Here is a 144179-nt window from a genome sequence, read left to right on the forward strand (position 1 = left end):
GCAAGTTCTATTTAGATAGGGCCTCCTGCTGGATTTTTGCCTGAAAGCGTAAAATACCTTTGACGGCACCCAAGTCGGCCACTGCTGGGGGAGCACAGCTCCCGTGCACAGCCGGTGCTCCTCAGGCATTTTATGGAGCTGGTCCACCCCCGCCAGAGGGTGCCCAGTGCTGGCCCTGCACGGAGGGGTGTGGAGGAGGGGCCGCAGCCTGGAACGCAGCCTCGCAGACCTGCCTCACCCGACCCTGTGCACTGTGGCAGGCTTTCCAGAAGAGCGCTCTGTCTTTATCTGGTCTCTGGGGCCGCTAGATCCCATGGGGAGAAGCCCCACAAGCACCAGGGATTCCATGGCTTTGATGAGGTAACTTTCCAGCAGCCAGCGTGATGCCTGGTCTCTCTTGGCCCACTGGAGTGGCCGTGAAGAAAGAACCCCCTTTTGTCTACACTGGAAAATCCCCCCCATCCACTAACACACTTATGAGGTGCCGCTGTTGTATTTGGGACAAAATCCCAGCATTCTCAGGGGAGGCCTGGGGTGAGGGCAGCCCCTGCTGGGAAAGATGTTCTTTAGGGCCCACGAGAGCCCCTCATGTTGCAGGGGAGGACGTACTGCTCTGACTGATCACAGCTGCTAGTGTCATTGCCCAGGGGGGATGAGGTCCAGGGAGCGGTCCTTAAGGTCCTCTCAGCCAGCGGCGGAAATCAGGATGTGTGTGGCAGGTGTGACACACGGGTCCAGCTGAGGAGAAAACAGATTTGAATGAAACTGCTCACGCCCTCTGACAGCTTCATCACTGTCCCCTCCTGTCCCTTGTCTGGACCTTTTGGCGGGTGGGGGAGACAGTGTACAGAAAAGGGACCTCTTTCTCTTCATAGTCTCTCATTTCGTCCTCTAAGAAGGCAGGACTAGGTGTCATCAAGCCAAATTGTCTTGAAAAGGCTCAAAAATGGCCAACTGAGAGTTTTGTCTCCTTATCCAAGGAAACAGGAGAGTGTGGTAATCGTTCTTTTGAATGCTTCACTGTGTGGCAAGTTTGAAGTCCTTCCAGCAGCCTGATGAACTTGGTACTATGATTATCCCCATTGTCACACAGGTTACACAGCTGCAAGGATCAGAGTCAGGATATAAATCCCAGGGGTCTGGCTTCACTGTGTCATCGTCTATGAAATGGGAATGATAGGGCTTTGGCAGCTATGACAGTCAGAGATGCACAAAGCCTGCAAAAGGAATTATTTTTCGTGGTTCTAGTTCGGTGATAATAGATGGCTTATGAAACTGCTATTTTTTAAAGACCCACAGCCATTGGTACCTCTCCCAATAGTAGATGCTATTTAAGTCAACCTCAGAAGCCCATGACTTAGGGTTAGGGTGAGGCCCTAAATCAATTGTTTTTGGAGCTCCCAAGGGTTCTTCCAGGGACATACCCCCCGCTAGTCGCAGTCATGAGGCATCTTTGGCCTATTGTGGGGTGTTGGGTGTTCATGAAGAAATTCAAAATGGGTAGATATGGAATGGAAAGATTCAGGGAGGCCATGGTCCCCAAAGTGATGTAGGAAAGTAGTGATAATACTCTGTGCTATGGACTGAATGTTTCTGTCCCCCTTAAAATTCATATGTTGAAGTCCAAACCCCAGTGTGGTTGTATTTGCCTCCAAGGAAGCAATTAAGGTTAAATGAGGTCATAAAGATGGGGCCCCATCATAGGATTAGTGTCCTTATAAGAAGAGACACCAAAGAGCCTCCTTCCTCCTTCTCTCTCTCTCCCTCCCTCTCTCTTTACACACACACACACACACACACACACACACACACACACACAGGACAGGCCATGTGAGGATGCAGGAAGAAGGCAGCCATTTACAAGCCAGGAGGAAAGCCCTCATCAGGAACCAAGCTTTCCAGAACTGTGGGAAATAAATATCTGTTGTATAAGCCCGAGCCTATGGTATTCTGTTACAGCAGCCCAAGTAGACTGAGACACCTGTGTTTCCTGGAGGTTTCCTGGCCCCACCCTTCATTCCTGCCAGGACCCCCACTCCAACCTCCAACCCTAGAGTCAGCATCCTGATGCAGAATCTTCTCAAACTCCAGTACCCAATGTGTCATTGGTGGTATTGCCAGGGGACCTCACTGGAGGTGGCAACAGCAGCAGCAGGGCCCGGGGCACATTGATCCAACCCTGAGGATTGCTATGTGTTTCTTGGGCCTAAAATAAATCATGACTAACTTCCCAGAAGTGAAGCAGCTTTTTACAAGCCAGAGTCACCTATAGATGCTCCAGGCTATTAACTTGTTTAGTACCCTAGAAACTGAGGAGCTCTTTAGAATGACAAAACTGACTTAAGACCTCTTCAGAGTGGGCAAGGGACATAATAATATGAGGCCAACGTGTAGCTATGTGGTGTCCTCAAGCTGTAGAGACTCAGGATATCATTCACAAAGATTTCTCCCCTTACCTGCCAATTCAAGGTCTGCTCCTCATTTTAATAATATATTCTTTTCTTATTTCTGCAAATTTCCCTTTCCTGGGAAGAAATTCTTGAGTTCTTTCATGGGTATCATTCAGACAGCACAATTCATCACATCTGCTAATTAATCTTTTACTTAAACTGGTCCTAGGAGACCAGAAAGTCCTCGGAGAATATGGATATGTGCAGTGTATGTTGCTTGAATTATAAACAGGAAAATGTTTCTGTGGGATGTATTTTTTTAATGAGAACACATTGTTATACTGTGAGCATGTGGTGTTCTTGCTTAACAGAAACATTTACAAGAACACATACACATTTATATCCAAACACCAAATGAAGATATCTTAAATGACCAATTTGCACCAGAAATAAAATATATTATACAAAACAGGGGTTATATCCACAGTCATTAATTCTCGTTTTCTACACAAAACAACAATAAATTAAATCACATTATATGCAGATAGTTCTACTTACATTAGAATAATAAACTGTATGTAGTTGTCAGCTTTTACTTTTACTTTTCTACCAGACTCATGGTAGGTATGTATTGTTCGGTAGTCCTATATAGTAAATTATCAGTGAATAATATGGCCCAGAAGACAAGGACTGCAGAAGTAATCTCCTATGTGTCTGTTCTGTGTCCTCTTGGATTCAATTATGCACCATGCACAGGGAACAAAGCTCAGATTCCCAGGGCCCTCCAGAAAGATCTGCAAACTCACAGCATCTCCAGGCTGTTACAGGCACCTCATTGCTGTCTTGTAAGACACACTACACTGAACATTTTAAGATCTTGGCATTGAATACTAAATAGGATATCCTGTCTCAAAATCCAAATTTTCCTCTTTCTCAACCTTCTCTGAGCAATTATTATGTGCTATGACAGCCTTGTTCTTCTAGCAAATAGAAAACACTTTGGTAGCCTATGTTGTGACTTACCCTGGTGAATGGGCCCTTTCTTCCTTGCACGTAGAAATTTAGGTCTTTAAACATGTGAATCAAAGCAATGCAGCACTTTTGCTAACTCTTAATTCTGCTTGTTCAAATATGTCCCCTAGGAATCATCCCACACCTGATACATCAAAGAGTTATTGTAACATATGGATTTTTACTTCTGAGACTCAGCTCCCACTGAAACCCTTTCACTGTGTTTGAAGTGGCTTAAAATATGAACACTAACAACATCAGCTGGTTTAGAATTGCTTTGCCTTTGGTATGAATTAACATTAGTGGTTAATGAGAAATTTGAACAAACTCCAATCCAGCACCTTTTGAAAGTCGATTTAATCCTGGAGTCTAGCTATGGGGGCACACCTGCAAGCTCTACATGCTGAAAACCAAAGCCAGGCAGGTTTGTTGGAGTATATGCACATCAGAGGCTTGAACTGCCCTGGGAGCCCATGATCAAGTTAGGTAAGGGTTCTGATCAAAAGCCAGCTACATTCTTACAGCCAGCACGTTGTCTTCTTTCCCCCTGAGGAAGCATGGATGTTCTACTCGCAAGCTGATACCTGCATGGGCACGATGCTGATGCATCTTTGGAGCCATGGTGGACAGTGGATAGGGTATTGGGGGGAGGGGTGGTAAAGATGCTGGCAGCTGGCAACACTACCCTCTTCTGTTTCTTTTGGAAGAGCTTGATCCTGATTCTTCTTGCTGGGTGTGTCCCAAGCTTCTTACTGAAGAGGAACTAAATTATAGGTTATTCTATAGTTCTAAAGATCAACTGGAAAAGAAACAGATTCCTCTGAACAGCACCATCTCATTCTCTGTGCTTCCGCACTGCCCCCAAAACATATTCCATGTTATTAGTTTCCATTTTTTCTACTGAAGAAGAAACTCAGCTCATCTTCAGCTTCCTTATGAAGCACTGAACCACACGGCATAATTAAACAAACCCCATGAAATGTAGACTGAGGGACCTGATTTTGGTTGGTGTTTGGCTTTATGACTGCATCCACTCAGGATCTGAATACTTTGTGTCCCAGGAAACATAGGTATGTGTTCCTTTCAGTTTATAAACACTCCCTAATACCAGTGGCATAATATTCTATTTGGTCTCCTAAGAGACTTCCACAAACAGCTACTTTATGCTCACTCACAAGAAGGTGGTAAGCCCACCGGACCTACTCTGAATTCCTGTCTCTGTCTGTATAAGGTCTATACAATGGCCTTACTTTCACCCTCAACAACAAATCTCACACTCCCAAAATCAGCGGCAACCAGAAGGAAAGTGGTCAATTAGGGGAGCAAAGGGCACAGGTGCCTTGAATAAGTGAATGATACCAGGAGCATGTGAATAGGGAGAAGTGCCTGGCATTCCAAAGCAAAAGACTTTGAATTTAAGGAAGAAGAGAAAAGGAGGCATTAACTTTCCCTACCTTTCTCCCCTTCCTCCATTAAATATAGCTTCTGAAGTGTAAAGAACCATTTTAAAACCTCTGGAACCATGTCTGCGGTTCAGGAAAGGACAGGCTGATGGTTCTTCCAAGAAATGTAGTGTTTACAGGGACTTCCTTGTGGAGCCTGTGGTCATTCTGGGGGAAGCTCCACACTGTACACAGAAAGTTCTTCCTGGATAGAAGTGATCACCTAGAGAAAGCTTTTATTTCTGAGTCTAGAAAAGAAAAAATCTAAGATGATGATGATGACCATAAAAACCTATACTTATTTCCAACACCAAGAGTATACACACAAAAAGTATATACTCATTCTGACCTGTATCAATGTCAGCTTATGTTTGGCCAGATAAAAAAAATGCTGATAAAGTATCCCTTTTGAAATCTGAACGCCCTGAATTTCAGGATAATAATTTATGAACGATTTAAGATCTAAAGTCCTATTTATTTTACCATATGAGATGTGGCTACTGGCGAAGTTGCCGCATGAATAACTAGTTGTCAAACATGTTAGCAGTTAGGAATCTCAATCCCGATTTATAATCTCCAGAAGTCTTAACCCAGGGTAACCTTGGGCCAAACACCTACACTTTTAGCAAAGGTTTCCCAACTTAAGGGAGCTTTCAAAACTTAATAGAGTTTTGTAGCTCATGTGACAATTTCAAGGAAGAAAGGATAGCAAACAGACATGTAAATAAACAATCTTAAGAACACTAGAATCGCTTTAAGATTGGAAGAGAATGGTATTCAAATATCAGAAACCTTATGATTTGCTCTACCATTTTTTTTTTTTTTTTTGAGGTACGCGGGCCTCTCACTGTTGTGGCCTCTCCTGTTGCAGAGCACAGGCTCCGGACGCGCAGGCCCAGCGGCCATGGCTCACAGGCCCAGCCGCTCCTCGGCATGTGGGATCCTCCCGGACCGGGGCACGAACCTGTGTCCCCCGCATCGGCAGTTGGACTCTCAACCACTGCGCCACCAGAGAAGCCCTGCTCTACCATTTTTAGAAGACTAAATTCTCACTTAACATTTTTAATATTTTACCGGGGAATATAATATTAAGTTTAGAACTATTCCTCTACCTGAAGTAGAAATAAAAGACATTTGCTTTAAAAAGGTTAGAGTTAACAGCCCCTATATAAATTCTAGAAAGGTTAGAAATGTTTCTACCCAAAGACTGCATCCAGGTAAGAGTGTTTTTTCCCTGTAATAAGCACATAGGCTCAAAATTTTAATGTTTTTTACAAACACAAGATAATAGAGAATGAGTATCTCTAAAATACATGGAAAACACCACTGAAAACCATAAATGAGAGAGAAATAGTCTCTCAACTCACAAAAATAAGATGGATGCAACTCTTCCATTCTGTTTTCACGTTGAGTCCTGAGATGTTATACGCGTCGCTTTCCTGGATTTTACTTCCCAAACTGTCTTCTTGTGTCAGAATTTCTGAAGCTGGCCACTCTTGCCTTCTTTTTCCATCCTGTTTTGAATTCAGCACTTTTTCATTTGCACCCAGCATGGAGAACTACAACATAGTTCCTTGAGTTGATCAGAGTTCATTCTTTTATCATGTTCTCCAACTGCCTGCATTCCATTTTTAAGCAATAGAGGGGGAATGTGCCTCACGCAGAAATAATCCATTCACTTTGACTAGTTGAAGTAGGAGTGGCAGACGCCTCCAGGGAAGCAAGCTCAGGCCAACTTCCAGGACACACGGCTCTCACTCGCCCTGCCTCATCTCCACCATTACTAGTGTGAGCCACAGCCTCCATCACTACCTAGGAATTGCTCCAATTCCGGTATTCCCCTATTTTCTCAAACTGCCCTGTTTTCCTCCTATAGATGGTCTTTTCCAGACATTAAGATAATTTTTAAAACTATTTTCCAGCTGATCAAAACATTATTGAGGAAAGACCCTTGTGACGTCATGATAAGATGGTACACTGATCTGGCAACTTCCCATTCTTCCCTCACTGTCTATTTTCTCCACAAATTATACATGAAAGCGGCAACCTGAGTTTAAACCCATGAGCAGAGTACTAGGCACAAAGTAGGGATTTGGTATATACTTATTCAACCCTGTCCAAATTCCTCATATCCCCACCCCTGTTACATGGGTTATTAGTGGATGACTGCAAGCCTCTCTGGAGTTTACTAAAAGGGAAGATAGTAGCTATTTAGATTCCCTCTTTTAACCAAAATCATCATTGTGAATTTTGGCAAAATGTCATTTATTAAATGTATCGTTTCTGTGCTACTGTCAAGTTCTAACTCTATAAAGTTCTTCTTGAGAAAAAAAGGACCGCCTCCCTTTTATAAAACCTGACTTAATTCTATTAAATTTCATCCTTGGTCTTGATACTCATCACTGGCCAGAACTGGAAGGAGTCTATCACTAAAACAAGTTGCATTTAAAACAGGTAAATTGATGTATTCCTGTAGAGTCTATAATCTGAATACATTTCCAGATCTCTGTAATTAAAGCAGCAATTCGTATTGGGCTACAGCCACGGGGAAGAGGAAAACACGGAGAAAAAGAGAGGCATCTTTCATCATTATTGGTTTGTTGTACACTTTACCCATGCTTTTAAAATATAAGTGAAATTTAATCTTCAAAATGAAAAAATAGACACATTTTCTAATAGTAAAATATAAGATTAAAATACTTAAAAATAAAGTGTTAGTGTGAAATAGGGCTTTTTTATATTAAAAAATGAAACCTCTTAGATTTGCTTTTCTTGTATAAATCCTCTTAACTTATTAATAGTTGCAACTTTCCAGAGTAGCTTTCATGAGATGCTGAAGGAGACGGGGGGCAGGGGGGGATTCTTTTTCGAGATATGAAGTCAGGACCTGAATGTATACATCGGACAGAGCAGTTTTCAACTTCAGATCTGTCCACCAGCACTAGACAAAGGAATGATGTATTTCCTACCTTGAGATTTTTCATTACGTTTTCTTCTTCTTGGGGTTAAATTCTTTTCAAGAATATTCTACTTGTAAAAATTATTTTATTCTAGCTATAAAACATTTCATTTAAGAAAAACACATTTTATAGCCTTGCATAAAATCCCCACAAAAGCCATCAAGATATGGAGACATCAGACCTTCAAAACATAAATCTGATCATGTGCCCTTGAAAAAGTATGAACATTTAACAAAGTGACGTTATATTCTTATATTTGTTTGTCATGAGATGAAAGGCCGGGAGGCATATGGCAATTAATAACAGTTCCTGAGCTTCTGAAGAAATTTTACAATGAAATGACTAACTGCTTAAAAGAATGAGTTTTTCAAGAGCGCCCCTTCTGTTCCATTGATGTCTTTCATCCCATTTATCTCCTTAAAGAATCTCAAGCCAAAAGAATAGGCTTCCTTTTAAGCCACCGAAAAATGGGATCTGATGGAATCTTCCCGTAACTCCCGATGTTTTCCAACGTTGCTTTCTTCTTGCTGGTTTCGCCTCTCAATGGTTATTCTGTATTTTTTCCTGGGTAAAGGGAAAGTGAATGTAGTAATAAAACCTCGCTTGGCTACAAAATACTATGGTTTCTCTTACAAAGAATGCCCTCAAGGGACATCTGGGTTTGGGTTAATAAATGAGAAGTGACACAATATGAAACCCTGGTCAAAGATTAAAGTAGTGTGCCCTAAGGCATTGTGCCCTTATTCAAGGAGGAAAATTGGCCTGCTTTCCCAGATGCCATAGAACAAGCCTTCCCCTTCTTCCCTGGGTGCCTCGTGGGTTAAGTCTTGTCTATTCTGCCACAGAAGCTCTCCCCAGCTCCCAGGATATGCCCTAGATAAAGATCAGATGAAGCGTACAGGAATACAATTGTCCCCACAAAGAGTCACATACGCCCGGAGTTTCAGTTCCATGCAGAAATGAAAAAACTCATGGTCCGCTGACTTAAGAATAAGCCATAAACTCAACCACCAAAGATTGCAAAGGAATGAACAGGTCTCAAGATGCGAAACTATCGGTATCTTGAACACACATAAATATTACAACTTTACAAGACTCGGGGCTTAACCACAGTGGTCACTAAACATGTGGGTTCTCAAATACTGAGCACAGACGTCCTGAGAACATAGGCTGCTTGGAGCCACTACGTCCTGTACAGAAGGTGAGCCCAGCACCTGTTTCTAAACTGGAGGAAGCCAGAGACTGGGGAAGTTGATTCTCCCTTTGTCCAGATTCCCTCTCCACTTTTGCATGTGGTGGGTGGTAGGAATGGGGTCAGAGTATTTGTGAGCCAAGGACAGCATTGGCTCTGTGGTCCATAGGGGGAGGCAATAGAAACCCTGACCCACTGCCTGGTATGCTAACCCACTGACCATCAAACCAGCGTCACACCAAAGGAATGGCTCAGTTCTTCTCACCACATGCTTTTTGGGTAAGAGCAAGAGAGGCACAGGTCACAAGGAGGATCGTTCAAAGGCAAGTGGCAAAGGCAATTAAGGGGAGTGAATTTTAAAACTTTATAAAGTGGTCCTAACCTGAAAAAGTAGAAGGCCATTAGCAAACCAGCTCCTAGTAAGGCTCCCACAACAATTCCTGTCACCGCTGACTCTTCTAGGCCACCTGCTTGAAAAAGAAACAGAGATAATCTGAGTTCATGTTGAGAAATAGCTAGAAATCCCTCATTCTGACGTTTCAGTCATTGAAAACTTTCATTCATTGGAAGATGTTTCTCAATTTCCCACTTGGGGCAAATTTTCCAATTTTCCTTTCTTTTTGAGAACTCTTTTCTAGGGGACCTTGTTCATTGTTGTGGCAGTGGTGGTTGTGGTTTGGTTTTGGGGTTTGGGGTTTTTTACCAAGTGCAAAGCTCAAAAAGCACTTAAGAAAATACTAGATGAATGACTGTTACAAAAAAAAAAGTGAGCACAGTGGGAATAAAGCAGGTTCAAGGAGGAATTGAAGAAAACTGGAAACTGAAGTTTTCAGATCTAGCCACACTCTTGAGATTACAGTCAGAGAAGACAACCATGTGGACCATGGGACTGAGCCGGCTCTTCTCATTTTCAGTGTCACTTGGATGGTGACACTTCCAAGTGCTGGAAGATTTGGTGAGAAAATTCATTGAGTCAATGTTTTGTTTTTAGATGTTCTCTCACCAAAGCCAGAGTTTCATGTCAAAATGTCTTATATAACTTTGTGAAAATGTAACAGTTTGAAACAATCAAGTTCAGTAGTGTCCCAGTTATTATATAAAAATGATAAATAGCTAGCTTGTGTAGAAAGAGTTTAGGACACAGTCTTATATGCATTCGTATTTAATCCTCAAAGCAGTCCTAAGAGTGGGATACATTTCTTTCGTTTTACATATGAGAAAACTGAGGCTTAAAGAAATGGAAGGAATGCTCCTGGGTTCACAAAACCAGTAAGTGACAACGGTGGGATTCCAAATCCAGGCCCAATAACTCCAGAGACTGTGTTCTTAACATATTTCTGCCTTATGCCTTCCCGTAATTATTGCACATACACAAACACCTCATGGGTTAAAGACTGTTCCCAAGACATAAGGAGCACACATACATTAGCCTAAAGTGAACAAGTTCCCTGAAAGGTCGATACTCACTTTGCCTTCCCTCAATAGTTTATCAAAGGGTCTCGCTAAAGCAATGATTTCCAACCATTTTCCTACTTTTAAGCTCCTTATGAGACCCTCCACTTGCTTCTATGTTTATGACAAGGCTGCTCATAAATAACAGATTTCACACTTATTTGCCAATTTGTAAATTTTCAGGTGCCTAAGGGACACTGGTTCTGAGGGATAAGAGGATAAATACAAACTTTGAAACAAGGGATGAATAAGTGAGTGACATTTAGTATTTGATATTTTAATCTTCCCTAAAAGTGTAAACCTCAAATTCTAAGAAATTATAGTAAGAGATGTAAAAATAGGGAGATGCCTTCTACCATTTTGGAAAAGAATAGAAGGGAAGAAGGACCTAGAAGCCTCTGCTGAAGGCAGATGCCAGTTTGTGAATTGTTCCCATGGGTTTTACCACATCAGAAACAGTAATCTGCACTTTCAGGGCATGACCCCTGCATTATACTGATACCATAGATGATGAAACACAGAGCGAATTAAGTCTCTAAACTTACATGCTTTGCAAGGAGAGCTGTTTGTGTGCTCCACCATTCTGGTTTCATCTATTCTCAGCTTTAAAGGTCCCCAAGGATATTTGACATTCGGCCGCATTTCAAAACGACCTTCTTTTCCAAAGTAATCACCAATAACCTATATAAAGGCAAAAAATACATACATATACACACTGAAAGGTCAAAGTTATCTGGTTCCAAAGGAGGCACAGAGTGGGCTCTCCTGTCCTTCACACTGACTACAATGGTGTGTTTCTGAGGACTTTGTAGGTCAAGATTTGCAGGCGCCAACAGCGCTCTTAAGGTGAGCATAATTTATGGAGAGCGGGCTCCCCATGGCAGGGAAGGTGGTTATACAGAAAGCAATAAGCTGGGAAGGCATGGCTTTTCCCCTGCTCACGGGAGAGGGTGCTGCTTCTCCCACCTGCCACAGAGCAGCCCACATGGTCAGCCATCTGTCAGGCCCAAGTTCCTTTCAGGGGTGAGTGAAGTCAGGACCCATCTTACGGGTCCCAGGCTAAGTGGGCCTCACACCACTCAATTAGCTTGGCATATAATTCAAGCATTACAGAGTGTCTTTAGGAACTTCCCACTTCACCCTCCTTTGGTTGCAAAACTCTTCCCCATCCTGACTTCGGGGGTTACGTTCTCCTCTCTGATGAATTTACCCTATTTACACCCCACCTCCAAGCTGAACTCCTTTTCAATTAGTTCCTGTGGACCCTGAAAAAAATCAGTATTCTTTTATGGGTCAGTTCAAGGTTCACTCTCAGTTTCTGGTTCAACAGCCATTTCATCAGCTCCCTGAGCCCTGACCTGGAAGTACCTTCACATCCACGTTCTCGGGATCCATTTCCCTTTTGTCTGGGCACTGGCACCCTGCTCCTGAGTGGCCTGTGACACTCCCTCCCCCTCTCTCTCCTGAAGGAGGCCCAGCAAGCTCACATAGGCCATTTCATGTCAGAATGAAAAGAATTCTAGATAATCACCAAACTAACCATCCTTGGCATGTACTGAGCACATACCGAGTACTTTACACACATGCGCTCCTGAATCCTCACCACAGCCCTATCTATAATAGACTGTTACTATCCGCCTTTTATAGAGGGGGACACTCGAATATACACGAGACCCAGACCATCGAAGAGTAAAAAACCGTGCAGTAAATGCAGCAAGTGCGGGTCCTGCCGGCTCAGCCCCTCCCACAAAGGCCAAGTATGTGTGGACTGAGGGAAGAAGAGCCAGTCCTTTATGCAGGGTCGCATGAAGTGTGACAGGAGCATCAACTCTGGGTGAGAGCCTTCAGAGAAGCAGAGAGGGAGCCGCATTACGTGACCTGAAACACTGCATATTCCGATAATCTTTATTTATATATTTATCATGTAAAGTTTATATAGTACTTTTCTAGGTTCCATTTTATCTGGTGCTCATGATCGTCATGTGAGATCAGCAAGGGAGAGATTATGATTTCCTCATTACAGCCGAGGGAGCTGAGGCCAAGAGCTTGCACCCCAGGAAGTGTCACAAACTCCTCTTTGTGTCCAGGGCACCCTTTTCTCTTCGTGATGCTATCCTGAAACTCCATCATCTTTTACTGTATTTTATTTATTTATTTATTTATTTATTTTACATCTTTATTGGAGTATAATTGCTTTACAATGGTGTGTTACTTTCTGCTTTATAACAAAGTGAATCAGTTAGACATATACATATGTTCCCATATCTCTTCCCTCTTGCGTCTCCCTCCCTCCCAGCCTCCCTATCCCACCCCTCTAGGTGGTCACAAAGCACCGAGCTGATCTCCCTGTGCTATGCGGCTGCTTCCCACTAGCTATCTATTTTACGTTTGGTAGTGTATATATGTCCATGCCACTCTCTCGCTTTGTCACAGCTTACCCTTCCTCCATCATCTTTTGAAATACTAATGCATGTCCAGTTTGTACCCAGCCCCGCCAAAAACAATATTTTTTTCAAATTTTTAGGGAGGAAGTAAATACACAATTTCACTTTACGTCTCTCAGCTGATGATGCTGTCCTGCATCTTAGGACTGAGGTGTGATTCTTGGCCACTTGAAAGGTAGGATTGCCCCACTTAGGATAAACGTGGAACCATTTCCTGAACTCTTTCCTGATACCCTCAACCAGAAGGAAGCCCTCTCTTGGAAACTCCCTGTGTGCAGCTCATTTTTATTTGGAGGCTGCTTTGGGGGCAGCTATTTGGACACCAGGACAAATACATTCCCTGGAATCTCAACAAGCAGAGGAGCGGCTGGGGCAGCAGCCCTGTTTGCTCACCTCCTGGGTGCCCGCCTCCGTGTCGGTCATGGCAATCACGGAGAAATCCCCGTACCGGTCTCCGCTGGCATCTATGGACACCTGCCCGGCAATACCTGGAGGATGAGATGTAAAGAACTCCAGTTGGTTACTTAAAATGCCTCTGTCCGCCAACAAAAACAAGAAAATGAATTGACAGGACTTTTTTAAACAAACTCATGCCACAGGGAATCTCATCAAACTCGGAGCATTTTTGTTGGCATTTGAAAAGACATTGTAATTTCATCTGTGTCTGCATTCCTAAATTCTTAACATTTCTCCATTTAAAAATGAAAAGAAAAAGAAACAAATGACCTTCTTTGGGGAATATGTTAAAGAAAAAAAAAAGATTAAGGCTAATCCTGAAAGCAGTATGCTTATCCCGGAGTTTTGTATTAAGTTTTTAAAAAAAGGCAGAGCGAGAAGTGGAGTTGTAGTACAGTTCCTAGACTTGTCATGGGTTCACGTTATCACTGGGCAAACATTATAAAAGAAAACCCATTCCAGGCCCAGGACTCAGTGAATGTGCTTGCCTATGGGCCCCTTGGACGCCCAGGAGAGCAAAGGGCCTGCTTCGCAGGTCATGGGAGCCAAGAGCAAAGATGAGCTAGTTTTATCGCACTTGTGTTCATTCATTCATTGTTTTGGGGGTTTTGTTTCTGTCTTCCAGTTTAATGGAGATGTAACTGACATATCTCACTGTGTGAGTTTCAAGTGTACAGCATAAAGGTTTGACTTACAGATACTGTGAAATGAGTTTGACATTCATCATCTCATATAGATACAATAAAGCATTCCTTGTTTATCTAGTGATAACTAGGGGCTGAATTTAATGCTGAGGCAAAGATGATCTGGACACAGTGTCTGCTCAAGAGAGAGGCAGCCTGGGCAAGGGGTTTATTTTGGTGGTGCTGGAATCCAACTGCCTGCATCTGAATCCCAGCTTTCACATTTCCTAGCCTATGACCTTGGGCAAGGATTTAGCCCACTGAGCCTCAGTCTCCAGGACTGTAAAAGAGGCATAGTAGTAGCTCCCTGCCAAGAGGCTGCTGAAAAGATTAAGTGAGCTAAAATAGGTAAAGTACTTTCAACATGGGTTTAAGAGAAGTCGGTGGTTTTCTTCTTTTGTTATTACTTCTATCGCTATGCCTGGAATCTGGGAGAGGACATTCTGACTATGCCCACACCACTCAGAGGAGGAGCTGGCACATCTAGTTGGAGACTCCTGGGGGACTCAGTAAAAGAGCAGGTCTTTTATAGGAATGTTGGTGAAGCCTCTGATTCAGACAAGCAGCCAGCAGAGTGTGGGAGTGTTCTAGGCAGAAAGGCAGCCCTGTTAGTATTTGCAAAGACACAAAAGCTGAAAGGAACCCAAGTGATGGTGAGGTTTTGGGTGAGGTGGCCCATGTGTATGGAAGGGAACAGTGAGATGTAAAGCTGGAACAGCTGGAACAGGGTGGCCAGAGCATGGAGGGCCTTGAGTGCCACACAAAGGATTTGGATTTACTTTGGTGAGCAATGGTGGCTTACAGCAGCTAATCAATAAAAGCAAATATGTATATACTATTAGTTGATATTAAATATGTCTATATTGGGCTTCCCTGGTGGCGCAGTGGTTGAGAGTCCGCCTGCCGATGCAGGGGACACGGGTTCGTGCCCCGGTCTGGGAAGATCCCACATGCCGCGGAGCGGCTGGGTCCGTGAGCCATGGCCGTTGAGCCTGCGCGTCCAGAGCCTGCGCATCCGGAGCCTGTGCTCCGCAACGGGAGAGGCCACAACAGTGAGAGGCCTACATACCGCAAAAAAAAAAAAAAAAAAAAAAAAAAAAAGTCTATATTGCAATTTTCATTAACTAAGAGAATTTATATGTCAGCCACATTCTAAGTATTTGTTTTCTTTCAATTTAAACTGTGGCAAAGTTCAGTGTAATTCTTAATTGGCACCTCTACCGATGTGGTTCTCTCCGGAAGTAAAATGAATGTCTGGGAAAAGGGATCCCAAGGGAGAGCTCCATCCTCTAGTGTGGTTTGGAGAGGGCAAGTATTTGGGTTTACTGTCCTCTGGGTTGCTGTTTGAAGGTCCACTGATTTTTCCAGACTTTGGTCTACTTTGCCAGAAACAGAATGGAGCTACTATTCATCTTGATTTCTTTGTCTTCTTAACATAGACTGATTACAAAGGATACACCTATCTCAAGCTAGCTTATCCTTGACAGTCTATACAACTTTTAAGTAATTAATGTCATTTAAATATATATACATTTATCTGCAAACATATTGGCTGTCCAAAACCATATGCCGTTCTGTTCAGAGGTGTTTATGATGGTGTGTTCTGCTACGTGTTTTGCAGAGTATTTTATAAGGCAAGGTGGCCCTAGTAATCCAAGACCTCATTACACTTTAAGCTATTGCAATTCTCCCAAGAAATGGGGTGTGAACCCTCAGGGTGGCCAATTATCAAGTGAGACTTCACCTGAGAGTATTGTACATAAGGTGAGATCGTCAGGCTGACAGCAGAATTTTCCTGTACATAAATAATGAGACTTTCCACCCTCATTTCTATTGGCCTGTAGCAGAGCTCAAGGTTTGAGCCACAGTCCTATTTACTTTGTCACTCTGACCTCTCACACAGAGAGGAAATTCAGCTTCTTCCCAGGCATTTATTGAAAGCCTTGAGATTTGGTCATAGGTTTAACCGTAATGAAATCCAAATCTGTCAAATAACGTCCAGAGTATTTTTCCCTTGACAACTTTATGGTCACTTACAGTGACCATTAAAATTTAAATTGTTTTTAATTTTAGGACATTTGGGGATTTTTTTATAGTTCTTTTGGGGGCTACCCTCAGATTGATCATTGTTTAGCAAATAAAATGGGCTCTTCAAACACTTCAAGGTCAAAACTTACCTTGGCTTCAATTATCTTTACATTTGGACAAATGAGATTCTACGTTTAGACTGAACTATACAGTTGATTGTTTTGGGACTCATTTCATATTGTCTGTGTAGACCCAGCCCTAGAATGGAAGCATCAGGTTGGCCTATGGGAAAATTTAGTCCATGCCCTCTAAACAACACTGAGTTCCAGCCATTGTGGGCACCTGCCCTTCCCTTAACAACCTCCCTCAGATGACGAAGAGCAAATGACTACATCGTGTAGTGAAGAGTAACTAGGAACAGGATGTGGCCTACCAAGGTCATGTTCACATATGCCGGTTTCTTAGTGCACAGGACACAACTTCTGGGAAATTTGACTCAGTCCTAATATGCCCCCTGACTTATCCTATTGGATTCCAACTCCTCAGCTGAAGCAGTCAGAGGTTGAGCAAGATAATCCTGGAGGCTTATTTTATTCATTCATGTCCTACAATCTGTCCAAAGTTAAAGCAGATGTCACTCTAGTTTTGAGTAAGATGTGGCATCCACTGAAACCACCAAGGAGAAATGAAATCCACCAAATGTCACCATAGCTGTTGCCCAGACAACTCTCGCTGGAACTTGACCTCTCTGTACCATCCTACCCTTTCTAACCAAGGGCAAGACGAGGCAGTGGAGTGGATGGGAGTCCCAAGGGAAAAAAAAAATATGTGCCCCAAATCTAGCCTTGATAAATACATATAGGCATAGCCCCAGTGCATTAAAGGGCTCAAAGGATGAGTTGGCATGATGCAGAACTGAAAGGGTCTTTGTCAGTCATCAGCTAGTCCAACCCCCTTAGTACTGGTGACAAAGAAGAAGCCCAAAGGACTGAGGTCACAGCCAGTGGCTAGGTTGTGGGTTTTCTGACCTCTGGTCAGTGACCTGTATGGCAGTGGTCCTCAGATGATACCCACCAGCATACTACAGTTTATTTTCCTCAGCCCCCAGAAAGCCCCCATCTAAAAAAGACTCAATACAGATCCTGACCCTCGACACCCTCTGGTGGCTTTCCATCTCACTCAGGTGGAAACTTAAGGTCCTCAGTGCAGCTTCCAGGCCCACAGGATCTGGACGCACTACCTCTGACTCTGGCTACCATCACACTGCAGCTCACATACTACTGCAGCCACACCGGCCTCCTTGCACTTACGGGGGCCCTCAGCACTCTCCAGATACACTCAGGGTCTCTGCGTTTGCTGCTGCCTCTGGGATATTCTCTTTTTTTTTTTTTTTTTTTTTTTTTTTTTTTTTTTTGCGGTATGCGGGCCTCTCACTGTTGTGGCCTCTCCCGTTGCGGAGCACAGGCTCCGGATGCGCAGGCCCAGCGGCCATGGCTCACGGGCCCAGCCGCTCCGCGGCATATGGGATCCTCCCAGACCGGGGCACGAACCCGTGTCCCCTGCATCGGCAGGCGGACTCTCAACCACTGCGCCACCAGGGAGGCCCTGGGATATTCTCTCTTAAACATCTACATAATTTCTTTCACTACTCTGAGGTCTCTACTCAACCACCGCTTATCAGAAAGACCTTCCCCGACAACTCTATTTAAATTAGCAGTCCTACCACACCCCTCCCTTCCCTTTCCAGTTCTCTAACCTGCTTTACTGTATAGCCCCTGAAGTGGTGTATTTATTCATTTATCACCAGTTCCCCCTACTACCATGGAGCTCAGTTGATTGCAGGGAATTTCTTTTTTTTTTTTTTTTTTTTTTTTTTGCAGTATGCGGGCCTCTCACTGTCGTGGCCTCTCCCATTGCGGAGCACAGGCTCTGGACGCGCAGGCCCAGTGGCCATGGCTCACGGGACCTGCCGCTCCGCGGCATGTGGGATCCTCCCGGGCCGAGGCACGAACCCGTGTCCCCTGCATCGGCAGGCAGACTCCCAACCACTGCGCCACCAGGGAAGCCCGGGAATTTCTTTAGTTCACTGCTGAATCCTCAGCACCTTGACCGGTGCCTGGCACATAGTAAGTGCTCAAGAATATCTGATGAATGAGTGAATGAGTGAATATGAAGTTGCTATCCGCAGAGCTCCAGCAGCTGGATCATTCTCATACTGAGTCTTATGTTCATTTTTTTTTTGACTGATGGGGAGGTGAGAGGAAACTAGCATTCCACATGCTGTTAACAAGAATATGGACTGGTAGACCTTTCTGGAAGATATTTGGCAATACCTAATGCACTTTAAAAGGTACCAACATACTTTTGGACCCAGATAGGCCATGACTAAGAATGTTCCCTATTGGATGTACTCACAAAAATTCATCAAGATGTGTAAGATCATAATAGCATTTTGCATAATAGCAAAAACTGTAAACAACTGAAGTGCCCGTCAATAGGAGACTGGTTAAAGAAATACTTGTACAGCCAAACAGTGGAAAAATATGGAACCATCATTTAAAAATGTGCTGAATCTATGAGCGCTCATATGGAAAATTCTTCTACTTGACATACAAGTGAAAAAGCTAAGATGAGGAATGGCATTCATAGTATGACCCTTTTGTGTAAATTTTTTAGATAAGATATACAAATGCATATGTGCTGGCAGAAGGCATAAAATATTTTTAGGCTGAATCATAGGAAATTGTTAATAGTGATTACACTGGGGACAGGGGACTAGGGTGTGAAGGGAAAACTTTCACTTTTCATTTTGTACATTTTTGTAGCATTCAAATTTTCCAGCCAAGAATGGTCTCATTCTTGTACAATGTTTAAATGTCAACAGAGATTGCTTGAGTGATGAGAGGACGAGCCATTTTTTTGTTGTTGTTGTCCTTATACTTCTCTGTTCTTAAGCAACAGCTAGTATTCAACATTTTAAAAAATAAAATATAAGCAGAGAGCTCAAATGGACCTCCTTATCATCTCAAAGCCCCCAGTTTTGAACAGAGGAGTGTATATCTGGGATTATTCCTTTTAAAACTGATCACAGAACTCTTCACAAACTATTTGTTGTGAATGAGGCTTGTGATTAATTTTAAGAAGCCTAGAGTTGTCATCTAGTAATCAGGAGACAAGGCAATTCCTATTTCAGTGGGACTCTTTCAAAGCACTTTCACAAGCTTTATCTCATTTAATTTTCACAACAAGCCTGTGAAGTAGGTTGATTTTGACTTATTATCCTTTTTCTACAGCTGAGAAAAGTAAGACACTGGCAAGGTCCCAAAGTTGTACGAGAGAAAAACAGAACCAGGAAAGAAGCAGCTTGATCAGCTGCAGAGTGTTGTTGCCTTGTAGACTGAAACCTCACCTTCAAATGTTCTGTTCCAAGTCTGCTGTATAATTTTCCCTCCATCCTTCTTACTGTAACCAGCTCTGAGTACTTCATGTAAAGCCAGGACGTAGAGGAGGATGGCATCATGGAATCCTTCAACAAACATGTTAACCTGGAAAGGAAAGCCCAGCTGGGTGAGCCCAGACAACAAATGACTCACATTCGGGAATAATGTGGGCAAATCCAAGTGGTTAACAAGTTAGACTCGAGGCCCATAAGCGATGGCAGAGGTGTGCAAAAGAGTAGCTAACAAGACTCATGCCACAATTGTCCTGGCACTGGCTTAGTCAGGAAAACCCTTCCCCCATTTGGGAGTTTGGAGAGCAGACAAGATATTACAGAAGTCAAGAACATTGTACCCGTGGGCCAGGTTAAGTATTCCAGGTGCATCAGCCTTTGCCCATAGATGCCTCTGCACACGTGCCCTCCTTCTTCCCACATCTGCTCTCTACCTCAAGCCAGCTAGAGTCCAACCTTCCCCCTGAGCTCTTCTCCATCTTCACCAGCCCCTGCGATCTCCATGCTCTGAATGTGGAGCATGGCTAGAAAAACAGTAGGGATCCATTCATTCATATTCAAATACTACTGAACGCCTAGTAGAGCGCAAAGGGGGCAAAGAGGAATGGACGCCACCATCCCTGCCTGCCCAGCATTTCTGTCCTCTCCTCTACCAGCATCAACATCTCAGTTTCTCTTTCCAATTTGTGTTCTGAGTAGTTCCAGGGCATCTGACCACTCCCTACCTCCAGTCCCTGCCAGGCTCCAAGGACAAGAATGGAAACAGGCCATTGGTTTATCTCAGTTGAGTCCTGGCTCAAGTAAGATAGCCCTTGCACTCAGAAACATAACAACTTCATGTGAAATTGGAGAAGTCACTTAATCCTTCTGAGCCTTGTGTCCTTCTATAAGCACCATTTGGCAAGTTCTGATACCACATTTAAACCCACTGTAACATTAATTGAACATGAACTGAGCAAATACAATCTTGAAACACTTAGTAGCTTATAGATTAGGTATAAGAGTACCCCCAAATTCCAGCCTTCTTATTTCAGAAGAAAGCATCAAGAATGGAATTCCATGCAGCAGAGTGAATTGGGCATCCCACAGACAACCACGGTGAGGCATTGAGAGAGGCATTCCTGCCCCAGTCCTAGAAAGAGACCCCGGAGGAAGAGAGCCACCTGGTTCAAATACACAAACATTCACAGAAGACATGGCTCAACGTCCAGTTCTTCTTGGCCTCATCCCACCCTGAAGGACAATAAGTCCTGTTTGCATCAGAGGAGCGAATATTTTGGAATTGCCAAAGCCTAGTGCTGAGAGGCAGGCTAGAATAATGGTTAAAGAGCCTGGGCTCGCTACCCAGCTCTGCCACTTCCTGGCTGTGTTTTTGCACCACTCTGGGTCTCAGTTTTCCCCATCTGGAAAATGAGGAAAATATTTGTGCCTGTCTCAAGGGGTTGCTGTCATGTTTAAGTGAACTAATAGATGTAAAATATGTAAAAGTCAGCACTCCCTGTTAGCTTTTGTTGTTATTGTCTAGAGACAGAGAATTATAAACTTAGGAATCCTGCTTAGCTTCTAATTCCTAAAAGCAGTGTTCAAAAAATAAGGGATCTGGGCTTCCCTGGTGGTGCAGTGGTTGAGAGTCCGCCTGCCGATGCAGGGGACATGGGTTTGTGCCCCGGTCTGGGAAGATCCCACATGCTGTGGAGCGGCTGGGCCCGTGAGCCATGGCCGCTGAGCCTGCACGTCCGGAGCCTGTGCTCTGCAACAGGAGAGGCCACAACAGTGAGAGGTCCGCGTACAGCAAAAAAAAAAAAAAAAAAAAAAAAAAAAAAGAGGGATCTACTTACTATTACAACATATCTCATTGACCCACTTTACACTTAATGGAAACTAAGCCTCCTTGCTCATGCTTTCATATTCCAAACAGTTCTCTTCCACAAAGTCACGTCCTTAATTCCACCCAACTGCGATGAGTGCAGCCCAAGCTAGTCAATTCCACTGACCCTCTGGGAAAGGCAGAGGACAGAAGAGTATGGTTTACAGGAGACCCCTCAGTTAGCTGCTAGACCCAGAGTCTAATCCTGGCCCTGACATGTTAGTTGATCTCTCTAGTCTTCAATATCCTTATCGACTAAATGGGGGTTTAGTATCTACTCATCTCATAGAGCTCTTCTGGGGATTAAATGAACAAGTGCATGTAAAACATCTAAAACAGTTCTTGGGACTGTGAAAGCAAATGGTAGACATTAGCTCTTACTCTTAGCCATCAAGCTTAAGTCTCAGAGTCATTATTTTTTAGGCAAAGCAGAATGGTATAGAAATAAAATCTACTAGTCAAAGATAATTTTCTGCTGATTGTGCTATGCTAATTCAATTTTCCAGAGGAATATGAAATTTTCACTTAGGCCACAAAGTCATCATGGCTTGAGAAAGTAGCATGCTGATGAGTTAATGAGTTTTAATGAGTGGACTTTAGCTGTGTAACTTAATCCTCAGGCCACAATAAATCTAATTTTTCAAAAGATCAATCTTCCCTTTGATAATTGTATAAAAACCACCCTGCTACAGAGGGAAGAATCATAGAATCATGGAATATGGGAATCATAAGATGCCTTTGAAAAGCCCTGGTCCGATCCACTCCTTACTTTGAGAACCTGAAGACATCACTCACCTGCCATCTCCCTGCATTCTGTAAGTGAGAGTTGTTCCATCTATAGTCCTTGTTCTGAGGGAGCCTAAGACAGCCCCTACTTAGACTGTGGCGTACCAACTGCTGGACACCACCTGTCCACCTCTCTCCCTCCTCCTCCTCAAAATCCTAACCCCGGGCTGCCATGCTGCCATTGGCCACCCGAAGCACTGGACATGTGTCCCAGCACCACCCTCTGTCTGGCTCTTGAGCTTCCTTCCTTCTTGATATGCCCTCTGAGCTGCCCCCTCTACAATCAGGATGGGAAGAATAATTATCTGGCTGAAAAACATGAACTTGGATGACTTCTGTCCTAACAGGCTTAATGATAGAAGAGAATAGATAGGCTCTCAATACATGCCCGCGTCCGAAAACTCATTTTATCTGGGTTTGCAAATGAATCGCAAAATTTACCTTCTTTCCTCTCAAAGTGGCTGTGTCTCCCTCTCCTGCCAAAATTAGCAGGAGAGCTGCTGACCCCCACTGAGGTTCACTCACACCCCAGCCCGCTGCAGGGGATGTTTAATAACACCTACCTCATAGGACCTCAAGCCAGAAGCAAAACCCCAGAGGCCCTCTTTTCTCTAGGAGAACATTCTCACATCCACACGTGTTTTTTAATAGGAGGAAAGCCCATTAGCATATTATAGACACTGAAAATTGGAAGTGCCAATTTAAAAAAAAATGAGGGAGAAAAATAAATCCAGAGTATTAAGTTGTCTTTGGAACACTTTCCGCTGGCCCCCAGGCTGAAAGGAACGAGGTCATCTGGTCCATCCCCCCCACCTCTGGCCAGAACAACACTGGGACTTCAAAATCCTGCCTGATAGATCAGGCGGTGGTTACTAAAGGAAAAAAACAGCATTCCCTCTTATGACCGACCTGTTCTAGTAGTAAGCCTCATTTCTAAACGGAAAGCCCTCCCTTACTGTCATTAGCCATGAGTCTCTCTTAAATTCCTAAATGCAGCCATTCCCCTGCTCGATGGCAGAGTTAAGAGAACAAATATAGTTCATGAGCCCTAGGAGTTTCGTCTCCACCAAACAGCACCGCCGCCCCCCACTGGCGCATAAATGGACTCCACACAAGGCAGCTGGTGAAGTCGACCCCCGTGAGGGACCAGCTCCAGGATGATAATGATTTGTGCTGTGCATCAAAGTGTCTATAGTTCAAACAAGTTGGAAATCGTTCACCATCTTCCGCTCATTCTGGGGAGTTTGCCCAGAACAAGGAAGCATGCTCTCCCATCATTTCGTCTCAGTTCCCTTGATTTTGTCCTCTGGTGCTGGCCAGTGGCAGCTATTCCACGTAAAAGAAAGCCATTTTTGTCTTTGGCCTTTCTCCCTGATAGCACCTGTCAGCCATGTCTGTTTGTTAGTGTGGTTTCTTCTTAATTCTCTATCATGGGAAAAGCTGAATACAAATCTAGTTCTTTTCCAAAGCAGACCCACAGATATAGAGAACAAACCAGTGGCTACCAGTGGGGAGAGGGAAGGAGGGAGGAGCAACATAGGAATAGGGGATTAAGAGGTACAAACAATTAGGTATAAAATAAGCTACAAAGATACATTGTACAATGTGGGGAATATAGCCAGTATTTTATAATAACTATTAATGGCATATAACCTTTAAAAATCATGAACCACTATATTATACACCAGTAACTTATATAATATTGTACATCAGCTATACTTCAATTAAAAAAAAAAAAGAAATCTAGTTCTTTTTTAACTGAGCATAAAGAGTTGCCATTCCTGACATGGCTCCTATCTGTGACAGTGAGCAGAGTCTTTCTCATTTCTCTTTGGGGAGACAAATTCATAGGTGAATTCCTCAATGCCTGTGCTCCAAACAAGACAGCAGAGAATGCTACATGCCTCAGCTGTTCTTGTAAAGTGAGAGTGGACAACCCAGCAGTAATCTCGCTCCCAGGGTCGTCTGGATATCTGAGAAAGCCTGTAAAGCTCTCAGATGGAGACTAGTGGGAGAAAGCTACCAAAGTTAAGCACAAGGCTAGGCTATCCCAGGGCTTCGCTTGTAGTATTCACATGTACTCAAGCATATCGTAAGGTGGTTCTGTCTTTCTCACCACAAACCAACAGTTCCAAATGCAAATCAGGAAAGCAGAGGGTTTGGGGCAGTGTTTCTTAAGAGTCTTTTGAAAAGACATGACCCTTAACGTCCCCATCAGTTAAAGGGGAGATCAGGGACAAGGACATTTTGATGGCAGGCAGATAAGAGGAGAGATGGTCCAGGACCTTCCTCTCCCTATCACAGCAGAAACAGTGGCAGCTTCATCTTGAATTATTAGTAATAAGACCCTGAAAATGAACCTTGTCCTGCCCTCCTAGGCCACTGGAGATGGTAGACACAGAAGAAAGTGGCCTGGCCATGCTGCATGGGGAGGCCGAAGGTTAGAGGACATTATGCATTTGATGAACACTGCACACATGACCTCCATACAATAAAAATATAGATCCTATTTGTTTTCATTCCATTTTCTTTTGAATCATAAAATTTTAAATCTACAATATAGAGTAACAACAGCAGGAACTTCCATAAATCAAGTGATATCACCAATTCAACATCAAAATAGGGCTTCTCACTCTTATTGGCATACACCCCAATGTCTGCTCTTCTATACTGGGCCTGCCTTCATGGAATTCACACTTGGTCACTTGCTGACTTAGTTTAGCCTTGAGGAAAGTGAAGTTGAAAACTTTTACCCTTATCCTAGTAACTCCGAGGAAATGCAAAGGGCAAGTGTCTTACCAACAGTCAGGCAGCAGCCCTGGGAGAGAGCCAGGGTCCAGCCCTGTGCTTGGCCGAAGAATTGCCATATTGTCTGGCAGACTTCTTTGGGGTGGGGATGGGCCCTAAGTTGCCCAAATGACTGTCTCCATCCCAGGCTTAGCCCTGCCCCTATAGTAATGCCCTAGACTGGGAAACTAACTTGGGTCTCCTAGCCTAAAGTGTGGCTGCCTACACATAGAAGCAGATTTTTTTCTCTCTCTCATCACCTAAAACAAAATGGATCATTAAACAAAAGCAGTCCTGGGAAGATCATTAAGTCAAGTTCTGACCCCTCAGGTGTCTCCCACGCTACCACAATCGGCTGCCCTTCTAATGACGGGGACAGCAGTGCAGGCTGCACACAGGTGTCACGGTGCCGGTAGACGGCATCCACTTACATGAGGCAACCTCAGCCAGGAGAGCCGCCCCGAGAAACGAGGTGGAGGAGAACTCTGTGGAACTGGACTCCTGGAATTAGTGGGTGTGGAGCACAAGCAGGAGAATGACTTTTTTAAATTCTCCCAGTGCTCATACAGGGAATTTGGTCATCTGATACATGTGCCCTTTGAATGTGTCCCCCACACACGTCATATAAGGTTGCGTCTCATCACCTATCACTCTTGAAGGCTTAGTTGAGAAATGCACATACCTAATGACATAATCGTCTCTGGCTTTCAGATGATCAGGTGAGCAATGTCTGTCCTTGACCTTGATGTCCCACCAGTGCCCGACCAGATGTGCCTCCGGAAAACCTGGGGACCCGACCCCCACAGACTGCTCTGGACACTTGCTGGCCTTCTTTCCAGGGGTCTATGTTCCTGTCAGGCACAATGTCGAGGTGGGTAAACACACACACCAAACCCAAGGGGGAAGGGCCGAGGCAGGAAGCGAGTGCCCTGCTCACTCTGCTGGACGGTGAGGCAGCCCCAAGACTGCAAGTGGGGTGATCAAGCCAGAGTGAGATGGAGACCGGGGGACACAGGGGGACAATTTCTGGCCTCACTCCTTCTGAAAGGCCAAAATCAGAAGAAGCATGTAGACTCTACTTTATCTACCTTGACGACATCCTTGAAAGCTGATCCTGAGAACTTCACATAGCTTTCCTTAAATTTCTTGAGTCACCTGGAGATGTGATTACAAGGAAGAAATAAACCAAAATCTAGGCTTTGTATAAGGATGACTTTTTTTTTTTCATTTCTGTCTTGTGTCTTAAAATGAAACCTCTCCTTCTTATACAAGCAGTTTCAAGGTGTGGTGAGGACTGAGTTAAGATCCAGAAGCCCAACTCCCAGTTCAAGCAGCACTGGTTTATTCACTCACTGTGAACAGTCAGCAGCTTAATTTAGTTCAAGTCTTAATTCAGAGTTTCCGAAGCTGGATTCCATACAGCAGCAGCATTCCTTAAAATGTTAAGAGATGGCTCTAGAAATAGCACTATCATGGTTAAACGGGTTTACAAAATGCTAGATTGAACAAAGTCAAGCAGTTCTCTTTACTTCCAGGTATTAACTATGATATTGAACATCTCCTATACTCTAGGAACTGAACTTAATAGAATTTAAGTTCTACTGTGTTTAGTCCTTACAAAACCTTCATAGATGGACACTGTTATTTTCCTGTAAGAGACACTCTGACTAACATCCTAAACAGAACCGAGAGATCTTTGCCGATGGATGGGGTCAAAACTGCAGAAAATGTTGGGTGGGCAAGTTCTTAAGTAGGGGTTCAAACCAGGCTTGCCTAATTATGACGTCTATCTATCTAACTGGCACATATGTTCAGCCAGCTAAGGTTGTAAAACAGCTTTGTGCTCTGGTTTCTTCTTCTAACCGGCTAATAGTTGGGGAGTTCTACAAGTTGAACGTGTAGGCTGGAAAGACCAGTGAGGGTCTATAAAAGAGAAGACTAACAATGTACTTGAAGATGAGGGAGGGACAGAACCCGCACCTAGAGACGGAATGAGAGGGCAGAAGATGGAAGAAGAAAAGAGGAGCGGGGACATGAGGCAACACACTAACTGTTAAGCAGATATTTAAACCAGCAGCTCAGATCAAGTGAATCAGGATTTCTGACTCAGCTAAAGTGGCCCTTGCCCCATCTGTGAATAAAAAGGCCTATTAAACCTATTAATCCCACTTCTGGGTATATATCTGAAGGAACTGAAGTCAGTGTCTGGAAGAGATAACTGCACTCTGTTCATGGCATCATTATTCACAATAGCCAAGCAATGGAAACAACTGTGTCCACTGGCAGATGAACGATTAAAGAAAAGGTGTGAGAGAGACAGATAGAATTTTAAAGAAAAGGTGTGAGAGAGACAGATAGAATTTAGTCATAAAAAAATATGGAAATCCTGCCATTTGTGACAACATGGATGAATCTGGAGGGCGTTATGCTAAGTAAAATAAGCCATACAGAGAAAGACAATGCTATATGATCTCACCTGTGTGGAATCTAAAAAAGCCAGATTCATAGAAAAAGACAGTTGAATGGTGGTTGCCAGAGGCTGGAGAGTGGGAGAAATGGGGAGATGTTGGTAAAAGGGTAAAAACTTTCGGTTATAAGATGAATAAGCTCTGGGGCTCTGATGTACAGCATGGTGACTATTGTTAACAATACTGTATTGTATACATGTAATTTACCAAGAGAGTAAATCTTAAAATGTTCTCACCACCAGAAAATGAAAATAGAAAAGGTATGAGGTGATGGTGTGTTAACTAACCGTATTGTGGTAGCCACTTCACAATGTATACATACAACAAATCACTATGTTGTACACCTTAAATTGATGTGACTTCATTTGTCAATTATAGCTCATTAAAGATGTGGGGGGAGGAGAGTGGTTGCTTATGGGGGTAGAAACTGATGGGAAAGGGACATGAGGAAACTGCATGTGGTCATGCAAATCTCCTATGTCTTAACAGGAGTAGTAGTTGCATGGACATACACGTTTATCAGAGGTGATCAAATTGCACAATCAAGAGCTATGGATTTCATTGTGTATAAATTTTACTTAAATAAAATAATAAACTTATCTTTGACATACATATTAAAATGCTTACGATGACACAAGGATGCCTTAGATTTGCTTCAGAATTACGGGGGCCTAGGGGTAAGAGTGAGAAAGAAGTTAGAGATGAAATTAGACTGACTTGGTTAATTATTGAAGCTGAGTGATGAGGACACGGAGTTTCACATACTGTGCTCTCCATTTTTGTATGTATTTAAAATTTCCCATAATAAAAATTTTCTTATTTCCCTAAATGAATATCCCAAGTCTGGAAAACTGTGGAAAACTTTCCACAGTAACTTCTATAAGAACATATGAAAATACATAATCATAAGGTCAACATTCATGTTTTGTCCAGTCCAGTTCTGTTTTCTATCATTGAACTAAATTCATTTTTAATTTTTAAATGAATAATTCTTTAAAGGCATTTGTATATCTCAAATATCAACTTTAAAGAATAGGGCCTCACACCAAAAGATCAACACACTCTGAATCCCATTTGGGATGCAGCATAATGAACTGATCTAAATCATTCTGGAACCCATGTTAAGACAGCCTTTGGAAAATATGCACGTAACGAGTTTCATATGCTTACTAACTACCAGGAAAAATAGTCATTCCTTGTCATTATCCTGAAAGTATCCTTTCAGGTCTACTGATTGAGAATTCAGTTAAGTCTTCAGATTTCAAGAAATGCCCCATGGTCTTCACAAGGTTGGATGGTGCAACATTTCAAAGAGATTGATCTTTTTTTTTTTTTTTTTTTTTTTTTTTTGCGGTACACGGGCCTCTCACTGTTGTGGCCTCTCCCGTTGTGGAGCACAGGCTCCAGATGCGCAGGTTCAGCAGTCATGGCTCACGGGCCTAGCCGCTCCGCGGCATGTGGGATCTTCCCGGACCGGGGCACGAACCCGTGTCCCCTGCATCGGTAGGCAGACTCTCAACCACTGCGCCACCAGGGAAGCCCTGAGATTGATCTTTTTAAATCTATTTCCTAAGAAAATTGTTTCACTCCCTTGGGCAATTAAAAGATACTCTATTTCTTTTTTAAAACATTTAGGGCTAACATATGCTACTAATGTGAGGAGACTCGTTTCTCTTAAGAAAGTTACCAGAATTATGCAGAGTACTCTAGATGCAGATGTATCATGATTTTGAATCATGGATAGAATGACACTGAGCTTCATAAATATATTGGCCACAATACAAGAGAGACCCTTGGGTACACATCTTAGGGAGATGCATCATTTTAACCTCACAGGCATTCTTAACAGCCTAAAAGAATTACTGAATCACAAGTTTGCAACTCAAAGGGAATTTAGAGCTCATATAGTCCAACCAGCATATTGTGTAAATGAGAAGCTGAAGCCTGTAATAGTTGCCTGATTCACTCAACGTTGCACAGTTAGTAAGAATAAAGCTGCGACTGGAACTCAAGTCTCCTGGCTCCAAATCAGTACCTGCATCATCAGTGTTGATTTGTCTATCAAGCAAGGCACCTCCTTAAAGTCGAAACTCACACCCAAGGATAGAGCATCAATATGAGTTCTCTAACATGTACAAGATTTCCAAGATGCTATATGCACATCAAGAGAGAGAAAAAAAAGAACGAAGAAGTTTGCCCTAGCAAACACATTTTTAATTAACTGTTAGGAAAGTATAATCAAAGGAGGGGGGAGAAAAGGTGATATTGGATACCAGATTGTTTAACTTAGCTCCAGATTCCCTTTAAAAAATGTAAATTGACCAAAAGGCTTAATCTGTTTAAGCCCACTGCTCGTAAAGTCAATTCATCATTATTTAAGGATCTGCTATATCTTTTTTTTGTTTTGTTTTTGTTTTTTTTTTTTTGCGGTACGCAGGCCTCTCACTGTTGTGGCCTCTCCCGTTGCGGAGCACAGGCTCCGGACGTGCAGGCTCAGCGGCCATGGCTCACGGGCCCAGCCTTTCCGCGGCATGTGGGATCCTCCTGGACCGGGGCACGAACCCATGTCCCCTGCATCGGCAGGCAGACTCTCAACCACTGTGCCATCAGGGAAGCCCCTGCTATATCTTTTTTAAGAGCTGAGGCACAGAACTTAAAGGGGAAAAATTCTAATCAGAGGCTGTGTTCTCAAAGAGCTAAGACGTTAAAAATCCTATGTCAAATATCACTGTCATCTGACGCAAGGACCCTCCCTCACTCCCAGGGCATAATGAATGCATTAAGGAGGTTGGCAGTCAGCTCACATTCTTCCTCTCCACCCACATTATTGCATTCGTACTGAACCATTTCAATCTCCCTGGGCATTATCCATTCATTGAACATTGAACATTGAACATTGAACATTGAACATTGAATATTTCATCTCCACTGAACTTCATCAATTCACTCTCATGCACATACCCTAGGCCAAAGCTTCTCAGAACTGTGCACACAGTTCACCTGCAAATCTTGTTCAAATGCAGATTCTGATTCAGCAGGTCTGAGGGATAGAGCGCTACACCTCCTCATTTCTACAGTCTCCCAGGTGATGCTGATGCCACTGGTCCATAGACCACCCTTTGAGTAGCAAAGATCTTATCATCACCCAGAAGTGCTGTACTTTCAAAATCCTTGAAAATCTCTTTTTGACTACAGTCTCCTACTTTCTACATTCTTCTCCGTGCAGAATAAGTTCTTTGAACTCGGAGCTCCACCCTCCTTGACTCCCCCTCTAGGCTTGGTCCAGCAGAGCTCAGAATGGAGCAGTTCTGAATGAAAGGATGAGGCAGGTAGACACAGTGTTATTCAGGCAGAGGTGCCCGTGGGCAATTGGAACTCGGGGCCTGCCACTCAAAGACAGGCTGGAGTTGGAGATAGAAATTTAGGTGTTATCCACATCAAGATGAACATCCTACCCAGGCGAGTGGATGTGCTGCCCAGAAAGTGTTTAGAGAAGAAAAAGGGCCAAGGAAAGAATCTGGGAAACACTAATATTTGTGGAGCAAGGGGAAAAGGGGAGTCATGAAAGGAGACCAGGAAAGTCCACAATGTAGGCAGAGAACTTAGACATGGTGGTGTCTTGGCGGCCAAGGGAAGAGCAAATTTCAAAAATGAGAGACCTTTCCAACCTCCTCCTCTGCAAAATCCCCTCATTCAAGCCAGGTGATTTTGCTCACTATTCCCTAAATGTGTCTACTGCCTCCTTCTTCTAAGCTGGGATTCCCTATAATGGCCTCTCTGAGGAGGCTCTTCTGTACCCAGCTCTTCTTACCCATCCTTCAAGAGCCACCCACACAAGTGATGAATTGTCCTCACAGGACACAGTGCCTTGCCTGAAGGAGGCACTCAGTAAGTGTGCAATGGCGGGCATACAGGTTCAATGAACAACCATCTGCAGGCTTAACTGTATGCCTGGTGATACACAGGGTCAAATGATCAACAAAAACTCACGTGCATCTAGAGGGCATACGTGCTGTATCTGAAATCTGTTCTGCCCAAGAAATTCTTAAACATAGGGTTACCATAAATATACTGCTAGTATATTTCAGTCACTGCTGAGTTACAAAAAGGGAAAATGGCCCCAAATTGAAATGAATGTAGTTTGTAGAGCAACAATGGGCAAATTAGAGTGCCAATCTGATGCAGAACTATTTACTTATAAATGAAATCTCTTTAAGATCTTTAGGATAGGGTGCAAACAGAGCTGGCTGACTTCAGTGATTTAGTAATTATCCCACATAGAGATAACGGTAAAGGAAATAATACAGGTCCCCAAATTTAGGTCAATTGTTAAATTGTTCATTATACACACACAAATTCTCTGCTCACCTCCTCCCTATCTGTAAACCACAGTCTGTGGGAGCAAGATTTTTAGAACCAGGACTTCCCTGGTGGCGCAGTGGTTAAGAATCCGCCTGCCAGTGCAGGGGACATGGGTTCGATCCCTGGTCTGGGAAGATCTCACGTGCCTCACAACAACGAAGCCCGTGCACCACAACTACTGAGCCTGCATTCTAGAGCCCGTGAACCACAACTACTGAGCCCGTGCGCCACAACCATTGAAGCCTGTGCGCTAGAGCCCATGTTCCGCAACAAGAGAAGCCACCACGATGAGAAACCCGGGCAACGAAGAGTAGCACCCGCTCGCCGCAACTAGAGAAAGCCTGTGCACAGCAATGAAGACCCAACACAGCCAAAAATAAATAAATAACTTTTTTTAAGAAAAGAAGAGAGAGGGACACGGTGGCTGATGCCTTTTGTTTTTTTTTTAAAAAAAAAAAAAAGATTTTTAGAACCTTATAAAATGAAGCAAGTTCTCTCCAGGGGAGAAATCAGATGATAAAGACTAATCCAAAATAATTTCCTACAGCTTAAGCCACTTTCGAATTTCATAACCAGGAAGGGGTTGGGCCCCCAGCAATATATTATTCTAGTTCCTCCCTTTTAAAAATTGGCTGGACCTCAGAAAGGATGCCATTTGACACTGCTGCTGCACACTGCTCACAGGGCCACAGAGATGTTCTGCTCTCTGCAGCTGGGGCTGTTTTCTTCGGACACTATCAGTCAAAGTGCTTAAGCTTTGAAAACCCTTTACAATCATTCTTCATAACTTCCAAGAGCAACCTGGTGTGGTTTTCTCCATTTTACAGATTAACATCTTCGGCACACAAGGTGGCATGCCCCCGGGTCATCGATTGTTTTAATGCCTATCAATTAACATTTACTGAACCCCTACCTTGGGCTCCTCTGCCATATCCACTCACACGGACAGAAGCATCAATGGCCAGGCCTTATGAACCCAACTCTGCCCACGGACTTTCAAAACTGTGGCTGCAGTCAGCATCAAACACCAAGAGTCCTCTGTTAGTGCAGCGGCCAACGAAGCCGACGGGGCCCATCGGCCTCCCTCCCGTCTTCCAAGCTGGAAGCCTGAACACATGGGCACTCCTTTCTGGTTCCTGTCAAATTACGTGAAATGCAGCCATTTTGCTGCTGCTCTATTAGTAAAATGCAAAGCTTCATGTAAGTTTAGAAAGTACCACGCTGCTCTAGCCACAGGGTGACCTGACTAAATAAATGTTTCCTGAGCAGAGCTCTCTGGCAGAAAGACTAAAGCCTGGCATTTGAAAGACTCACTCATATCCTCCATGGAACAGAAAAGTATCACCTTTAGGTTTACTTATGTTGTCTTCCTTTTCCAGGTTCCTCCTTTAAATGAAATGTCCTGGTAAAGCTAATCTACCAAACCCCCAATATCTTTGTGGAAATGAGTTCCTCAGCAAGTGGACAAAGAAGGATGCTGAGGTCCCCAGAGCACAGAGATGTTGGACGGGAGGAGAAAGGCAGAAAAAAGAACTCTGAGCTTTCATCGTCTACAGTTTTGCCCCATGCTTCTTCACTTATGCTAATGGGTATAATTGTGCCAGCTGATGTATGTTCTTTCTGCAAGCTGAACTGGTAATGAACTGGTCTCTAGTCCATATTTTAAGTGACCTGACTCTTCTAGAAAGAATGTGCTTCCGCTGTAAAGAGTTTGGCCAAATGCGTGAAACGCCCTTCTACTCCATTCAGTGACGATACAGGAAGAAAAACAAAGGAAAATAGCTTGGCTTTTGGATTGTGAAACTTATTTCCACACTGCATTGCTATTTTAGTCATGCGCATTTGAGTACATTGTCACCATTATTGCAAAATATCTTTCTAACTGAAACTACATCGCCGCACATAATGGAAAAAAAATGCAGTGATTGTCTTTTGAAAGGTCAAAATGAAGTCTACTGCTTGGAAAAATCATGTCTCATAGGTGCTGTGGATCTTCCTTGAACATTTTCCACTTGCACCAGTTCAACAGCATTTTTGCAGTTAATAAATCCACACCTGCCAATAGGTAGAAATCACAAGCAAATGGATACCTATTTACAATCAAACAAAAATACTTTAGCCAGGAGATTCCCAAGTTTTTTTTACTATTCTAATTTAGCACAACTAAAGCTATTTAAAAGTTACAGAAATAAACAATTTTAAAACATTTTTCCCTTTTATGTCAAGAAAGTGAAATTGATGTATTTTTTTAGATTTCAGTACATCTTTATTTAAATGTGCTTTGAAAGCCGACTGATATTTCTTTAGCTAGAAAATAAAAGAATGGCTTTTAAAAAGCCATTCCTCTTGCAGTCCTTATTCTGCCTGATTACATCTTCCTAATAAAACTAATCTTATTAACATGTTGGTATGTGAACGCATTACTTTTCTGTTGTTAAAAGCCAACTTGTGGTTTGCTTTGATTCTTTCAAATACAATTAGCAAAGCCCTCCAGTGCCTGAAAGGGCCTTTTCATTTGGACAAATTATTCCCTGGCTGACTTTAAAGAAAGGGGGTGAGGGCACAGGGCAGGGTGGTGTTGGGGGGATTCTCCTATTCTGATGCAGCTCTGGCAGACACAAAAGGCTGCCTGTGCACACCCTCACCAGAAGTGGGGCAAATACTGCTTGTATCCGCTGCATTTTTTTTTCTCTTTCATTGGTTTTACTGAAGAGCTAACTGAAAATTTTCAGTAAGAGTATCCAGTTCCAATTAAATGATATTATATAAGACAATAAGGGGGGAAGTGCCTGGCCAAGATTTCACTGATGAGCTGATAACTTCTTAACTGATATCACCTCCCACACTGCATCTGTGCAAAACCAGTGTCAAAACACAAGCTGGATTAGACAGCTTTACTGCTGGGCCTTCCCCTCATTGAAGGAAATGAGAGTGTTGTTTTTCAACATTTTGGACTTTCCAAAATGTAATGCCTGGCCTATCTAAACAATGTTTTATTAAACCTTGTCTCTTTTCAAATACTGTGACTAGATAAGCTGCAGGCTCCAGGCTCCCATTTCGTTTTTGAGTGTCAGAGGGAAACCTGGGAGGGAGGGATGGCCCAATACACATCCCACCTCCCTAACAATTCTGCTGTGCATCAAACACTGCTGGAATACTTGTTTAATTAGTTAAATTTTCAACTTTTAAATAAGGAGAAAAAGCAAGCTACGGGTGGCCTGCTAACCTCAAATGAGCAAATATCCAAGGTTATAAAATCACCTCCTGCTCAGAATACCTGGTTAGAAATAAAAACATCATTTACCAAATTCTACCCCAAGTCAAGAACAGAGGTCGCATTAAGAAGTATGAAACTGAATTTGAAAGCCAGAATACCAAGGATGCAGTATTATTTCATTAAAAAAAAAAAGGATTCTGCACATTCTCTATAATTAAAACACCTTTCTTTAACAACAACATCAAAAAGCCATCTCTGAGATTAACTGGAGAAATACTTTTTAAAAAAATGCATCTAAACCACTCTTAAAAAACAGGCTTTAATTTTGTGTTTGCAAAACGACACTTGCAGCTGGATCCCTGCAAATGCAAATTGGACGCAGAACATTGCAATTACTTAGTTTGTGTACACAAAGATGAGTTTTGCATATACAAAGGGTTTCAGGCTGAAGAATGGTGACCAGTCTGGAGCTGAAGAAAAGTTGGTCCTTTGTATTTTAAAGCTGGAGTAACGAAAATTTCCAAGAGACTTTTATGATGTAATGTTATAAGCAGCAGAATACTTTACTGGAATAAAATCCTCCTAAAATGCAGGTGGGTGGGTTGTGATGATTGTTACATTGTGATTTTTCAATAAAGCGTAAGTAAATTCCATATCCAGATATTGACAATGAAATAGCAACATCTAAATTAAGACTAAAGTTAGAAAAACACTTTCAACATATAATAACAGAAACCTGGGAATGGGAAAGCCCCTTGAGGTGGTGGCCCCAATCTCTGGTTTTACAACAGAGGAAGTCCTAAGAAGTAAAGAGACCCAGGCAAGGACCTTCTCAGCCCAAGTCCAGGGTCAGGAGCTCTGCCTTCTCGCCTACAGCTCCTTTCCCAGCTGGATTGCCTTTGGTTCTAGAATAATGCTGTCTGCAACATTGGAGATTACTAGGGAACAGATCCTATTCAGAGGAGATGGTCTCTACTACCCAAGGTTGCACTGGAAGGTGACTGAGTCCCATGTTGGAACCCTCTATACAAGTTTATGTCTTCCAATGTTTTCACTTTTTTCTGAAGTATTTTATTGTACAATAAGAGAGTCCTAAGAGATTCTAGAAAGGGTGCAAAATTGCTACCACTGCATTGTGATAAATAACCCACCAGGACACAAACAGTTCCAATTATTTTTATGTAAATATTCCATTTTTTAACCTTAAAACTTAGCTTTTTAAAAAATCCACTTTAGAACCTAAACTTCTACTTACACTGGCAACAGGATTCCTAGATGATATTCCTATATGTGTTCCTTTTTCAAATGACACTGGCATAAGAGCTATATTAGAAGAAACAGTTTAGCCCTGGACATAAAGTAAAATAAACTCTTCAAACACTAGTATGAAAAACCTGTAAAAGAACAAGCCTTTTCTTAGTGAGTATATATTATTGTTAATGTATGTTGCTTCTGTACAACTGCTTTTGAAGAATCACAGAGGGCAGGCATATCTGTGAGGGCAAGAAAGAAAGCACTGAGCTAATAAATCAAGATTAAGTAGCCACTAGAAGAGAAACTGTAACCAGGTGGGAATTTCTAAAGGAGCAAGAGCATTCTGGACTAAAATAAATACACTGACCCCTCTTTCAAACACACACTCTGTCTCTCTTTTCCTCTTCCTTCTTTGCTTTGAATATAACTAGACTACCACAACCACCACCACCCCCAAAAAATAAAGATGGCACCACCATCTCTGCATACTTGCATGGTACTGAGAGACTTCAGTAAGTCACAACCATTGAAACATACTTTCCCTGCAAAATCCCCACTAAAATGACAATGAAATTTTTAAGATGTAAATTTATAAGTTGAAAGAGTACAGGAAGTAAATAGTAGATGAGGAAAGTCAAAAAAATTTTGAAAGTTGGAAAGGGGTAAGTGACTCAATAGACCTGAGAAACCTAAATCCAAGTGTGCATGGGAGCATGACAGGGAATTCCAACAAGAAGCAAAGAACTCCAGTCCAGAGGCTCTAAACTGGAGACACTAGTTACCTCTGGAGGTAGGGATGCAGTGGGGTTGGAAATACTGGGATTAGTTGAAAATCTGTACAAGAAGCACTTAAATGTCAGATCCCCCACCCCCAAGCCTTAAACACAGAAGAAACTGTCCCTTCCTATCCAGGCAGAAGACAGCAGATTTATTGTCTGAATATGTTGACACAAAGATCCGACTGGGAGGGTACAAGGCACAACTGGAGGTTGGGTGAAGCATAATACTGAAAATTGAGGTGTAAGTGAAAAGTCCTCAGTCCTAAAGGTGAGAGTCCCCCCTTTCTAGGATCCCAGAATGTAGGGCAGGCTTATGACTCTCAAGAAGTTATTTGGAGGAGAATTATTTATTGAAACTGACCAGCCTAAGAGAAACAACCCTCACATAATCATATTTGGGATAACCCTTTGAAAAAGCCAACTTGACATGTTATTACCGTACAATAAAGTCCACCACTAGACAAGTTCCCATGCACACAGAACTTAGATAAGGATTACCAACAGTTTAAGAAAAGCTATAATATGAAAGAGAAAGAATTCAAAATGAATATTTTTAGAAAGGAATTTGAAAGAAATAAGTGAGCAGGAAGTAAAAGAAAACTTTTTAAAAATCTCAACAAATATGAAATATCTGCAATTATGTGAAGCACCTTTATTATATGTGCCCTTAGAAAGAAAAAATTATGACAGCCCACCAATTATAAAATGAATCTCAACTTTAGATTAGTTAAAATGTGAACGAAGTATATTCTAGAACTGATGAAAGAGTATACTCAGGAAAAGAAGACATTGCATCCAGGAAACAAGGTGTGTGTTATTTTATAAAAAGAGAGGCACTCAGAGAACAAAAAAGAGGTCTTGTAAATTAAAAAGATGATATCAAAAATTAAAAATTCAATAGACAAGTTGGAAGATAAAGTTGTGGCAATCAAAGAAAATAAAAGAAGTTGGAAGAGTTGAAAAAATGGGGGAACCCAAGGAGAAACACTCCAAGACACATATTAATCAAACTAACAAAAATTAAATTCAAAGAAAAAATATTAAAAGCAGCAAGGGAAAAGCAAAAAGTAACATACAAGGGAAGCCCCATAAAGTTTTCAGCTGATTTTTCAGCAGAAACTCTGCAGACCAGAAGGGAGTGGCAGGATATATTTAAAGTAATGAAAGGGGAAAACCTACAACCAAGATTACTCTACCCGGCAAGGATCTCATTCAGATTCAATGGAGAAATCAAAAGCTTTACAGACAAGCAAAAGCTAAGAGAATTCAGCGTCACCAAATCAGCCTTACAACAAATGCTAAAGGAACTTCTCTAGGCGGGAAACACAAAATAAGTAAAAGACCTACAAAAACAAACCCAAAACAATAAAGAAAATGTTAATAGGAACATACATATCGATAATTACCTTAAATGTAAACAGATTATATGCTCCAACCAAAAGACACAGACTGGCCAAACGGATACAAAAACAAGACCTATATATATGCTGCCTGCAAGAGACCCACTTCAGACCTAGGGACCCATACAGACAAAGTGAGGGGATGGAAAAAGATATTCCATGCAAATGGAAATCAAAAGAAAGCTGGAGTGGCAATACTCATATCAGATAAACTAGACTTTAAAATAAAGATTGTCACAGAGACAAGGAAGGACACTACATAATGATCAAGGGATCCATCCAAGAAGACATAACAATTATAAATATTTATGCATGCAACATAGGAGCACCTCAATACATAAGGCAAATGCTAACAGCCATAAAAGAGGAAATTGACAGTAACACATTAATAGTGGGGGACTTTAACACCCCACTTACACCAATGGACAGATCATCCAGACAGAAAATAAATAAGGAAACACAAGCTTTAAATGACACAATAGACCAGATAGACTTAATTGACATTTATAGGACATTCCATCCCAAAGCAGCAGAATACAATTTCTTCTCAAGTGCACACAGAACATTCTCCAAGATAGATCATATCTTGGGTCACAAATGAAGTTTCAGCAAATTTAAGAAAATTGAAATCATATCAAGCATCTTTTCTGACCACAATGCTGTGAGATTAGAAATCAATTACAGGGGGAAAAAAGCCATAAAAAAACCCACAAACATACAGAGGCTAAACAATATGCTACTAAATAGCCAAGAAGTCACTGATGAAATCAAAAAATATATACAAACAAATGACAATGAAAACACAATGACCCAAAACCTATGGGGTGCAGCAAAAGCAGTCCTAAGAGGGAAGATTAGAGCAATTCAATCCTACCTTAAGAAACAAGAAAAATCTCAAATAAACAACCTAACCTTACACCTAAAGCAATTAGAGAAAAAGAACAAACAAAACCCAAAGTTAGTAGAAGGAAACAAATCATAAAAATCAGAGCAGAAATTAATGAAATAGAAACAAAGAAAACAATAGCAAAAATCAATGAAACTAAAAGCTGGTTCTTTTTATTCTTCAATTTGTTAATATGGTGTATCACATTGATTGATTTGCATATACTGAAGAATCCTTGCACCCCTGTCCTTCAAAACTAAGGTGAAATTCAACAAAGAAGGAGATTTGATATCCAAGAAAAAGAGGATCTAGTACAGGAGAGAACTAAAGGTTGATATTCAAGAAAGCAATTACTCTAAACTAGAGCAGGAAGACAAAGGGGGGAAAAAAGAAACATCATTATCCAAAATTTTTGGCTGAGGGAATAAGAATGAAATAGTGAGAATTACATGGAAGCAAATAAAAAACCAAGGACATTACTAACTGCAGAAAAAACAAAAAGCTAGGCAGGAAAAGAAATGTAATCATAGAACACTACATGATTCAGTTGTAAATACATATACATATACATATATATGCATGTCATAATAATAAAAGCTCTATTTTTTTAGCTTCAAATTTTATTTTGTGACTATACCTTTAACGAAAAATTATGTCACAAAACATTGGGAGGATGGGAGGAAAAAGAAGTATTGGTAGAGGAAGAGTGTATAAAGGAGCTAAATCTTTTTCCATTTTACAAAATCACAAAATAATATCAAAATTTTTAATATTCGAAACATCCATATAAATAAGCTATTTAGAAATATAAAGGGTTTCCCTTTATATTGGCAGAGGCCAATAAAAACGTTAAGGATTATGGCCTCCAAAGAATGGGAGTCAGGAGCGGAGAAGAGTAGAATGGGAGACTTGTGTTTGTCTTAACTCTCAGAGTATCATGAATTTATTTTTAATTCAGTGTGGGTCTTCTTTCATTGTACTCAATCTAGAAAATCATGTATTGTTTTGATTTAAACAACTACAACATCAAGGAAAGAGGGTGAGCTTCACCCAAGGGCAGAGCCAACTGCTAAAGGGCCAGCCAGTGAATGGGTCTCAGAAGTGCCAAACACAATAGGAGAATGGGGCAAAGCCAAGAGTGGGATTTACAGGACCGAGCAGTCAGAGCAGCTGCCAGAGGGGAAAAGAGGTCTCCAACACTGGCTCAGTCTAACCTGAGAAATAGTAGCTGGGACAAATTTAAGTCTACCTCTTAAAGACATTATGTGAAAACACTGGTTGTAAAGACTGGACTGACTCCCTAGTTCAGAATGAAGGAATAAATAAATGAATTAGTATCTCTTTCATCTCAGAAATAAAACAAATGGTTTTAGAATATAAGATTGAAAACTATTAGAGCATTCAGGTGTCTCTTCATTTTCGTCCAGGGGAGTGATTTTTCAACGCAGAACTGCTTGCACAATGTTGTACCCTATCCATAGGAATAAAGAGGGCTTGGGGCAGTAACTGATTAAATGGTATGCTGACTAACCCTGGTCTAGTTCAATGATGCTTACCTTTTTGTGACATTGACCCCATTAAAAATCAGATGAAGGGTGCTGACCCCTCTCTCCAGAAATATACACATGTGCACTTACATACAAAATTTTGCACAGAATTGTAAAGAGTTAATGCCCCCTAACTCAGGAAACCCTCCTCCACTTAAAGAGGTCACGGAAAGTTGGATGAATTTGGAGGGAGCCTTCTACTAAAGAACTAAGTGAACCCACTCCACCGTGTTTGATTTCATTTCTCTAGAAACATGGATATTTTCACACATGTGCCGCATTTGCTCTACTGCAAGATAAACTGTCCAGACTTGTGTGAATGCCATCAGTGTGTCAGAGTGCTGACACTGAAGTGAATGATGTTTCACATCCGTGCTGGCACAGGAATGCAGCTCTTGTAGCCTCCCAGAGCTCATGGCCATGGATATTTATATACTTGCTCAAGTATTTTTAGGTAATGAAGATCCCACCCAAGATGGGACCATTACATGATCCAGGATCAAGTTCACAGCCATGGTCCCTGGGGTGCTCAATAAACATCATCTGCTGATTTAGGAAATGGTGGTTTACACTTCAGAAGAAAACAGGCAAAAGAGATCGCTGCAGATGGAGAGGAGACAGAGTCCTAGCCGGACTTTGTCAAGTATGTGAAAGAGTAAAGAGAAACTGATATCTTAAAAGTGTGTATTTGGGGCTTCCCTGGTGGCGCAGTTGTTGAGAGTCCGCCTGCCAATGCAGGGGACGCGGATTCGTGCCCCGGTCTGGGAAGATCCCACATGCCGCGGAGCGGCTGGGCCCGTGAGCCATGGCCGCTGAGCCTGCGCGTCCGGAGCCTGTGCTCCACAACGGGAGAAGCCACAGCAGTGAGAGGCCCGTGTACCGCAAAAAAAAAAAAAATTGTGTATTTGGGCAGGCAGGGGGCAGGGAAAGGAAGGAAGTGCTCCTGCCTGTGCCGCCTGCCGGGCTCACTTGTAGGGCCTGAGACACTTAATCTTCGGGTCATGGGTTTGCCCCCATATTGGGCACATTGTTGTTAAAAAGGTCAGACTGATGTAGTGGATAAAGAAAGCCACTGACCGGGAGTCAGGGGATGCAACTAATCTTGGCTTGGCCACCACACAGCGCATTCTAAAACCAAATACCAGTGCTCTAGAATTGGAACCATTCGGTGGCAGAGGCCAAACAGCTCCATCCAGACACCCTGGAATGAGAGCCACTGCACATGTGGGTGACCCAATATAAACCACCAGAGAGCGTCCAATAATGACTCCGGGAACCCGGCAAGTAACATGACTAAAAAGAAGCTGGAGAATCTGGGCATCGCTCTAGAGATCGATGGGCTGTTGAAGAAGCTGTCACAACGTCGGAGAGACCTGGAGGCTGTGAACTCCAGGCTCTATGGGGCGAAGCTGAGCTCAGAGGCCAGGAGGTCTCTGGAGAAGGAGAAAAGCAGCCTCTTGAACAAAGCCTCCAACTATGAGAAGGAGCTGCAGTTGCTTCGGCAGGAGAACCGGAAGAACATGCTGCCGTCTGGGGCCATCTTCCTCCTTCGGACCCTCATCTATGCCTACTGGACGCTGTGAGCCTGAGATTTCTCCAGTCAGCACAGGCTTCCCCTCAGCTCTGTGGTCACGGCCAAGCAGGCCCGTCAAGCCTCAAGAGGACCAAGGTACAAGGGCCATTTCTGCCTGACCCAGACATCGGAGCAGGGCTTCCTGTCGGCCCAGCCCCTCTTGCCTCCCGTTCCTGCTGTGGGGCTTGAGTCTCCAGAAGGACTTTGTGCTTTGCTTAGCCCAAGGGAAAGGCAATAAAGACCACCCTGGCTGCAAAACAAAACCCCACCAGAGGAGGCTAGACAGACACTTGGCAAGCACTTGTCTGAGCCACGCTGGGAGTCCCACTGATATTTGACGGCCTCTCCAGTGGGGCTTTACTTCTAACTTTAGATTTCTGATGCCACCCACTAGAAGGTCTTCAGAATCCCCACTGGAAAAACCCATTACTAGCCCCCAGTACCATCTCCCACAGTATAAATGGACTTGAACTCCTGGCTTTGTGTACCTGATAAGGTCTAAGTACAGGACTCTGTCACCACCCAGCATTGTTGTACTGACTGCAATATAGTGGTTACATTTGGAAAAGCCACCTCACCTCCCTGGGCCTCAGTTTTCACCATGGTACAGGAAGGGGCTTGGATTTGATGTCTTCTGGTCCAATAATAACCCCCAATAATAAGCCTAATAATAATAGCTTACATTTATTGGCTGCGTCCTATGTGCCAAGCATACAGTAAGGGGGATGCAAGAGTGAACAGAAACAGACATGGTTGCTGCTCTCATGGAACTTACTCTCTGGCAAAGGAGGCCAAGATTAACTTTAAAAAATCCCATACATAGACATGTGGTTACAACCAGAGAGGCATGCTATGATAGAAAGGAGCAGAGTGTGTGAGATTCGTCTGGAGTGTCAGGAAAAAACCTCCTGAGAAAGTGGTATTTGAGTCAACATCTGAAGGATGATGAGTAGGGGTGCTGGGGAGGACATTGACATGCAGAAGCCTCATATACATTGGTCACATTGGTCTGGAATATGAGAAACAAAAGTAAGAGAAATAACGGCTACCATGTATTGAATATTTACTTAGTGCCTGGCATTGTGTTCAATATTATTTATATACAATGCTTGAGTTCTTTCAGTGACCTTGTCAGTTAAAAATTATTTATCCCCATTTTAGAGTCAGCAAACTAAGGCACAGTTTCAGAAACATGCTCAAGACCAAAACAGTAAGACGCAGAGCTAGGTCTGTGAAACCCCAAGCCTGCACACTTAGCCATTAGGCTATACCACCTCCCAATATAATGGGCCCTATTAAAAGATGATGCATCAGAATAGATTAGGTTTCCAAATATACTTTTAAAAATACTATTATAGTACCCATAGGAATGGCAGAGACACTGTCATAGATACATATGGTAATAATGAGACAATTACAGTACATGCAACACCCAGAGCCCCAATGATAGCCCAGCCCTAAGCAATCTTATTCTCCATCGCATCGCACACATGTACCCACCCAACTACCCACCAGAGATGAGTGAAACAGGAGTGGACTTCCAACCCAGAGAGCCTAATATACAGGCTGCCAATAGCCTTTGAGACAACCCAGCATGGAAAGCTCCACCAAGGCAAACTTGTACAGGTTCAACCACAATTATATTCTCCAAGATATGAACTGGGAAATAGAGGAGTTCAAGACTTGGTATAGAGAAAGAGCAGAGTTAGTCCAGGAGTGCAGAGATTATTAAAGTTAGAAAACTCTAGTAATGAAGGTGGTTCAAAGATACAAATGTCCAATTATAAGATAAATATCAATACATTCCAGGGATGAGATGTACAGCAAGATGACCACAGTCAACAATACTGTATTGTATATTTGAAACTTACTAAGATAGTAGATTTTTATAGTTCTCATCGCCAGAAAAAAAATTTGTTTGTAACTATGTGAGATGATCGGTGTTAACCAAACTTATCATGGTGATCATTTCTCAATATATACAAATATCAAATCCTTATGTTGTACTTACACTTATACAATGTTATATGTCAGTTATATCTCAATAAAACTGGGGTTCAGGGAGAAAACCCTGGTAATGCAACTCACCACATTATAACAGAATAAAGAAAAAATACGATTATTTCCATAGATGTAGAAAACGCATTTGATAATATTCAAACACCCCAACCTACACAGGTGATAAAATTCCACAGAACTGAATACCCACACACATGCACATACACACATAAGTACAAACAAAATTGAGGAAATGTGAGTAAAATTAGTGCATTGTATCAGTGTCAATATCCTGGTTGTGATCTTACATATAGTTTTCCAAAGTGTTACCACTGGGGAAAACTAGGCACTATATACGAGGAATGTCTCCATATTGCATCTTAAAACTGCATGTAAATTTGCACTCTTCTCAGTTAAAAAGTCACTTTAAAAAAAGAGAAGGCAAGAGTTGGAGATGAAGGTAGGGAGAAAGAGAGAAGGAGAGAGAGAAGAAGAGAGGGGGGAGAAACAAAGTAACATTAATAACAAAATTTGGTAAGTTTAAAATATATAATAATAATTTTATTAAAAAATACCATTGCCATTCCATCTTTCTAATGTTTCAGTATAGCCTTATAAAATCTTTTAAGCTCCAAATGTTTGCATCTTGACAAGATCCTAAGCTTTCCAAAGATGCCAACCACATGCTAATCTGATGACTGTGATACTAGCATACATGACATGGGGTCAAGAATATCATATAGTTTACAATGCCTACAATCAAAAGCTGTGTCCTGACACAGAGAACAGAAATGTGGTTGCCAAGGGGGAGGGGGGTGGGGGAGGGATGGAGTGGGAGTTTGGGGTTAGCAGATGCAAACTAGTATATATAGGATGGATAAACAACAAGGTCCTACTGTAGAGCACAGGGAACTATATTCAATATCCTGTGATAAACCATAATGGAAAAGAACATGAAAAAGAATATATACATGTATAACTGAATCACTTTGCTGTACAGCAGAAATTAACACAACATTGTAAATCAACGATACTTCAATTAAGAAAAAACCTGTGTCCAGATCCTTTCCTAATCTACATTATGTGAATCTTTATGTTTTCTGTGCTATTTTTGTTTCAGTTATCCTAATAAAGGGTATCATTTTGCCAGAACAGAACTTCACCAACAAATAAAAACAAATAAAAGAGAACTTCCACATCTAATAAAGACTCTTTCCCCAAAACCCCAAGTAAACATCACACTTAAATGGTGATATGAACAGATATGAAATCTGTTATATGCTCTTCACTTTAAAGTTCAGAACAAGGCAAGGATGCCCACTACCACTACTTATATTCAATACTGCATTGGGATCCTAGCCAGTATCATTAAAAGATTTAATTTAATTAATTATACTTAATTTAATAGACAATGTAATTAAATATCTCTTAATTAAGCATGCTTAAAAGAAGAACTGAAAAGAAACAAAATTGTTACTATTCAAAGGTCTTGTGGTTGTTTAGAAAATGCATGGTAAAACTTTAGAATAGAGTCCACCAAAGTTGCTGGATTTGAGATCCAGTAACAAGGACTGAAGAGCTCACGATGGGTGTCACTAACAGAAATTCTAAGTAGATGAGACAACCATTAGTACAAACAAGAGAAGCAGCAAGAATGAGGAAAGAGCTGAGGCTTAAGATGAAGACCACCAAGTCTTGTTATTCCTCTCCAGCATCTCCCGCTGCAGGAGATCAAGCTCTAGCCTCTGTGAGGCCCCGTATCTCCCTCTTCCACGATACTCACCACAACCACCTGTCTAAACGAACCTGATAAACAGCTGCAGTGGCACTCAAAAGAGCACAGCTAAAACACACATAACTATGAAAGACAGAATAAGTCATTATGAGGAACTCCAATTTCTACTTTACATTATCATTTTTATTTATTTATAAAATCCGTTTTAATGATCCCACCATCAGAGGGAAGCGATATTGTAATCTACAACTACAAATAATCTCTAAAGCAGCAGTATTTGGTTTGGAATGTATTATGGATCTTTATAGTAGGTACACCTTCCAGGGAGATTTTGCCTAGATTACCATTAAAATAAGATTTAATATTCTGAACACAGGATAATTAATGACCAAGAAGATGTACCTGATAGTGCAAAGGAATGCCAACTTTTGCCCACTAAGTCTCATAATGTTGGACGACCTGTACTGAAATACTTGAACTTCAACAACCTTAGGAAAGAAGTTAGACAAAAGGACACCATTTCTGAGTTTTTAAGCCAGAAAATTAATATGAACCTAGCAAAGTAAAATAACATACAGTGGCATAGGTAAAAGACTTGGATGTTTTCAATATTGACATAGGCCACCTCTGGCAGAACTACTGAAGAGAACTACAATGTCCTTTGTGTCCTTTCACATTCCTGAGGCAAAAGATTTGGATGATTACAATACTATCATAGGTTTCTGTAAACTTGGGCTCTACTTCTTTCATAATTAAGAACACCCTGTCCAACATGGCAGCCACTGGTCATGTATCACTACTGAGCACTTGAACTGAATTAAGATACTCTGTAAGGGTAAAATACACACTAGATTTCAAAGACTTCATACAAGAAAAAATATATACAATCTCAGTCGTAATTTTACATTGATTAAATGTTGAAATGATTTTTTTTCTATTTAAGTGAAATAAAATGTATTATTAAAATTAATTTCACCTGCTTTTTTAACTTTTTCTAATGTGATTACTAAAAACTTTTTAATTACATTTGTGGCTCACATTACATATCTAGAAGACAGTGTTAATTTAGAAAGTCAAAAGGTATTTTAAATGATATGTGTATAATATATAAATCACATTTAAGACATGAATACATGTTTATAAGACCCTTTGTATGTCTAGTAGCAAATTCCTATAAAGACAGGTATGATCTTATAACAATAGTACAAAAGAGACACCATTCATTGAGTTCCAACTTTTTGACCAGACAATGCTAGAGACTTCAGCTAGATTATCTGTAATCCTCCCATCCTCATCTGAATGAGGGAGACTGAGGAATCTGCCCCAGATCACACAGTTAGATGTCCCTCTACTTAATCCTGAGCCTGGCCTGAGCTCCTGACTCCAGTCCACTCTTGGAAGATGCATGAATAACAACCTCACTAATGGTGTGCGACACTCTGAAATACTTCAGTAGGGAACAGCCTGCAGCAGAAGGAGGCAACAACACGGCCACAAAAGAGAGAAGCAGACTGGTCACGAAGCTAAGACAGATTGCCAAAAGAAGGAGCCTTCTAAAATCCAAAATACCTTCCTCCACCAAGCTCTGGAAAAATCAGGCATGCAAAACTTTGGCAATCCTTCATCCGTCTTCTCCCCCAACACGCTCCTAGCAGAATAGGTGATGGAAGTCTCCAGATCTCTGCTCAGCATGACCACAAGTACCCACAGAAAGCAATTTCCCTTCCTTCAGCAGCTGGCAAAGTGTAAGTGAAGCGTGGGGTGATGGGCGCCTGGTGGGGAGGAGGGAGGAGAGATGGCCAGAAAAAAAAAAACACACACACAGGAAGCAACAGTGACATTCAGACGTGAACCTAGGAATGGTTCAGAACAGGACGCTTTATCACACCTGATTTAATTCAAAGACTGTTTTCAGGATGCTGAAGGTCTAGGCTCATAATCAATTACTTACGTAGTCCTCCTCACTGAGCCCTTGCTTCTCAACAGAACTTTTCACCTCCATGGAAAACTTCTCAAACTCAGGTTTCACTGTCCTCAGTAGAGTGATTGTTTGGAGGGATGAGTACGCTTGCTTAGCTTCAAAGTCGTGTTTGTCTCCTCTCTTCCACGAGCCATCTCCTACGGGAGAAGTAAAAATATTTATAATTCCAAGCCAGTCACCATAAAGGGGCCATTCTCCCTTTTCAACTGCGACGTGTCTCTACATGTTTCTTTTGGTGGCCGGGGCAGGAGGTATTGTCACAGTTTTGCACTTGGATAGAAAGTGACAATGTCAAGATCCTCAAAGGAGAAGAAGGCCCTTTGGACATGTGTTCCTTTGAAATGTGAAGCAGAAAGAAAAGCACTGTTGGGTTAATTGCCTTATAATAACCCTGTAACTAATTTTCATCCCCCAAGAATTGCACCACTGCAGGAGTAAGCAGTAGGTCTATTCCTTTCCATTCACACTTAGTTTTTAATATTTTTTAATCAACTGTGGAGGTCAACCAAGATGTTACTGCGCTACAGTAAACCCGACACTACGTAGATGTGGAAGGCAGGGATGGTTACGGACGACAACAGATTTACACGAGTATTATAAAGTTGGTGCTAAAAGAAAAAGGTTTGAGATTATTGATATTTCTTGAAATGTTTCTCGAATCTCTTCAGACTGAAAAGTAGCTTAGGTGAACTTGAGGATTTATATCTCTCTAGTGCTGGCAACATCAAAAAGGTTATTTATGGGACAAGTCGATCTGTGCATCAATAGTAAAAAAATTAAAATTGCTAACATTTATTGAGTATATATATATATATATTATAATAATAATAAAAGCCTAGTTATTGAACACTTTATATTTATAAACTCATTTAATCCTCACAAGATCCCGTGACTGTGAGTACAATTATCCTCTCTATTTTACAGATGAGGAAACTGAGGCATTCAGAAGCTGGCTACCCCCACTGCTTCATGGCTCTCCCTTTCACAAAAGCAAAGGCAAATTACATGGATAAGAATCATTCTTCTTCTCTTTATTATTTCATTTTTGAGAAAACATGTGGCTTGCAGGACCCCAACAGGAAATATGGACCTCTAACTTTTGACCATAATAATAATAATTCTGTGAATTATCATTATGATTCCTTGAGATCTCTGCAAATACAACAAGGAATTCAACCGGCTGGAGTCCAACATCACAGTCATTTGTTTGCCCTGAGCCCAGAGTCCATAGCAGATGCCCAGAGCCCAGAGGCTAACCAGAGAGGATGCTTCTGGAATGTGCAGCCAGGGCTCCGTGGCCCTTGCTCTACTCTTACAGAAGAAGTTCAGTTAAGAGCTGGTGGTTTTGGAATTTCTATCATAGCTTAAATCAGACAAACAAGGATTAACTGAACTACGTGCAAGTTTCTGTGACAGCCAGCACAGGGGGCATCATAAGTGTTTTGAACTGTCTCCACCACCTTCAAGAGAGGGATTTAGATATGGGCATGTAAACACCTGAAGTCATTACAGGATAACAGTTAGCTTACTATGCGGGGCGGGGGGTGGTACATGGAAACCACGCAGAGTACAGAGGAAGAGGTAACCAGCTCCAAAGAGGGAAATTTCATGCCAGGAGGAGGCATCAGCCTGGCCTTAAATGTGTGAATAGGATTTTAATAAGAGGAGAAGAGGATGGAAAAGCATGCTTGGCAGAATCTACAGCACGGGCAGAGGTGCAGACGTATATGACATCCAGTGGGCAGCTGGGAACCTCTGTCTGGAGCATGAGAAAAGGCAGAGACAAAGACTTTGTTTGTGGAGGCATCTGTTTAATCATAATCCTAATAATAGCAGCCATTTATTAATTGCTTAGTATGTGCCAGGGAGCTGTTAAAAGATAAATAAGACAGAGTCAAGGACAGAATTCATTAAGGGCTCGGTCCATTCGCAATGAGCACAAGAGTAAATTTCAAGCCACTGAACAAAACTTGATGAAGTCCTCCTCCTCCTCCTCCACTATGAAACCTCCCAAACCCCAGTGAGGCCACAGCTATGCCAGCGCTTGCTCAGAGGGCAAGTGAGCTGTGTGGAACTGTCATCGGCCAGGGCCAACCCCTCTGGGTGCTCAAGACATGGACAACGCAGCCTTTTGTCAAGGGGCCAAATCCATTTGCCAGCAAGGCCCCAAATTCTAAGAATGTCTATCTTCAACCCATGAAGGAACCCATTTCTTCTAGGTGTGCAATCCATATGTATTGATTCTTTTTTAATTGACTCGAGGTATCAAGAATCAGCAGGAATGGTGTTTCTTAGGCAAAGAGGGTCAGAGTTCCTCGGCTTTGGGTAAGAGTCCCGTCCGGGCACAAGAAAGGAAATAACCCTATAGGGTATTATGCTGTGTAATTAGAAAATACACATAGAACTGGAAAGAGCAACTATCTTAGTTACTAATATGGAAAAAAACTTTTTTTTTAAATTTGAAAGAAGTGAAATACAGTACAATAAATCTGTCTACCACAATCTAAAAGGTAATGATCTTGGAGTTCCGTTTTCTAGAAAAAAAGAATGAAGGGACTTCCCTGGTGGTCCAGTGGTCAGGGGGCATGGATTTGATCCCTGGTCGGGGAACTAAGATCCCACACTGCCACGTGGCATGGCCAGAAAATAAAAACAAACAAAAGTTTTTAAAAAGAAAGAAAGAAGAATGGAAACAAAAGTGCTTAGTAAATGTAAGCCAAACTAAATAGGTATCTAGTCACAACCATAACCAATACTATGACTTCCTGCTTTGTGTGTGTTTCTTATTGTACTGTGTCAGTAACCTCTCGGGGCCACTGAACCCTATCAAAAGCAGAGGTCGGCTTGGCATGATGCCCCATCAGTGGGGACAAGTTTAATTCAGCAGGCACTGGGTGCCTCTGGAGATTTACGAGCAGAACAGAAGAATGACATTATCAGACTCATGCCTTGGGAAATAGCAATGGATTAGACTGGGGAGACACTGAGGGCTCACAGTCACAGTAATCCAGGCAAGGGGTTACCAGCGGTTATATGTGGGAAGTCACACCTCCCAAAAAATTGAACATGGTTCTCCGGATGGTTAGAATTACAGGCATCTTTTCTTTTCTTCCTTTTCTTTTTTTATGTGTTTTTCTGACTTTAGCAAATTTTCAGCAGTATATTTATTGCTTTTATAATCATAAAAAGAGGGAGGACCCTTGAGAATGAATGCAGAGGGCTGTGCAAGAGGAATCTGAAGACTCTACAAGAGTGAGGGAGTGAACGACAGTCGAGAGGGACGCGCGTCACCAGTGATGCCAAAGAGGAAAAGCAAATGGTTGTCAGAAGAAATAGCAGAATCTGCTGTTAAGTCAAAGGAGTTTAGGGCAGTAAATCTTTTCTGAAGGTGTGAAGAAACATTCTTATAAGACCATTCCATTCCTTTGATCTAATAATTATTATATAGAAAGTAATAATTATAAAAAACCAATTATTTTATTAAAAATAATAAAATATTAAAAACAATTAAAAAAAAAAAAGAAATAGCAGAGCCAGAGGGAGGAGGGGGTTAGGTGGACACGGAAATGACAGTGATTTCATTTAGGGTCATGGTCAATCCAAGGTGACTGTCTACAGAGCACCCAAGTGGCAGCACCAGGCTGGGGTTGGAAGGAGGGGTCTGAAGCCAGCAAGAGGAGTGAGGGCTAGAGACAGTGCTGGATTCCACGTCCATATGTCTTATACTTAGTACCCAGAAGGAGAGCATGGAGGGTGAGCACACACACTTTGGGGGCGCTGTTTTTAGTGGGCAAAGGACTAAAAGGAGACAGAAGGGCTAAGAGAAAGCCTGAAGAATGCTGTGCCACCAAAGCTAAGACAAACAGGGTTTCCATAAAGAAATGGATGGAAACAATATGGCAAGGACTAGAGCTGTATATAGCTCTACTATAGCAGCCACTAGCTCCATGGGTGACTGCTTACATTTCAATTACTCAAGATTAAATAAAATTAAAATTTCAGTTTCTCTCTTGCACTGGCCACATTTTAAATGTGCAATAGTCACATGTGGCCAGTGGCTCCTGTACTGGGCAGCAAAGAGTAGAACACAGCCAGCATCATAGAAAGTTCCCCTGGACAGCACTGCTTTAGAGGCAGGTAGGCACGGTCTGCACTAAGGCTGGTGGCTTTGGTGATGAGAGGGTCAGCGGTGACCTAACACTCTCAGAGGAGTGGTGGGTCTTGTTGTCATACTCTTACAATGGTCCTGAGCAAGGGATTAAGAAGAGGAGAAAGAAGTCAGCTAACGAGAAGTAGGGCAGAGAAGGTGATGCTTGCAGTTGTTTCAGGAATAAGGGAAAGTGAATTTGCTTTCTTTGTTTGGTTTGGTTTTAAACATCATGGAGCCCCAAGCTTGCATTTAGAGTGAGAAGGGTACAGAATATTTGTGAAAGAGGAAATAACCTGCTCAGCACCAAGCCCTGTGCTTGGCAATCCTGTGGCCAGGAAGCTAGTGAGAGCCGTCAGTACTGGGATAACTGTGTCATCCTGTAGCTCTCAGTACTTACCAAGGACCCAGCACATAGAAAGCCTTCAGTAAATGTGCGCTGAATGAGGAGCTGAGACATCACAGACTACATCCAAAAAATGATGCCTGGAGCACACCTGGGCTGGCTGCAGAGTATGTGGCTCTTGCCCTCTGGAAGTCAATTAAGTGAGACAAAAGGATTGTCCACCCTGCCTCACCCCAACCTCTCCAAATACCCAGGAGTTACCTGCTTGCCTTGAGCTAGGCTGGTCCAGATTCTCCCATCAGTGATAACAGGACCACTTACTGAGCGATGCCATTGTGAATGGCTTTGCCTGGAGCATTTCATTCTTTAATCCTAATGAAAACTCTATGAGGAATATTTAAGTATGATCCCCATCTTACAGATAAGGAAACTGAGGCTCAAGGAGATTAACATGCCTGAAGTCACTTGGTTAATAAATAGAAGCAGGATTCAAATGCAAGCCAGTCTCCAAACTCCAGTGCTGTGCCTGTTCCTCATTCATCTCATCAAAGTTTGGTGTGTTCTAAGATTTAAAACTTCAAATTCAGTGGAGTACAAGAATGTTAAAAATAAAAGTAACAGAGAAAGAAAGATCAGAAGAAGAAGTGTCTAAACGTGGTTTAACAACTGTTACAGTTGAAAGATTGTGTGAGAATTCCTTCTCTTTTCTCACTACCCTAAACTGACTATAACATGAATATATCACTTTAATAGCAAAATATAAATCCAACCCTTCCCCAGTTTTTTCTGCCATTTTTCTACTTTTAGCGAGTCAAGTAATTTATGTGCATGACCAGCCCTGGAATACTCCCATCATCACCTTAATGAGTGCCTCTGTGTTCTCAGGAAGTCAGGAAAGCTCTACAATAACCTTACATTCCCAGACAAGATTGCGCAAATGACTTTCCACCTAGCTTACATCCAAAGAACATAATGCCAGTGAATGAAAATGCCAACAGGTGCTATTCAAAACTCTGCAGCACAATATATATCATCTTCACTCTGGATTTTTTTAAAACCTATCCTTTCAATCTTATTTTCCATCACTTGAATTCCCTCATAATATATTCAGAACTCCTGTAACAATATAATTGGGGCAGATCTGAGAATTTTTCTGAGTGCTCACCATGACAATCTAATAATCAGTAAATATGGACATGCTATCAATATGTTTTCTTAAAAAAACAATCTCAAGTATTATTTAAAACAGAACCTTTTTCTAGAACTGGTATAGACTTTGATGTGACAAAGCACAGGGAGAGGAGGATGTTGGAGAACTTTTCATGAACATATATCTGATTCTTAGAGTATAAAAATCTCAGAGAAAGTCCTTTATGAGCGACAGACACCAGAACCTCGGTCTAGGTCACTGTGCCTGCCATAAGATTCTATTTACTGCTTCTACTCTGAAGAGGAAAAGTGCTTCAGGGTCTGCAGCAAACCTCCCTACATCCATTCTCCCACCCATTCTCTCTGTTACTCCCTTAGTAACAGATTCCTGAATTGATGTGGGGTAGCAGTGAGCCCAGCTAAAAGCACGCATTTACTGGCCCCCCTCCCAACCACGGGTAGCAAATGTTACATAAGCGAAAGTTAATGAGTGGGGCTTCCAGAGAGCCCTTCAAACAGAACTGAGTCAACTGAAAAGGATCTCTTTTTGCCTCTCATCTTTCCCCTTCTGTCTTGCCTAGAATTAAGACACAATCCCTGGAATCTTAGCCACTATCTCATGATCTTGAGGATGGATGCCATTCACTAGGATTGAGGGAGCAGAAAACAAGAAGAAGCTTGGATCCCTGATGACATTATGGAACCATCATTCTGCCCCGGACTGCCCACCTCTGCACTTCTTACAGTTGAGGTAATAAACCTCTACATTTGTTTAAATTACTATAGCTGGAAGTCTTGGTTATTTGCAGGCAGATATAATTCCTAATGCACCCACGTCCTTAGGATGTACTAGATAAAAGTTGACTAATTTAGTAACAAAAAAATGTATGGCCTAAATCAAGCTATAAAACTGCACCACAAGAAAATGTACAAACTTAACTTATCATTTTTAAAGTATTATATGTAATGGTCAAAGTAAACTAAAATTAATAGTAAATATAGTGAACATTTACTAAACACTCATCATGTTCCAAGAAGTTTTCTGTGTCTCTCACATACACCACCTCATTTATTACTCAGCCTGATGCCATGAGATAAGTACTATTATTATCATTAGAAGAAACTAAGACTTGCAGGGGAAGGGCAGGGTTATGTCAATTTGCCAAGAGCTAGTACATGGCACAGACTCTCAGGCAGGCTGACAGCCGAGTGCAAAGCCTAAGCAACCAGGCTGTAAAAGGGAAAAGAAAGGGGATATAATCAGAAAAACCCTGACACCACAGAAATACAAAGGATCATGAGACACTACTATAAGCAACTATATGCCAATAAAATGGACAACATGGAAGAAATGGACAAATTCTAAGAAAGGTACAATCTCCCAAGACTGAACCAGGAAGAACAGAAATATGACCAGACCAGTCACAAGCACTGAAATTGAAACTGTTGTTTAAAAACTCCCAACAAACAAAAGCCCAGGACCTGATGGCTTCACAGGCGAATTCTATCAAACATTTAGAGAAGAGCTAATACCTATCCTTCTGAAACTGTTCCAAAAAATTGCAGAGGAAGGAAAACTCCCAAACTAATTCTATGAGCTCACCATCACCCTGATACCACAACCAGACAAAGATGTTCACAAAAAAAGAAAATTACAAGCCAATATCACTGATAAACATAGATGCAAAAATCCTCAACAAAATACTAGCAATCTGAATCCAACAATACATGAAAAGGATCATACACCATGATCAAGTGGGATTTATCCCAGGGATGCAAGAATTTTTCAAAATCCACAAATCAATCAGTGTGATACACCACATCAACAAATTGAAGAATAAAAACCATATGAGCATCGCAATAGATGCAGAAAAAGCTTTTGACAAAATCCAGTCCCATTTATGATAAAAACTCTATAGAAAGCAAGCACAGAGCGAATATACCTCAACATAGTAAAGGCCATATATGACAAAACTACAGCTAATATCATACTCAATGGAGAAAAGCTGAAAGCATTTCCTCTAAGACCAGGAACAAGACAAGGATGTCCACTCTCACCACTTTTATTCAACATAATTTTGGAAGTCCTAGCTATGGCAATCAGAGGAGAAAAAGAAATAAAAGGAATCCAAATTGGAAAAGAAAAGTTAAAGTGTCACTGTTTGCAGATGACATGATACTATACATAGAAAATCCCAAAGATGGTACCAGAAAACTACTAGAGCTCATTAATGAACTTGGTAAAGTTGCAGGTTACAAAATTAATTAATACACAGAAATCTGTTGCATTCCTATACACTAACAACAAAAGATCAGAAAGAGAAATTCAAGAAACAATCCCACTTACCATCGCATCAAAAAGAATAAAATACTTAGGAATAAACCTACCTACGGAGACAGAAGACTTGCACTCTGAAAACTATAAGATGCTGATGAAAGAAATTGAAGAAGACACAAACAGATGGAAAGATATATCATGTTCTTGGATTGGAAGAATTGATACTGTCAAAATGACGATATTACCCAAGGGAATCTGCAGATTCAGTGCAATCCCTATCAAATTACCAATGGCATTTTTCACAGAACTAGAACAAAAAAATCTTAAAATGTTTATGGAGACACAAAAGACCCTGAATAGCTAAAGCAATCTTGAGAAAGAACATGGAGCTGGAGGAATCAGGCTTCCTGACTTCAGACTATATTACAAAGCTATAGTCATCAAAACAGTATGGTACTGGGCTTCCCTGGTGGCACAGTGGTTAAGAATCTGCCTGCCAATACAGGGGACATGGGTTCGAGCCCTAGTCTGGGAAGATCCCACATACCATGGAGCAACTAAGCCCATGAGCCACAACTACTGAGCCTGTGCTCTACAGCCTGCAAGTCACAACTACTGAGCCCGTGAGCCTTGAGCCCATGCTCCACAACAAAAGAAGCCACCGCAATCAGAAACCTGCACACTGCAACAAAGAGTAGCCCCAAATCACCACAACTAGAGAAAGCCCATGCACAGCAATGAAGACCCAATGCAGCCAAAAATCAATAAATTTTTTTTTAAAAAACAGTATGGTACTGGCACAAAAATAGAAATATAGATCAATGGCATAGGATAGAAAGCCCAGAAATAAACCCATACTCCTATGGTCAATTAATCTACAACAAAGGAGTCAAGACTATACAATGGGGGAAAGACAGTCTCTTTAATAAATGGTGCTGGGAAAACTGGACAGCTACATGTAAAAAAAAAATGAAATTAGAACACTCTTTAACACCATACACAAAAATAAGCTCAAAATGGATTAAAGACCTAAATGTAAGACTGAACACTATAAAACTCTTAGAGAAAACATAGGCAGAACACTCTCTGACATAAACTGCAGCAAGATCTTTTTTGATCTGTCTCCCAGAGTCATGGAAATAAAAACAAAAATAAACAAATGGGACCCAATTTAACTCAAAAGCTTTTGCACAGCAAAGGAAACCATAAATAAAACAAAAAGACAACTCACAAATTGAGAGAAAATATTTGCAAATGATGTGACCAACAAGGGATTAGTCTCCAAAATTTACAAACAGCTCAAGCGGCTTAATATCATCAAAACAAACAACCCAATCAAAACATGGGCAGAAGACCTAAATAGACATTTCTCCAAAGAAGACATATAGATGGCCAAGAGGCACATGAAAAGATGTTCAACATTGCTAATTATTAGAGAAATGCAAATCAAAACTACAGTGAGATATCACCTCACACCAGTCAAAACAGCTATCATCAAAAAATCTACAAACAATAAATGCTGGAGAGGGTGTGAAGAGAAGGGAACCCTCCCACACCGTTGGTGGGAATGTAAATTGATACAGCCACTGTGGAGAACAGTATGGAGGTTCCTTAAAAAACTAAAAATAGGACTACCATATGATACCTCTATCCCACTCCTGGGCACATATACAGAGAAAAACATGGTCTGAAAGGATACATGCACCCCAATGTTCATTGCAGCACTGTTTACAATAGTCAAGACATGGAAGCAACCTAAGTGTCCATTGATAGATGAATGGATAAAGAAGATAAGGCACATATATACAATGGCATTTTGCTCATTCATTAAAAAGGATGATATAATACCATTTGCAGCAGCATGGATGGACATAGAGATTGTCATACTGAGTGAAGTCAGACAGAGAAAGAGAAATATCATATGATATCGCTTATATGCAGAATCTAAAAAGAAATTATACAAATGAACTTATTTACAAAACAGAAACAGACTCACAGACTTAGAGAACGAACTTATAGTTACCAGAAAGAAAGGGTGGGAGGAAGGGATAGTTACCGAGTTTGGGAGTGACATGCACACACCACTGTATTTAAAATGTATAACCAACAAGGACCTACTGTATAGCACAAGGAACTCTGCTCAATATTATGTAACAACCTAAATGGGAAAAGAATTTGAAAAAGAATAGGCACATGTATATGTATAACTGAATCACTTTGCTGTATACCTGAAATTATCACAACATTGTTAATCAACTATACTCCAATATAAAGTAAAAAGTTTTTAAAAAAATAAAATAAAATAAATAAATTTTTAAAAATTAAAAAAAGAAAAACCAGGGATTTGGTAGATTGTATCAGAGTACATTGTATAACTCCATGCAATTCAGTTTTCAAGAAGCAGAAAAACTGAACTAATGGAAAAATAAGTTTTAAAAAGTTGTCCCCAAAATCACCAACAATAAGTCATATATACATAAAGCCAATAATAAGTCATATACATATGTATATACAAATACATGACTTCTTATGCACTCATATTTTGCACTGAGAAGGACACAGCACCACTTTTGTAGTATTCTTGCCAAAAATGTGTAAACTCAACTTATTTGAAAACACCAGATAAATCCAAACTGAGAGACATTCTACAAAATAACAGACTTATCCAAAGTGTCAGGTCATAACTAACAAGGAAAGGTTGAAGAACTATCACAGACTGGAGAAGATTAAGAAGACACAAAACTAAATGGATTGGATCCTGGAACAGAAAAAGAGCATTAGGATGAAAGGTGGTAAATTTCAAATAAAGCCTGTAGTTTAGTCAGTGGTATTGTACTAATGTTAATTTTCTTATTTTGATCATTGTACTATGCCCATTTAAATTGTTAACATTAGAGGAATCTGGGTAAAAGGTATACACAAACTATTTTTTTTAAAGTTCTCTGTACATCTAAAATTATTTCAAAATAGATGTGTTTTTTAATTTTCCAAAAATTACCTCTGAAAAGAAGTTAGGTCCAGATAGAGAGTTGAATTGTTTCCATATTTCAAGGAATATTCTTATGGTATATAAACTGTTCTAGAGCATAAAAACAATGGAAAGTGTCCCAATTAATTTTATAAAGCTAATATTAACCTGATATTAAAATCTGATAATACCACCTAAAGGCAAGAAAACTATCCAATCTCAAGAGTATAGATTCAAAAATCACAAATAAAACACTAAAAACTTAAAATCAGCAGTACTTCTAAAAAAATCATGACAAACTATGCTTAATTAGAAGAATACTATAATGGCTCAATACTAGGAAATTTATTAAAAGTACAGATAAAATGTATTTGATAACACTCATCACTCACTTCCAATTTTTAAAACCACACTTAATAAACTAAAGAATATTTTAACATCTACTTCTGACAAGATATTAGAAATTAAGTATCACCATTGTTATATAATATTATTCTAGAGGCTACTGCCAATGCAGTAAGAAAAGAAAGATAAATATAACATTCAACTATCAAAATGGAGGAATACAGCTTCCCTGGTGGCGCAGTGGTTGGGAGTCCACCTGCCGATGCAGGGGACATGGGTTCGTGCCCCGGTCTGGGAGGATCTCATATGCCATGGAGCGGCTGGGCCTGTGAGCCGTGGCCACTGAGCCTGCATGTCCGGAGCCTGTGCTCCGCAACGGGAGAAGCCACAGAAGGGAGAGGTCCGTGTACCGCAAAAAAAAAAAAAAAAGGAGGAATAACGATTGTTATTATTTGAAAGTGATTAAGAAAATCTATTAGAACAGAGGATTTAATATGTGGAATTCTTGTTTTCTATATAACAACTACAGTTACAAAATATAATAGTAAAAGGTCATGAACATAATAACAACCAAAAAACATAAAATGTCTAAGAATGAACTCAGCAAGAATGGTGCAGAATTCAAATAAAGAAAACTACAAAACTTTGCTTATGGACATAAAAAGAAATTCAAATAAGTAAAATAATTTAAAAGTTAAATGATACAGGGTTGACAGAAGTGCAGGAAAACAAAATATCTCATACACTGTTGCAAAAATGTAAATTGGCAAACCTCTTTAGAGGACAACTTTGGCAATATCTATCAAAATTTAAGTGCATGTAACATTTGACCCAGAATTCTACTTCTAGAAGCTTGTCTTACAGATTATACACACATACATACATGTGTATGTATGTGCACACATGAATGCACATGGCAAGGCAACTCAATATAGCATTGCTCTTATAGCAAAAAGCTGGAAACAACATAAATATTAAAAAACAAAAGACTGATTAAGAAAGATGGCATATCAGGGCTTCCCTGGTGGCGCAGTGGTTGAGAGTCTGCCTGCCGATGCAGGGAACACGGGTTCGTGCCCCGGTCTGGGAGGATCCCGCGTGCCGCGGAGCGGCTAGGCCCGTGAGCCATGGCCGCTGAGCCTGCGCGTCCGGAGCCTGTGCTCCGCAACGGGAGAGGCCACAACAGGGAGAGGCCCGCGTACCACAAAAAAAAAAAAAAAAAAAAAAGTTAGGGGGAAAGACAGTGATGAGAGCAAGCAGGGGAAAACTGGGTGTTTATCCTGCAAGTCTCAAATCTTCAATTTTATCTGCTACAGGAAGCAGAGGTTACTTCAACAACTTTGCTTTATTCCCGTGAGAAGTGTGATTCATTACGTTTATGCACAATGATCTACAGCTTAAGCCAGGAGCTTATCAGAGCAGGAAACTGAGGCATATGCTTTAAGGTTTAGATCCCATCTAACTATATCTCGACCATGATAACTGAGAAGTGGAGCTCAGCATGAACATGCTGTTCGTGATACACACACTTACAGTTCCCCTGTAACTGCCAATGTGCAGTACTTGAGAAAATGTTCCATAGCCCTACACTGTTTACTTCAGAGAGAGCCCTAACCACATTTGGGGAAAATGTTTTATACCCGCGATCTTGATGACTTCCTTGAACACTCTCCATCACAGGAACCCTGGGAACTTCCCCAGATCCATTTTAAGGAGTTAAATGCTTTCGATTGTAACTGTTAGTGGCTACCCAACTTTTCATAAGAGAAGCTAAGAGACAGTAATCTGGAAGGAGGAGGGGCTGGGAGCAGCACCTTTCAAAATTTTTTACCTCGATTTACAGTAATGGTTATTTTATTTATTTGACATTGTGGCCCATTACAAATACATGTGTAACATGCATAAATATATACACACAGACATGTAATCGTATTCCTAAAATAAAAGTTGTATGAAACCATACATATGCTATGTGTGACACACTTTGACATGTTCTATTCTATTACGTTGATGTGTTCGAGTCTATTCCATGCTACTAAAAATTCTGCCCAAATCTCTCTAAAATTATTCCAGCAGTCCATCATGGTGGCAACCCAAAGTTGGAAATGCACTGGGGAGGGGTCCTCAGGGCCTGGATTTATGATCCTTTAGAGTGCTGGAGTGAGCTATGTTCTCCCCAAGTCCCTTGGCATCACAGGTGGTGGTAACTTTGTGCTCTGAGTTCTCAGAGAAGAAAAGCTTGAGACCTTATGAGAAGTGGGAGTGTTCAGAATCACAAATTTCTAAAACCCTATCTATGGAAATCAAATCTACTGAGATGACTCAAGTTTTTGGCGCTGTCTGACAATCCCTTTTTGACACCCTGGCAGTGGGAGGGGAAACCGGAGGCAGAGTTACCGTAGGAAGAGCTGTTGAAGAGCTCGATGTTGAAGAAGGCGTAGTCTCCGCTGGTCATCCCGTGCCTGTGCGCCGCCAGCATGATGCCCCGGATGGTGTCGCCGCTCGCACACATGATCACCACTGCAGGGAGGAACAAACAGACGCGTGAAACGCCCCTGCACGGAGGACAGCATCTGATGAGGAGCAGGGCACGGTTAAAGTCCTAAAGAATCCTCACAGGGCTTCCCTGGTGGCTCAGTGGTTGAGAGTCTGCCTGCCGATGCAGGAGACACGGGTTCGTGCCCCGGTCCGGGAAGATCCCACATGCCGCGGAGAGGCTGGGCCTGTGAGCCATGGCCGCTGAGCCTGCGCGTCCGGAGCCTGTGCTCCGCAACGGGAGAGGCCACAACAGTGAGAGGTCCGCGTACCGCAAAAAAAAAAAAAAAAAAGAATCCTCACAAATTATTCATGAATTACAAAGGGCAGAATAATAGCTTGACAGTGGAGAAAGCTATCCATCGCCACCATAACCAAGTGATGGATGTCAACATCACCCACCATGGGAGCAGACTCAGGAGTCCCCTGGTGTAACACACCCCGGGCCCCAAACCTCACAATGGGCGACCTGAATCTAATCAGAAGGAAGCCGCTGCAAACCCAGCTTGGGGGACAGTGTATAGAATAGTGCACCTGCACCCTTCAAAGTGGTCACTTTCATGAAAAACAAAGATGGCCTGAGGAAATGTTCTAGACTAAAAGAGACTTAGAGAAACAAAGCTGACTGCAGTGTGTGGTCCTGGATTGGATCCTGGACCTTAGAAAAATAATAATAAAAGCTTTTCTATAAAGGGCATTATTGAGACAACTGGAGAAATTTGAATAAGGTCTGTAAATTGGATAATAGTATTGTGTTTGTGTTAAAGTTCTTGCTTTTCATAATTCTACTGTGGTTATACGAGTGAATGTCCTTGTTCTTAGGAAACACACACTTCAGTTTTCAGGGGTAAAAGAGCATGAGAGCTCTATTTACTCTCAAACCGTTCATAAAAAGATAGTAATATTTGTGCATGTATATGTACATGTGTATATATTTGGAGGGGCAAGGGAGGGAAGGGAGAGATTAGAATGACAAAGCATAGCAGCAGAATGCTAACCATTGGTGAAAATCTGGGTGAAGGCTATAGGAGGTGCTTTATACGTTCTTACATCTTTTCCAAACATACACAATTGTTTCAAAATGAATTTCTTTAAAAAAAATACTTCAAATAAATTCCCAGGTTTGCCCAATATAAGATAGTGAGGCTTGTCAACTGCTTTTTATACTTTTACTAACATAGTAAACATATTTTCCTCAGAAAGCTTTCATTTGGCAAATCAGAGGATGCAGCGAGTGCTACAGGCTTTCTGCAGCCTGAATGTAGAACCCTTTTTCTCAAGCTGTCTCAACATATATAGGAAATAGTTACCAAGATTCCAGGTCCCTCCCCACGTGCTCTCAGTTCACAGCCACACTGTCAGAGCTGAGAGGCTCTAAGCAGCTGCAGAATAGTGTCGCCTGCCCCATAAGAGCTGCAACGGACTAGAGGGAAGTGGGGACCTGGCCTCCATCCAGTTATTTTGATCACTGTTGATGGCCCCTGGCCCCCAAGACAGTGCCCGCTGTGCTTTTCTGCACACATGGAGGAGAGGAGAAGCCTGGGTGCCATAACCACATTATTGCCATGCGTGCCAGCCCTGCAGGCTGTGTATGTTCTTTGTAAAAGCATGGGTGCTGAAAGATGCAGAACAAACTTCAGGCTGTGCCAAAGCCTTCTTGGCAGCCTGCATGAAGGGCCAGGCGCTTGTTGACATTTCGTTGACTGCACAGGTTAATTCAGAGTGTTAGATCATGACTCTGACATTTCTTACGACAAAAGGGCTCAGGGGACAGGCTAAAAGTCTGCAGAACAAGTTTTTAAAACAATACAAAACTCCGAAAGATTTATAACTGTGGGAGTAGGTGTTGTTTGTGCCTGGAAATATAGTTATATATTTCGGATAAATAGTCAAATTTCAAGATGTCTCAGTAAGGAAGCTTTTGAAGAAACTCCTGATTGCTCACTATGACCTAGACACTTGTTTTAGCTCCGATTTGATTCTAGTCCTTTACATGACAAAAGAGCCAAGGTGTCTCACAAAACAGCCTGGGCTAAGGCAGGACAAGTTTGAAGAGTGTGTATTCCAAGGGTGGGCATCACCAGGAGGGTCCAGGAAGCTCTGGCTGACTCTCCACTGGCAGACCTCATCATTTTTTGATCACTTGATCATAATCCAGAGTCTGGCTCTAAACCTAAGACACAGAACCTGATTCTGTCACCACATAAAGAGTAGAGTCATTGCTTGGGGGAGCAGAATCCTGATAACCTAACTCAGACATTTTTAGATAATCTGAAGTGAAGATTAATATCAACGAGGACCAAAATGGTCACAAACATGTTTGTGCCGACATAGACCTGGGAGTGCTCACTGAGTAGCCAAATTATAAGCAGAAGGATGTTAGTGGGGATGAAGTCAGAATCAGGGAGATCAGCTGCAGGGTTCAAGCATCCAAAGACATCAGATCTTGATAACCCAAAGCGTCCATCTAAGTGCTACACCTGGCCCAGGCCTGAACAGGCTGTGTCCTCAGGCCAGAGCACAGGCTTCCCCAAGTCCTGGATGGGCTGTGCCCAACACTGGCCTCTCTATCACTTCTTTTCTATTGTTACAGCCCTGGCCCTTCTCCTCCTCTCTCTTCCCATCACCCCTAAGACCAACCCCTTGTGATAGACACATTCTTTCTTTAAATGGCAGTACCTGCTTGGACCAAGCAAGAGTGACCCAGAGCAGCACTGGGCCTATCTGAGCAGACTGGAATTATTGTAGATCTCATCTGTTTTGTGTGGACAATGTGGTCCAATTCTGAAAATGAAATCCTAACTCCCATCTTCATGGGCCAGGTATTGTCTTTCTTCCACAAAACAAACCCATAGTGCACATTATTGCCCAGTTTAAGTTGGAGCAAGCACTCAAAGACACTGGCCGAGCAGTCAGAATGCAGAGTCCTTCTAGATTGGTAGAATGTTCCCTAATCTGTTAGGGCTTTTTCATTCATGCCTAATTCAACAGCAAGTATTTTTAGCAACATGCCTCTATACAATCTTTCGGAATGTTTAAAATAGTTTTCACTGAAATAGCTTTCTCTTCTTACTCATGTTTCATCAGTTTACATAATAACTAATTAACTTGCATACTTATAATAATAAGTACAACTGGTATACACAGATTTATGAGAAATGTGCTGGCAAACATGGGAGAAGTATACCAGCTACCAGCGTTCACCAACAGCCAATGAAGTTTATAGAGAAAAGGAGAGCTTCAGCTAATGCTGCAAGCTGCTTAAGTGGAGGTCAATTAAAATAATTTCTGCTATACTTAAGTATATTTAAATATATAAATATTTAAATATATTAAGTATATTTAAGTATATTAAATATATATTTAAATATATAGGTACTAACTTTTTTGGTCAAATTGTTAACCTTCTAGAAGAGGAAATGATGATGCGATTCCAAGTTTCTGGGTAGACTTTTCATCATTCTGCTCTAGCTTTTCCTCCTTGCCAAAGAATTTGTGATGTTCCATGTTACCCTCCACTATCTGATTCCCACAATGTCTTCTGTTAAGTGGCTTCTCCCTACTGCAACACGTTCTTGCAATCACTCTAAGAATAGCAGAGAGAAGTACAAAGGGGTGGCTAGAGAAGTCAGTTCAGAGATCCCAAAACAATCCAGGAAGCATACCTGAGTTAGGGTGCTACCCTTTCCCCCTTTCAGGTTTACATTTGGAGCAACCTCTAACAGAAGGACACTCTTCATCTCCCCATGTGCCTTCATTTGTCCCTCTCCCCCCATTCCCATGGGGAGGAGAAGGAGGGAATTGTCTGATTGCTGAGTCTGGAAAAGACAACTGGGCATACTGGACTCAGCCCTTTCTTCCTTCCTCTTTGGGGTGTGTCTGCTTGCAGAGAGTACACATTACGGGCAACTTTCACCCTGTAGTAAGGGGCCTGTCCTGGAGGGGGGCCTGCAGCACTACCTGTGATTTAGTGGATGACCCTGCCTAATTATGAGGGGAAGTAATAGCAGGCAGGCCCTTTTGGCAACAGATCTAAACCCATGTTCTCCAATAGGTTATCAATAATAAAAATGACATTTTCATATTCTCCATCTGACTCTTGCATCCATCTTCTATTTAATTCTAAACTTACAAGGGAAAAGAGAGGTTATTCCATGGAAGCAAAACAAGATATGCCATGTGCTGCAAATTGAAAATATGACAGCAGAAATTTAAAACTAAAACTCAATAGTAACTGTGGGAGTAGCCAAAGAAACATCTAAGTAAGAGGAACTTTTTTTTTTAAAGACAGGTGGTAAATAGGAGAAAAGGGATAAGAAAAACAGAGTCCCAAATCAAAGAGCCTAACATCCAAATAAAACAAATTGTAGAAAGAGAGAACAGAGAAAATGAGGGGATATAAGAATTAATTTAAGAAATTTTCTCAGAACTAAAAGACATGAGTTTGTGAACGGAAGAGACTTACACTTCAATACCCTAAAGGGCATATGGCAAAATATGGGCACAGAAGTACAATCAGAATGAAATGTTAAAACACTGGGAGAGGGTTTCCCTGGTGGCACAGTGGTTGGGAGTCCGCCTGCCGATGCAGGGGACACGGCTTCGTGCCCCGGCCCGGGAAGATGCCACATGCCGTGGAGCGGCTGGGCCTGTGAGCCATGGCTGCTGAGCCTGCGCGTCTGGAGCCTGTGCCCTGCAACGGGAGAGGCCACAACAGTGATGGGCCCGTGTACCACAAAAAAAAAAAACAAAAGCAAAAACACTGGGAGAAAAAGGGGATTCTAAAAATTTACAGAAAAAAAAGCAAATAGCAAACAATAGGTCAAGAATCCTAATCAAATCAAGTTTTCCAATAGCACCACTGGAATGTAATTGACAATTCTTCAAATTTTGAGGAAAAATTACTTCCAACCTAGAATTCTATAATTATGTATAAGGGTAGGAAGAAGAAATTTCAGTCATGAAAGGTCTCAAACTTTAACTCTCATCCATCCTTTCTCAGAAAGCTCCTAGAGGATGTGCTCCATCAAAAGAAGGGCATAAACCAAGAAAGAGGAACACATAGGGATCTAGCTCAAAAGGGAGAGGTGATAGAGTTGCAGAGGATGTTGAAGAAAGAATCCAGAGTGGCAACCATGTGGTATGCTTAGAAAATAACCAAACTGGAGCAACTCAGGAGGCTTAAAATAGAGAATTGGTAGATGATTTAGTTATAAGTTCATAGGAAACTAAGCAAAAATAGACTATTGTTTTAACCCCAAGGAAAACAAGAAGGGCAATAAAGAAATATCATTGTAGTAGCTTATATGGCTCAACTACATATAACATTTAGAAGGTAATAATAATACAGACACTGAATACTGAGCTAACCAAAAAAATCCTGACACAATCATATTGAAAGGGTGACTGGAAGGAAAGCTTGAGTGTGTGGTTAACAGGCAGTAGAAGAAAACTAAATCACTATCTTCCCCTGGGATGGCAAGAAATAAGACCTAAACCTGAAAAAAATAAAAAATAATGTTATTTAGAGGTATGAAGTCAAATACCTACAGACATAGCTACAGGAGTTGGAAATAGTTGCCTCTGGGAGGTGAGATATGGGGAGCAGGAGATAGAAAACTCTTGTTCCTAGTAAGACTTGTGTCATTTTCTAAATCTATTATTTAAAAATATATATGTCTCTCTGGCTGTTTTTACTTTACATAAGCAACAGGTTTCATTTGCAAAATAGAGACTGCACCTTTATTTTTTTGTTGTTCACAAAGTTCCATCTACTCCAAAGGCTTTCAGAATTTCTACACCGCAGCCTACAATGCTCCTTTTACCCCCTGCTGTGAATTAGTTATTTTGCATTTATCATGGGTTCTTTGCTTAAAAACTCTGACCAACCTCTCTGTCACTTACCCCAGCCTAATTCTAAAAACAAATGACTCTTCTACTGATTAAATACTGTTATCACTACAGTTGTTATGCAGGCCAAGAATACTGACATATTAATAACTGAAAAGATAAAACTACAGTTCTTCATACAAAAACGTGTGTGCACACACTTCTAGCTCTGCATCTTATGAGATGTACAGACAAAACAACTGCTGGTTTTGATTGCTTAAAAAAATATTTATTTTTAAACTTCCCTTTTTAAAAATAAATTTATCATTGAGTATAGAATATTGAGGGTAGTAGTTGACTTTTTAAAACTAATATATGCTCAGGTGTGTGTATTTTAGTGATATATGTTAGCTAAAAACATGAGAGAAAAAAATGTTCATTATTGATTTTGATAGTAAATCCCTAAGAAGAATAAATAATACCCCTCAGTTTTTCATTCTATAGCACACACAAAGCCAAATGAAATTTTAGTTATATTATTATTAGAGATAGTGGCATTATCACTTTTACCCTTTAAGAGATTAAAACTTTTGGGATTTCCCTGGTGGCGCAGTGGTTAAGAATCCACCTGCCAATGCAGGGGACATGGGTTCAAGTCCTGGTCCGAGAAGATCTCACATGCCGCGGAGCAGCTGGGCCCATGAGCCATGGCCGCTGAGCCTGCGCGTCCGGAGCAGGAGGGGCCACAGCGGTGAGAGGCCCGCGTACCGCAAAAAAAAAAAAAAAAAAAAGGGAGGGACTCTCTAGTTCTATGATATTTAATATGGAATTTTCAAAGACAAAAATAGAGTCAGTTCCATCTTACACTTGAGTGAGCAGAAATCAGAACCACCAAATACCAGTCTGAAGAGGCCTGATTCTCATCCCACCTCAGTTTCACAGAAGAGGAAATTCAGCCTCTGAGAAAGTAAGTGACTTGGGCAGGCCCTGCAGCAGCTGAGTGCAGCCGCCAGATCCAGAGGGTCTGCTTCTCACCCTTGACATGGTCTCACCTTCTGGTAAAAGAAATTATCACCATATATATAAAATAATTATAACAACTCTAATAAAACCTAGGTTTATTGAGCACTCAGTAGGCATCTGCCCTGTTTCAGGGCATTCCTGTAAGATAGCTCATTTACTCCTCCCAGCATCCCCCCACTTTACCTGAGGAGCCTGAGGTACAGAGGTTTATGGCAGCCCAAGCTCCCTCCCCAGTGAATGCCTCAGCCAGGCCAAGAGCTCTGAAAATTCAAACTCCACTAAATCCTTGTACTGGACCCCTATTTAACCCATTAACCACTTATGGTGAAATAAAGGTGATTAGTAAAACTAAAAGACCCCCAGAGAGAGCTTTGTTATCAAGCAGCTTTCTCTCCTGAGAGTAGGGAATTTCAGGGGAGGGAGGAGGGCTTAGGGGAGAAATTATTTTGTTTTATATTTCTGAACAACTGCCAAGTCACTGTTGGAAATGTACTTTAGAGTAAGAATGGTAACCTTATCACCTGTAAAACATACCGGTCAGTCAAGCAAACTTTCACCACTAGATTCAAACTTGGGGCGGGGGGGAGTGGAAAGTAAAGAGGCTTGGGAACATCTACAAGGCTTTCGGAATTAAAAAATAATCAGCAGCAAGACTGCAGCCCAAGCTCTTTGAAGCCCCCAGGCCCACTAGGGCCCTGGCGCCCTCCCTACCCTCTGGCTCAGCCACACCCTTGTGAGGCTGAGGGGCCCCCCGGTGGCTTCGATCTGCCCTCTTCTGGGTTGACCTCGGCCACGAATCCCAGGCCACGTGCGAGGAGATCACCGCTGGCATCGAGACCTTCAGGGCAGTAGCATCACGGACGCATTGGCAGACCGCGGATCTCGCCCGTAGGCGGACACACCCCCATCCCCAGCCCAAGCTGGGAAGTGTCCAACTCCTAGCTCCAAGCCCTCGAGAGCGAGAGCTGAATAATCAGGTTCGGGGGCTAGAGCAGCCCGAGGTCTGCAGGGGTCTGCAGGAACCTGGGGACTGGGAGTGGGAGAGCAGATGTGGCTTTCTCAGCCTGGCGTGGCGAATCCGCAGCCATTGTATACAAGTGTCCTTTTTCATAATCAGCAAAGCCGGCGCCCCGCCTGCTTGGCTGGCAGGAATTCGGCGCAGACAGCCTGGAGTTCGAACGCTCAAAACTTGGCCGTGCATCCCCACTGTCAACACTTCCCGCCTCTTCGCTCTGAAGAGTGCGTTCACTCCGAGTCCGAAGTAGTCACACTGGGAAGGGGGATGACCGCAGCGCCATCCTCTTTGGAACCTTTACCCACCCTCACATGTTCCTGAGGCCCCCTGCCTCCGCTTGCGCTGTCTCCCACGGCCAGCGCCCAGGTGCCCAGCCGTGCCAAGTCGTGGGCTAGCCCCGCGCCTGGCTCCGCCCCTCTCCCCTTCCGTCTCCCCGCGTGGGGTACTGGGCCCCTCTCCCCTTCCGTCTCCCCGCGTCCGGTAGTGGGGAGCTTTGCTGGGGTTGCACCCCACTGACAATCGAGGCGCGTGCGCGCCGAGCGGGAGCAGGCAGGATGCCCTGAGCGTTATGCACCCAAACCTGACATCCGTAAGGAGGGAGCTGCGCTCTGCTGGCATCTCCGCCCGCCATCCCGCAGGTCTACTCTGCAGTACAATGAGGCAGCCGCACTGGGGGGTTCCGCGATTATATATCCGTGACCGGCCACTTCTCCTCCCATTCCCTGTAGCCATAGACACTACCCTCAACCTTGAGCTCTTTGGCCAGTTTGGTGGTTATTCAAACCCCCAAAGACCCGCGGAGAAAACTACAAGGGGGCGGGGGCGGGGGGACGCGGAAAGCAGGTTCAGCGCCCGCTTCTCCAGCGCGCGCGCTCTAGCAAAGTCTAGCTGCCTGCGCTTTAGACCGCGATGCCGAACGCGCCGGGGGCAGTGAGTGTCGCCAGAGTCCAGACACTGCGAGGCATTTTTGATGGAAACCACAGAAGCCCGTTCATAAGCGGCTGGAGGGGCCAGAGGAGGAAGGAGAAGGGCGATACAATGAGCCTTTAAAAGAAAGCCGGGATCTGTGCGAGGAGCATCCGGGAAACCTGGAGACCGGAGCGGACCGTGAGGCGGAGCGTCGGCTGTAGAGCGTACGCTTCCGCACTCGGAGGGGGCGGACGTCGGCAAAGACCGGGTAACCAGTTCTTTCGGCCTCGTCACGCTTTCAGACCCTGGTTGGAGAAGGGCACCCGTAGTGAGCCCCTAACCACAAGCCCGGCGCCGGAGCCAGGGAAGCGAGAAAGAACCCAGGAGCTTTGACAGCACCTGTTGGACCAGAACACTAGCGCGTTGCGGGCTCACATGCCCCTCCCCCAGGCTCCACCACCTCCCCGGGACGCTCTACGTACACCCCACCACAGCCATGGATGATGGTCAAAGGTCGTCGCAGCCAGACAGCGCACAGCCCGGCGAGTCCAAGCGCACGCGCCCTCCCCGGGTCCGCAGTGCCGCAGCGGGTAGTGGGGTCCCCAGAGGAGCGGACGAGCGTGTAGGGAGAGCCGCGGAGAGCGGTTGGGTTAGGGCCAGGGGCCCGAGGCGCACTCCTGCTCACCTCGCTCACTGGCCTGGATGTAGCGCACGATGTCGTCCACATCCAAGTCTTTGGTCTCATCAAAATTGTAGGCGGACGTGTGCAAGCCTTCCTCCTGGAAGACCTCATGGACACCCTCGAGGGTGAAGTAGCAGTTCCGCTCCAGCTTGTCGTCGCTGTAGACCAGCACGGCGCGGCTCCACTGGTGGTGGCGGAACAGGGCGAGCATCATCTCGCCCATCTTGGCGTACGCGGGCGCCACGCGCGTGAGGTGCGAGTACTCCGTGTCCTTATGCCGGAAGCCGGCTGCCAGTGCCCCGGCCGACAGCATGGGTAGGTCCCAGTGCGACGCTAGCCGGGCCACCGGCGCCGCCGCGTACTCGCACACAGGCCCCAGGATGAGGTCGGGCTTGGCGCCCCGCGCCGCCGCCACGCGGTCCACCAGACTGAAGAGTGCGCGGTTGCCGCAGTCCGAGTCTTCGTAGGCCACCTGGAAGCGAGTGCCGGGTGGCAGAAGCCGCCGCCCGGTCCCGTTGCCCTCCACGCTGCGCAGCGCGTATTCGATGGCCGGCCGCACCCGAGCCAGGGAGAACAGGTACGAGTCGTCCTGGGGCAACAGCACCAGCACCTCGATCTTCTGCGGCGGCAGCGCCTCTCTTTCCCGGCGCCCGCCGCCCGGGCCCGCGCCCCCGCCGACACCGCCACCCGTGCAGCCGGCCAGCAACGCCCAACCGAGCAGGACGCACGCGGAGAAAGTGAGCACCAGCAGGGACGGCATCGTGCCGCAGGAAAGCGCCTGCCCTCGCTGCGGACTCGCCCTCTGCCCCCCACCGACCCTTCCTCTTTCCTCCCCACTCTTCTCTCCGAGGTCCCTGCGCCCCCTTGGGCGCTCTAAGAAAACAGAATACCCCCTTCACTAACTCGCCAAAAGATAGAGAGGAAGAGTCCTCCTCTGCAATGCCACTCGTTTAAAAAAAAAAAGAAAAAAAGTTCACCCGGTGTAAACCTGTACTCCTGTAATATATTTATATATATATACTTTTTATAAATATATATATTCGCCCTCCCTTTATATATACTATTTTGCTTAGAGGTGGCTTCTTATTTGGGCATTGCTAAGGTTGCTTTTGAAAGCGTATTTGTAAAAGAAGAAAAAGTTAGACTTGTCCAAGTGCTTGTAATTGACGGTGCATCTCCCTCGCGTTTGATCTCATTGATTCGCGCCGGTTCCTGGATCCATAACCCGCGTTTAAATAGCGTGGCAGCGGCTGAGCGTGTTACCACACAAGGCGCGCCGAGGCCCGGCTTGTATTTCCAGCGGGTGGGGAGGGTGGGGGGTGGGGTGGCGGCTGGGCTAGGGGAGCCTCTCATTAACATTCTTACATCAGGACTCCTCCCCGCACCCCTACTCTTCCCACCCCCTCCCCTGTCCCTAACTCCCGCTCCCCGCCAGACCTGGGCCTTTTCCTTAAAGCCACAGTCGCTCACTTCTGTACCGGCGGGAGCCCCCAACGCGCTACACCGCCACCTGGGTGTAACGGGGTCCCCGCCTCTCCCTGGTCCCGCACGCGGCAGCTCTCTTTCCAGTTCTGGGCTTTAAAAATGGAAATATGTTTGAAAGTAAAGAAACGCGCGCTGGCGCACACACACACACACACACACACACACACACACACACACACCACGCCGTGCAAAAAACAACAGGATTAAAGGAAGGGGGTGGCCCTGGAAATTGGTGGTTTCGTTGCACAAAAAAAAAAAAAAAAAAAAAAAAACACCCTAGGTCCCGCTGACTCTCACCTCTTTCTCACTCCAGCCACATTCCCTCCTGATGCGCCCACTCGGGGCGTGCACTCGACTTTCCCGGTCCCCTGGCGCAAGGTCAGGGAACAGAGACCAAGGTCCCGGGGCAGACGGCTCGGTCGCGGACCTGGAGCGCCCAGCCAGCCCGGGCGTCCCCGCTATCCCTCCTTCCCGCGCTCCTCACCCCCGCCGGCCTCCTCCCCCTGAGCCGCGCGAGTTCGCGCCAGAGTCGCAGCGCTGCCGGGCATCCAGTGTCCCCGCGCACGGACACCTCCGCCGGCGCGCTGCGAGCAGAAAAGCTAAACTTGTTGCTTCCAAAGGCGAGAGAACAGTTCTTCTGAAGGTGGCAGAAAGAAAGCTTGAAAAGCATCTCCAAGGCGTCCTCTGGGCTTTATTTGCTAAGCCAGGTAATTAAGTAAAGAGACCTTCTCCCTAAAGCTTCACCCCGAGGGTCCCCCGGGTGGAGGCGCGTCCTCCGCTCCAATCCGTGCGCTCGGAAATCCCACCGCTTCTCCTGCGGGCAGCGCGAGACCCTGTGCTCCGGCTTCGGTAGTGCCGAGGAAGGTCCTGCGTCCAAGACCCAGTCTTGCCACTTGTCACAGGCACAGCAGCGGTGGAGACGAGGGTGGAAACGGCCGTGGAGAAGTCGCTGGCCAGAGGAGCCTCGCCGGAGTCCGCCGCGCTGCAGGGCAGGTCCGAATGGAGCTTGACCCTCTGGACGTGGTAACACACCGAGGTCATTTGCAGTGGGAACGTACTACATTGGACGGGTGAATTCTGACACTGAAGTCCAACAAATTAAAATAAATTGAGAATGTTTTTAAATGGTCTTTCATTTGGGCGTCCGTGTCCACCAATTTCTATTAGTCTTAGACCAACGCCCTCTTTCGGCAGAAACTTGTAGCCGACTTGTAACCCTGATGCCACCACCCCAGGCGCTGAGTTTGCTTTTTGGTCTTTGTTTTATTTTTCCTTGTTTAACGCCGAGGCCTCAAAGAGCAGTCGCTCTCATTTGTGACGATAAGAAGGCGAATTGGGGCTTCCGGAGATGTGGCAATTTCAGGCATCAGAGTTCGACACCTTTAACAGCACCCTCCTTATCGCTCTTTCTGGCACCGTAAATGTAATTATGAGTAACGTCTCATCCTCCGGGGCAGAGTTCAGATTATGCCCTGTGATCCCTGACTCTTCAAGTAGGACCTTCTTACTCCTGCGAAAACGTTCATTTATTTTATTACAGCTGCTAACCAGTAGCAAACGAGGCATCGGTGTACAATTTAATTCCACACAAAGGGTAGTCCTCACATACTGGAAATAGAGATTTAGAGCTTCACAGCGATAAAATCCCCCCTGAACTCCTAGGAAGGAGGGAGGGAGGGAGGGAACGAGGGAGGGAGGGAGGGAAGAGAGAGAGAGAGAAACAAGCTAAATCCCGAATTCCAAGGGTCTTAATGGATTTCGAAACTGGTTGCCAGGAGACGTGAAGGAACCAAGGTTTACTATTACTGCTCGCTATGCCCCGTGTCTGGGGAACACTGGCCAATGGCGATATGATTCCGCACACTGTGTAACGTAGGCTTAGTCGGAAAGGCTGGGGTTTCAGTGGCACCGGGTGTGAACGCCTCTCCCCTAACAGGCGCTGCCCGTTCGCGCCAAGGGTCACGGACAGGGTAGTCAGTGCATTTGTGTTAGAGCGAGTCATCGCAGCCTCTCAGTGGCCTTTGGATCAGAGCTCTCAACTTCCAGTTTGTCATTCAAGACCACTGACAAACCGTGTAAGGGAGAGCCCCCAAACTAGGCAGCAGAACCAGAAAAGCCAATGTTACCTCTCTTGCTGATGCTCAAAGCACCCCTTACATTTTTCCATTGAGCAGAAATGTTTCCATTGAGCAGGATTTTTTTTATTGAGGTATAGTTGACATATGACATTATGTTAGTCTCAGGGATATAACACAATGATTATATTTGTATATATTGTGAAATGATCACCACCGCAAGTCTAGTTGACATTTGTCACCATAGAATTACAAAAACTTTTTTTCTTGTGATGAGAACTTAAAGATCTGCTCTTAGCCACTTTCAGATATGCAATACTGTATTATTAACTATAGTCACCATGCTGTACATTACATCCCTATGACATCATTTTATAGAAATTCAGATTTTTGAAGAAAGTTTTTCAAATGAAAATAGCCACAAGATTATAGGAAGACCTGCCAAGTAATATATGTATATGGATTTAACATTACCAGTTTATTCACTTTCCATCAAGTTAGATTTTCCCAAGCAGCTGAAAGTGTGCATATCATGAATATCATGAAGTTCTCCAATCTTAGGGCTGGAAAAATTTTAGAAGTCACCTAGCCTGAGACCCTTCACTCTCTACGTGAAGAATATAGGCCAAAGAATATAAATGGCATACTTAAATACCTCTTCATTCCCAGAGAATATTTTTAAATGGGATTGGATTAGAAATAAGTATTTATTATACCATGTAAAAGAGTGTTGGGAACAAAGTTAAATTTCATTAAGGAGTAACATGCTTTATATCAAACTTTGATTTTATATGAAGCTGTTTTGAAAATATGCATCATAGTAACACAATTACTAATAGATTATAGTATAACTTTTGCAGCATCATAATCACAAAGATGAATCAAATCAAGAAGGTAGGAAAAAAGAAAAAATAGAAATAACTCGTCCCTTGGACTCAATTTTTCAATATTGTTCCCTTCAATTCTGTAAAACTTGAAATGGGGAAAAAAAAGAAGCAGTTTTTTTTAACATTCAAAAGATTGCTAACCTTTTCACTGAGTGCATTCTTTCTGACTACAATTACTGAATGAAAACAAAAGAAAGTTACAGGGAAATGCTGCAAAATAAAATAAAATTAGCCAAATAAAAAGCAATGTTAGCCCTAAATGTGATATTACAGAAAATATCAATAATAGACTTTTTATAGGATTTAGAACTCTCATCAATATCCACAAATCCTATTTTTTAACTTTGTTACTAAAATCAAGTGGCAAGTTTTCTATAAAGTATTCAACTGTTTGCTTTCCATCTGTGAAATGAAATCATGTCTCTATGGCATTCCTTTGCCACCAGGGAAGACAACATTCTATAGGGAACCTCAACCGGTGATTCTTTGAAATGTGTTAGAAATGCTATCAGAAGGAAGTTTTCTCCAACTGTCACAGTCTGTGTGATCTCCCTCAGAATCCAGGCAGCAACCTCTAAAGTGCCTTTCAAAGAGCATCTCCTCTCCCTTGTTAAGCCAGCCCTGAAGTCATATTGAAGAATAACCCTATGAAGCCTGTAGCCCACAAAGAAAGTGTCCTCTGGGGACAGAATTGTTGAAAACACACTTCCCCCTAGAGGCAGAAAAGACGAAAGAATATTACACATAATTCAAGAACATTTCTGTAATTCAATAAGTGTTGAGATTTTGTTTTTAACATATAGTTGATCTTTTAGAGGGAACCATCCATTCAAGACATGGGAGGAAAATCAATAAAGGGCAAAAAATTAAATTGAAACCTTGCCTCTAGGTTTTAGCTTTCCTTAGCAGGGACTCTCTTAATTGATCTCTTTTCTTCTTTTATACAAATCTACATTTTTTTGCCAGCACTGTAAGTAAAAGCAATTACATATTTTTTCTATTTAAATTTATGATTTAATTGCATCAGAAAATGCAGTTAAATGTGGCCTCGAGGGATTCTTTTGAAAATACAGCTCTAGCAGATTTATCTCCTCATGATCAGATTTGTTTCTGTATTACTGTCCTCCTAGGTTTCCATCAACTGCAATCTCTCTTCATTTCTTTGGAGATGTCCTGAGATAAAATGACATTAGAAACACTTCCGAAAAATGTAGAACTCATCTGTGATTTAACCTGAGTTGCTGGCATGAGGTTTTCTAGGATTTGCAAGCTACATCAAGAATTCTCACCGTTGATTTATAGACAAGTCATTTAATATAAATCATTAGATTCACAAAAACAAGTGTATGTGCCTCAACTTTATCCTAACAATTCTGACTCCATTTAATTTGTTTAGTTAGTTGTACATGGCATTATTCCAAAAAGGACTTAAGAAGGTATGTAAAAATATAAAATGGAATTTTAGAGAATTTTTCTCAGGGCAAAATGCACAGCCATTGCATTCTACTCTCCTACTTTTTTTCTTAAGGTTTTACTAACAGTTGCAAGCCTCAGCAACAGTCACCTCTCCCATCTGAGTTCCCACAGCATCCCTCAGGGTCGTGATCACACTCAATTTTATTTCCATTTACAAGGAAGCAGTCTGGATAGGGATCAAGTCCTCAGAGCGGTGTCCTGCGGGAACAGCATGCATTTGGAAGCCTCACAACATGTCCCGAGATTATCTCCTCACCTATTTGCCCTTAATCTCCTCACCTATTTGCCCTTCAGTTTCCTCGTTTCCCTCAGTTTTCTCCTTCTAACATGGAGATAATGGTCTTGCCCTGGTGCTGTAGAAGTAAGAGTCAGAAAAAAAATATATTGATAGACACACAGTGCTTCGTATACAGTAGGAAATTAATAAATGGCAGCTCTTGCTATTACATTCCCTTCAATGCCTGGTGAAGAGTACTATACCAAGTAAATGTTCGATCAATGTTCCATAAATTCATTATGGAATGAGTGAATGAATGAATTTAAAACCCAAAACCAAGGTGGTTTATGCATACCTTGTTTGGAATTATCTATTGCCTGATCACAACAGACTTTATTTAAGAAGCCTTCTTTTTTTAACTTTAACAGTGGCTTTTTTGGAGGAAACTTTTTGGCAATCACTTTGATATTGGCCCTGGATTCCCAGACTCAGATATTTCCTGATAAGCTTGAGGCAGGAGCTTGTTCAGTGTTCTTTCCTCTGCATAGTGGGGCAAAGAGAGCAAGAGATCATGCCCACAGCTACCCTTCACAGCTTTGAGGCTCCTCCAGAAACTCAGGCTAAATGGAGCAAGTGGAGACAGGGTAAATCAGAGAGCAGTTTTAAAAATGGAAGAAATAGAAGTGGCTGGTGCCTGCAAGGGGCCGGACCTTCAAGATAAGGGGGAGCAAATGCTGTATGGAAGCACAAAGAGGATTGTACTGGAAGGAATGTATTTAAATTATAGATCATGAATATTACCATAAGTAATGAGAAAAGAGTAGAATGTCCTAATGTATTAAAACCAAGGCTGTAAAAATGTCAGACCCAGGGCTGCATGCTCTTGTCCAATTCAAAAAACCTTTTTAAACATCTACAGTGTGTCAAGGGCAGTGGTGTTCTCTAGCTTAAACCTATTGCATCAGACATTCACTTGTTTTATTTGGGGATATGATTTGACCCAAGTTATATTTGAATCTATGTGATAGTCATGTTATAATAGTCAAATGTGCAAAGTTTAAGAGAAACATTATCAGGACAAAAATATATCAAATTTCACCTTATAAACATAACATTTTGTAAAAATCTTATAAAAATCATTTTCCTGATGTTATTATATCACAATATTGAGCAGTTTATACTCCAAATTAATCAGCATTAATCTACTAGAATGTAAACTCCATGAGGGCTGGGATTTTTTTTTTCTTTAATCCTGCATTCTCTCCTTCAAGAATGATGTAGTAGGCACTTGAAATTTCATTTCACCAATGATAAATCCAAAAAAAAAATGCAAGTTTCCTATAAAACCGAATTTAGAAGAGAAATAATAAAGCAGTGAAAGGAAAAAGATAATTCAAAGAGAAATAAGCTCATATATATTCCTATATATAACTTCTAATATAACTTTTTAAATATTCAGATATCATCATGTTGGAGTTACGATTATGCAAATAATATCAGAAGCCAAAGATCCTAAATACTAACTTCAAGAGATCTTAACACATTGACATACCAGGACCTCATCACTCATACCTAATTCTTGATTATTTCCTCGCTAAGAGAAAAATTCAGTATTCTAAAAAAAAAAAAAAAAAAATCAGTACATTATCTTTTGTAACGCTGTGAACAGGAATTAAAGATTATGAGGAAACTTTGTGTTACCACCGTGTACAATGTTGTGAGATATAGTTTTTTATTTCTTTCCAGCAAGTACATTCCAAGAGGTATTCAATCTTGGAAAGCTGATGCATGAGACTAAAATAGAATAGAATGCCATGAGGAAAACATCAGGAAAATTCTTGACATTTGCCCTCTTGTATTTTTGGTGATCATGTTGTGACATCAAATTTCGCCCTGACATTAGTGGAGAAAACTGTTTCATCAAGCTAACATTGTTCCTTTTCAATTGTTGGTAATTCCTCTACATTAAATGCTCTTCTTTTCTCTTCATCCTTCCCACAAAAATAATCCCTTTTCAGCCTTTATGTTCTTTTTCCCTTTACTAACTGCCTGGGGAAAATAGTAAGAATTATTTTAACATAAACCCTGTTGCTTTGCAGACTTTTGGAAGTCTGGAGGTGAGATATGGAAATGACTTTCCACTTGGGCAAATTGTCATATTCAAGTGTATATAAGTGTACAAATTGTCTCAAATTGCAAGTCATTCATGTTCTAGTGAATCATTTTGGGGTTTTTGTTTAACCTCAGGTACAACTGTTTTAATTAACTATATCCTCAGTTCTTGGCCCATTCATGATCAATCTGTACGGTTCTTGTCTTATTTTAAGTTCTCCCCTTCATTGCTCCCTTCATATTCCTTTCACTGTATAAGATCCTCTTTATGTGTTTAATACATGCTGTAGATAAGTCTATATTCTTAAAAAAGAGTGTGTCTTGTGCATACATGTGTTATTCTAATACAGAAACTGTATTATGCTACTTCTTATTTTCACAGAGAGTGTCAAGGATTGATCTTAACAAAACTATTAGGGGGAAAATCTACATCATTAGTTTCATTTTGTTTAGTTTTTAGAACTGGTCATCTCTTTATTGATGAATAATTGTCAAATATAATTATACATATTTAATGTACAACGTGATGATGTGATATACATTGTGGAGGAGTTACCAAGATCAAGATGATTAGCACATATATCACCTCATAGAGGTAACTCATTTGTGTGTGTGTGTGTATGTGTGTGTGTGTGTGTAGTGAGAATGCTTAAAATCTACTCTCAGCAACTTCCAAGTGTACAATACCAGACTGTACATTTGATCCTCAGAACTTATTCTTCTTATAACTGAAAGTTGACACACTTTGACTGGCATCTCCTCAATCCCCCTCCTCCTAGCTGCTGGTAATCACTATTCTATTCGCTGTTTCTCTATGGAATCAACTTTGTTTTTATTCCACGTATAAGTGATACCATACAGTGTATAGTATTTTTCTTTCTCTGGCTTATTCACTTGACATAAGGCCCTGAATTTTCATCCATGTTGTCGCAAATGGAAGGATTTCCTTTTTTATGGCTGAATGATATTCCATTGTATATTCATTGTAATACATATATACATATACATATACATATATATCACATTTTTGTTATTCATTCATCCATCGAAGGATATTTAGGTTGCTTCCATATCTTTGCTATTGTGAGTAATGTTGTGATGAACATGGTAATGCAGATATCTCTTTGAGATACTGATTTTATTTCCTTTGGATATATACCCAGAAGTAGCATTGCTGAATCATATGGCAGCTCTATTTTTAATTTTTTAAGGAATCACCACACTGTTTTCCATAATGACTGTACCCATTTACATTCCCACCAAAAAGTGTACGCGTTCCCTTTTCTCCACATCCTCACCATTTGTTATCGCTTACCTTTCTGGTAAGAGTCATCCTAATAGGTATGAGGTGATAATCTCATTGTGGTTTTGATTTGCATTTCCTGATGATTAGTGATGTTGAGCATCTTTTCATATACCTATTGGCCAGCTGTATGTCTTCTTTGGGAAAAAAATGTCTATTCAGGTCCTTTGTCCATTTTTTAATTGGATTATTTGCTTTTTCCTGTTAAGTTGTATGAGTTCTTATATATCTTAAATATTAACCCCTTATCAGATATATGGTTTAGAGGTATTTTCTACTATTCCATAGGTTACCTTTTCAATTTATTGATTGTTTCCTTTGCTGTGTAGAAGCTCTTTAGTTTGATGTAGCTCCACTTGTTTATTTTAGCTTTTGTTGCTTGTGCTTTGGTGTCTTATCCAAGAATCATTGCCAAGACCAATGTCAAGGGGCTTTTTCCCTGTTTTCTTCTAGGAGTTTTATGATTTCAGGTCTTACATTTAAGTCTTTAATCCATTTCAAGTCACTATTTGTGAGTGGTATAAGATAGAGGTCCAATTTCATTCTTTTGCATGTGGATATCCAGTATTCCCAACACCATGTATTGAAGAGACTCTCCATTCTTGGTGCCCTTGTCAAAGATTAGTTGACCACATATGCATGGGTTTATTTCTAGGTTCTTAAATCTGATCCACTGATCTATATGCTTGCTTTTATGCCAGAACCATACTATTTTAATTACTATAGCTTTTGAATATAGTTTGAAATCAGGAAGTATAATGCCTCCAGCTTTGTTCTTCTTTCTCAGGATTGTTTTGGCTATTGGGGTCTTTTATGGTTTCATACAAGTTTAGGACAGCTTTTTCTATTTCTGTGAAAAATGCCATTGGAATTTTGATAGGCAGCGCATTATATCTATAGATTGCTTTGGGTAGTATGGACATCTTAAAAACATTAATTCTTCTAATCCAAGAATATGGGATATCTTTTCCATTTATTTGTGTCTTCTTCCACTTTTTTCATCAATGTCATAGTTTTTAGTGTACTGGTCTTTCGCCTCCTTGGCTATATTTATTCCTAAGTATTTTATTGTTTTTGATGCCATTGTAAATGGGATTGCTTTCGTAATTGCTCTTCAGATAGTTCATTGTTAGTGTAAAGAAACACAACTGATTTTTGTTTGTTGATTTTATATCCTGCAACTTTACCGAATTCATGTACAGTTCTAACAATTTTTCAGAGAGCCTTTAGGGTTTGCTATATATAAAATCATGTTATCTGCAAACAGAGATAATTTTACTTCTTCCTTTCCTATTTGGATGCCTTTTATTTCTTTTCCTTGCCTTTTCCTTGTGAGAGTGGCCATCTGCTCTTCCTGATCTTAAGGGGGAAGTCTTTTTAACTTGACAGTGTTGAGTATGATGCTAGCTGTGGACTTGTCATATATAGCTTTTATTATGTCACCACAGTGACAGTTTCAACCCTGGGGAAGACACAGCAGTGGGGACTCTGGGCAGCTCCATTAGCTGGGTTTGGTGCTGGTGAAGACTGCGGGGGTCCTCAGTAGCAAAGCTTGCAAATGTCCACAGCAATGAGGCTTGCTGTGTTTCTACTGCTGTCCCTTGCCACTTGGGGTAAAATCCCTCCAAGGGGATCCCGCTCAGTGCCAAACTGCTTTGGACTGGGGGATGGGTGACACAGGTAAAATGCTTCCTATTCTTTTTTTTTTTTTTTGGTTTTTTTTTTGTGGTACACGGGCCCCTCACTGCTGTGGCCTCTCCCGTTGCAGAGTGCAGGCTCCGGACGCGCAGGTTCAGCAGCCATGGCTTACGGGCCAAGCCGCTCTGCAGCATGTGGAATCTTCCTGGACCGGGGCACGAACCCATGTCCCCTGTATCGGCAGGCGGACTCTCAACCACTGCACCACCAGGGAAGCCCAATGCTTCCTATTCTTTTCCATGTGGCCATCCTCCATTTTTGAGCCCTGCAGAGTGTCTACTGCTTCTTCACTACAGTCCAGAGCTTTCTCAGAGCTATTTTCATCAGTTTGTAGTTGCTTATTTATTGTTTTGTTATTTTCGTTGAGCAGGCAAGCGTTGAGACCTCCTAGCCTGCCATGTTGCTGGCCTACATCATTACTTTTGAATGCCGCATAGTGTTCTACCATATTTTACTTGTTCACTCCTCCAGTTTCTTTTTTTCTTTTTGGCCTCCCTGTGCAGCTAGCAGGATCTCCGTTACCCGACCAGGGATCAAACCCTGGCCACTGCAGTGACAGTGCCAAATCCCAGTCACTAGGCCACCAGGGAACTCCCATTCTCCTAGTTTTTGATACCTGTGTCCGTTCTCTGCTACCAGAAACTGCTCTGATGAAGATCTTCATCTGTGTCCACTTTTGGACTTATATTAGAGTTTCCCTGGGCTATATTTTGCTGCATCAACATGTATATGTGTTTTTACTTTACTTATTATGGTCAGATTACAGCAGAATGGCAGCATCAATTTATACTCCCTCCAGCTCTACATGAGGGTTTCCTTTAGGAACTTCTTTACAGTAAAAATTCAGTATGTTTCTAGTGGCTATTTGGTATGTCTCCATTACCAAAGAGGAGGGCCAAACCAGTTTCCTCAGATCTTTCATAACTTCAGAGTCTGCTTTCTAGATGAAAAGAGAGTTTGAACAAAAGTCCTGGACCAGGCCTTTAATTGTCTGAATTAAGTCACCTACTTCTTCCTGTCTAAACACTGTGACCAAAGGAATCACATGTGAGAATTGAATAATTGATTGCCCTGAGTAAAATCCTAGTGTTCTTACCAAACGAGGGAGGAATGGATGCTGGGTGGCCAAAAACAACACGTGCTTACTGAAGAGCACATTCTTAAAACCATAGCCTTGTGGTTAGGGGATATGACCAACCCATAACCCTAACCCTAGCCATAACTTCTCTGAGCAATTTCCAATATGTCTCAGTTTTCTGTTTCTACGTAAAGGATCACCTCAAAATATAATGGCTTAAAACAGCAACCATTTATTTACTCATGATTCTGAAAATGAGCTCAGCTGGGTGGTTCTGGGATTTTTCTCATTTATGATTTCTCATGTGGCTACAATCATATGGTAGTTTATCTAGGGCTGGAAGATCCAAGAGAGCCTCTCTCACATGCCTGGAGATTAGCTGGGGCTGCTGGCTGTTAAGTCTCAGTTCTCATCTCTGCAACCTCTCCAACAAGATGGCCTAGCTTTCTTACACATTCTTACAGGTGATCCAAGAATACAAGCCCCAGTACAAATGCATATATCAAGTCTCTGGCTTGACATTTGCTGATGTCTCATTGGCCAGAGCATGTCACATGGCCAAGGCCAGAGTCAGTGTGGGAAGGCAGTACTCTGGCCAAGGCCAGAGTCAGTGTGGGAAGGAGTGAGTACCAGATGCATGATTCATTGGCAGCCATTAAAATATGAATCTACCATGCTAGAGGACAGAAAATTCCACAACATACTACCCTAAAATGGTGAGTTTTACTGAGAGTCACCTAGGGAAGAGGTATGACTCCTTGACCACAAACTGAAACCAAGTAGGACAAGCCCAGAGAACAATTTGTCTCTTCTGGCTTGAGCCAGCGTGGGAGACTGAGGGAGCACTGAGGTGATGGGTTCTAAGATGAAAACTCCCCATGGATTCTTGAGAGGAGCTCAAGGTACAGACAAAATACAGGCAATGTGGCTTTGGATTTTTCCCAGTTCTTTAAAGCTGAAGGACATCTACTGAATATAGCTTCTGAGCCATGGATGCCATCTATGGCAATGGCAGACAGGGCTATTGTCCGTCCAATGTCCATTCTCCCCTTTGTCCTTAGAACCCCACTTTATTCAAGGAAACAATCTTCTCTGCTGATAAACTATTATTGATCATCCTCCCTTGACACTTAGCATGGCCATGTGAAATGAAGTTTGGCTAATCAAATGTAACTACAAGTTACACTAGAAGTTGGGTAAAAATTTCAGGAAGGCTCTTTTTAAAGGGAGGGCATGCACTAAGGCCCTTGGTCCTCTCTATTCTTCCTTCCTGGTATATGTACATGATGGCTGGAGCTCCAGCAATCATATCAGACTATAAAATGACCTTGAAAATAGAGCCCTCATGTTAAGGATGGTGGAATAGAAAAATCAGTGTCTGAGTCCCCTATGATAGACCTGCAGGCTTCTTTTACAAGAGTGAATGAATTCATAATTTTATGCCATTCTTTGTTTGAGTTTTTGGTCAATACACATGAACCTAGTCCTAACTAGTACATCAAGGTAGGTTGAATAACTTGTATTATGTAAATTGGGCTGTTGTGTTTTCTTGAAACTTGGTATTTACTTTCCTTTTGTTCTTTCCTGTTATACAGAAAAGTCCTTTGAAGACTTTCCTCACTGGTGGGTTTATAGAACCCTCAGATCCACTGTGAGATGGACCTGAGTCAGGACTCCACTTATCACCTGGTCTCCCATTTGCCCCCCTATAAAAGTGGTCCACAAAAATGTTTTGGTTCCCTGGATAGCAATGTTAAATTGTACCCCAGGTCCAACAGTCCTTGTAATGTTTGGGTATCGCCTTTTCCCCAGTGATTGGTTATCTGCGTAAATGCCATAGGTGTCCTTGGGAAAGGACTAGGGGGATTGTTACCATATACACTTGCTATGGTATTGCAGGGTCCTTCCTCCTGAAGATATGGCCTCTCCCTTAATTCAGGGGTTCTAGGTCTTAAAACAGCTCGGGGTGTGGAAACTGAGCAAGGGATCATGACTTTTGGGTCTGGCTGCATTCAGCCTTTTTATCATCCATCCTCGATTTCTCTTGATTGCATAAATTAAGCAATACCCTTATTGCCTGCCTTCTGTCTTGCTCCTAGGGAAGACATCTTCTATTAACCAACTCTGAGCCTTCTTAGAGGTCAAACCCAGTCACCCAATGCCCCTCTGATTTTGTAGCCTCATTTCTTCTGATGATTAAAGACCAACAGGTCTTTATTATTTTAGAATCCTATTATCCCCTTGTTACCAGGAAGCTCAGTTCTATATCGGCATCTCCTATCATCAAGGACAAATACCAGTGAGCATTTCAGTGAATCTGCTGCCCTCTCACCAGAGCATTTTTTTAATACATTGATAAATAGACTGTTCTCTGGGCCCTTTCCCAGAACATAATCAGCTAATGGGCTCACTGACCTTAGATTGTATGTTTATTCTAGCATGCCCTCTTCTCTGAAACTTCTGATCTGTTTTTCACTGCCTACCACAGCAGCTCTGGGATTTCTATTTCGCTTGATGTGAGCCTTCCCTTTCTTTTCAGGGTCATTGCCAATATTGTGTTAAATCATGTATCATGGAAGCGTGCTCCCGTGATAAACTCCTTTATTATGTTCTAACTTCCCTTCATGCAGCACCCTCAGGACCCAGTTCCATACACATCCTCCCAGCAGCAGCTACCATGTTGGTAAGTTCTTGCACTTCTTTCCAGGTAAAGTTGCTATCCTTCCTTAGCAGGTCAGAACTTCCACAGATGAGTTTTATTGTGATTTTACCCTAATTATTGACCTGGTAGCCAGGATATGAGATGGGTGTGGAACCCAAGAGGACTTCTTATTGTCTTGCATGGCAGAGGCTTCCAAGTTGTTTTCAAGCAAGAGGGTTGGGGGGAAGGTCCTTTAACAGGGATTAGTGTGCCTTTTCTGCAGCCCTAGGAAGTTCCAATTTCCCCATTTCATGTCATAGGCTACTAGTCTTTCCCAGTCAGGGCCATGGCCTTGGTATCACAGACTTTCTAATGTTAAAAATTCAACCTCTGGAGCACTAGTATTCTTATATGCACTATGCCTGATCCCTTTGATTTTTCTGCCCTCCAGCTGCAGGAGGTGTCTGCTTATATGCTGCCCAAAAGGCCTTCTGGCTTTCATACTTAACCTTTAATTAATAATTAATATCCCTCAGTTTTCATTGTCTTACTCTATTTGATTAAATTTCCCCAGGAATAGCCATCCAATTCCACAGTTCTTATAATTACTACTTCCACCAAACTTCTCAGACACCTGTGGTATTGCCCCTACCTCTGCATTCCTTTCCACAATCCACCCATAAATTCCTTTCCATTGGTATCCCATCCCAGTACACCAACTGTGACAGTTTTAGTGAATGCACTGCTACAAGCCTGGGGTGATCTGTGTTCCACTTGCCACCACTGATGCTGTCCTCAATGCCAGTCAGCTGGCAGATGATCCTGCTCCAAAATCTCGTTGTAGGGTTGGCTTCCTCATACCACACCTGGCACCAACTCTCATAGATATGGTTCTCTGGGAAACACACTCTAAGAGAAGAGTTGTATGCAGGAAATTTACTGGTAAATGTTTTCATGATGAGAATATCTGTGGGAGAGTGAAGCAGGAGAATTAGGCAGAGAGAGGGATTGAGTTGCAATACAATCCCACCAAGAGTTCTGGAGCTAGGATGCCCAAGTTTGAAGCAAAGTATCCAGCTTCACCTTGAAGTCAGACCCCTACGAGATGCATGACCTTGGATGAAGTGGCTTTCTTCAGCTTATAAAGGCAATTCCTGGAGAGCAACTCAGCTGACAGTCCTCAGCTACCAACATTCCCAGCAGCTGATGGAATGAGTGTGTCTCTACCCTAAAACGGGGATCTGGAAAGCACAGCACACATTCACCATAGCCAGGGAGACACGGCAAGTGAAATGGTCTCTTCAATATCAACAGGAATGAATGAATCCAATGTTTTAGAGATGTTGGAGACCCAGAATCAGTACTTAGCAATCCAAGGTAAAGTAGAAACACATGATTACTATTCTACAGGACTGGGACTAGGGTGAGGCAATCAAGACACACCGGACACAAAATTTAAGGAGACATTCACTCTCAACGTTGTGCCAGTGAAGGGCTTAACAATCATGTTACCCCGGGCAGTGAGTGCCTCCTTAAACTTTGTATCCTAGGCACCTTGCTTGCTTTACCTTCCTCCCCTTCCTGCTATTATAGACAGTAAAGTCATCATTGTAATTAAAATGTTCTGATCCATGTGAAACTTTGGTGACTTTTAATTTATTATTTGGTCCCTAGAATAAAAATATAAAGTTAAACTGCTAAGGTCCTACTTGACTTGAATAAAAATACACAAAGTCCTAAGAGTAACAACGCTTTGCCCAATTTTCGGTCCTGAATCCATTCAGAGTTGGTGAAGAAAAGTCTGGGTTCCACTGAGGAAAGAAGGAAACTGAAGTAACACCACAAGTGGGTACTGTGACTCTTCTTCCAACTCTTCTCCAAAGGGACCTTTAGCTATTCATCAGTATAACCATGCACTAGGAAAAAAGGGAAATACCCAAAACTTTGGAAAACTATTGTTACACTGAATTAAGGGTAATTTTAACTCCCAGAGCTCCCAGATGTCACTACAGTCTACCAATCACAGTAGAGATAATCACAGTCTACCAATCACACATGATATGCTGACTCTTTCTTTAACTTTATCCACCTCACCAGAGGTCCAATGGGACTGCCATACTATCCATGATTACCAAAAATATAGATATCCTCAGCAACTCAAGAATAGTTTCATTGCCTTCTAACCCATAGAGTAAGGACTATTTTAGTAGACAAGACCAAGTGGAAACCCAAGGATTTCCCCTCCTTTCCAAAATTGAAAACCAAAAGCAATTCTGCATTTCTGAGAAATTACCAAGATTGGGGGCATCATGAAATATTTTTTATATGTGAGGGAAGACAATGATTCCTATCACATGTCCATTTATATGTCCAATTTGGCTGGAATGAAAAGAGTATAATTCTTGGGAAAATGACAGTGAATTATTTGATGTTCAATCTGGTAGAGACAGCATTTGTAGTCATCTAAACAGATGTGGGCAAACTAAACAGCCCCCTCGAAACTGTTATGCAACTACTGACTTAACAAGTTATTTCTCCAACCCAGGATTTAGAAAATTTGCCAATAAAGATGGTAAATATTTCAGACTTTGCTGGCCATATAGTATATCTCAACTACTCCACTCTGTCCTTGTAGCATGAAAGCAGCCATAGAGAATCCATAAATGAATGCATATCACTGTGTTCCAATAAAACTTGATTTACAAGAACAGAAAGCTATAATTTGCTGACACCAGCTCTAGCTTAATAAATTAAAAACCCCAGATCAAGTTTCTTTGACCTGGCAGGGAAAGCAGTATACTTTTATGACAGCACCTCAGGTGTATTTCAACTCACTAGCTTGAAACATAATTAATTTTGCAGGGACCTTGACTGTCTTAATATCTCATAGGTCATCACACTGATCAAGTACTTTTGTAACATATTAAGTGTATCTGGAAACATAAAATGACAAATACTATTCAGACCATTTAAAATATATGGTTAGGTGAAGACAGAAGATAGAGCCCATGAAAATACAAAAAGGACAAATTTATGCATCTTATACTCCATACTCCATCCTCTTAAGAACGAAAGATACATTTCACTTGCTGGGCCTCTTTGAATTTTGGAGGCACTGTATACTGTGTTTGGGTTTGCTACAGTGACCCAGCTAAACTGAAAGACTGCTAGCTTTAATTTGGGACCAAAGTAAAAGCAAGCTCTCCAACAAGTCTAGGCTGAAGTATAAGAAGTCTGCTACTTGTCATTATGATGTAGGAGATCCTTGAAGTGTCTGTGAAAGATGGAGATACTGTCTAGATACAAGCTTCATTAGAAGCATCACAATAGCTGGCCTTGGAGTTGCAGCAAGTAAATACTCTCCTTGTGAGGAGCATTCCTCGGCTTGCTGCTGGACCCTGATGAAGACAGAATGTCTGACCATGGACCACCAAGTGACCGTGTGACCTGAGCTGTCCATCCTGAACTGAGTTTTATCTAACCCCTTCACATAAAGCCAAACATGCCCAGCAGTTCCCCACATCAAATGGAAGAAGTATGTATAAGTTCAGGCCCACCAGATACTGGAGGGTCATGGGGAAGATTTTTACTCTCTCTGAATAAATACTACTCATTCCATACTAATACTTCTTCCTTAATTTACACCTTTGGCCTCATAGGAAATGTATTCCAGCCAACTCACTGGTGAAGGGGAGAAAAAACAAGCCTGGTTTAAGGATAATGCTGCAGGGCTTCCCTAGTGGCGCAGTGGTTGGGAGTCCGCCTGCCGGTGCGGGGGCCGCGGGTTCACGCTCCGGTTCGGGAGGATCCCACGTGCCGCAGAGCGGCTGGGCCCATGGGCCGTGGCCATTGGGCCTGCACGTCTGGAGCCTGTGCTCCACGGTGGGAGAGGCCACAGCGGTGAGAGGCCTGTGTGATGCAAAAAACAAATAAATAAATATTTTTTTTAAAAAAAGGATAATGCTGCAAAGTATATTAGCATCAGCTAGAAGCAGACTCTGAAGTTACAGCCCCCACCTCACCCACCTGCAAGTGGCCTCAAAGAGACAGTGGAAAAGATTTTACATGTCTACTTTACCTTGAAGGAGATATGGCCTGAGTAAGAATATTTGATTTATGTATATGGGAGAGACTGTTAATTGCCTTTCAAGATCCACTGTCCGCTTCAGTCTTAGTGATTTTAGCTAGGCACATTGCTTGATGTAGACATGTGATTAATGATGAGATGTAAGCAGCAATGTCATGGGTCATTTCCGGAGAGGTTTATGAAAGAAATCAGAGTTTGCTATCTGCCCCCTTCCCCCTTTCTCCAGTTAGAAGGAAACATGATGTCTAGAGCTCAAGAAGCTATCATGGGTCAAGGGATGAGGATCACACCTAAAGAAGAAGAGGCAGTGATAGCCCTGAATGGTACAGCTGAAGGCTTCTCTAGGTAATAAACTTCTTTCTTGCTTAAGCCACTAAATTGAGTTTCTCTGTGATATGCAGATGAACTTAATCCAAATTCACATGATGGAAAAAGATTAATGGAATGACTCCATGGTCAGAGCTCTGGTCGGAAGAAGATTTGAAGATTGCAGACAAAGAGATGTACGGATAAGGTATGTTGATAGACATTTTGAATGGGCCTAGAGTGTGAGAATATTTGTGTTCCATGTCAATGCTCAGCAGAAATTTCCTACCCTGGAGGAGGGCCTTAGTTATTCACGTGGGAAAGATGACCTTGTCTAGCAACTTCCTTCCCCAGCCACTCCATTGCTGTTCAAAGGACTCAGAAACAAACTGTCCACGCTGTCAGGAGCAGAGGCTATGCATCACCTCCACAAAATAGACTTTGCCTTGGCAAGACTGGCTTAGCTACTGCTACTGTGAGTACCCAGTTTGACAACAGCAGGGACCAACCCTGAGATAACCATTCTCTGCGTGAAACATCCACCTCTCTGAAGGGAAGCTAACTACACTGAATCCCTCCCTCTGGGTAGCAATGTAATATTTTCACTGAAATGTATACTTATTCTGTATTTGGATTGATTTCCTTATCACAATGCTTCTGCCAGCTCCATCATCTATGGAGTTACTGTCATGGTATCCCACACACCATTACTTATGACCAAGGAATTAACTTTACAATGAAAAAAAGGTAGGTAATAATCTCATTCCCATGAGATCTGCAGGTTTTATCACGTACTTGCTATCTGTCAGAAGCAGCTAGTTTTAAAGAACATAGGAAAAACCTATTTAAGTTTCAATCAAAATACATTGCTTTTGCTTCCACAGCCAGAACACATGGCTCTAGGAATGAAGGGACAGAAATGGGATTGTCCCATGTCATTATTACTCCTAATGACCCACTTTCAAATATTATGCTGCCATCTCTGTGACTCTGGGTTCTGCTGGTTTTGAACCCAGGAAGGAATGATTTCACAATTGACAATGGCTACTTGGGATCTGTGTACCAATGAGTAAATAAGCAAAATATAGGATGAGTCCTAAGTTGGTCCTTTATTGTCTAGAAGGGTTAATCCTAACTATTAAGGGGAACTAGGTGTGCCAAAACACAGAAATATGAATGGAATTAAAGGGCTCCCATGAGGTCCTCCTTGCATGAAAATACCAGTGATAAGCAGACAGGGCTGACTACCAGAGCCCTCAGAACAAAGGCAGCATATCTGAGCCAAGGAATCAGTCTCCAGTGGATTAAAGGTTTTGGGGTCAATTCATCAGGTGAAGAACACTAACAAGCTGAGATACCGGCTGAAGTCAAAGGATCCACAACATGGCAAAGTCCCTAAACCCAATTATAGCTTCCTGATTTGGTACAGATTTGAGGGTTCTAATCTCTACTCTTGTTTCCCTCCTCATTCTATCCCATGTATGTTTGGATATTTTACCTACTTTCTCTTTTTCTCTCTGTTTGCTCCACTGTCACATTGATAACTTTACAATATGGTCCATCAGCTGTGGAATATTGAGATGGGATCACCATAGAATTAGAGAAATAATGGACCCTATTGAGAAATCCTGATCCAGAATCTGGTTACTATGACCAATGTGATTTGAGTTGTTCTTCCTCAGGAGAAAGAGTGAGTACCTTTTTAGGCACATGAGGAATAACTTATCATGTTAGGTGATTTTCTTGTTTGGCTGTGAGGTATGGGGATACTCTTGAGGGTGAAACTCGAGAGGTCAAAGTGATGGCTGCAATGAATATTTGTCAGGCTTTTCTTCCCTTAGCCTCCCCAACCTTCACCCCCCCCGATTTTAAGGTGATATGGGTGGGGTTAAGCACTCTGCCTCCTGCTGTGGAAATCAGGTCATTTTTCATTTATTACAAAATGTAAGTTCATGCATCTATTTTTTCAGCATATATCAAAAGTGTTAGGTACTGCTAATAAATTAAGAGGAAAGGTCTCTACTACTGGGAGCTTCTATTTTAAGACCTAAAGATGGGCTTGGAACAGTCATAGAACGAATCCCAAGTAAATTATTAACATGTCAAATTTTTAGAAGAATTCAGCCAGTCCCATCTTTTCATTTCACAGACGAAGGAGAGCCTAGAAAGTTCCGTGAATGGCCAGTGTCACCAAATGTAGCCAAGCCAAGAAGCAAGGCATCACAACTCTATCATCCCCCAGTAGGATATGTCTTATTGTGTTATCATACATTGTTATTAAGAACTTTGGAGATTTTTGTTCTGAGCCTGAAGTGTGTGGAGGTGTTTGTTACTCGGTGATTGTTTAGTATTTGATCTAATTTTCTAAATTTTCTATATTCAGCCTTTTATCAGGTAAATCATTTTTTTTTAATCTACACATCTTATTTTTCAGGAATAATGGTTTTAATTGGGTTATATTTCTATTTGGTTTATCCTCCTAATGAATCACTCATTCTTAAAAGTTCCTGTGTTTCCTAGTATCATCATGAGTAGACCCTCTTCTATTTCTCAACGGGAGTTATTTTTAAGCTGCCAGAGCCACAAAGATCAAACGGAGGCTTTGGCTGACACATCTTTTACATGACTAGTTACTGGACTTCGGGGAAAGATTCACATTGTGTAAAATTTGCATTTGGGTAGCCGTAGACATATTTTCATCATAGAAAATCCAGGGGGCCTCTTGTTTCATTCAGCTATTCAAAGATGATGAAACAAAGTAATAGATTGTTTTCTTCTTCTTTTTAACAAGGAAGAACCATGAAGACCCAGTTAAAAAACAAGAAAAATAAAAAACAAATTGCAATATCCAAAAGGCATTCTGTATTATGGAAAAAAATTTGCCCACACAATGTGCAGAGCCTCAGGGCTTAGGCAGTCCTAAAACCTCAGATGCACACTGACCCTGCCTGGATGTTGCTATAAACTGGAAAAGCGCACTGAGGATAGGCATAGAATTGGGACCCCAGGCAGCTTTGGAATGTTTATGGTTAAGAAGAGAAAGAAGGTGTTCTAAAATGTACCCGGGATTTGTTTTAATCAGGTATGGTGAAGTGACAACTGCCTTTGAAAGAAGAGTTTATTGCTTACATTTCCCAAGAGAAGGGGGCTTGACACACCACACAGGGCAACATGGGGAAGCACCGAAGTCGGTGGGTCAGGAGGCAGAAGGAGAGAAGGAAAAAGTATGGCCAGAGCCTTTTTTGTGGTTTCTGAGGGAAGGAATGGGCAAGGCAGGGTTGGCAAGTTTGAACAAGCGTAGAATTGAATCATTTGAATAATTTGTAGGGCTATGGGCTGTTGGAGTGGTCTCCAGTTGTCCAGTATCTGATTTTGAGTGCAAGGAAATTGGTTTGGTGTGTGAGTTAAACAAAGGAGGTGGCCAGGGACAGGGTCTTCGGATGGGTTAGTGTGCATACGAAAGTTAAGCTCATGGAAAAGTTGTTTGCTGTCTCTAGGAAGCAGCTCATCCTGGAGGGGCAGTCTCTCCCAAGCCAGCAAGGGCTGCCAGAGATGTCAAAGCAAATAAAGATCACAACTAGTACAAAAGGCAACTATTAAGTAAGTTATTCTTTGGTGGAGTTAACCAAAAACAAAATATCATGGTAGAACTGCTCTTCGATATTCATTAAGTCTTACGGAAAAAAAAAAAGAGGAAATCTATACAATCTCTGGATTTTATATGTGGTTCTGTCCCAAACATTGATCAATGCTGGTAGAATATATTACTGAACTAATCACCTAAATCATAGAAGTATAATTAAGTTCAGGAAGTTTTACATTATTGTAAGGATAGATGGATGCTTTACCCTCCTCCTCCCCAGTTTAGAATGTATATATGGATAGAGAGGCAGACATTGGAATGAGGCTGCCACCAACCAAGGAATGCCTGGAACCACCAGGGCTATAAAAGGCAAGGAAGGATCCTCTCGCTACAGCCTTCAGAGGGAGCATGACCCTGTTGACACCTTGATTTTGGACTTCTAGGCTCCTGAACTGTGAGAGAATAAATTTCTGTTGTCTTGAGCCAAAACAAAACAAAAAAACTGTACATATGTACATATTTATTTCCACATTAATATTTTTTATTTAAAGGTATATTACTTTTCCAATAGCAGTTTTCCTTCTTTTCTAGGCTGTGGTTTAGTTGAGTAGAATAAAAATTAAAATGTGTTTATCAGCAAAACCTATCAGAGTAGCTAGAAATTGAAAGCAATCTAAATACCCAAAGCTAAGAGATTAAGTAAATCATGAGATATCCATACAATGAAACATGAAACAGGTATTTAAAATAATGTTGCTGAAGAACAATGAATATTTTCAATATACTTAATGAAAAATGTAAGTTACAAAATTCTGTGTTCTATGTGATCTGCTTTTCTGAAAAAAAAAAAACTATCTACATGCATTAAAAAAAAAAAAGAGGCTGGGAGGATACGGAGAATATGCGCCAAGATGGGATCCACCATAGATATGGGCTGTGAGATTATAGTTGATTTATTTTCTTCTTTCTCCATATTTATATTCTTAAAATTTCTATAAGTATGTACTATTTTATAAAAATGAGAAAATAATGGGAAAAGATGAGACGATAAAAAATATATATATATTTTATTATACTGGAGTTTCTTTTCCCAAAGAAATTTTCTCCTACTGCTGGTTCTGCTGGGTCACAAGTCTCCAGTGGCAGGGCAGCCAGGGTCAGCTGGGGTCAGAGCCTAGACCTTCTGCAGAGCCATTTCTTATTCCAGGTCCCATTCAAAACTGTTGCCCTATGGGATATGCCTCCAAAATCCACAGAAGCTCACCAGTTCTTACTGGTGAGCAAGGAGTGGTGCAACAACATGTCTCTCACTGTAGAAAGAATATCCCCAAATACCCAGATCACTGGACTCTAGAAATTCACCAAGATGGCAAAGCCCTAATCTTTCTCAGTGCTTATTTTTCATGCTGGGGCATGCAAAGGCATCAAAAGAATTTTCTACTTCCTGATCACCAAGTCCCATTAGCATAATTCCAACTACTATGGGAATATCAAAATGACCACTATTTCTCCAAACTATACTGTGATAGCAAGAGAACTGACATATATGGGATGGGATATATATTCCAAACACCTTGGACAATACACCATGCTGCCGTACCATGGCTGAGTCTAGCCATCAAGTGAAATCTGGAATCCTGTAAGAATGCTCCAATGTTAATAAATTCAGGCCAAAAGAGCCTTAAATGTTGTCTTATTTGGTCTAACACCTTTAGAATCCACTCTCATGTATGTTCCTCAGACTCTTGCCAAGCCTGATCAGTGACATCTTGTAACTCTGTATAAACTCTCTCTTCCAAGACTGGCCTTTGTGCCTCTCCGTCAGGGCTCTGTTGGATTTTAACTCTTGTTACAGGCCTCAAGGCAATAAGTGGTAACATTAGTTTAGGAGGCAATCACCAGATGTTTCCATTTTAAAGGCTTTTAGCAGAGGAAGGCTTGTTCCCTCGGAGAGGGGTGAGGTTTTCTCTGCTGGCAAGGGAGTCGAGGAGAATTTACAGGTTCCAAGTTCTCAGCCTTGTCCTAATGTCTTCAAGCCATGGCTCCTGTCCCACTCGAGCAGCACCAGTGCCCTTACCCTAGGCTAAGAAGCCTAGCAATTTAAGCATTTAATTGACTTACAATTCTTCATCCTTTACCCCTCAGCTGTATCAACCCTGAAGTTAGAAGGGATGGAGAATTCCTTTAAAGCTGCATGGAGGCCTTCTGGTTCCCTGTGAGTATTCTTAAGTCTATGATCATAGCTTTTCATTTCTCTCATACTGTCTAGGGTTCTCAGAAGCCAAGTGACTCCACAGTCTTTACAAACACTACTGTCACTATAGCAACTAAGTCCCACGGCCACTTGATCTCCCCACGCCTTTCCTGCCACCTGCACTTCACTCCTGGATACCATGCAGTGATGACTGGAATAGTCATGATGCCACTCCAGGCCACGAACTACCCACGGCCCATACTCCCCTGGCCCCTGTCAAGGAAGTAATCTCTGTGCTTCTTAAACATACACACAACCCAATCCCAAAATCTGTTTCGAGGATCTGTTTTCTATGTATAAAGTGAACGAATACAAATTATAACTGGATTTGTCCCTTAGTTCAATAATCCCACATAGAATGCCAGAATTAAACACAGATGGCAACTGTCCCCTCATTTTACATGGGCTGGATCATATTACATCACTTTTCAGTCTAAAATCTCTAATCTGTCATTCCCTGGCTAACGTCTCTTCTCTCTCCATGCTCACTTGACTATTAATTAAGTATTTCCTTGAGGGTACTTACTTCCTTGCTTTCTACCTGAAATAGAGTATCAGTGTGTTGCTTCAAACAAAGTCAATGCTTTTTCCAAGAAGAATATGAGTGGATTTAATTTCTTTTATTATTTTTGCAGCCCCAGCATGTAGCTCAACTGTGGCCTCATAAAACGACCTCTTATGATATCAAAATTATCTTAACAATAATCTTTATGTTTTGAATGTTTACTATATGGTTTATATACCTTGTCTCATTTAATGTTCACATCAATTCCATGTGGTATACACCATTTTAATCCCCCATTTATCCATGAAGAAAACTGAGGCTTAGAGAGTTTAACATAAGTAACATGCTCAAGGTCACACAGCTGGTAAGTGAAAGAACCAGCTCTTTGACGCTAAAGCCACAAGCCTCCATGGCTTCTTTCAATAGTGTTTATAGAATGAATAGCCAGATGAGGAGCCCCAGTAAATGTTATCCATAGCATTTCCACATTATTTTACTGACCCCGAACAAAATTTCCTGGAATTATCACTAACCCTTTATATCAGACTTCACTCTTACATCCCCATCAATGGTTGCTTGTTAAACAGAAACCAACTCTGGCTAAATTTACCAAAAATAAAGGGATTTGTTGAAAGGTCAGGTTAGTCCACAGAATTTAAGCAGCAGCTGACCAGCAAATCTTGGAAAGGACAGAATCCAGGCAAAGGCAGGGAATAAGGTAACAGGAAGTAGTAGACAGACTCTCGGGGCCTCCACCATTGGGATGAATCAGCTTCAACTATTTTCAGTCCTTATGTCACTCTGCTTCAAGCCTCAAATTCCAGGGAGAGTATGACTGACATCATCTGGATCCTCTGTCCAGCCCTACGCCAGGGGATGGGGGTGGAGGAAGGATGGGGCACCGTGATTGGCAGCTCCACCAAGACTGCATTCCAGAAAGGAAAACAGAGGGGAAGTAACCAAAGGAAGACTTCGCGGGTGCTAGGCAAGCAAATGCAAAAGGTCTGCTGCAATGACTTTAACACATCCACGATCAGAGAGAAAGATTTATACTCTTGAAAATATTCAAAGAAATGCACAAAGAGGCAATTGATAAAGAAAGAGTCCAAAACATTTAGAGCACTGTTTCTCAAAAGGACCACTTTTTTTAAAATACATAAAAGATTATAAAACAAACGCCCTCATGGATCATCTAGTGTTGTCTTCAATTACCTTTTTACTGCAATGTTACTTAGATGTGTACCAATATAAAACTAGGGGTAAAAATATTTAGGTTTATAGCACTTATAAAATTATAAAGCCACAACAAGGTTTAACACAACAAGCCACTCAATTCAAACAAAATGACAAAACCAATATAATTCAAGTTACTTACCTAAGTTTAACTTGACAGGTGATATTTTTCTGAAACTGAGCTGCAACTCCCGACATGAACGTAGTACTGATGGCTATACTGCGGGCATCCTGGAGCTCAGCACTGCCATGTCACTGCGTGCCTTATGATGATTCAATTCCCCCAACATTTATCCCTTCAATCCACTGGAAAACCTTGCGACAGCTGGGCCAGTTCACTACTTTGCCTTTGATTGGTGTGAAAATATCTGTGCTGTCCTCCTATTAGCCCATGATAATTAGAGTGCTGTTACTTGCTGTTAATGAATTGAAAACCCAAATGCAAATAGAGGCGTAACAATTCCTGGCACTTCTCAGTTATGAGCTGGTCACTCAGATGATCATAACTGAGTGCTGATATGAAATTTTTGAGATACCTTAGAAATATAAATGCGACTTTTAAACTATCTAATGGAGGATCTGAGACTATGTCCTTGGAACCCCAGGAATCATGACCCCCAGTTTGAGAAAAAGTGGTTTAGAGCAATGGCATCACCCTTAGTATAAATGTGTACCCTCTTAAGATAAACCCTTTGAAGGGTATGACAATGATTTGCTGCTATAAATTCCTAGAGGGGTATTTGGTGTAAAATTTCCACGCATTCTGATAGTTCTTAGGCCCATGATATTCTGCAAATGTATTTTAAAAGGAAAAATACCTTACAGCCTTCAGATAATCTCTATTAAGTAGGTGAAAGCTCTACTTTCCATGAATATATTAATATATATTTGTCAAATTGTATAAAAAAGCATGTAAATTGAGGTCATGAGTACAGTTTAAGATTCAGACCATTCTTCTAGTTATGAAATTGCTAATAAGTAGCTATTCTCCTGAGTAAATGCACATGTGGAGAATTTCACTGACTAGTGATTGTGAAACACAGTACTTGATTTTGAAATATTTCTCATCCAGTAAGATTAAATGACATTCTGCTCTATTTAAAAAGATCAACTCAACATAACCAAATATTTTTTCATAATATTCTTCTTTTCATCTTGTTTATGGTTTCCTTTGCTGTACAAAAGCTTTTAAGGTTCATTAGATCCCATTTGTTTACCTTCGTTTTTATTTCCATTTCTCTAGGAGGTGGGTCAAAAAGGATCTTGCTGTGATTTATGTCAGAGTGTTCTGCCTGTATTTTCCATTAAGAGTTTTATAGTGTCTGGCCTTACATTTAGGTCTTTAATCCATTTTGAGTTTATTTTTGTGTATGGTGTTAAGGAGTGTTCTAATTTCATCCTTTTACATACAGCTCTCCAGTTTACCCAGCACCACTTATTGAAGAGACTGTCTTTTCTCCATTGTATAGTCTTTCTTCCTTTATCAAAGATAAGGTGACCATATGTGCATACATTTATCTCTGGGCTTTCTGTCCTGTTCCATTGATCTATATTTCTGTTTTTGTGCCAGTACCATAATGTCTTGATTAATGTAGCTCTGTAGTATAGTCTGAAGTCAGGGAGCCTGATTCCTCCAGCTCCATTTTTCTTTCTCAGGATTGCTTTGGCTATTCGGGGTCTTTTGTGTTTCCATACAAATTGTGAAATTTTTTGTTCTAGTTCGGTGAAAAATGCCATTGGTAGTTTGATGGGGATTGCACTGAATCTGTAGATTGCTTTGGGTAGTATAGTCATTTTCACAATGTTGATTCTTCCAATCCAAGAACATGGTATATCTCTCCATCTGTTTGTATCATCTTTAACTTCTTTCATCTGTGTCACATAGTTTTCTGCATACAGGTCTTTTGTCTCCTTAGGTAGATTTATTCCTAGGTATTTTATTCTTTTTGTTGCAGTGGTAAATGGGAGTGTTTCCTTAATTTCTCTTTCAGACTTTTCATCATTAGTGTATGGGAATGCAAGAGATTTCTGTGCATTAATTTTTTATCCTGATACTTTACCAAATTCATTGATTAGCTTTAGTAGTTTTCTGGTAGCATCTTTAGGATTCTCTATGTATAGTATTATGTCATCTGCAAACAGTGAGTTTTACTTCTTCTTTTCCAATTTGGTTTCCTTTTATTTCTTTTCTTCTCTAATTGCTGTGGCTAAAACTTCCAAAACTATGTTGAATAATAGTGGTGAGGGTGGGCAACCTTGTCTTGGTCCTGATCTTAGTGGGAATGGTTTCAGTTTTTCACCATTGAACCATGTTGGCTGTGGGTTTGTCATATATGGCCTTTATTATGTTGAGTTAAGTTCCCTCTATGCCTACTTTCTGGAGGGTTAATATCATAAATCGGTGTTGAATTTTGTCAAAAGCTTTCTCTGCATCTATTGAGATGATCATATGGTTTTTCTCCTTCATTTTTTTAACCTGGTGTATCACATTGATTGATCTGCGTATATTTAAGAATCCTTGCATTCCTGGGATAAACCTCACTTGATCATGGTGTATGATCCTTTTAATGTGCTGCCAGATTCTGCTTGCTAGTATTTTGTTGAGGATTTTTGCATCTATGTTCATCAGTGATATTGGCCTGTAGTTTTCTTTCTTTGTGACATCTTTGTCTGGTTTTGGTATCAAGGTGATAGTGGCCTCATAGAATGAGTTTGGGAGCGTTCCTCCCTCTGCTATATTTTGGAAGAATTTGAGAAGGATAGGTGTTAGCTTTCCTCTAAATGGTTGATAGAATTTGCCTGTGAGCTATCCGGTGCTGGGTTTTTGTTTGTTGGAAGGTTTTTAATCACAGTTTCAATCTCAGTGCTTGTAATTGCTCTGTTTATATTTTCTATTTCTTCCTGGTTCAGTCTTGGAAAGTTCTGCTTTTCTAAGAATTTGTCCATTTCTTCCAGGTTGTCCATTTAATTGGCATATAGTTGTTTGCGGTAATCTCTCATGATCCTTTGTATTTCTGAAGTGTCAGTTGTTACTTCTCCTTTTTCATTTCTAATTCTGTTGATTTCAGTCTTCTCCCTTTTTTTCTTGATGAGTCTGGCTAATGGCTTATCAGTTTTGTTTATCTTCTCAAAGAACCAGCTTTTAGTTTTATTAATCTTTGCTGTTGTTTCCTTCATTTCTTTTTCATTTATTTCTGATCTGATCTTTATGATTTCTTTCCTTCTGCTAACTTGGGGGGGGGGGTTTCTCCTTTCACTAATTGCTTTAGCTGTAAGTTTAGGTTGTTTATTTGAGATGTTTCTTGTTTCTTGAGGTAGGAATGTATTGCTATAAACTTCCCTCTTAGAACTGCTTTTGCTGTATCCCATGTTTTTGGGTTGTCATGTTTTCATTGTCATTTGTTTCTAGGTATTTTTTGATTTCCTCTTTGATTTCTTCAGTGATCTCTTGGTTATTTAGTAGCATATTGTTTACCCTCCATGTGGTTGTACTTTTTACAGTTTTCTTCCTGTAACTGATATCTAGTCTCATAACATTGTGTTCGGAAAAGATACCTGATATGATTTCAATCTTCTTAAATTTACCAAGGCTTGATTTGTGACCCAAGATATGATCTATCCTGGAGAATGTTCCATAAGAACTTGAGAAGAAAGTGTATTCTGTTGTTTTTGGATAGAATGTCCTGTAGATATCAATTAAGTTCATCTCGTTCAATGTGTCATTTAAAGCTTGTGTTTCCTTATTTATTTTCATTTTGGATGATCTGTCCATTGGTGAAAGTGGGGTGTTAAAGTTCCCTACTATGATTGTGTTACTGTCAATTTCCCCTTTTATGGCTGTTAGCATTTGCCTTTTGTGTTGAGGTGCTCCTATGTTGGGTGCATAAATATTTACAATTGTTATATCTTCTTCTTGGATTGATCCCTTGATCATTATGTAGTGTCCTTCTTTGTCTCTTATAATAATCTTTTATTTTAAAAGCTATTTTTTCTGAGATGACAATTGCTACTCCAGCTTTCTTTTGATTTCCATTTGCATGGAATGTCTTTTCCATCCCCTCACTTTCAGTCTGTATGTGTCCCTAGGTCTGAAGTGGGTCTCTTGTAGACAGCATATATATGGGTCTTATTTTTGTATCCATTCAGCCAGTCTATGTGTTTTGGTTGGAGCATATAATCCATTTACATTTAAGGTAATTATCAATATGTATGTTCCTATTACCATTTTCTTAATTTTGGGGGGTATGTTATTGTACATCTTTTCCTTCTGTTGTGTTTCCTGCCTAGAGAAGTTCCTTTAGCATTTGTTGCAAAGCTGGTTTGGTGGTGCTGAATTCTCTTAGCTTTTGCTTGTCTGCAAAGGTTTTAATTTCTCTCTCGAATCTGAATGCGATCCTTGCTGGGTAGAGTAATCTTGGTTGTAAGTTTTTCCCTTTCATCACTTTAAATATGTCCTGCCACTCTCTTCTGGCTTGCAGAATTTCTGCTGAAAGATCAGCTGCTAACCTTATGGGGATTCCCTTGTATGTTATTTGGTGCTTTTCCCTTGTTGCTTTCAATATTTTTTCTTTGTATTTAATTTTTGATAGTTTGATTAATGTGTGTCTTGGCATGTTTCTCCTTGGATTTATCCTGTATGGGACTCTCTGTGCTTCCTGGACTTGATTGACTATTTCCTTTCCCATATTAGGGAAGTCTTCATATAATCTCTGCAAGTATTTTCTCAGTGCCTTTCTTTTTCTCGTCTTCTTCTGGGACCTCAGTAATTCGAATGTTGGTGCATTTAATGTTGTTCCAGAGGTCTCTGAGACTTTCCTCAATTCCTTTCATTCTTTTTTCTTTATTCTGTTCTGTGGTGGTTATTTTCACTATTTTATCTTCCAGGTCACTTATCTGTTCTTCTGCCTCAGTTTTTCTGTTATTGATTCCTTCTAGAGAATTTTTAATTTCATTTATTGTGTAGTTCATCATTGTTTATTTGCTCTTTAGTTCTTCTAGGTCCTTGTTAAATGTTTCTTGTATTTTCTCCATTTTATTTCCAAGATTATGAATCATCTTTACTATCATTACTCTGAATTCTTTTTCAGGTAGACTGCCTATTTCCTCTTCATTTGTTTGGTCTGGTGGGTTTTTACCTTGGTCTTTCATCTGCTGCATATTTCTCTGTCTTCTCATTTTGCTTAACTTACTGTGTTAAGGGTCTCCTTTTCACAGCCTGCAGATTTGTAGTTCCTGTTGTTATTGGTGTCTGCCCCCAGTGAGTAAGGTTGGTTCAGTGGGTTGTGTAGGCTTCCTGGTAGAGGGGACTTGTGCCTGTGTTCTGGTGGATGAGGCTGGATCTTGTCTTTCTGGTGGGCAGGACCACATCCGGTGGTGTGTTTTGGGGTGTCTGTGAACTTATTATGATTTTAGGCAGCCTCTCTGCTAATGTGTGGGCTTATGTTCCTGTCTTCCTAGTTATTTGGCATGGGGTGTTCTGTACTGGAGGTTGCTGGTCATTGAGTGGAGCTGAGTTTTAGCATTGAGACGGAGATCTCTGGGAGAGCTCTCCAATTGATATTACGTGGGGCCGGGAGGTCTCTGGTTGTCCAACATCCTGAACTCGGCTCTCCCACCTCAGTGGCTCAGGCCTGACAGCCGGCTGGAGCACCAAGACCCTGTCAGCCAGACGGCCAGGTACGTGATGAGTTTCTTGCCTTTTGGGAAGTCTGAGGTCTTCTGCCAGCATTCAGTAAGTGTTCTGTAGGAGTTGTTCCACATGTAGATGTATTTTTGATGTATTTGTGGGGAGGAAAGTGATCTCCACATCTTACTCCTCCACCATCTTGAGGGTCCTCAACATAACCAAATTTTACATGCATTGTCTTTCTAAATAAATTCTAACAATTATTCTAAATTACAAGGCTGAGTTACAGTAAGAATTACAGCACCTTTTTTAAAAAAAGGGCAGAGCACTGATAGCTGTGAAGAAATGTTTTCATATGTAAGGTAAGAGTGCCCGAAGAGGGCTTCCCTGGTGGCGCACTGGTTAAGAATCTGCCTGCCAATTCAGGGCACACGGGTTCGTGCCCCGGTCCGGGAGGATGCCCCATGCCGCGGGGCGGCTGGGCCCGTGCACCATGGCCACTGGGCCTGCATGTCCGGAGCCTGTGCTCCGCAACAGGAGAGGCCACAACAGTGAGAGGCCCGCGTACGGCAAAAAAAAAAAAAGAGTGCCCCAAGAATGTTTAAATTTTTCATTTATATATCTAAAATAATCTCAAAAAACTATATATTAGTATGTTATGGTTTATTTGGTTGATCATCTGTGTTATAACAATGAGAAATCTTTTTATTTTCACTGGTGAAATCAGTCTCTTTAATTTATAATTATGCCTTGTTTACAAATATATTGGAAACATGAACAGATAGCACTAAGAATATTTCGGTGAAGAATAGCCGAAGAAGAATATGATTCTTTGGTGAAGAATCATATCATCCATATAAAAAAAGGCAATATTGTGTGTGCTGATTATATTATAAATGACAGAATGATTCTGATGGCATATTAGCAGAGCTATCAATAGTTAAAGTGCTAGGTTTGTGAAGAGAAGCTATACAGAAACCTCTTCTTAATATTTAGTTTCATTTTATGAAATATAATTATCTTTAACTTCCACAGTCAGATATTCAAAGAATTGGCCTTTACTAATAATACATTTAGGGCAAAATGTTCCACTGACATTTTATATCTCTATATGAAAACTCCCGTGATGAAGTTGGTCATACTGAAAGAATGTAGGATTGGGCAAGTTTATTTGCACAATTCAAAATGAGATAATAGGTAGGTAATAACAAAAAAAAATTCTCTAGAGGTTTCTATATTATCACTTTTACAGTAACTTATGAGTGAAAATTATAGTAACTTACAAGAGAAAATTAGGTAATTTTCAAAATACCAGAAAATCTCTGGCTTATCCCTGGGTTAGTTGTGAGTTACAGGTGGGGGAAACATCCAGCAGAAAGTGTCAAGCATGTTAGGGTCTTCATTTTCTAACTGAATGTGAATCAGCTTATGAGTGCCACGTAATGAAGTACAATGTGTGGGCTTTGAAACCAGCTAGGTCTGGGGCTGAATACAGGCTTTGCCATTTATGAACTGTGTGATGTAATGCATGTCCTTAACCACTCTGAACTTCAATTCCTTTATCCAGGTAAAGAGGGTAACAAGATTTACCTGTAGGTTTCCTTTCTAGCTCTCTTATTTGGTCTGTAATTTCAACACATCATATGACTTCATCAGCCCTACCTATCTTCAAGTGAAAATGAAAGTTTTAATGGTTCTCAACAGAACATTATTTCCTCCCACCTCAGGGTCATTTGGAAATGTGTGGGGTGTTTTTTGGTTGGCACAAAAACTAAGGGAATCAAAAACGCTAAATGCCCTGTAACGAGGTGGGTGGATGAGCAGGGGGAATAGTCCCATAAACAAAATTTTGGTTTGTTTTTGTTTTATTTCTGGAAAACCAACAGAGCCCTTTTGTGGAACTAAACTAGATCATCTCTAAGTTCTTTTCACTCGGACTTTTCATCACTTTATTTTCTGTCATTGTTTCTTTACATTTATGTTGGATGAACCAGATAATTAAATGCTGTGAGCCACCATGACACACATGAGCACGTTTATCAAAATAAGGAATGTGGAGTAAGGAGTTGGCTTTGGTAGGTTGGAATGAAGGACTCAAGGCAAGTCTAAGAGTCTGTGAGACAGAGGCTTCCGTGGAGATCGTTCCTAAAGCAGCTCACTGTGCAAAGTAGAGGAAACTCACATTTAATGAGCACAGTTACAGGTGTTCAGAGGTTACCCCCACTTAATCCACACAGTAACCCTATGTGGCCTGTCGTATTTTCTTTAATTTATAGGTGATGAACTCTACCCATAGCCCCATGGATTTTTTTTCCAACCAAGGTGACTTAAATTCTGTGTGTATGTTTCTGTCTGTGTGTCTGTGTGTGTTTTCAAGGTCACAGAAAAGAAGTACAACATAAAGAATAGATTTGAACACTTCACCTGTTCTGGGTCCTTCCCCATCTGTGTTCAGGTCATGTAGCCCTGCATACCCCACCAACACACAAGGTTGCTTCCACTTGTCAGCATCCAGGCCTGACTGACCCAAGGCCTTGGAGAGAAAGGAAGTTCTTCCTCCTCCTCTTATGCTCCCACCTCCTTCCCCAGGACTAACCTCTTCTCAGGATGACTGGTGGTCAGACTCTCCATTCCTTTCAGGGGAGACTCCAGCCTCCACCCCCGGGACTGGATATTGTTCCTTAGCTCCAAAAGACATCAGAACACATTTCTAGATCAGGATGTGTGCCAAGTGGGTTCACTCTTTAATAATACCATGTGGGGTCAGCCATAATCCCATCCGGTCCCTTTGCTCCCAGCAAAGTTTCTTGACACAGTCTCTCCTCCAGCACAAGGGGAGGGAGGATGTGGCCTGTGTGTGTTCCCAGGCTCTTCAGGATCTCCAGTGAAGATACCCTGAAGAACACACATTGCTCCAGTATCTGGAGCAGCGACATACAAAACAACACAGGCTGGATCTGGACCTAGAAAGCCGTCCCCTCCCTGAAGGGAAGAGAGCAGTGAGGCAGCTCGGCCCAGTAATGGCCCTTGTGTGCACGATTCGACAGATCTTTTAGCGCACACCTCTCCATTCCGGAAGAGGGTCTTTGCTCCACCTTTCATTACTAAAGGCCGTTCTGACTGGTTCTCCCCAGAACAAAGGGACAACGTACTCAAAAAGTTAAAAGTCAGAAGACTGAAAATGACAGTTTTTCTAGTTTCGGCTCAGGTGTTGGAACATTGTAGGCTATAATATCAAGCAAGATCACTTGTTATAATCCAACAAACATACACTGACTGCCTGTTATGTACCAGGTATAATGCCAAGTCTTAAAAGACAAAAACAATTACTTTAGAAAAAGCTTCAGACTCAGGAATAAACACGTATAGAAATTCCGTCACGAGTTCCTGGTAGACAAATTCTAGCAACAAACCTTGACTGTTATCCATCTCTTTGGCAAGCCTGAGAATTTTGATTCCAGTAAACCCAAGTCATTCCTGACGGGCACATTTAGATAAGGAAGAACAGGGGTGGAAGTGGGATTGTTGAAAATGGAAAACGAAGGTAAATCACAGAGCATTTCTGCTGTGAGCACTTAGGAAGATAAAGGAAGCTGAGAGAAGCCTACTTCCTTAGAATTGTGCTCTGGAATCGTACAGAAGGAAGGAACTAAGACATACATAAGAGGGCTTGACAGCCAGGGCTGAGCAGAGACACAAGGTGCCCGGGAAGGCCGACCATGTAGCACGTCTTCAAACCAATGCTATTTCTAAAAATGGCTCAACATTTATTTAGTGAGGTTAGGGTTAGGGGCTTTTTAGTATTAAAAAGTGCATATAGGGTTTCCCTGGTGGCGCAGTGGTTGAGAGTCCGCCTGCTGATGCAGGGGACACGGGTTCGTGCCCCGGTCCGGGAAGATCCCACATGCCGCGGAGCGACTGGGCCCGTGAGCCATGGCCGCTGAGCCTGCGCGTCCGGAGCCTGTGCTCCGCAATGGGAGAGGCCACAGCAGTGAGAGGCCCGCGTACCGCAAAAAAAAGGGGGGGGCATATAACTCCTCCTCTTCCCCCTCCTTCTGCTGCCCGTCTCTTTCCTTCTCAAACGATGCAGTTCTAAGGCTTTCAGCTGAGGCAGGACAAGGCGGCTTTGCACCAGAAGAGGAAAGAGCCACGATGACCCAGAGCAGGTGTCAGAGCTCAGCACGGAGAACACGGTACCCACACACGGGGACAGCCAGGGGGGAATCAGAGCTCTTGCACAGGGAGGAAAGGGTGTCCCCACAGAGGAGGTGCCCAGTGGGGCATAGGGGCAAGGGTGAGAAAGATGTCTTTGTGGAAAGGCAGCCCAGCAAGGGATGTCAGCACCAGTAAGGAGGGCCTCTGGGCAGGGGAAGGGATAGCAGCAGAGATGGTAGATTGACAATATACAGGAAGGTTGATCAAAAGAATAAATAAAGATAATGGAGCCAGGTTTCTCATGTAGAAGAGAGGTGTAAATATGGAAAGGGATGAATGAACTCAATGGTGATGGATTGGAATTGGTGATATTGGTGTGAAGTCATGGTTTTCAATAAACTTAGATGGAAGTATGTGTTTATATACATACATCAGTTGAGAGGGAGACATACATACAGGCAGAAAATCTATCCACTAAAAGGGCCTGGGAGCAACAACACCCCAATAGCAATGAGCACACCTAGGCGCCCAGTTCTTGAATCCTAAACACCATTCTCCACTAAAAGGAACCAGGACTCTTTGAGGAGATGGTGACTCTAGGCTGGGGCAGGGAAAGTATAAGGTAAGCCTGGAGCATCTTATGCCAGAAAAGCAACAGGTGCTCAAAGAATGAGGGGACATGCCAAAAGGACACAAAAGCCAGCTTGAATAGGGGGCAAAACAGGGATAATATATCAAGATAAATTATGGTAGTAATAGATTATTACCCAAACACATGTACCCATATTCATATTGATAAAACAACCAATGAATTGTAAGTTTACAGGTAGAACATATTTACATAGTTTCAGATTCTCTCCCCACAAAATACTTATTAATTACAAAGGGGGAAAGAGAAGTTTCAGAGGTAAAGAAGTTCTCTGTTGTACTTGCAACTTTTCTGTGTGATTGTCCAAAATTATGTATATATATATATGTGTGTGTGTGTGTGTGTGTGTGTATTATGTATATACATATATATTTCTTAAAGTGCATATAGAAACACTAATTCAGTTCTGATTGAAACAGAGGCAATGGTCTGAAAAAATTCAATAGGACATTTCCAGCTTTTCTTTCCTTCTGGAATTTTCTAATCCCAGCCAATTATAGGGAGGCATATTAAATAATAAAAGAAATCCGTCACGTATTCCATCCACCAGAAGCTCCCAGTGCCATGCTTTACTGAGTTTCAGAATTCCAGTCGCCTGGGACTGCTGACTTTCAACTGACTGGATGAGCCTTTGTGTGGGCATTGCAAAAATATTTAGGAGACATAGCTTGGTGCTCAGGTTATTTTGTTTCTACTCAAGGGTGCCGTCTGTGTGCAGAGCCAATTTACCATTGTACTACTCTGTTCTGGTGCTGCTTGAGCCCCATATGGGTCACTGCCCTGAACACATGCCTGCTCCCACCACCCCTCCCCAGGCTCTATTGGGGCCATCATGTTGGAACAATGGGTGAGTGGGAGAAATGACTCAACAGTCCTGACTCAAAGACCATTTGAATGGACATGCAGATGCAGAGGAACAAAAATGCCTCTTACTGCACATGCCATCTCAGCAAAGCAAACACATTTGCAAGCATATTGTTGCAAGTTCAGAGGAAAGAGACCCTAAAAAAATTCTGCCAAGCAAGGGGTTGCACATTTAAATTGTTTGTAACATACCCACGATTTTAGGATGTATAAAACACTATGGAGGGCTTCCCTGGTGGTGCAGTGGTTGAGAGTCCGCCTGCCGATGCAGGGGACACGGGTTTGTGCCCCAGTCCGGAAAGATCCCACATGCCGCGGAGCGGCTGGGTCTGTGAGCCATGGCCACTGAGCCTGCGCGTCTGGACCCTGTGCTCCGCAACGGGAGAGGCCCACATACCGCAAAAAAAAAAAAAAAAAAAAAAAACACTATGGATAATCCCTCTCAGAGCTGCCATGTGTGGTTGGGCAGGTTGTGCACTGCACAAGGGCATGTGGCCAGTTGCGGCTGTGTCCACCCAGAGAAAGAGTGCATTTAAATTTTGCACAGAGGAGCTGTATGACCTGGCAGCAGCCCTGAATGTATTATCTTTACTGATCTAGTGAACAACAAAAAATTGTACAAGAACTGTTACATGTTCACTTCTGACTACACTCTCTCAGCTCTTAAAATCTTGTTTTTCAACTATAAATTCTCCTTCCCTGCAGAGTGTCAGGAATCTCACCCTTGTAATTTGGGAAGACTGGAGAAATAGCACAACATGATACTCGCAGAGTAAAGACTGTACAAAGTACCAGGTGACTGGAGAAGAACGGGCAGGAGGATTGGATTAAATTTCTAAATGACAGTTGCTTTTACACTTGCCGGTAACATTTTGTATAAGGCAGAAATGTAGAACTGGTGAAGCTGGATTTTCATATTATCATTTGGATAAAGTCATGTTCAATATTCAATATTATCATAGTGAAGAAATTCTGTATTCAATATAAAAATTTTACCTAACATATGTCTGCATCTAATTCCATGGAGAAAATTAACATCTGTTGCATAAGTCCCTGGGGGGGGGGGGGAATTCTGGAACATTGATTTATCCTGCCAAAACAAGTCCTTGCTGGAATGACCATACTAGAGAGGTTTTCAGTAAGAATTACTGTTGATACAAAAAAAAAAAAAAACCTTTATCCCCTTTTCACGTGGAATTTTGTATAAAAGGAAAACAAGAGAATACATTCTCCCTGACCATGCTGTTTAGAAAGACAAGTAGGCAAATTACTAATTATATAATAATTGAAGAGTTGAAATTTGAGTCAAAGCAATTTTTAAGTCGGATACAGTGTTGAAAAACTGTAAATCATTCATTGGTTCGGTATGTAGTTTGACTCCATAATGAAACTAGTTCAAATTTCTTTTTAACGTTTTATTATAGAAAAAAATGTTGCTTTTAAAAGTAACCCAAATAACTATATTGTGTCTTATGCTTAGATTTTTTAATTAATTATTGCTCTATTATTAAACATTTCAAAATACACAGAAGAGTATAGAGAGTGTCCCTACCACATGGCTATAACAAATATTTCCATTTTGTCATATTCACTTCAGTTTTTTTGTTAAAGAAGTGAAATTTACCTATGCGGCCGCTGTTCTCTATGTGGCTTTATCCAATGCCATTTCCTCCCTCCCATCTAGAGGAAGCCACTATTCTGAAGCTGGGATATTTCCATCCCAAGCATACTTTTACACTTTTACCTCCTATGTACATAAACAATATAATTCTATAACTTGGGATTTTTTTCACTTAACCTTATGTTTTTAATATTTTTCCATAGCATTATGTATACTTCTAATTCATTCATGCTGATTGTTGTAGGGTATAGCAATAGTTTATCCATTATGCTACTGAAGGAAATTTTAGTTGTTTGCAGTTTTTCACCATTACAAACAAGATTTTGGTGAATATTCTCATGCATTTTTCCTGGAACACAGGCAACAGAGTTTTTCCAGAGAGATCTATCCATCCCATTTGCTTTTCCATAATGGTTACTTAAGTATGGCAATATATATAGCTGTAGCTAGCAACCAGAGGTTGCTGAGAAATTCTTCCCTTCGTGGAGGAGAACATAATGGTCCCGGAAGGCTCTGGGTAACATGGGCCTCTCCTGTATGCAATGGCTGTTACAGAAGCCCACCTCACTAGGGAAAGAGCGTGGCCCTTCCAGCCCTATCCTCCTCCACAAGGATACCTCGTACATCCAGGGCGTGCAGCTCGCGTCCTGCAGGCACCCAGGCAGGTGCTTCTAAGATCTGCAACAGACAAATGGAAGCACTGTGGCAATGAGATATGTACGTGACAAACAGCCAAAGCTGTCTGGAGGTTTAAATGAACATGACAGCTGTGGTAGGCTAATTAATCCCCCCTACCAAAAACGTCCATATCTAATCCTCAAACCCTGTGAATATGTTTTCTCACATGGCAGAAGGGACTTCGCAGGTATGATTAAGTGAGGGACCTTGAGAAGAGGTGATTATCCTGGATTATCTGGAAGATTTAGGGTCCAAGGTAATCACAAAGGTCCTTATAAGAGGGAGGCAAGAAGATCAGAGTTAGAGTGACACTGGAAGATGCTAGGCTTCTGTCTTCGAAGATGGAGGAAGGGGCCGTGAACCAAGGAATGCAGGCAGCCTCTGGAAGCTGAAAAGGGCAAGGAAAGGAACCTTCCCCTACAGCCTCCAGAAGGAACACAGACACCTCGATTTCAGCTCAGTGGTTTTAGCCCATTTTCACTTCTGACCTCCAGAACTGTGAGATAATAAGTTCATGTTGTTTTAAGTCTCTGAGTTCATGGTAATTGATCACAGGAGCACTAGGAAACAATGACAAAGTTGGATGAGGATCGCAAGGAAGAGGCACCCCACTCCTTACTCATCCAGAGAACAAAGTGGCTGCTGCGAAGACTGACCTGAAGACTGCCCACCAGAAACCAAGTTACTGGCACCAAGGGCCCCATGTGTATCATTATCTGGGATTTGACAACCCATTCCTACAAGTAGTCCATGGTGACCTGTAGAATTAGTGGGTATAGTTGGTTGAAACAAATCATGCGTTCTGTTTTGACTTTCCCTTCAAGGCATTGGAGGAAATTCTCTCTGGCATCACTTGGCTCTCCAGTGAGTCCCAGACTTTGGAATCTGCAGCATTGTTCTCTGTCTCCCTGTTCTACATCTGGGGACTGCTCCCTGACCTCCACCCACCTGGGATCCTACACTCCAGCCCAAGTGGGCACATCTAGACCTCACTTTGGGCTACCTGTAGCTCTCACTGAGATTGGACCTCTGGAAGCTGACTCCTGGCCTGTTTCCTCTGAGTATGTTTGTGTTTTATGACAAATTTGGATCTCGCTGCCCCATTCCCTGGACTTCTAACCTGGTTTTGTTTGTCCTCCAGCTTGACCTGACCTCTGATACCTAGACCTTGACCTGACAGACACGTCTTGTTATAACACCATGGCTTTCATATGACGCACACTTCACAGCTAGTTCTTCCACCTGTTTAGTTTAGCATCATCGTTCAAAGGAGAATATTTCTCTTCTGCAACCTGCATAGAAGAGTAGCCACGATGAACTGACAACCTACTCCAGTGCCTGGAACTATGTGGGCAGCTATACAAACATCTCCCCTGTGATCCTAAAAGTTCCTGGGTGTGTCAGAGCTCAGAATGTCAGTGCCCCAGGCCTCTTCTGGAAAACACACCTTCACCTTTCAGAGAGTTGCTCCCATCACCCTGTAAAGACCATATTGATATAGCAGACGTGGCTAATCACAGTTCCCCACTCTTCTGGCCACAGTAGCAGCACATGAGCTGAGCTAATAGAATACCCCACCCACCTGCCCACCAAGATCAGGCACCTGACCTCAAGTCAGGGGCTAATCGCAGCTCTTCTGCAGAAGGTTTTTAATAGAACATTAAGGCGGAAGAGCCTTTCTTGGAAATGAGGTGAGGGGGCAAGCTCAGAGGTGGGAGCCGGGTCTCTAATCTTATGGGGAGAGCTGAAGAGAATGAAATAGACTCAAGGACACAAGAGTCACACAGAGAGAATAAACTTTAACAGCATTTAAGTCCCTGGAGACACACAATGAATAGTGGTTCCAAGCATGGGCTTGGAGACAGACTGCCTAGACAACCCTAGGAAACAACCTCTCCAAACCTGAGTTTCTACTTTTGTAAAAAGAAGATAATAATAGTCCTTAACTCACAGGGCTGTTGTGAGGTTGAACAAATTAATGCACATGAAGCATGTTGAATGGTGTCTGGCACATGGTCACCCCACAATAAATATTAACTATTAGAAGCTGCTCCAGTTGGCCACTAGGCTTCCTCCACTCACGTCCTACCTTTTTTTTTTTTTTTTTTTTTTTTTTTTTTTTGCTGTACGCGGGCCTCTCACTGCTGTGGCCTCTCCCGTTGCGGAGCACAGGCTCCGGACACACAGGCTCCGCGGCCATGGCTCGCGGGCCCAGCCGCTCCACGGCATGCGGGATCCTCCGGGATCGGGGCACGAACCCGTGTCCCCTGCATCGGCAGGTGGACTCTCAACCACTGCGCCACCAGGGAAGCCCACGTCCTACCTTTGATTTGGTTCCCCGAGCAAATGGTTTCTAAGTTGATGTTTGGTCTCTATTATTTGCAGCCTGAAGAGTCCTGAGGAATATTGTCATTATTTCCCTGAATTCCTGAATTCCATGAGATGCTCTAGGAGAAAAAGTTTCCATAGATAAGTTTGGGCAACTCTTGTATATTCATTGTGCTTTAATTTATCTATTGCTCCCGCTCTTTGATAGTCTCATTCTATTTTAATATATTAAAGGCTCTGAGTGACCCTATAATTAAAGAGCCAGTTGAGGGACTTCCCTGGCGGCGCAGTGGTTAAGAATCCACCTGCCAATGCAGGGGACATGGGTTCGAGCCCTTGTCCGGGAAGATCCCACATGCCACAGAGAAACTAAGCCCGTGCACCACAACTATTGAGCCCATGTGCCTAGAGCCCATGCTCCACAACAAGAGAAGCCACCGCAATGAGAAGCCTGCACACCGCAACGAACAGTCGCCACAACTAGAGAAAGCCCGTGCACAGCAACGAAGACCCAACGCAGGCAAAAAAATAAAAATAAAATTAATTAGTTAATTAATTTAAAAAAACAGTTGAACTTTATTCAACCCAGCACCTCCCAAACTTAATTAACTTTTGTTCCTTTTTCTTTCCTGTGATCTTTTTTTCCTATTCTACAAAATTAGCATGATACACTTTGGTATAAGGAACAGAACATAAAGATGAGAAACCTGAAGAATCTGCTGAGTGACAAGTTGAACCCAGATTTACTTAAATCTAAAACGTACGTTCTTTCTACGGTTCCATGCACATATACACACACAAGTACCATTAAATCATTTGGAAAGTAAGTGTTAGACATTCTGGTTTTGAGTTTGCGTTTCCATTTTAAGTGTTACTTTCCTAGAGAACAAAGTTATCTTTTTTTTGCAATTGACAAGGAAATTTAGTTATTTCTGAGATATACATTTTAAAGTAATAACTAGAATTATGACTTATAATGTTATACCAGAACATATAAGATTTTTAGAAATTTCATGTAATGCCTGAAACATTTATATTAACATATTTCCATACAAATAACCCAAAGAAAGTTTAGTATTAGTTGTTTTGTTTGTTTGTTTGTTTATACTGCAGGTTCTTATTAGTCATCAATTTTAAACACATCAGTATATACATGTCAATCCCAATTTGGAAGGTAAATGTTAGACATTCTGGTTTTGAGTTTGCGTTTCAATTTTAAGTGTTACTTTCCTAGAGAACAAAGGTTTTTTGGGGGGTTTTTTTGTTTTGTTTTTTTAGTGCTTGCTCTCGCAGATCTGTACATACCATGCAAAACTAAGTAGGATTAAATCTTTAGAAGACAATTCTGAATAAAAAATATATGCAACGACCTCTCCTTTGAAAAGTTACGAGAAAGATGGCTTTTCATTTTTGGTTGCCAGAGCAAACTGTGGAAGAAACACTAGCTTGGGAGATGTTTTCACTACAACTGACGCTGTCAGTACCTTTGTCTTCATTTGTAGGATGGCCAAATTATTGCACAAGTACTCACATTTCCCTCTGGACCAGATCAACTTCTGATTACCCAAAACTGTGTGTCTTGAACTGTAGGTCAAATCTGGGCAATGAATATTATTATCATTATCATTTTTATTGTTATGGTTTGATAGTGTTGGGCCCTAAGAATTGCCAGAGGGGACTTTTGGACCAAGGGAGAGACCTGGTTCCCTCTGGAAGCCTTACAATCTAAATTAGACTGAGTTGTATAACAGTTTTAGGCATCTGATATGGGACTTGCCAAATTTCATGGCTTCAGGCACACGGAATGCACATCCCTGTTCCAGGGAGGCTAAATATTTTTCCAAATCAGTAGATAAAACAAACTCCCTGACCTCAACTTACTTCCTGGCGCCTGGAGTCCTGAGTAGCTGATGAAGAGTGCCTGTCTGCGATCAAGTGACAGGACACACTCAGACTGACTCCTGCGCTCAGGACCTTGTGGTACCTGATCCCATCTCCATCTTCGGAGCTAAGATTTTGGCCACAACTTCAAGGTCTAAGTCCAGAGGGCAATGGGCCAGGGTTAGATACTATTAGATGCCATTGAATCAGCCTTGAAGGGCAACTGTGGCTTCTTGGGGCATGAGGCAATGTGCTGCAGATGGCAGCCGGTGAAAGCCAGGGATTGCAGACCCCAGGGCAAATCACATCCCGAACGTCATATCTGAAATGAAGAGGTGGCCACACCACTGTCAGGTTTTAGACCTTACATTGCCAACCAAGTAAATCCATCCAAGGGAACCTGAAGCTTCTGGCCTAAGATTTGGTGGGGAGGACTCCATAACTACTCAACAGTGACATCTGCTGACTGAGTTAGACACAGCCACCTCCCAGACAAAACTGAATGAGCTCAGCTTTGAGGACTCAAAGGAATGTAAATGATGGGGGAAATTCCCATGGGTGGTTGAGAGAGAGACTAATAGCAGAAGTGAGATCACAGAGATTTTAAAATATTATAGAGCGATATAGACAATAAAAATTCATTTCATAGTATCACAAAGGCCTTGGAGTGTTTTCCAGGAGAGATGCTGGCCCTGCTAGGCCCCGTACCAGAACATTTCTGTGTTCAGCAGCTCACTCTGGTGGTGTTTACTTTGAGGTTTTCCCTTTTCAGTCAATTCCATTTGCCTTTTAGACTCTTCTGCCTTTGCACTGAGGTACAGATGCACGCTTTTCTCCCCGACTTCTTCTCTCCCTGCCCCATCCTCCTGTGAGTAAGTCATGTTTGATTAAGAGGTTTGGGTTCCTATCTCTTCTCTTTATTGAGTCATCTAAATAACTTTCTTTCTGAAATCCCCTGCTGAACCTGGGGAGCCACGAAGCTGAAGTCTCCCACTTGTTACCGAACCAAACTTGGGTCACTTGCCCACACTCACAGTAAAACCAATCTACTGACACCAGGTTGTGGTGAAGGAAAACACAGCATATGTTGCAGGGCGCCAAGCAAGGAGTCCAGGTAGCTAGTGCTTAAAAGGCCTGAACTCCTCGAAGGCTTTCAAGGAAAGGTTATCAAGACAGGGTGAGGGAGGGGGTTGTGGGGTGTGTGATCAGCTTGTGGACATTCTTCCGATTGGTTGGTGGTGAGGTAATCGGGAGTCAACATGGTCAACCTTCTGGTTCCAACCGGTCTGGGGTCTACATGCTTGTGGGCAGCAGACAGTTAACTTCTCCCACCTGGTGAGGGCTTCAGTCTCTGCAAAACAGCTCAAAGGATGTGGCTCAGAATATTATCTATAGTCATTGAGAAGGAACTAAATGTCTTTGACTTTGCTTAGTGGCTAAATTACTATTATTTTATCTTGCTTGACTGTTTTCCTTTGCTTCTGCCTTTTTCTCACTTCTTTGATTGAATCTACTCTTTGAAACTCAGGGAAGGCCTAGGAGGCTAAAGTTTTCCTACAGACAAGAGGCATGTGGAGGACATGGGGGGTGGGGGTCTGTTCCAGGAAGCCCCCATAGGGCCCTGCTTAGTCACAACCTCACATCCTGCTTCATAGTGCTGTGGCTCAGCCAGCAGCTCAGGTCCTAAGGGACACAACCCCACGTCATTCCAAACTGCTCTAAACCTGGTAGCCACCTTTCTCCCCACCAAGGCCACGAAACTGGCCACACTACTGAAGTGGGCTCCTTCAGGGCACTGTTCACCCCACCGTAGGTCCTGACAGTTCACCCTCTGAAGGATAGGAGGGCACCCCTTCCCACTCTGCATCCCTCAGGACGTACCTGGTACACTGCTACCCATACAGGTGGCCCTTGATAAATGCTTACTCTAAGAATGAATGATTGAGAGGCTTGTTTTAATTCAAGGACATTAGTGCATTGAAAAGGTTTCGCTCATAGCTATCGCCAGGCCCAAATACTCAAAACTAGAAACCTGGAAATTAAACATTTTCAAAGAAAAATTGAGTCTGTCTTCCTGGCCTTTTCTATCATTGTCTGTTTAAAAATAAAAACAAAAACAAACAACCACCACCACCAAAAAACTCCTTTTGGACATTTGTCTCAACTAAGACCACAACACAGTGCTCTAAGTTTCTGTAATTTTCTCTTTAAGAAAGTAAATTAGTTTAAGTTCTTCAAGGAAATGCTCAAAGAAGACTCCTGTGCACGAGAGTCAGGAGTTGAATCGGAAATTAGCGTCATCTCCCAGATCTCAGACCGGGGACCAGCTTTGGAGAGTGACATCAGAAGGCTGAGAATTATAGCTTCAACTGATTCAGGAAAATAAATGAAACCTTGGTGGTTTGCTGTTAAAAGTCTCCTTTACAAGATGAAAATTTTTCTTTCAATTTTCATTTGGTAGTTAAAATGCATGTATGAAAAACAGTATTTTTTTTAATGTTGTCACAAAGATTAGACTCACATAATGTCTAGGTATAGATATATATTTTTAGTCCTTTCATGATTGCCATGCAACTCTGCGGGAGCCTATAGGGATTTTAGGGTGGATTTTCATGTTATCTGAGGTTGTTTAGTAATTATGAAAAATAAACTCTCTAAGCAAGATCTGATATAAATACTTGGACACCTCCCTCTTGACTTCTGTATTGTGCACATGGATGTCTGTCATTTGGAAGGAAGGATGATGCAAGAGTGACTTAGTTGGAGTAAAGTGGTGACTATCTAGGACCCAGAGAGAAAGATGACACTTGAGCAATGTAGTCCATAAAGGGTGCCTGGCACATCGTGGTGCTTGGTCTGGAGCACTGGGGAGGTATAGCTGAGACACCATAGAGCCGCATCCACGGAGACAAAGGGGTGACGAGTCCCGGCAAAGGGCCATCCTCTTCCAAAATGTTGAGCGCCTCCTGACAGGGGGGTTCCGCATCATGACTTCCTCTGCAGAGGGGTGGTCACTGCTGGGAGAGCCAGCTGGCGGGGCAATGGGAAATAGAAAAAATGGAGCTTAGAATTCTCTCGTGGGATAGAATTTGGAAGCTTTAGTTATCTCTCATACCCTGAGACTCAGGGAACAAGGCAGCTCACTCCAGTGGACCATAAACAGGGACAATTTGGCCAAAGGACTATGGTGCTTCCTGTTGCACTCAGTGATCCTCTGCCTTTTGTCAAGTCCTAGCTCTTAGGAAAGCCTCTCTCCAGTGACATGACCTCGGCTGTGCTATCGAGCGTGAGTGGAAGGGTCATGCTTCCCTGTTGAGGCTAGTTTTGTCAAAGGGGAAATGATACTCCCCACCTTCACCCCTACCCCCATGGGGGTACTGGTGGTGCTGGGGCTGCCTATGAGAGATCCCCCCAGGACAGTGGAACGTGGGGACAAACAACAGAGCTATAAGATCCATCTGTTCCTCTCCTCCAGGAAATTCTCGTTCCAGGGTTCACCTTGAATGATCTGGTTATTGGGTTTTGGGAGGTTTTTTTTTAACAAAATTGGGCATGGGGGACAATTACGTACAGACACCATTTCCTAGATGAAACGATCTGATATGGAAAATGAAAGAAGTTGTTATAGACTGAACTGAACCCCAAACTCATATGTTGAAACCCTAACCCCCGCTATGACTGTATGTGGAGATAGAGCCTTTAAAGAGGTGATTAAAGTCAAATGAAGGCATACGGGTGGGACCCTAATCCTATAGAACTGGTGTCTTTCTAAGAAAAGGAAAGACACCAGAGATCTCTCTCCCATGGGCCCACAGGGAAGAGGCCATGTGAGGGGACAGCTAGAGGGCAACTTCTACAAGCCAGGAAGAGCAAGACACCAGAAACCAAGCCCAATGGCACCTCAGTCTCAGACTTCTAGCATCCAGAATTGTAAAGAAAAATAAATTTCTGTTGTTTAAGCCACCTGGCCTGTGGTATTTTGCCATGGCAGCCCAAGCATACTAATCCAGAAGGTAAGACCCCTAGCTCCTGGAACAAGCCTTGCCTTTTGCTGAGGTGCCTGTTAAAACTTGACATCTTCACAGGCTAATGTAAGTTCTCCAAGGACCTGGAAAAGAGGCATCTAACAAACTTGCTACTGGTTTGGACAAAGTGCAGTACATGCTCCAAGGCTCCCAGGGGAAAAGGCACTCCATGATCAAAAGACGATGGCATCTTTGTGCTTTAACAGCATTTCCTTTTCCAGAAAACATCTACATTTTGAGAGACAATCAATTCTTGTATCTGTAAACACCATGGTGGCTTTTTACAGTATTACTCAGCAAGCTACATATTCCTGTCTGCATCCTGTAGGGACTTTCAAGTGCTTAGCATGTTGCCTGGAACACATAGACCCTCAGTCATTATTCGTCAACTTCAACTGAACTTCAGAAGAAAATAATATGACTGCATTTCTGAACTTTGAACTTGCTAAGGGCAGGAATGAGAGCGTTGAATTTACCCCTATGTCCCATCCCCAGGGCCCTTAATAGAGGGTATGCAATTGTCGCTCAATAAATGTTGGCTTACACATTGACATTTAACAAAACAAACACCCAGCCATTTGAAATATTTGGTGAAAACTGCTAGTTCTTTTCACATTTGGATAAGGTTGCTCATGTTTGCCTGAGTTTGACTCAGGTTTCTCAATCTGTTTTTTTTTTTTTTTTTTTTGGTTGGTTGGTTGGTTTTTGCAACATTCCTGGCACTGTGTCAGAAAAACATTATAAAACAGCAGTCTTAAGACAATCAGCAGAACATCTGAGTCATAACTAAGACATAACCCAGGAATTTGAAATGCAAATAAACCATTTTTTTCTTAAATTTTCTGAACCAGAAACACATAGTAAACACAGTCTAGTAATACAGATGGTTAAAGAGACTGGAACTTTAACATACAGCTTTTTTTTTCTGCAGTGTTGAATTCGTAAAACAGATACTTTCTGTATGATGCTCTTTACTTTTGATAATTTGAAGGCTGTCTCTAACCCTTATAAGTGAGAACAACGGGCTGAATTGGAAATGCAATAACTTTTATCACATAACAGCACGATGATCATTAGTTAAGTGATGTCTCTATAACTAAACTAAATTGTTCCCCCTCATCCATTTCTTTTGTCGAAATGTCTGTATTGTTATTTTGAGTTGTTTTCCTGTAATATGATTTTGAAGTTGTACAATGAAGATTTGCAGGGTGTGGCAGGCAACTAAAACTGTCTGCACTGGGGCATGGAAACTGTTGACACATAAAAGTTATGGTCAGTGGGGAAAATCGTCACCTCTAATTCAGGCTCCTGGACTTCCCTGGTGGTGCAGTGGTGGAGAATCTGCCTGCCAGTTCAGGGGACAGGGGTTCGAGCCCTGGTCCAGGAGGATCCCACATGCCGCAGAGCAACTAAGCCCATGCGCCACAACTACTGAGCCTGTGCTCTAGAGCCGGTGAGCCACAACTACTGAGCCTGCGCTCTAGAGCCCATGAGCCACAACTACTGAGCCTGTGCACCTAGAGCCCGTGCTCCGCAAGAAGAGAAGCCACTGCAATGAGAAGCCTGTGCACCACAGCAAAGAGTAGACCCCACTCGCCACAACTAGAGAAAGCCCGCGTGCAGCAACAAAGACCCAACGCAGCCAAAACTAAAATAAATAAATAATGATAATTCGGGCTCCTTGATGTTTGGAGGCCGATCCCCATTGTTCTCCATCAGCCTGTGCAAACACTGGAAACTTCTCTGACTTTTGATCCTTAAAAAAAAAAAGAGAAGCTTGTGTTTTTGTTCTGAGGGTTTGGGATTTTTTTCTCCTGCCACAATCTCCTTTATTTAGTCTGCCCATTTCTAGAAGCTCACGCCCAAGTTCTGGACTCTTACAGACAACATTCCTACAATCTCCTCTCTCCACACAGAGGGTGATTCCACAAAAGTTGTTTGTTTCAGGTGTTTGGTCCATCTGCAGAATTTGAAATCTGGGGGGTTGTGGGCTCATCTAAAGTTGAATTTTTAAAAATTCCTTATCAATGTCAAAAAAAAAAAGGAAAGATCTGGCGCCCCTGGGCCTCCATTTTCAAGTGGCAACTTCTGGCCAAAGCCATGCAGCAGCTGATTTCTGGACCATGCATCCACTCTTCAGTTTGCCCATCCCCACCGTTCCCCTAGGACAGCTGGCCCCCCACTCCTTTTCCTTCCCTGTCTGGCTCCCGAAGGTCTTTTGAGTCTGTGGCCTCTTATCCGCATCCAATGTTGGTTAGTGGACCAGGTGAGAATGATAACACCCTCCCATGTTCACAGGTGGCTAGTCTAACCTGTGTGGTCCAGGACAACGGCCGCTAGCCTCACTGAGCACTTGAAATGTGGCTAATGTGGCCACAAACTTTAATTTTTATTTAATTTTTCATAATTGTTTAAAATAATAGCATATTGGACAGTGCAGGTCTAGACCAAGAGAGGTCATGAGATTGAAAGACTTCGTTACCCACATGCAAGTGCTGGTCTATTATTACTTCCCTTGGGATCAGAGCAGGCATCTTCATTGCAGGCGCTCGTTCATTAGTGCGTCTCTACCACAAGGACATCACCGCCTCTGAGCAGAGAAGCTGATCAGGCCCAACGATTCAAAGTCCCCAGGCTCTCATCCTCTCTCTTCTACTCTCTATCGTCAGTGCACAGAAAGTCACTAGGATGTCATGTAAGTGCGGAAATTTAAGAGGAGACAAAAGTGACCAATTTTCAGAGCCTTCCCTCTCTACCTCTTGCCTCTTGCCTTCAAATCCTCAGACTATGGGAAGCACAGAGGGGAACTGGGAGGCATAGATATTGGCCCCTCCTCACTTGCCGGGCTGAACTGTGCTAATACATATTCTACAGACCAGCTTAGAAAACAAAGTAAACCCTTGAAAGAAAGGGTTTCTAGGAATGGAGGATGGGTTGATCTTAAGGCCTTTCCTGCGAGAGCCCAGAGCCTCCTTAGGACGCCAGTGAAGGCAGAGACCCTCAAGGAGCAATAGCAGTGGAGCGGACGGCCTCCAAGGCATAGAGGGCCGCTTAGAGAGGTGAGGAGATCAAAGGAAGAACTGCTTTATGACTCCGTCTGGACTGGCTGCTATGATTTCCTCAAGCTGGCAGTGCTTGTGCTTCTGTCCAAATGCTTGCAACAGAAGCTCTTTCTCCACTTCCCCTTCTGCTTCTAAACATGACCCAAACCTCTCCTCTCAAACCCTGCTGGATGGTTACAACACAAAGTCCAACCAACATCCAAGGTGGAGGAGAAGCCCGTGCACACTGGTGCATGAGGGAATACAGCTGGTTGCACCACATAATGAGCTAGTTTGATCAGCCACTTGCCTTACTATGTTGTCCTAAGATCCTAGAAGGAGAAAAGCAAGAATAATCCCTTGTACAGTGTTTACTGTACATGCTCACATATGATAAAGCATTCATTTCACTTCCACAGTACTATTAGTAATAGCATCCCCTTTCCGCAGATGAGAACATTGAGGCTCTGAGAAGTTAAGCAGCTTGATAAAGGCCCCACTGCTCATGAGTGGCAGACCTAAGACTGAAATCCAGGGCTCCTGACTCCAAATTCTATGTGGATGTCACAGTGAGGACAGTATAAGGAGACAACACTGGACAGGCGAACAAAGTCGTCCTGTTGTGAAACATGGAGGCATTTCTGAAAGCAAACACCACTGAAGCTCTTCGGATGCGTTCTGTAAGGCGTTCAACACGCTAGTGTGCAAGACAGGCTTGGTCCACACAGTGTGCTGAGGTCCACACGTGGCTTCTGCCCCCACCACGGGGCCCTGGTACTGTGGCCTCAGTTCCTGGAGATAAGTCTTCCTTTATAGACTTCAGAGAGGCCTGCAACTCTGAAGCAAAGCATGTGCAGTTCCCCAAGTTTTAGTTCCCTCCTTCCCTTACAGCATTCCAACCGCTGGGCTAAGAATTCACATTTAATGAGTTCCTAGATGCAGAGAAGCATCCTTTCATTCTTGGTTCTCTCACAGCCTCTCCTTGGTTCTCATCTCCGCACACTGAAGAAACCTCACCCTGTGCACATATTCTCGGAAGGGTGCCATGGACCGTAATTGAGTTTCTGAGGATTTCCACGAAATTTCCTGACTCTAAGACTTGTGAGACATTGGAAATTGAAGCTCTGTTGCCAAAGGCGTCTGTGGAATTTTGTCCAGTGGAAATAGAATGACAGAATTTTAAGGCTAGAAGAAAGCTTCCGAATCTGCTCCCACCCAAGGCAGGCCCGAATTTAAACCTCTACTGACAGCACCTAACACGCTGCCCCTTCTGGATCTTTCACTCCCCAGAGAGACATGTGTAAGAAGAAAATACATAAATATTTCCTTTACTCACTTCTCTTCTTCAACTTTTCATTCTTTTCCTTTTGGAGCCAGCAACTAGGCCGTGATAGGGTTTCTAAGTACATTTCACCTTGTCCTTGACAAATCAAGAGGTGTAAAGGAAACTGCAACTGGGATGTGACCGAGAAGGGTGGGCGGTGGGAAGCCTGGTGAGGACCTGGCCACGGACCTGCTGTTGGCCTCCATGCTTCCCATCGCGTGTCCTCGAACCCGGCTACTTAGAACACCTGCCTGCTGGCCTGAGGGGAACCCATGGTCTGGGTCAACCTGACTGCCTTTGCCTTTGGATGGCTGGCTCCCACTGGGCCTTGGCCAAAAGCTGTGAGGCGGTGGGAGCAGGATGGAATTTGGAAGCAAACTGGGCTTGGGATACAATCTTTGATCGTGTCCTCTTTCCTCCGCCTCCTGGGAGCAAACACAAGACGCTGCTGAAAATCATTGTGTTTACCAAAAACCTATGAAGGGTGGGAGGGACCTGTTCTTGGTCTTGGCTGTACTGCGGGGAAATAAGGGCCATGGGCAGGAGCACTGAAATGTTGGGATGGACACAGCCCCCCTCCAATAAGTGGAGGACACAACCCCCCATACGGCCAAAGAGGTAGTGATGCTGTAATTAGTAAGGGGGTCCCTAGGGAGAAAGGCACGCGCTATGGAGCCAGCATCCTGTGGAGACTCCCTCCACACAACCTCTGGGGACCCCCGGGTGGATTTTACCTGGGTGTTGAAGGGTTTCCTCATGTCAAAAGAAGCGTAGATTCTTCCTTTTTAGATCTCAAAGCATAAAACTAGGTGACCCCATCGAGCAAGAAACTTCAGCTTGAAATACAGAGAGTTACTTAAAGGTACCCACTTCCAAAAATAGAATTGTGTCATGAAATCACAGCGGCCTCCCATTGTATCAAACGTTCCAGAGCAACACAGATCTGACAGACAGGTAAGAGAAGGGATCACTGGGTTGGGTGTGAGCTTTGGCTGGTTGGCCTATAAGCGCCTTACATAAATTAGAGAATATTGGAGCTAGAAAAGTACATCTTAAAAAGTAATCCTTTGAGATAGATTGTTCTAAAACTTTGGCCCACTTTTTTTTTAAGTTTATTTATTTGTTTATTGTTGGCTGCATTGGGTCTTTGTTGCTGTGCACGGCCTTTCTCTAGTTGTGGCGAGCGGGGGTTACTCTTCGTTGTGGTGCATGGGCTTCTCATTGCGGTGGCTTCTCTTGTTGCAGAGCAGGGCTCCAGGCATGCGGGCTTCAGTAGTTGTGGCTCGCGGGCTCAGTAGTCGTGGCTCACGGGCTCTAGAGCACAGGCTCAGTAGTTGTGGTGCACGGGCTTAGTTGCTCCGTGGCATGTGGGATCTTCCTGGACCAGGGCTCGAACCCATGTCCCCTGCATTGGCCAGCAGATTCTTAACCACTGAGCCACCAGGGAAATCCTGGCCCACTTTTTTTCTTGACAACTAGACTTGTTTCTCTTTACTGAGCTAAAAGGCATTTCTCATCCCAGTGTCTGCTCCACAGATGCCTCTGGCAACAGAGCTTCAATTTTCAACGTCTCACAAGTCTTAGAGTCAGGAAATTTCGTGGAAATCCTCAGAAAGTAAATTATAGTCCATGGCACACTTCCGAGCATGTGCATAGGGCGAGGTTTCTTCAGTGTGTGAGGATGTGGGCTGGGAGGAGAACCGAGATGAAAGGATGCTTCTCTGCCTAACCCCATGACTATATGGTCAGCTCTGAAGAAAAACCATATACAGAAAAGGAAAGAAAGACCCTGTGTGCAACTGATTCTTGCATTCATGTCTAGAGCACAGAGGAATGCAATCATGCCTTCAACAGGAGCTTGTTTGTTGATTGACAGCAAAAAGAGACTAGGTTTCACAAAATTCTAAAAGTCTAGTTAACACAAGGTTTTAGGTGATAGGCTTATCCTCTGAAAATATTAGATTTAAATTTTTCTGTTTTAGTCTTTGTTAAAAACTAGTAATACACTAGGATGACTATAATCAAAAAGACAGATGACAAGTGTTGGTGAGGATGTGGAAAGGTTGGAATCCACATAACATTTCTAACATGAACATAAAATGGTTTAGCCACTTTGGAAAATAGTTTGGCATTTCCTCAAAATGTTAAACATTGAGTTATATGACCCAACAATTCCACTCCTAGGTATAAACACAAAAGAACTGAAAATACATGTATGCAAAAACCTACACACAAATGTCCATAACAGCATTATTCATAATAGCCAAAAAGTGGAAACAAACCAAATGTCAATCAACTTATAAATGAATAAACAAAACGTGGCATATATCCATACAATGGAATATTATTTGGCAATAAAAAGGAATAAAGTACTGATAAATCTACAACATGAATGAAACTTGAAAATTTTATGTCAAGTAAAAAAAAACAGACACAGAAGTTTACATTTTGTGTGATTCCATTTATATGAAATGCCCAAGATAAGCAAACCCGGAGAGACAACCAACAAACATAAAGGTTGCCGATGGCTGAGGGGAGAGGAGGAAGTGGGAGTGACTCCTATTGGGTACAAGATTATCCCTCCGTCCAGCAGCTTTTCATGAACTACAACACTTTTTCTCTCCATTTATCTCATGATTGGCTTCTCCATGAGGTCTTACCTCAGTTGTTGTGCATATGAAGTCCTTCTCTGACCACTGAAACTAGCATTGTCTTCCTTTCCATCCCATTAACCAGTTTGTTTGTACTGCTTATCACTTTCCAAAATTCTCCAGTGTATTTGTTTATCAGCTTGCACTAGAACTTATCTGTCCAATACACTCACTAAAACTTATCTATCCAACACAAAGGCCACGTTTCAAGTGTTCAGTGGCCACATGTGGCCAGCTGCTGTGATGGACGCACAGAGAACATTACCCGCACCTCAGGAAACTCTGTTGGGTAGCGCTGCGCTAGACTGAAAGTGCCATCAAAGCAGGATCCTTATTTTCTTTGTCACTGCGACTTCTCTAGCATCTAGAAGACTGCCTACCATATAGTAAACTCAATAAAGAATAAGTGGGACTTCCCTGGTGGCACGGTGGTTAAGAATCTACCTGCCAGTGCAGGGGACACGGGTTGACCCCTGGTCCAGAAAGATCCCACATGCCTCAGAGCAACTAAGCCCGTGCGCCACAACTACTGAGCCTGTGCTCTAGAGCCTGCAAGCCACAACTACTGAGCCTGCATGCCACAACTAGTGAAGCCCGTGCACCTAGAGCCCATGCTCCGCAACAAGAGAAGCCACCGAAATGAGAAGCCCGTGCACGGCAACAAAGAGTAGCCCCCGCTCGCTGTAACTAGAGAAAGCAACAAAGACCCAACGCAACCAAAAATAAATAAATAAAAATAAAATTAAAAAAATTTTTTTTAAATAAAGAATAAGTAATGACTGATTTGAATGAATGAATGATTCATCAGATGGGCAACAGTGGAAAAGGAGATAAGGGAATGCTTAAAATAGCCTGAACAGGACAGAAAATAGGAGCATGAAAACAACATATTTGTTTAGGTTCTTCTCAACATTCTCTACTCCAATATTTCATAAATTAATTATGGTAGTCTCCATAGAGAACACTTTAATTACTAGATCTTAATTTCTTTCCCAAAATTTTCCTGTTGCAGAACATGTTCAGTATTATAATTTGACACCAAATAGCATACCATTGTGAAAATGTATAGAATGCAGTGAATTTTATGGGTTTACTATTAATTTCATTTTCATATCCAACCTCTTAATTCAGTTGAGAGTACTACCGACAAAGTAGAAATTTAGTTCGAGGGAATTCCCGGGCAGTCCAGTGGTTAGGACTCGGCGCTTTCACTGCTGTGGTCTGGATTCAATCCCTGGTCGAGGAACTAAGATCCTGCAAACCACATGGCACAACCAAAAAAAAAAAGAAAGAAAATTTAGTTTGATAAAGATCCTCTGACTCCTGAAGAATTTTTAAATAATCATTTGTTTCATCAAAATTACAATGTAAGAATTGTATTTACTTTATAAATTTTTCTCTTTTTTTTTTTTTTTTTTTTTTTTTTTTTTTTTTGCTGTACGCGGGCCTCTCACTGCTGTGGCCTCTCCCGTTGCGGAGCACAGGCTCCGGACACACAGGCTCCGCGGCCATGGCTCGCGGGCCCAGCCGCTCCGCGGCATGTGGGATCTTCCGGGATCGGGGCACGAACCCGTGTCCCCTGCATCGGCAGGCGGACTCTCAACCACTGCGCCACCAGGGAAGCCCACTTTTTCTCTTTTAATAATACTAAGTTCTACAACAGGACTATAAGACAAAAATCAAATATTAAATAAGTAGGTGACATTTGTTTTCCCAGTTTGTTCTTGTTGTTTGTTTTCATTTGGTTTGGTTTGTTTTTTGTTGAGTGTTGACACTTTGAAAATTTTTACCCAAGGTCTGATTGTAACTTTGCTACCACCTTCTGGCAAAATAATGAACATCTTATGATCTTTGATTAGAATGAGTTTCCATAGTTTTGTTTACTTTACGTTGTATATTTATTTCACCCACATCTATCATAACAACAACAAAAAGCTGTTAAAAGGCAAAGATAGAAGAGGAATGCAAGATCACAGACTCTTCTCCAATACCTAAAGAAATGAATTTTTAAAAATGTCTTTAACACACAATATTCAACAGTGGCAATAAAAGAACAAAATGGTGGCCAAGAAAACAAGCAGAAAATCTGGGAGGAATAATTTTAAGTGAGAATGTGGTGCCCCCTGAGGACAATGACCTTGCAGCCTTCCTCACTGATGCTGGGGTTTTCCCTCACTTGCCAGGTAGCTTGGAGGCAAGAGACTGGGTAGAGGTCCTCCTTCCTCCCTCCAAAGTACGCCCCTTGTCACACCACATTTCCTTGCTTGCCCCTTGAAAAACTAACCTGGCGGTATCTAGCAGACACCACTTTAACCAAGCTGTCAAATTTGGTACCAGTAATGGGACAAATAAACATCATGTACCTCCTGATAAAATGTACCGAGAAAGCTACATCCCCACTGTGGTATTCTTGCCAAAAATGCAGAACTTGAACTTTTCATCAGCATACATCGGACAACCCAAATTGAGTGACATTCTGCACAAAATAACTGGCCAGTATGTTTCAAAATTTCAAGGTCAAGAAGGATGGAGTAAGTGTTTCAAATTAGAGGAGACCAAGAAGGCATGATGAAAAATGCAATGTGTGATCCTGGATTGGATCCTGGACCAAAAATAAGGACATTGGTGGGACAATGGTGCAATCTGAATAATGTCTGTAAGATTACATAATTGTATTGTATCAATGTTAGTTTCCTGATTTTTATAATCATAGGTTGTATCAGATATTAACACTGTAAGAATCTGAGTGGAGCGCTTACAGAAATCCTTAGTATTGTTTTTGTACCTTTTTAAAATCTGAAATTATTTCAGAAAGGATTAAAAGGTTTTTAAGTTACAGACTGCAGTCTGCAAGGCCCTCACCAAGCCTCCATGTTACTGTCAGTTACAGACGTCCTGGTCACTATCAAAGATGACTTCATCCACTCGATATCCTAGTCTCTCCTTTCCCCGACTACCTAGGGCAAATTTTCTGCGTCTCCTCAGCCGCCTCTGAAATCTTGAATTCAAGTACCCAAATTACAGCTTATTTACCCAAAGTCCCAGCCCAAAAAATCTTTTTTTTTTCCTGGAAAACCAAACGATTAATTCCAACAAGTACTGCTCCCAATTAGACCAACTGAAAGAGGCTCTTGACGAAAAGCGTCCAGAATTAGTCAACAGAAAACGCATAATCTTCCATCAAGATAACATAAGACCACGTTTCTTCGATGACTAGGCAAAAACTGTTACAGCTTGGCTGGGAAGTTCTGATTCATCTGCTGTATTCACCAGATACTGCACCTTCGGATTTCCACTTATTTTGGTCTTTATAAATTTCTCTTAGTGGAAAAAACTTCAATTCCCTGGAAGACTGTAAAAGGCACCTGGAACAGTTCTTACCAGGCAAGATAAAAAGTTTTGGGAAGATGGAATTATGAAGTTGCCTGAAAAACGGCCGAAAGTAGTGGAACAAAAGGGTATGTCGTTGTTCAATAAAGTTCCTGGGAAAATGAAAAATGTGTCTTTTATTTTTACTTAAAACACTGAAGGCATGTGCTCACTTCAGCAGCACATATACTAAAATCAGAACGATACAGAGAATATTAAAATGGCCCCTGCACAAGGATGACACACAAATTCGTGAAGCATTCCATATTTTTAGAGGGAGGAGATATGGGGATATATGTATATGTATAGCTGATTCACTTTGTTAATAAAGCAGAAACTAACACACCATTGTAAAGCAGTTATACTCCAATAAAGATGTTAAAAAAAAAACAACTGAAGGCACTTTTTGGCCCACCCAATACAATTCTAGAAAATGTAAGCATTTCTTTTTGTAACTGTAATTTTTACAATAATGTTAATTTTTAATCAGGTTAATTTTTTTCAATTTATGGTTTTACACTACCACCTAAACTAGTGAAGCAATTTATGTTATTAGCTTGTACCATTTTAAAGGATTTACTATTTTAAAGGATTTAATAATGTTTACAGTCATGATAGTAGACAAAATTTTGGCAGTTTGGTTACTCTCCAATTAAATAATCATTTATTTTTACTTTTTTTTAGTTTGAAATAATTTCAAACTTTCAGAAGAGTTGCAAGAATAGTGCAAAGAATTCCCATAAACCTTTAACCTAGATTCACCAATTTTTAATATTTCACCAGTTTACTTTATAAATTTGTGTGTATACATATATAAAGTCAGATGTTCTTAGTATGTTTATTGACAGAGCAAAAATTGTGAATGACTTAAAAGCTAATGCTTTGACATCAAGAATATTACCTTTATTATGTGGTAATATAGAAGCTGATCATAAACAACTATTTCTGTTTGCTGAAGTATGGTGGTTACTGAAATAGGAATGTTTGAACTCAGGAACAAACTCTTAATTTTAAAAGTTGGTTTCTACTTTCTAAAGATACAATTTTTAAAATTTATTTATTTATTTTTATTTTTGGCTGCACTGGGTCTTTGTTGCTGCGTGCGGGCTTTCTCTAGTTGCGGCGAGCCGGGGCTACTCTTCATTGCAGTGCACGGGCTTCTCATTGTGGTGGCTTCTCATGTTGCAGAGCACGGGCTCTAGGCGTTTGGGCTTCAGTAGTTGCGGCACGTGGGCTCAGTAGCTGTGGCTAGTGGGCTCTAGAGCACAGGCTCAGTAGTTGTGGCGCGTGGGCTTAGTTGCTCCACGGCATGTGGGATCTTCCCGGATCAGGGCTCGAACCTGTGTCCCCTGCATTGGCAGGCGGATTCTTAATGACTGCGCCACCAGGGAAGCCCTTGATGATACAATTTGAACAGCCGTGTTTACTTATTTGCCTGATAGCTTCAGTACTTTTAATGATTTTAATACTTTCATGCAACATGTTTTTCAATGGCAAATAAAACCTAAGGGTTATAATTTGGGAAAATAAAATTTATATAGGCTGTAATAACATTACCATAATTTAACAACAATTATCAATCAATAGATACTGGATAGAATGTTTTTAATTATATTTTTCATCAAAAGATGGAAATGTATCTTGAATTCATCCCTTTCGTGTCAATATACAATTTAACTGTAACAATACAGAATAACTTGTTAGAATTAACTACTTATGAAGAATTAAAGATCAATTTTGGAAATATAGCCTCACTTGCTTCATTATACATAAAAGTCAAAAATTAGTATCTTGAACCTGTCCCTGTGAACTGGTTTCTCTACTATATGTTATTAAAACAAAACACAGAAACAGTTTATATATACATTACCCCCATCAGTAACACCGTAATCAATTCAATCTAGATTAATTTTAACGGCTGAGAAACAAGTTCATTTAACACATTAAAAACCTATTATTTCTACATAACGAACAGTGATACATATTTACATCAAATACTTGGTAGAAAACTTGAACATTGGTACATATGGTGTTTGTTCAAAACTGCATTTAGGTATTTAACATGGGGAGAGAGCCGCTTCACTCTTTAGTTTTGTTCACACTTGCAATGAACTATGTGTACAGTTTTTATTTTCATTTCCGTGTTTTGTTTGTTCTGATTACATCTATTAACATGTGTGTTGGATCGAATAATAAATTGCATTTTGTAGTTCTCACATAAATTTCTTAACAATTTTTGCTGTATTTTACAAAAGTATTGGTCCACAGTCGGTTGGAAACGACGAGCCTTTCACCGCAGGTAATTTGAGCAGCACTGCTATCACCCCCGACATTCCCTAGATGGCCACTAGGTGGTGACCAAGGATCTTCTCCCTGATTGCTTGCGTGACCTTCGGAACGGCACCTCCAATGGAGAAGTAAAAAGGCACTTCACTGATTGCGGTCGCTAAAACTTCCAAAACTAGGTTGAATAAGAGTGGTGAGAGTGGGCAGCCTTGTCTTCTTCCTGATCTTAGTGGAGATGCTTTCAGTTTTTCACCATTGAGGACGATGCTGGCTGTGGGTTTGTCATACATGGCCTTTATTATGTGGAGGAAAGTTCCCTCTATGCCTACTTAAAATTTAAAAAAAATTAAAAAAAATTAAAAAAAAAAAAAAAAAAAAAAAGGCACTTCATATGCTACAAACGTTTCCAGTGTAGCCTGGCACAATTGTCAGAACTTTCCTATTTGTCAAGCCCATAGAGAAGGCAATTCAGTCACCCTTGCATGGGACATTTGTAAATGTTGAGATTGACTGATACAAAGGAAGATGTGGATGTTCATATAAATATGTTTCGCCAGTTGTTGATAGGCCTCCGCATGCACAGGAACATATCTATACACTAAAGCTGTTAAAACAGCTGTCATCATGGCTCCCCATGACCCTTACTGCCACGCCCTCAGAAGCCACTCACAGAATATTCCTGTATTTAAAAATACAGGGCTGTAGGAATTCCCTGGTGGCCTAATGGTTAGGATGCTGGGCTTTATATACTGCCAAAGCCTTTGGCTTTCCGTACATTCCTCCCCTGTAAAAGACTTGTACCCATGTGGCAGACAAGGATGAAAACCTGTCTGTGGCCAAAAGTTGACATCACCTCATGTAATAAATTATCCAGGCTTCCGGGTCTGCCACTTGAGACTGGGATTCTGATGTCCGACTTGGGTGCCCGCCTTGGGGATTTACTCTGGCCATGCTTCAAGGTGGCCAACATCTCCCACACCTTTCAAGCACTCAGAAACGTCCTCGTCTCCCTATCTAACTCTGACCACATTTGCTTGAGCCACTTGGCAACCAACCTTGGGGGCTGAACATGCTGGGAACCGCTTCTCCGTCAAGGGACAAGTGCGGTGGAATGGCAGCCCCTGGCATTCATCCCTGCACAGCAGCAGGCAGTCACCCTAGTGATTGCCAGTAATCTCGCGTTCCCCCTGACAGCTGTGATTCTCTCTGGTACTGAGATGGGCCAAAGAGAATGTGTAGCTTTGGAGTAGAGAGGAGTTTGCCTAATTCAATTAGGGGACTAAACTTTGAAAAACTCTTCTTTCTTGGACTGATTTCTGGTTGATGATTTTAGGAGATGTTTATGGTCATGTATGTGACTGTTTTTAGATGCCACATAGCACGAGAGGAACAAACACTGTAAAACTAAGTGAACAAAGTTTTTTGCAAGACCAGAGATTTGAAGACACACTCAAGAGGGCCAGGCAACAGAGATTCTTCCCGAAAACAGTTCTGCTAATTCTATTTGCCAATTACCAGTTTCCCAATTTGAAAAGATATACTCAAATTAAGCTACTTCAAGGAGTATGTTTATTATTTACAAAAGTGTGGGTAAAGGTCAGGAAAACCCAAGGGTAACCATGCTATAACCCTGGACTACTAATAATGGAGGAACTGTCACCATTCCACGGCCAAAAGCTGAAGGACAGGAGCAGTTACTGGAGCCCAACACAAGAAACCCACATAGGAGGAGCCTGATGTGACCCCAACTCCACCTCAGTCTCCTTTCACCATGGACCAATCCCAACCAGAAATGAGAGGGCACAGCCCACTGATGTGATCTATACATAGCAGCCTCGCAGGACATAGAACAGGTACAATGGATCTGGAGAGAGAGAACATATCTATATATACATATATATACATATATGTGTGTGTGTGCTGTGTCTGTGTGTGTATGTATGTATGTATACACTTCACAGTACAGATAGATGATTGGTAGATAGATAGATAGGTATGAGATACAGAGCTAGAGCTAGAGATACCACCCCACGCCTTTTTGCCCTCAGCATCCTTTCTGGTCCTTCGTCTAATGGAAAGATTGAGCCCCCGTCACAGAGTGGGCATGAAGTTCTATCAGCTACCATGTCAGATACCAAATTGGTATCAATTTTCTTATACTCCCATCTAAACCTAAAACTTGGGACCTCCCTGGTGGTCCAGTGGGTGAGACTCCGCGCTACCAATGCACAGAGCCTGGGTTAGATCCCTGGTCGGGGAACTAGATCCCTCATGCATGCCACAACTAAGAAGCCTGCGTGCCGCAACTAAAGAATCTCGTGTGCCACAACTAAGACCCGGTGCAGCCTAAATAAGTAAATAACAAAACCCTAAAACTTTGCCAGCATTGTTGTTATCCATATAACTTATTTCAGAGGAAAGGGAGGGAGACAAGAAACAATTAAGCTACATAAAACATTGTTGTGACACTCCTGACATCAAAAGGTCTATGTTGGTCATTGTTGCTGCCTTTTCCCACTGCCCATTCCATGTGCCCCTTAACCTCTCCCAGCATCTTGGCTGGACCAGGGTTCTTTACCAGATGGGGAGTCCAAACTCTTCACTGCTACAGTGTCTGTGTTCTTGGAAGTCTTTTCTCTGTGAGTCACTGCAGTCTTTTACTCACCAGGACAACTGGTCAAGGGAGTATAAAATAAAAGATCAATAAATCCCTGGTTTCCAAACATAGTTTTCCACAGTCTAGTTTCCTCGAGACAATCAAGGTACAAAACCTCCCTATTCTGCCTATTATAAGTCAGTGGCATGAGAAGCACAAGATGGCCAGAGGGTAATCTCCACTGCCAGTTCACTGGAACCATTCCTCCCCTCCACACTAAGTCCCCCAAACTCACATGTTCTTCAAAGAATTTAATAAAAAGGATGAAGGAAGAAGGTATCTTAATTTAAAACGGAGAGATCTGGCAATCCCCACCTTAACTAGCCTAGTGATCAAACAGAGGGAAGCAACCTGGCCTGATGTGCCTTCCGGTGTGAAGAACCTCACCTCTGTAGTATTCTTGCAAAAGACGTTTAACCTGACTTGAGTCATGAGGGAATAGACAAATCCAGAATGTGGGATATCCTACCAGATACTTGGCTTGGACTCTTTAAAAAGTCACGTTATGGAAAACATAAATAGTAGGCAATTATTCTAGATTAAAAGAGACTAATAACCAAATGAATGGCATGAACCTTGATTAGATGCTGCGTCGGGGAAGAAACAACATTTGGGGGAACGACTGGGGAAATTTAAATACAAACTGATTATTAGATAAAATTACTGAATTTTTCCAAGTTGTGCTAATAGATTAGGTAGAAGAAGGTCTTTATTCTTGGGAAAGACACTGAAGTTCAACGGCTGAAAAAGCCTAAGCCTAAGCACAGGAAAAGAAAACACAGCTGTCTGGAACATGAACTGAACTACTGTTTCTTTCTACGGAGCACCACTTTTATTTGCAAGAACAACTGACAAACTATGATTACTCTGACTTGTGGAATTAGCAGACATTTCTCAAAAAGGAACAAACTGAACTCGTCACTTCAAGGAAAACAACTGACAGCATTTGTTGCCAATGGTGTAATTCAAGCTTTGGAGCAAAAATGACACAGTGCAACTGACCTTTGCGAAACTACCACTTGTCAAGTTCTGTGGTTGCTATCAAAGAGTATCCACAATTATCTGAAAAGTCTATTAAAATACTCCTCCCTTTTCCAACTCCATTTTTCTGGGAGGCTGAATTTTCTTCACATACTGCAACCCAAACATCATTACAAACAGTTCAGCAAAAAGGGAAACAGAATGTTGCGAAATAATAGGTGAAGGATATAAGGGTGTTCCTTTTACTATTCGTTCGATTTCTCTGTAGGTTTGAAAAGTTTCAAAATAAAATATGTGGAGGGAGATATTCAAGTCTAAGGTCACTGGGATGGAACAAACACTCCTCAAGTGGTCACTAGATGCAAGGGGCCACTCCCACCTATGACCCCCTGATGTCACACACTTAGCAGCTACTCCCACAAAGGCTCTCGAGGCTCCTCCAGCAGACTGCAGACATCTTCAAATGTCTTCCCCTGTTTATAGGTTGTCCTCCAGGAGGAGGCCCTGTAAGTCTAACCGGGACACGTTGGGAGTTATGGAACTAGAGGAAGCAGGGGTAGTGTGACCTGCCTCTGCAGGCAACAGAGGCCCAGGGAGATGTGGAGCCCGAATGCCACCTCCTTTCCCAACCAGCGCCCATAGAGGTCTCATAGGACTGAGCATTTAATGGGTGCTACAACTATGCAGCCCTTGCTACCAAGCCTGGGCTTGTCCCTGAACTGCTGTGACCACATTATGAGGGAGCCCTTCAAAGCTGCCATAGGGGCTTCTCCAGCTCCTCGTGTGTCTTGCTTCTTCTATGTTCACAGCTTTTACTTCTTCTTTCCCCAGGTGCCTTCTCAGGACTGTCAAAAGCGAGGTGCCTGGAAAATCTTTATAATCACAACTAGCCATAGTAACGAGGTACCACAGCCATTTGGTCTATTGAAGTCTTGCCCTCCAACTGGAAGCCTTCCATGCTACCACACTAATTAGCTTAAGTGGTTGTGACACCACCATATACCACAGTTTACTAGTGTCCCGTTGCCCCCACTCTGACGTTTCCTGGGGCCATCTCTGGTGCCTATTACTGTAGCAGTCACAGTATCAACAGGAAGCAGATGGCACACAAATCACGACTTGAGGAGACTTTTTTTTTCTTTGCGGTACGTGGGCCTCTCCCGTTGCGGAGCACAGGCTCCGGACGCGCAGGCTCAGCGGCCATGGCTCTCGGGTCCAGCCGCTCCGCGGCATGTGGGATCTTCCCGGACCGGAACACGAACCCATGTCCCCTGCCGATCGGCAGGCAGACTCTCAACCACTGCGCCACCAGGGAAGCCCTTGAGGAGACTTTAATAGAGACCAATTACAAATATGAGTATAGGAAAACCAAAGGGATAGTTAATACATTAGGCTCAAAGGGACAGGGAAAGGAGTGACTACTGGAAATCAGAAGAGAATTGGGTAGAGGCCCCCTTAAGAGGCCACATTTAGTTGAGGGGCACAGCCAGCCCAAGGTGACCTTGAAGGGAGAGAGCCAGAGAAATAAATATCTGACCTCCGTTCCTCCATCTCTCCAATTTCCTAGTGGGGCTCTGCACTGGCCATAGCCAGCCAGGAGCCAGAAAGCAGTGGAGCCTGTTGCCATGTCCATTCAGGCCAGCCAACCAGAGTGCGAGGGTGGAGAGTGGATCTGAAGGTGCCCAGAAGTCAGCCCACATACTGTATACAGAGCCCCTAGGCTCCAATTTCATTATAACCATTAAAAAGTTGGGAGGAAAGAGAATCAAGTCTGATTTTACATAATTCTCTTCTCTTTCCCAGTGTCTTCATTACAAGTTAAGCTTTTCCTACACAATCACAAGGCCTGTGGTACCTCAAGTTGGTGGCCAAAAGGAAATCCTAGTCATTATACTCAAGAAGAATTCAACCCACCCGTTTCAGGAGTTGTGGCTAGTGGCAAAATCTAACTGCAGCAAACCAACACCAACTTTCTTAGAGTTTAGCCTTGATTAAAGGGTTCAGCAAATTAACCTACCCTGACATGCTACCAGGTGCTGAGGATGCAGGTACGGACAACGGCCCCTTCTGCTGCTGCTGGGAATGTGGGGAAATGGTTTTGAGAAACTCAACAAGAAGTGCTGGGTCAGGCACTAATTCTAGCTTATGAGGACCGGGGGAATCAGGGTGAGGGTTACTTCCAATAGGGTCCCTTGCTGAATCAGTGAACCACAAGAGAATTCTGCCACTGTCCAAGGTATATACCATAGGAACACAGTGAGGTAAACACAGCCTCAGGTTTTGGAATCAGCCAGATGTGGATTCCAATCCTGCTTCTTCAACTTACTGTGTCGCTTTGACCAAATCAACTGTTCCCTGGAAACCTCCATTTCCACCTGTAAAATGTGAGTAATGAGAGTACCTCCTCACGGGATGATGAATATTAAATGGAAAAATAAATAAAATTCCCAATATCTGCCACTGTCAACACTTCTCCACCTTAGCACTCAACAAATGGGAGTTATTATTCCACTGGGTAGTTTACGATAAGGGATGGTTTAAATAAGCTTACAATACAGTAAGATAAAAAAGATAAAAATTTTTCAAACATGGGAGGGTCTAACTCAAATCCTTTCCAATACTTATAGGAAAGAGTCGTAAGCACTCTAGTTTTTCCCCTCAGAGATTGCTAGAGTTTAAAAGGTTGCAAAACCCAGGTCTTCCCTGGTGGCTCAGTGGTTAAGAATCCGCCTGCCAACATAGGGGACATGGGTTTGAGCCCTGGTCCGGGAAGATCCCACATGCTGCGGAGCAACTAAGCCCGTGGGCTACAACTACTGAGCCTGTGCTCTAGAGACCTCAAGCCACAACTACTGAGCCCGCATTCCACAACTACTGAAGCCCACATGCCTAGAGCCCATGCTCTGCAACAAGAGAAGCACCGCAATGAGAAGCCCGGGCACTGCAACGAAGAGTTGCCCCCGCTCGCTGCAACCAGAGAAAGCCTGCGTGCAGCAACAAAGACCCAACACAGGCAAAAATAAAAAATTAAAATTTAAAAAAAAGGTTGCAAAACCCAGACTATAAAGTATTTTTTAAAGTTATCACACCCATTAACGTTCTGGAGGCAGTTTTCTAATGGAAGTGACTTGCTGACAACACTGTTTTGAATACTTCTTTACAGCAGGTAATAGCTTTCTTTCAACTTAAAAATTCAAGAACCATTGTTACAAGACTCCAATGTGTTGAAAATGTTCTCAACTGTTTCTAAGAGCTTTCTCTGCCTACCAGTTAACCACTCTGCAGTGAGCAAGAAGCATTTCTCCATATTCAGGGGAAAAAAAGTTACAGATTAAAAAAGAACCTATTTATGAGTGCCTGGATACCAAAGGACCTATGTTTCTGAACCAAGAATTTTAAGGAAAACCATAGAGCTTCTGAAATTATTTTTCAATTAATAATTTAAAAAGGGACTTCCCTGGTGGTCCAGTGGGTAAGACTCTACGCTCCCAATGCAGGGGGCCTGGCTTCAATCCCTGGTCGGGGAACTAGATCCCACATGCATGCCAAAACTAAGAGTCCACATGCCGCAACTAAGACCCGGCACAGCCAAAATAAATAAATAAATATTTACCAAAAAAAGTTTAAAGAGTTAGTCTTCAAACCTCACCACCGCAATCCTAGATCGAGGGCTGAAATTAAACTCCTCAAAACCCTCAGAGTTCTGCTATATATATTCTCACTACCCTTTCATCTTTTTGGATCACTCAGGTGTGAATAAATGAAAATGTTTTCTTTTTATCTTCCAAGGCCGATAGTGGATTGAGGCAACAGAGCTTATGCTTTAAAAAACAATAAACTGGGGAGGCTCATGACTGGCTCACACACCAAACATGACCACACAGCTGCCCACAGTGTTGGACAAGTCCATGGTCTAAAATTAAGAAGTGCAGGTGTGTGTGTGTTGGGGAGTAACGGGGAGTGGTTTGAGAACCAAAATGATCAGATTCCTGATGTTAAAACAGGGTAAAGTAGGTAATAAATTTTTCTTTAAAATTATTAAAAGTAGGGGACCTTCAAGATGGTGGAAGAGTAAGAGGTGGAGATCACCTTCCTCCCCACAGATACGTCTACATGTGGAACAACGCCTACACAACACCTACTGAACACTGGCAGAAGACCTCAGACTTCTCAAAAGGCAAGAAAATCCCCACGTACCTGGGTAGGGCAAAAGAAAAAGGAAAAAAGAGACAAATGAATAGGGACGGGACCTGCACCAGTGGGAGGGAGCTGTGAAGGAGGAAAAGTTTCCACACACGAGGAAGCTCCTTCACAGGTGGAGACTGCAGGTGGGAGAGGGGGGAAGCTTCGGAGCCACGGAGGAGAGCACAGCCACAGGGGTGCGGAGGGCAAAGCGGAGAGATTCCCGCACAGAGGATCGGTGCCGACCAGCACTCACCAGCCTGAGAGGCTTGTCTGCTCACCCGCCTCACCCGCCGGGACGGGCGGGGGCTGGCAGCTGAGGCTCGGGCTTCAGAGGTCGGATCCCAGGGAGAGGACTGGGGTTGGCGGCGTGAACACAGCCTGAAGGGGGCAAGTGCGCCACAGCTATCCCGGAGGCAGTCCGGGAAAAAGTCTGCAACTGCCTAAGAGGCAAGAGACCATTGTTCTGGGGTGCGCGAGGACAGGGGACTCAGAGCACCGCCTAAACGAGCTCGAGACAGGCATGAGCCGTGGCTATCAGCGCAGACTGCCAGAGATGGGTGTGAGACGATAAGGCTGCTGCTGCAGCCACCAAGAAGCCTGTGTGTAAGCACAGGTCACTATCCACACCTCCCCTCCCGGGAGTCTTTGTAGCCTGCCACTGCTAGGGTCCAGTGATCCAGGGGCAACTTCCGGCACGCCCCAGGCTGTTGCAACATCACGTGGGCCTCTGCCACCACAGGCTTGCCCCGCATTCCAATTTTAACTACCGTATCCCTCCCTCCCCTGCCCCCAACCTGGGCCGGAGTGAGCCAGAACCCCCTAATCGGCGGCTGCTTCAAACCCGTCCTGTCTGGGCAGGAAAAGATACCTGAGGGTGACCTACACACAGAGCGGGGGCCAAAACCAAAGCTGAACCCCAGGAGCTGTGCGAACAAAGAAGAGAAATGGAAATTCCTCCCAGCAGCCTCAGGAGCAGTGGATTAAATTCCCACAATCACCTTGATGGATCCCGCATCTGTGGAATATCTGAGTAGACAACGAATCACCCCAAAATTGAGGCACTGGACTTTGGGAGAAATTATACCCTTGGGGTTTGCTGTCTGTGACTGATTTGTTTCTGATCCTTATGTTTATCTTAGTATAGTTTTCACCACTTGTTATCATTGGTGGATTTCTTTATTGGTTTCGTTGCTCTCTTTTTTATTCTTATTATTTTCTATTTGAATAATTTTTTTAATCATTTTTTTCCTCTCCTTTTCTTTCTCCCATTTCTTCTGAGCAGTGTGCCTGACAAGGTCTTGGTGAACTGGCCTGCTACCAGGCCTGAGCCTCTGAGATAGGAGAGCCGAGTTCAGGACACTGGATCACCAGAGACCTCCAGGCCCCACGTAATATCAATTGGCGAGAGCTCTCCCAGAGATCTCCATCTCAACGCTAAGACCCAGCTCCACCCAACGGCCAGCAAGCTCCAGTGCAGAACACCCCATGCCAAATAACTAGGAAGACAGGAACACAACCCCACCCATTAGCAGAGAGGCTGCCTAAAATCATACTAAGTTCACTGACACCCCAGAACACACCACCGGATGTGGCCCTGCCCACCAGAAAGACAAGATCCAGCCTCATCCACCAGAACACAGGCACCAGTCCCCTCCACCAGAAAGCCTACACAAGCCACTAAACCAACCTCACACACTGGGGGAAGACACCAAAAACAACAGGAACTACAAACCTGCAGCCGGTGAAAAGGAGACTCAACACACAGTTAGTTAAACAAAATGAGAAGACGGAGAAAAATGCAGCAGATTAAAAAGCAAGGTAAAAACCCACCAAAACAAACAAATGAAGAGGAAATAGGCAGTCTATCTGAGAAAGAATTCAGAGTAATGATAGTAAAGATGATCCAAAATCTTGGAAACAGAATGGAGAAAATACAAGAAACGTTTAACAAGGACCTAGAAGAACTAAAGAGCAATGAACGAACAATGAACAACACAACAAATGAAATTAAAAATTCTCTAGAAGGAATCAATAGCAGAATAACTGAGGCAGAAGAACGGTTGTGACCTGGAAAATAAAAAATGGAAATAACTACCACAGAGCAGAATAAAGAAAAAATGAAAAGAATTGACGACAGTCTCAAAGACCTCTGGCACAACATTAAACGCACCAACATTCGAATTACAGGGGTCTCAGAAAAACAAGAGAAAAAGAAAGGGTCTGAGAAAATATTTGAAGAGATTATAGTTGAAAATGTCCCTAATATGGGAAAGGAAATAGTTATGAAGTCCAGGAAGCGCAGGGAGTCCCATACAGGATAAATCCAAGGAGAAACATGCCAAGACACATATTAATCAAACTATCAAAAATTAAGTACAAAGAAAAAATATTAAAAGCAGCAAGGGAAAAACAACAAATAACACACAAGAGAATCCCCATAAGGTTAACAGCTGATCTTTCAGCAGGAACTCTGCAAGCCAGAAGGGAGGTGCAGGACATATTTAAAGTGATGAAAGGGAAAAACCTACAACCAAGATTACTCTAACCAGCAAGGATCTCATTCAGATTTGACGGAGAGATTAAAACCTTTATAGACAAGCAAAAGTTAAGAGAATTCAGCACCACGAAACCAGCTTTACAACAAATGCTAAAGGAACTTCTCTAGGCAGGAAACACAACAGAAGGAAAATACCTACAAAAACAAACCCAAAACAATTAAGAAAATGGTAATAGGAACATACATATTGATAATTACCTTAAATGTAAATGGATTAAATGCTCCAACCAAAAGACATAGAGTGGCTGAATGGATACAAAAAGAAGACCCATATATATGCTATCTACAAGAGACCCACTTCAGACCTAGGGACACATACAGACTGAAAGTGAGGGGATGGAAAAAGATATTCCATGCAAATGGAAATCAAAAGAAAGCTGCAGTAGCAATTCTCATATCAGACAAAATAGACTTTAAAATAAAGACTATTACAAGAGACAAAGAAGGACACTACATAATGATCAAGGGATCAATCCAAGAAGAAGACAGAACAATTGTAAATATTTATGCACCCAACATAGGAGCACCTCAATACATAAGGCAAATGCTAACAGCCATAAAAGGGGAAATCCACAGTAACACAATGATAGTAGGGGGCTTTTAACACACCACTTTCACCAATGGACAGATCATCCAAAATGAAAATAAATAAGCAAACACAAGCTTTAAATGACACATTAAACAAGATAGACTTAACTGAGATCTATAAGACATTCCATCCAAAAACAACAGAATACACTTTCTTCTCAAGTGCTCATGGAACATTCTCCAGGATAGATCATATATTGGGTCACAAATCAAGCCTTGGTAAATTTAAGAAAATTGAAACCATATCAAGTATCTTCTCCGACCACAATGCTATGAGATGAGATGTTACAGGAAGAAAACTGTAAAAAATACAAACACATGGTGGCTAAACAATACGCTACTAAATAATCAAGACATCACTGAAGAAATCAAAAAGGAAATCAAGCAATACCTAGAAAC

The 144179-nt window shown here is 42.2% G+C and overlaps 3 protein-coding genes across 4 annotated transcripts; 2 read left to right on the top strand and 1 right to left on the bottom strand.

The window, feature by feature from the left end:
* Positions 1–2711: 2711 nt before the first annotated feature.
* On the bottom strand, positions 2712–72669 carry NPR3 (natriuretic peptide receptor 3). Of its 2 annotated transcripts, none has more exons than XM_082623158.1 (8): positions 71379–72669; positions 61780–61902; positions 48120–48286; positions 19468–19603; positions 13285–13379; positions 10993–11128; positions 9378–9462; positions 2712–8367 (listed from the first exon to the last, which is right to left on the bottom strand). In XM_082623158.1, the coding sequence occupies exons 1-8, from the start codon at positions 72133–72135 to the stop codon at positions 8256–8258; spliced, it is 1611 nt and encodes a 536-aa protein (XP_082479284.1). In that variant the 5' UTR covers positions 72136–72669; the 3' UTR covers positions 2712–8255. The 2 variants fall into 2 exon arrangements, with proteins under 2 accessions (XP_082479284.1, XP_082479283.1); XM_082623157.1 differs by having other exon boundaries at positions 9378–9465.
* Positions 42041–42629, top strand: LOC309805726 (coiled-coil domain-containing protein 167-like). Its single transcript, XM_082623874.1, has one exon. The coding sequence runs from the start codon at positions 42152–42154 to the stop codon at positions 42443–42445; it is 294 nt and encodes a 97-aa protein (XP_082480000.1). The 5' UTR covers positions 42041–42151; the 3' UTR covers positions 42446–42629.
* A 444-nt stretch (positions 72670–73113) lies between the features above and the next one.
* Positions 73114–74108, top strand: LOC309805232 (uncharacterized protein). Its single transcript, XM_082623159.1, has 2 exons — positions 73114–73567; positions 73763–74108. Exons 1-2 carry the CDS (start codon positions 73189–73191, stop codon positions 73885–73887), a joined length of 504 nt encoding a protein of 167 aa, XP_082479285.1. The 5' UTR covers positions 73114–73188; the 3' UTR covers positions 73888–74108.
* Positions 74109–144179: the final 70071 nt, after the last annotated feature.

The sequence above is a fragment of the Mesoplodon mirus genome (genome assembly GCF_964341445.2).
Source record: "Mesoplodon mirus genome assembly, chromosome: 5".
Taxonomy (NCBI): domain Eukaryota; kingdom Metazoa; phylum Chordata; class Mammalia; order Artiodactyla; family Ziphiidae; genus Mesoplodon; species Mesoplodon mirus.

Bases quoted from the DNA above. Each gene is read 5' to 3' on its own strand.
- LOC309805726 (XM_082623874.1), top strand. From the start codon at position 42,152: ATGACTAAAAAGAAGCTGGAGAATCTGGGCATCGCTCTAGAGATCGAT.
- NPR3 (XM_082623157.1), bottom strand. From the start codon at position 72,135: ATGCCGTCCCTGCTGGTGCTCACTTTCTCCGCGTGCGTCCTGCTCGGT. The intron at 48,287-61,779 runs GTAACTCTGCCT...CTTCTCCCGTAG, and splicing joins CTTCAACAGCTCTTCCTACG to GAGATGGCTCGTGGAAGAGA. The intron at 8,368-9,377 runs GTTAGGACCACT...CCCTTTACCCAG, and splicing joins ATGGCCTTCTACTTTTTCAG to GAAAAAATACAGAATAACCA.
- LOC309805232 (XM_082623159.1), top strand. From the start codon at position 73,189: ATGCGCCCACTCGGGGCGTGCACTCGACTTTCCCGGTCCCCTGGCGCA. The intron at 73,568-73,762 runs GTAATTAAGTAA...CACTTGTCACAG, and splicing joins GGCTTTATTTGCTAAGCCAG to GCACAGCAGCGGTGGAGACG.